At 47.1% G+C, this 143,409-nt stretch overlaps 1 protein-coding gene across 6 annotated transcripts; it reads left to right on the top strand.

Moving 5' to 3' along the window:
• Positions 1-31,851: 31,851 nt before the first annotated feature.
• On the top strand, positions 31,852-119,798 carry PLS3 (plastin 3). Of its 6 annotated transcripts, none has more exons than XM_073358567.1 (17): positions 31,853-31,950; positions 75,760-75,856; positions 87,395-87,480; positions 100,074-100,237; positions 104,581-104,710; positions 105,298-105,430; positions 106,753-106,834; positions 107,561-107,726; positions 109,764-109,906; positions 111,892-111,987; positions 112,580-112,775; positions 113,534-113,612; positions 114,109-114,223; positions 114,354-114,487; positions 116,914-117,037; positions 117,426-117,550; positions 118,512-119,798. In XM_073358567.1, the coding sequence occupies exons 3-17, from the start codon at positions 87,414-87,416 to the stop codon at positions 118,642-118,644; spliced, it is 1,887 nt and encodes a 628-aa protein (XP_073214668.1). In that variant the 5' UTR covers positions 31,853-31,950; positions 75,760-75,856; positions 87,395-87,413; the 3' UTR covers positions 118,645-119,798. The 6 variants fall into 6 exon arrangements, with proteins under 6 accessions (XP_073214673.1, XP_073214668.1, XP_073214670.1 ...); XM_073358569.2 differs by lacking the exon at positions 31,853-31,950 and adding an exon at positions 32,327-32,432; XM_073358571.2 differs by lacking the exon at positions 31,853-31,950 and adding an exon at positions 32,786-32,844.
• The last annotated feature ends 23,611 nt before the right edge of the window (positions 119,799-143,409 follow it).

Here is a 143,409-nt window from a genome sequence, read left to right as displayed (position 1 = left end):
ACAGACGGTGTACAAGAAAAATCCAGTCTCGTCTGAAAAATAAAAATCTCTTCTAACCCTGGGGGTGTAATTTGAGAGAGTGTGAGAGGTATGCGCAGTGCAGCAAGGGGACTGTTGCAAGGTTGTTGTGTGTCTTGATTCTTACCATTAGAGAACTATGACAGAAGAAAACTGCCAACATCATTAAAACCCATTGCTTGTATCTGAGTGCGTATACTGGCATCCACCAATTTATAAACGGAGACCCAGATTTTTAAAGGTATCTAAACATTGAAAGTCAATGAGATTTAGGCTCCTACAGCCCAGATCTTCAAAGATATTTAAGCACCTAACTCCTATTGAAATCAATGGGAGTCAGTTTTGAAAATGAGATTCCCATGTTTAAATCACTTAGCGGTTGTAATGCTTAAATATCTTAAAAAATCTAAGACCAAGTGCCTAAGGATTAAATGACTTGCCTAATGTCTACGGGAAATCCATGGCAGAGCCAAGAAATGATCTCAGAGCTCATGACTCCCCATGCTGTGCTTTAACCACAAGACCGTCACACCTCCCACCCTGTCCGTGGCTATGGAGAGGACTGAATTGCTCAGATACTAATGTTATCAAAGAAGGGGTCACAGCGGATGTGCAAATGGCATTTTCAGTTCTGAAGTGTTCTACACACTCAGCAGGGTATAACACACTTAGCTGTGGGTTTTCTTCTTTTTACTTGCCATGCTCTGTTTGTCTCATTTGCAACAAGAAATGAAATGATAATACTATAAACAGACTTTTAAAAAATGGTGTCAGCATTTTTAATACAGATTTGTCTGCCCAGGATTTAAATCTCGGGGTTGCAAATATTTAACAGTACCCTGGGGAAGATCCTATATGGTTAAAGGGCAAAGTCTCCTTTCCTCTCTTTCATTTTTTATTTCAGTAGAGCTCTGTGTGTGTATTATGGTGTGGTATCAAAGACTTAACTGCCATTTTTTGAATATTAAATGGACCATATTTTTCCTACAGATAGTTGGATGTTACATATGCAACTGGGTGTTTGAGATCCCTATTTTACACTACATTACATATTTATTTTTAACAACGGCCCTCTATAAACTGTTATCATAACCCATTTGCCTAACAGCATGTAGCCAAACTGTAGTCATGGAACAAGGCATTATTGTTTTCACATGTGTGGCTGGTTGTTCTTTTGCAGTCACATTGTCTTCATATGATCCTGTTGCATATTTTTTATGCCTTCAAAGTTTGCCCAGTCCAGATGGTATCTAAGGAAAAAATATCGTTGTGTAATAGAATTGACAGTTTCTCTTCAAATAGCTTTGAATATAAACTAAAGAGGAATTCAGTGCACATGGTACTAAGGAAACCAATGTGTTCCATTTGTACTCAATGCAAACCATATTTCAGTAATAAAAGCCTTTTAATCCAATTTTATTTCATTAACATGATGTTTCTAACAAGAATGGTAGAAGCGTCAGGATTCTGTGATTAAAGGGCATGCTGTTGCTTTCAGTTACATTTTGGATCTCACACTATTAGAAGGATATTTTGGATACTGTTAAATATAAGGGAGGCAGGGTTTCCTAGTGGTTGGAGCACTGGTCTAAGACTCAGAAGACATGGGTTCTATTCCAGGCTGCTGGGTTACCTTGGGCAAGCCACTTCCTTGGTACAGTGCTTTGAGATCTACATAAGAGCTAAGTATTATTAAAACATTTTTTTTAAAACTCCTTGGAAACGTAGGATGAAAAACATTGTTCTAAAAGCTCTTTTCTTCCTAGGACTCCCATACTGATGCTGTGGAAGTTACCTTGCCTGCTTTAATATTGCTATCTGCTACAGTCTCTCCTATTAGTTGGGGATTGGTCCTGCTGTAAGCAGGGGGTTGGACTAGATGACCTCCTGAGGTCCCTTCCAACCCTGATATTCTATGATTCTATGATTAGCATCTGCTACGGTCTCTCCTATTAGCATAATGTCATAGTTCCCTGAGTTTCTCAGCTAGACCTTTGGTTCAGGACAAGCAAGACCACCTTTACCCTCTACTGATCCTTGGGCTGTTCTTTGCATCCTGGGGCCCTGAACACCCCAAGGCACTCTAGAACAGATCCCCCTCTGCTTCATCTCGGTCTCTATTACTCTCGAGTGGCAAAGACAACAATAGGCCCTTCTGTGCCGATGCTCATTGCCTAATTCTACAGTCACACAAGTGATCTGATCCCTGCCCAGTGCTCAGGTTATCTAGCACATGAAATCTCAACTTACTGGTAATGTTCACTATGAAGTATCATGGTCCAGCTTATTAAATGCTGCACAAAATCTTTCAAAAGAAAACTCAGCCTTATGTCTCATCCCAGTCCCAAACTGGGCCTAGCCCCTCCCCGTTGAGGTCTGTCTTCATGCCCTCCCAACTCCTCTTGCCTGGAGTCTTCCCTACTGGTGCCTTCACCCTGCAGTGTCTGCAGCCATCTACCTGCCACCTACAGCTGTCTCCCCTTTATAAGGCCCCGGTGCCTTCCCTTAAACCCTATTGGGCAGCAGGTGATCTGTCCAGCTGCTTTTAAAGGGGCCCTCACCCTGGGACACTGTCCAGTGATGAAGTGGGTGTTCACCCACGAAAGCTCACGCTCCAGTACGGCCGTTCGTCTGTAAGGGGCCACAGGACTCTTTGTCGCTTTTACAGATCCAGACTAACACGGCCACCCCCCTGATACTTGTCCAAGGAATAACATGCTGCGTACATTGAAGGGTGTGTTAATGCTCTCCTTATTGTACAAGGATTTCAATGCGTGTCTACCTCTCCTTCTATTGAGATAAGAAGGCAAATGCCTACAGACCTGCTTACCAGGGACTGGATCACTGACCAGCATTTGTATTTATTGTTCAGATGCCAATTTCAATTACATAAATGATGCAGGGAATGGAAATAAAATGAGACTTTTTAGAGTGCATTGAAAGAGTCCTACGAGGAGACAGCTTTTCTCAAACGCAACTTAAAAGCTCTTCATATGAGGAGTGCGTTGATGGGATTGCTCAGCCATTTCAGACATGACCGCACGTGTGACACGGAAAAGGAAAAATCGGTTTCTTTCATGGCAGGAACCAACCATTTACAGTGTTCGGCATAGGAGCTGGAACCGGGGGGGCTCAGGATGCTGCCGCACCCCCTGGCTTGAAGTGCTTTCCATCACATACAGGGTTTGCAGTGGCTCTCAGCACTCCTCTATACAAAGTGTTCCAGCTCCCCGCGAGGCTCGGGAAACCTGTCTTGGAACCGACGCATTTCCGAGCCGTACGAGGAGAGCAGTCTGTGCGGCTAATCAGCCCGCAGTAACTGAAAGTAGCAAAACCTGATTCTGAAGCAGAACTACAAGCAGAGATAGATAAAGGGACTGTATGTGCACTGCCAAGGGGCTGTCAGTTAAAACTCCAACGTAGTCAGAAGACAGCTTTGGATCTGGGTGACGTCTCAGGCAGAAGGGCCTGATTTGTACCTGGGAAAGATCAACAGGCCAAATCACGGTCACAAAAGTCCCATTGGATCCAGGGTCGAGCTCTGCCCCTCTTGGACTTGTGCCAAGTGCAGCTTGCCCAGTCCAAAGAACCTGGTCCTTCAGCTCTCTCTGTCGCTAGGGGAAGATCTCCTCCATCGTCCCTGTGCAGCCTTGGTGCTGTTCCCAGACTGACCAGGGTCAACAAGACCTGACTCCACGAACTTGTACTGTCTCCTGCTTTCCAGCTCAAGGCTTATACTACCCGTACACTTGCCACGCTGCCTCCTGCATCGTCGGTCAGCAGTAAACCAAAGAAGTGACCTATTAGGGTGGAGCCAGAGAAAAGGGCACGAGGGGGGCCATTGCACTGCTGACGATTACGGGATAAGTCCTACCAAACCGTTGGTAGAATGCCCTGTTGGAGGAACAGCATATTCCCTCCAGGCCTCTAGGAATATTCTGGTTCCATTAGCCTTTGAGGCAGACCACAAAAACAGAGCCCTCTCCCCAAAAGCCTAGATGCTCCCCAACCTCGAAATACAGGAGATAATTGTTAGTCCAAGACAGTGATCTAGTTTCCAGCTGCCAAACTCCAGGTCAAGACTGTGACCAGTGGGGCAAGTTGAGCCAATAATCACCTGGCCATAAAATCCACAGCTGTCTCTCTGGATTTCTTATCCAGGTGGATAAGGTCACCCACCACTCTCAGTCTCTTTGGTGAGGAACTTCATCAGCTCCCACAGGGACTTTGCACTGCTATGGGGAATTGATACCCGAACGCCAGCCAGGACTTAACCCCACAACAAGCGAGCACACTGTTCTCTTCGGCTTTGGGATTGGAGGCTTCCTGCATTTCAGACTGGATGTAAACAGCACAGCCACACCACCTCTCTGCTTATCCCCAGTCAACTGTTGCTGCACAAGATACCCAGCTGGAACCGACGGTGCCGAACCCAGTCTGGCCAGCTTTCAGCAATGAATGCAAGGTCGGGGGCCTCATCCCTAACTGTTGTCTCCTTACATTTGTCACAGTGATTTCTGTGAACTTTCCCAACCTTAGTACAAAACCAAATCTGAGGAAAATGAAAACAATTCTGCAAAGCTGCCCTTCACCATGGTGCCCCTTGGAAACGGTTGACAATTGCTGTTGTAGGACACCCTGAGCAAAGAACCTCTGAGCTCCTCTGTGCACCTGAGGTATAAACATAAAGGAGGGGCACAGTTTGTCCAAACTGCACAGCACTCAAATGCTTATGAGATCTTCGGAGCTTTGTTGAGCTGTGAGAAGCTATGGCCTTTCAATAACCACAGAAAATTTAGAGTCAGACATTTCAAATAGACTTTGGCAGAAAAATAAAGAGAAACGCAGGATGAACAAATCCAAAAACTACAGCACAGATTTCCTTTGCTCCTCCTGGGCTACAGCACTCTTTTCCATAACATCAGTCTCTGTCTCTTCTTGTGCACACACACAGACAAACGCACACATCCCACTTCTGCAAAGGAAAAACTCCAGTCTGAGAACACTAACTGATTTACAACCTGTCTGCGTTACAACTCAAGCTGACAAAGTAGGAAAAAACAATCAAAGCTTCAGAAGGCTCTGGAACAATTCAGCCTACTGGGGCAACTATGGCTCAACATCACAAAGCATAGCTTTCCTGCCACTCACATGATACAAACAACTGCCCATTCCATGTGTAAGACCAGTTGGCTGTAGCCAGAACTTCTTTCAATGTATCTGCCCTGAAGGAAAAGAGGAAAAACAACAGTCTAACAATGATTTTGAATGGATAGACAGGAGCCCGGCGATCAATTTCCTCTTTCTTCACATCCTTGGAGAACAAATTGTTCAGAGCAGTGGGATATAATTCTGGAACATTAAAGGGGAATGGCTGCTCAAAAATTGGAGCAGAAAGAGCATCTGGGAAACCATTACTCTATTGCTAAGTTTAGTAAACCATAACCAAAACTTCAGCACAAATGATTCAAGGAATTATTTCATGAACAGCTTGGCCTGCACTTTCCCCAAACTGGGTACAGATTGGTCTTCTAAATATACACATTTGGTAACCCATGTAAGCTTGCTTAATGCCATCTCTTCATGAGGCATGAAAATGAGACTATAATTTGCTTTATGGGTTTAAAGGTTTCACAAAGCAAATCATAGAAAAGCTGAGGAATGAATTCTATCCACAAGTGCCACTTCCATATCCAGACTATGCACCACAACACAGCTCTACTGAGACAATAAATCAGAACACAAAATGGTATTGAAATGGCTGACTCAAGGGGGAATTCCATCAGCGCAGTGAGTGGGGGTTTAGCTGGGTGACTCCCATTCTGCTTGATACAAATTTCAAGGCTAAATCTCTGTTTGACTCTGAACATTTCTAGCTGCACGGTTGACTCACTTTCAATTTGTGATCCACTATAACCCCCAGATCCTTTTTCATCACCTACCTATTTATTTCCCATTTTGTAGTCATGCATTGAATATTTCCTTCCTAAATGAAATATTTTGCACCTTATTGAATTTCATCCTGTTGAATTGAAGCCAATTCTCCAATTTGTCAAGGTTGTTTTGAGTTTGAATCCTGTCCTCCAGAGTGCTTGAAACCCCTCCCAGCTTGGAATCATCTGCAATTTTTATAAGCGTATTCTCCACTCCCTTATCCAATTCATCAATGAACATTTTGGATAGTGCTGGACCCAGGGCTGATGGCTGTGGACCCCACTAGATACAGTCTCCCAGGTTAACAGCAAACCATTGACAACTGCTTTTTGAGCATGGTCTTGCATCAGCCTTATGGTAATTTCATGTAGGCTGCATTTCCCTAGTTTGCTTACGAGAACGATTGCACATAAGTAAGGAAAGCACAGAGCCCCACCCCCCGCCATTGCACAATGACCGTCATCTTCAGAGGCAGCAACAAGAGCAGGGTTGTCGCCCCACTCTGAGAGACATAACGACACCTGCCCCGTTTCAAACGTTTGTTTGTCTGCAGTGCTGGGGATACAATGTGAACTCTGTTCTGTTGTTCGTGTCTGTTGTTGGGCCTTCCAAGTCAGGCATGATTCCAGTTCCCAGATAGTCAGGACGATGGCTGCCGACCCCACCCCCAGCGTCACGGTGAAATTATTGCATTCTGCTTTTGTTTCCCGTTTGCTGAGTGCTGCAGCCCGCGTGCGCCCAGGAGACACGAACCAGGAATTTTCACGTGGCATAAACACACAACTGAACAAAAACTCTTTAAAGCACTTATATCCCTGGGGACATTCACATGCCGCTTCCATAGTCACATACCAGCTGAGGGGCTGATGTTTGTTATGAGATCCGTAGCAAGACAGAAGGATTACAGTCTCATTTACCAGCCTGCACGAAGCTGGTGTGCCCAGTATTATAGCAGCATTCAAAACAATAACGTATCGTACAAGCCCCTGTCTCAAGCGAACATGATAGAGTACGTCACATGCTGGTGCAATGTCTCCAGTTGGGTTAAGTAGGCCATATTCATGCTTCATGTCCACTGTAACTGTGCTCTAAGCCTGCTACTCCTATGACACGCTGTGGCTCTGGGCTGAGCATGCTGATGTTCACTTTGACTCTAACCAAAAACTATATTTTTATCACAGATCCCCTGCTATAGAGATTGTCACTGTTCAGGGCACTTGCACCTGTATTCCCTCTCCACGGACCCTCAAAGGCACCCAACTCCAGGCTCCTGGCCTATCTTGAGCAGAGACCCACATCTCTCTCCCTCCTGACCAGGAATATTTCCAGGTGGCACAGTTCCCTGCCTGCACTGTGATATCTCCAGCAAGCCAGACAGCCTAAAGAGGCTGGTGTCAGCACCTTGCTTTCTCTCCCAAGGCCACGACCAACTGTAATTTCCAGCAGTCACAAGTCACCACACAGCTTCTAAGCAAGTACATTTATTCTTAAGGTGAAAACATTACAGAGAAAACATGTTACAAACAACAAAAGAGCCTACATGGATAGATTCAGACTCACAGACTCTAAGGTCAGAAGGGACCATCATGATCATGTGGTCTGACCTCCTGTACATCACAGGCCACAGAACATTACCCATCCACTCCTGTAATAGACCCCTAACCTCTGGCAGAGTTACTGACGTCCTCAAATCATGGTTTAAAGTTACAGAGAGTCCACCACTGACACTAGTTTAAACCTGTAAGTGACCCATGCCCCATGCTGCAGAGGAAGGCAAACCCCCCACCAGGGTCTGTGCCAATCCTTTCCGCCCCCAAATATGGTGATGAGTTAGACCTTGAGCATGTGGGAAAGACCCACGAGGTGGACACCTGGAAAGAATTCTCTGTAGTAATTCAGCACCCTCCCCATCTAGTGTCCAGTCTCCGGCCATTGGGGATTTTTGCTACTGGCTGTCGCCGATGGGCCACACACCATTGTAGTCAATCCTGTCATACCATCCCCTTCATAAACATATCATGCTAATAAGCTTACCAGAGCTCACCCTCCAACTTCAATCTCAGGTAGGAGCCAGTCCTTCAAACACCATCAAGGAGTTTCTGTGGTTACAAGTTCACAACAGCCTAGCTCAGAACTCACACCCTACCCATAGGTCAGTCTTTCCTTTAGACAGCTTGAGCCTTTGATCTTGAGACTCTGGGAACAGGTAGTCAGCAGACAAGGGCCTTCTTCTCATGGCATAGCTTCAAAAGGCTGGTTTTCTGCATGACTGGGGGGAGGGGGGAAACTGGCATTCACCTGCCCCTAGAGATGACCCTGGCAAACCCCTTGACACGGTTTGTCCATTCTTGCCTGGCTCACTGTTCAATACAGTCCTCTGAAGTTCATAATGCTTTCAAGGGTTCAGAGCCCATCTCCTCCCTAAAGAGGTCACACATAATCCTGGCCCACAAGAATATGGAACCTGTGCATTTAATACAATGGACCCCAAAGATACTGACACTTAATTCAATAAGACTTTTAAAGGATATTGCAGGAAATTGCCATATCTGTCACAGAGATATGCTAAACGAGGGACTTCTTTTTTTTCTTCTTCTCTCTTTTGGTTTTAGAATATATATATCACATGATAGTCTCATACCATTTAGCTATATTACTCATAAAATGCCCATAACAAAAGTCTAGAAAATGGTTATTTAACTCTCACAAAACATAGCAGCTGGGAGAGAGCCATCCAACATAAAATAATACCCCTGATTTATACAATGCTCAGAAATTCCAGACAACTTTATAGTCTAACAAAGTTAAATGCAACACTGACTTAGTAGCTGTTCAATTCAATATGGAAGCTGGGAAATTTTGCTGCATTCTAAGGAATGTGTATAGACTGCCAAGGAAAAAACAGGCCAAGGAAATCATTTGTAACTGAATTTCTTTATAGTTGCAGGGATGAACTGCATGTAACAACATCAGTTCCCAGGATCAGTGAAAGTAAGGACCAAATAAAATATTGGACCAACTCTTAATGACTCTGTTAATGACAACCTTACACATTAGAAGTGCAGAAGAATTCAAGAATTCAAGATAGTGAAATGAACAGTGAAGTACCTAAGGTCATGACATGATTATGTGGAGTGAGTGTCGCAGTTTTAAAATGGCACCCCACTGAGCTTCCCAAAGGAAAGAAGGATGTGGAAAAATTGGAAAACGTCCAGTGGAGGGCAACAAAAATGATTAGGGGACTGGAACACATGACTTATGAGGAGCGGCTGAGGGAACTGGGATTGTTTAGTCTGCGGAAGAGAAGAATGAGGGGAGAGTTGATAGCTGCTTTCAACTGCCTGAAAGGGGGTTCCAAAGAGGATGGATCTAGACTGTTCTCAGTGGTAGCAGATGACAGAACGAGGAGTAATGGTCTCAAGTTGCAGTGAGGGAGGTTTAGGTTGGATATTAGGAAAAACATTTTCACTAGGAGGGTCCCTAGGTAACCCATTCCATAAACACTGGAATGGGTTACCTAGGGAGGTGGTGGAATCTCTTTCCTTTGAAGTTTTTAAGGTCAGGCTTGACAAAGCCCTGGCTGGGATGATTTAGTTGGGGTTGGTCCTGCTTTGACCAGGGGGTGGGACTAGATGCCCTCCTGAGGTCCCTTCCAACCCTGGTATTCTATGATTCTATTAAAAGGACCAGATAACAGAGATGGCTAAATAATTTAGTCTAACTTTCCTTCTCTTTTTGTCTGTGGTTTGTTCACTGGTAGCTTCCATTTTTCTCACATTTATTTGCTTGTTGAAATTTCTTTCTAAATCGTCTTCACTGAAAAAATCATGCTCACTAGATTATCTGCGGGCAGTTTGTTGCTTCGACTCTTTGACATTTGATATTCAAGGTGGGGTGCTTCGTTTTGATTGGATGCACAGGTCACGTGGTACTTTTGAGTCGCTCCATCTGGAAGGGTGCGGCGTCTTGAATCAGACAGCCAGCGGGAACGCTCACGTTCACAAGCTCTGGATGAGCTTTCTGGGAACCTGTGGGGCTGTTTGCATGACAGTCTTGCCAACGAACTTGTTCACTGGAATATTTGGGGAAAGTGAATCATAACAAAAGGATCTTGGACACAGCTGGAATGACTTCAGGGCCTGATCCTCACCTCACTCACTTGCTTTACCCTTGTAATGCTCCACTGACTTACTCCTGGTTTGCACCAATGTGAGAGGAGGATCAGGCCCTCAAAACTCTTGACTGAAGCAGGTTTGTGCACAGTATGTGCCCGGCTGCTCTGGGCAGCAAGGTGGTCGTTACTCAAAAGGGAGGCACTGGGTACAGCTTAAACAAAAATAAAGGCTGTGTTGTGACTGCAACACCTACAGGCCCTCTGAGCCAGGGCAGCAAATCACACGCTCTGTTGGCCGAACGTCCCGCACGTCGACACTATTCGTCTCACTGATGTTTGCCGTCTGTCGCTGTCGGGGGCGCCCCGCCCGCCTCAGCAGCAAGGAGCTGGGGGTGCTGCCCAGCTGCCCAGGATAGTCCGTGGCACTGAGTCCACAGCGCTAGCGGGTCTGCTCTCAATGTGGGGGCTGGCTGAGTAGGCAGGACGGTGCTTGGAGAGCCCACAGACAGAGGCAAACCCCAGCGACTGCCGGTGAAGGTCTGTCTGAGACACCTCAGACTGGGAAGGTGGAGGCGCGGGGAGAGGTATTCGGTGCTGGGAGGAGGGCAGTGTTAATATCTGGCTGCAGATCGCAGCCTCAGAAGGGCTCCAAATCTCTCCTGACTATTGGGGCCCGAATGCAGAAAGCATCTCAACGCCAGCCTGCTCCTAGGTGCTCAATGAACACGCCACACCTGCTGGCTCGCTCCCTCAGCAGCTTGTAGGAATAGCAACATGACCAAGGGCCTGCAGCAGGCCCCCCTGGAGGGGTGGTGTTACGGCACAGCCATTCTAGACTCAACCCATCCCCATCCGTCTTCATTGTCCTCACCCCTTTACACTGAACAGAAGTGCAGCCAACGACAATTTCAGGGGGATTCAGAATTAGCTTCTGCGACTTGCCGGTAATCGCCAGGAGTTAAGTGTGGTAGCTACTTAGCCAGAGGCCAAGTTCCAGATCCTATGGCAAAGAGATACATGAAGAAAGGAGGTTACAATGCTGGCCTAGGGCTTGGGAGACGAGGGCTCAAGTCCCTGCTCTGCTACAGGCTCCCTGGGTGACCGTGGGCAAGTCATTTAGCTTCTCTGGGCCTGGGTTCCTCCCCCATACTGTGGCGATAAGAGCCCTGCTCTGCCTCCCAGGGGCTGGGGAGATAAATACATTCAGAGTTGGGAGGTCCTCAGACACTCCAGGCCAGGTAAGTACCTCCGATGGAAATCGGGCCAACGCTAGGTCCTGCCCTTGCAGGGTAGGATGGCTGAGCCTGGCCAAGGGAATGTGATGTGAGGCACCGTTTGCTGCTGCTCTGAGGTGGTGCAGTGTGTGCCCGAGGCCAGCACAGACATGCATCCTGCAGGCTAGTCCCCAAGGGATTGGATTTGCCTTCGAGACACACAAGCACATTCCTGGTGGAACCCAGGTCTCTTCCTCGGGCTTCCCAGAGAGACTCTGTTTTACTGCTCCCTGGCAGAAAAGACATCCTCCTCCCAAGCACCTCTCTCCCCTCGCACACCCAGGTGGCACAGCCCCAGGGCTTGCCCCACACTTCTCCCCACAGAGGACCTTGCGGGAATTATGTCTGTCATTGGAAGTTGGGAGCTTAAGTGCCTTTGGGACTCTCCTCCTGTGCGTATTGGTACAGAGCAAATAGGTAGACAAATCACCTGTGATGGTTTCTCTTCCCGTCCCCCTTTTCTCTAGGACCCTAATTCAGATATTAGCTCTCCCCTTATGGTTGCCAAAGATTAGGGGTAAGTGCTTCATAAGGGCTGCTAGTATCTGAGGTACAGCAAGTGACTCGAAGAGCTATGATTTACCTTATCAAAGAGTCTCTGGTACTAACAGAGACTGCGGAGATTTTGTGTATTTATTTAGAAGGGTATTAGTCTGGCTTCCTTTGTTCTGCTATGGATTTGGTCCAAGGTACAGGTCAAACTAATATGAGTTCTGTCATATCTGCAACAAAGACAGCGCTGTTGTCTCTTGCTTACTTCCTCCAGTTTTTAATTGCATTTCCATCCGAGAGTGGAAGCAATTAGCAGGGGAAATCCCTTTGCCAAAGCTACCCAAAGAGCATTCCAGCATGCATCCTAAGCACTGATGGCTCTGGATTTTCAGGTATCCAGCCTTGCAGTGGGCATGTAGGATTTCTTGGGAAGTGGGCTGAGCCCCCTCATCTCTCACAAACTTTTTTTCCCCATACAATTTCCTTGGTTTGTTTTTAAGATAAAACAACATTGCAAATCACTGAGTCAGAAAGTGCCATTAACAGAGGATATCCTCCTTATTTGTTGAGAGAGAATCATAAAGCAAGATTCCACCAGGAAAAGTTTCTCATCAGCCTATTGGCCCTTACTGGAGCTGAGGTTCTCACAGATCCCATTTCGCTCAGAGTGAGAAGACGTTCCCTTTACGGAGTGCTTCCCCTCCCAGTCTGTCTGTGTGGTAATGGGCCTGTGGACCATCACAGACAGCGCCTTCTACTACAGTGCCCGGCTCCGCAGAGCAGGGGTGAGAAGCGCTGTGCTCCTGTTCAGAGTAGGCAGGACAACACTTTGCAAGACAGGAGTGCTCCAGGGCCGTCCCTCCTGCTCAGAGCCTCCTGCCAGGTGCTGGGCAGCAGAAAGGGAGCTCAGGGCACTCATGACCCCTCAGTGTCTTGCAGGCTGCTGTACAGAAGCTGAGTAAGTGGCCATGTGCTGGAGCGTCACAGTAGCCCCGTGCCCTCTGTGTGCCCAGTCTGAGGGGCAGGGCCAGCCAGTGGCTGTGTAGTGGTGGGTTCATCAGCCCCAACCTGCTCTGGCTCTGTGGCTCCTGGTAACCCCCTGGGGCTGTTCTCTGCCTCACAGAGAAGAGCATTGCCTCTTAGAAAGACAGCTCCTTACTGCTTTATGGAGACACTATTCTCTGCTACAGCTGCGGGATTGTCTCCCAGGTCCTGAGACACTGAGAATCCTGTCTGAGCTCAGCTGGGTGACCGTGTTTCTCTTTGTCTTCTGGAAAGGGAAACATATGAATAACTGTTCCCGTCAACGTTCGGAAGCTATTCAGTCAGAAAATGCAGGAGGACGGTCCTCTGTCTAAACAGCTAGCCTCGTCCCTTTCATTCCCATCCCTTGTCGTTACAACCTACTTACAAGCAAATGAAAATAAACCCTCTCCAAAGCTGTTTGCAATCAAAGGTTCCCCTAAAGTGCTCGTGTTTCCTCACTGGAAGGGTGACAGTTAATTTCAGAACTCAGGGCAAAGTACCATATACTGCGGTCAGCTCCGCCAGGGCAGCATGCAGACCACTTCCCAGTCTGCATGCCAGGGCGGGGGAAATGGGTAACACAGTAAAGCCCCATCTGCAGAATTCCCTACTGCAAGATTCAGCTGTTTCAGCAGAGGTTCCGGTTTCTACGGCCAGCTTTCCCGAGCACTGCTGCAGCTCTGTCAGGCTTGGTCTGCACGAGGAACTTCCATCAGGTTAACTGTCCTGAGCGAAGCAGTCGGAGCGTCCTAGCCTCCGGTGCACACAGCACTCTGTCGGGAGAGCTTCTCCGGGAGGTGGAATCGCTCCCATCGGTGCAGGCGACATCTTCATGGACGTGCTCCAGCCGCACAACTGCACCGGGGCAGCTGTGAGTGTAGACGAGCCCTCAGTCAGGGTCACAGGGCCGGGGCGGGGCACGAAGAGACATTGCACATCTGGCTGCACCCTGCCTGCACGACACTCACACCAGCAAGTTCGAGTGCTACCAGGAACCCCGGGGAGAGTCGTCTTTGCTCTCCCTTGATTGCAGTCCACTAGCTGGTGTGGAACGGGGGGGGAGGGGTGCTGAGGCCACAACCCCTCCCCCCACCTGCTCCTCTCTGCCCCGCTTTGGGGGCATTTAGCGTTGCTTTGACTAGCGCTGTGTGGGCAACCGATTCCTTGGTTTGCTGGCATTTCCGAAAAATTGAAAAAAGTCAGTTGGGTATGGAAGGGAGGGAGTGTGGCTTAGGAGACGAGGGCACTGGGCTGGGACCCAGGAGACCGAGTTCTGTTCCTGGCTTGGCCACTGCTCTGCCTGATGTCCTTGGGCAAGCCACTTCCCCTATAGGAGACTCAGTTTCTGTGAAATGGGGATAATGGTCCTGACCGGGTAAAGCACTTGGCGATCTGCTGAGCGAAGGGCTATAAAGAGCTGGGTATTATTAGGACATCTGACATTGTCCGAACAACAGGGTCAGTGTCGGCCATTACAGTGACAAAGCCAATGGGAACCTTCTGGTCTGTGTCTGGTGCTGAGTCCCAGGGCTGATTCCTGGTTCCTGATTCCTTCCTGACTCCAAATATGGCGATCAGTGGGACCCTGACCATGTGGGTGAGACCCACCAGCCAGACACGTGGGAAAGATTCTCTGTAGTAAGTCCCTTCCCATCTTGTGTCCCGTCACTGGCCATTGGAGAAATTTGCTGCTAGCAGTCGCACATCACAGTAACCTTAACTCCAGCTCTCTTTCCAACACAAACAATTAAAAGACGTCTACTTTCCCCCTCACATTACAAAGACCTTCAGCCTTGCCACCATCTCAAGATAGGAAACCTTGTCCTTGATGCCACAGAGCATTGGACTGACATCCAGCCGGGTGAAGTGATGTTCAGCTCTGCAAAGGAAAGGAACAGGCGGTGCTTAGTTGGGGATTGGTCCTGCTTTGAGCAGGGGGTTGGACTCAATGACCACCTGAGGTCCTTTCCAACCCTGATCTTCTATGATTCTAAGGCTGAGGTTTGCAGTCACAGGGGAACGTTGCTGGGTTCAGGAACCCGCAGACCTTCTGCACTGCTCACTACAGCCAAGCTACAGGCTTGAATGAGGTAAGGGGCCCGACATATCGACGTTGATCCATTCGGTTGGCACTAGGTTCTCTGGCCGCCAGCAGAGATGCACAGCAGTGGCTGACAAACAGGGTATTGACTCCCAAGGAGAGTTGGGAAAATCATTGATTTTTTCGGTTTGGTGGCAGTCCTGAAAAATTGAAAAAGAAATTTGTGTTGGGGTTGAACCAAATCTGACTTTTCCAGAGGCTCAAAGAAGCCTGTTGGGGGTCTGTGCTCAAACAGGGATTTGAACCTGCATCTCCCAAATCTGAGGTGAGTGCCCCAACCTCTCAGCTACAGATCAAGGGGTAAGGCTGGGAGGGCAGCAGGGGCTCCCCCTCCTCCTCTGGCTGTTTGGAGAATGGCTGATACAATTCATGTCAAATTCAGGTCGACTGAAAACACATATTTCAGCAAATCACCCTGCTCTGCTCTCGGGGGCACTTCCCCAAAGAGGCGGCTCCCAGCTGCCCCTGGCTGAGTGCTGCCATAATAAGGTGGCTCTAGTCACAACCATTTAACAGTGTCCTTTCCTCCCTCTCCTTAGCAAAGATCACACAGCAGAGTCCTTTGGAGAAAGTCGTTCACTGATGCAAAGATTGCCAAGCACATTTACTGGCAGTATCTCAGCCAATTATAAGGACCATGAGTTGGTTGAGTTGGTTGAGTTCAGGATCCTGACGCAGGGAAGAAAGGTAAGCAGCAGGATACGGACCCTGGACTTCAGGAAAGCAGACTTCGACTCCCTCAGGGAACGGATGGCCAGGATCCCCTGGGGGACTAACTTGAAGGGGAAAGGAGTCCAGGAGAGCTGGCTGTATTTCAAGGAATCCCTGTTGAGGTTACAGGGACAAACCATCCCGATGAGTCGAAAGAATAGTAAATATGGCAGGCGACCAGCTTGGCTTAATGGTGAAATCCTAGCGGATCTTAAACATAAAAAAGAAGCTTACAAGAAGTGGAAGGTTGGACATATGACCAGGGAAGAGTATAAAAATATTGCTCGGGCATGTAGGAATGTTATCAGGAGGGCCAAATCGCACCTGGAGCTGCAGCTAGCCAGAGATGTCAAGAGTAACAAGAAGGGTTTCTTCAGGTATGTTGGCAACAAGAAGAAAGCCAAGGAATGTGTGGGCCCCTTACTGAATGAGGGAGGCAACCTAGTGACAGAGGATGTGGAAAAAGCTAATGTACTCAATGCTTTTTTTGCCTCTGTCTTCACTAACAAGGTCAGCTCCCAGACTGCTGCGCTGGGCATCACAAAATGCGGAAGAGATGGCCAGCCCTCTGTGGAGATAGAGGCGGTTAGGGACTATTTAGAAAAGCTGGACGTGCACAAGTCCATGGGGCCGGACTAGTTGCATCCGAGAGTGCTGAAGGAATTGGCGGCTGTGATTGCAGAGCCATTGGCCATTATCTTTGAAAACTCGTGGCGAACCGGGGAAGTCCCGGATGACTGGAAAAAGGCTAATGTAGTGCCAATCTTTAAAAAAGGGAAGAAGGAAGATCCTGGGAACTACAGGCCAATCAGCCTCACCTCAGTCCCTGGAAAAATCATGGAGCAGGTCCTCAAAGAATCAATCCTGAAACACTTGCATGAGAGGAAAGTGATCAGGAACAGCCAGCATGGATTCACCAAGGGAAGGTCATGCCTGACTAATCTAATCGCCTTTTATGATGAGATTACTGGTTCTGTGGATGAAGCACTTAGGACGGAAGAACCCAATGCACAGCTACAGACTAGGGACCGAATGGCTAGGCAGCAGTTCTGCGGAAAAGGACCTAGGGGTGACAGTGGACGAGAAGCTGGATATGAGTCAGCAGTGTGCCCTTGTTGCCAAGAAGGCCAATGGCATTTTGGGATGTATAAGTAGGGGCATAGCGAGCAGATCGAGGGACGTGATCATTCCCCTCTATTCGACATTGGTGAGGCCTCATCTGGAGTACTGTGTCCAGTTTTGGGCCCCACACTTCAAGAAGGATGTGGATAAATTGGAGAGAGTCCAGCGAAGGGCAACAAAAATGATTAGGGGACTGGAACACATGAGTTATGAGGAGAGGCTGAGGGAGCTGGGATTGTTTAGCTTGCAGAAGAGAAGAATGAGGGGGGATTTGATAGCTGCTTTCAACTACCTGAAAGGTGGTTCCAAAGAGGATGGCTCTAGACTGTTCTCAATGGTAGCAGATGACAGAACGAGGAGTAATGGTCTCAAGTTGCAGTGGGGGAGGTTTAGGTTGGATATTAGGAAAAACTTTTTCACTAAGAGGGTGGTGAAACACTGGAATGCGTTACCTAGGGAGGTGGTAGAATCTCCTTCCTTAGAGGTTTTTAAGGTCAGGCTTGACAAAGCCCTGGCTGGGATGATTTAACTGGGAATTGGTCCTGCTTTGAGCAGGGGGTTGGACTAGATGACCTTCTGGGGTCCCTTCCAACCCTGATATTCTATGATTCTATGATTCTATGAAAGCCGGGGTGCCCGGATACACAACCACGGCACGTTTAGCGATGGAATATCCCTATTTACTCACTTACTAATTAGAAAAATCCAACAATCTGCAATTCAGTGCGAGTCTTTGGATGTTCAAGGAATGGACGACAGACACATGGAAGCAAGAATGGCCCAGCGCACATTCCTATGCCCATGGGGTGTTACTAAGATTTATGGCATCGGCTTTTCTAGGCCCATGTGAGATTAGTGCGTATGGATTAGTTACATGACCAGGCTAGATACCGTGGTGGCTGGAGGCATCACCTTTGCAGTGTTGGTCCGGACTGGGGAGTCCCTAAAAAGAAGCCAGATTGGCTCCCCCCAGTGCCTGCCTCTGAGCACCCGTGGGTGCAGAAGGATGGGATGACGGCCCCCACAGCCCCACTCCTTTCAATGGGAGATGCCCGAGGAGGCTGCCCAAGCCTGCCATCTCCCTGCACACGGGGTGCAAGCACCCATATCCTGTCTGGGTTTGGGCACATGCACAAGAGGATGACAGGGTTTTCTGGATCTTCTCCCTCCACTCACTTTGCACAAGCATAAAAGAGCCACAGTTTGCCCCTGAATGACTCTGTTGCCATGCTTGCTGTGGGCACGGTAGGCAACAAGCATTTCAAATGCTAGTCCTTGTTCCTGGTTTATTTCAATGGGAGAAGATGTACCTGACCCCCGAAAGAGAAACCAGACTTTCATATAAAGCCAACAGGGAAATGGCCATGCACCAGCGAAGGGCGCTGTACGATCATCGTGCATTAGCACGGCTCTCTCCTTTCATTTCACGATAAGCTGCGTGATGACAGAGAGAATAAAGGATCTGATGAATAATTATCAAAGAGCATCTCCCAGAGAAGGATGGGGAAGTGGATTCAGAGCGAAACATTCCCTCCCCTTCCCACACCTCGCTATTGAAACGGGAAGGTGCGCACCTGCGAGGGTACAGTTAGTTCCTGCTGTGGATGGTAGTCAGGAATGGCTGTCAAAACTCCTCTGAGTTAATGTGCGACATTGCACAGTACTACCTCTTTGTAAATTGCTCTGGAGGATGTTTGCTGTGACCAGCCTAACACTGCAGGACTCATACACTTATGAGAATCAATCTCTGTCCTTTACCAGACCTCACTGGGAAAGCAGAATAGTCCTTCTGAATTCTTTGTTCCACTATTATTTCCTGCAATTCATGTCATACCATTTCCCGGCACCGCTTTGTATGAGGGCAAACACTTATCATATGCCCGTAATCCTCTGTAAATATCTACCAGGGCTGTAAAATGTTTGGGCTGCCTCATTCATTCGGAGCAGCGCTCGGCAGTGTGGAAGGGCTACGAACGCTGGCATCTCTGACTTGTTTAATATTCTCATCTCAGAAAGAACGTCCCTGCTCCTCGAGCACTGCTCATTTACATTCCTCTCCCCGCCAATGTGTGCTTTGGGTCTGAGCAGGTCACACGAGATACTGCTCATCCACACAGCCATAAACCCACTCAGCTTCTGTGGGAGCCGGCACACCCTGTGCACTGGAGATAACCGCCCTCTCACAGGGGAGATAGCACAGGCCACACAATTAAACGGAGTGAATGTTTGCACAAGACTTTGAGGGTGTGAACTCTACAGAACAGCATGCTCTGGGAGGAAATGCAGGGGCAGCTCCGTGATCCAGAATGGCCCCTCCATGAACATACCCACAGGAGGTGGTTCAGTGGGGGAGGAAAGCTCAGTAAAGTTCTCCTGGCACCACCACCCCTGGCAGGAGGCGACAGGGGCCTGGCGGAGTTTGGAGATCTTGCCTCCTCCTGATCACACAGATCTTGGGATCAACCCCTACCCCCACTGCGAGGAGCTCGAAGTTTTCTTGCCAGGTTAACTGCTGCTCTGCTGGCCTCCAGCCTTTGGGAGCATGTGTCTTGCTCAAGTCAGGCTACCCCTGGCTGCTCTCCAGACATGACCCCAGAGCACTCCCCTCCCATCTCAGAGAGCCCCAGCTGTGTGGAGCTGCTGCTGGGGAGGAGGAGAGGTGCAGCGACATCAACAATAACAATTGACAAGAACAGACTTAAAAGTGGCCATTCTTCAACAAAAAAACTTCAAAAACAGACTCCAACGAGAAACGGCAGAACTGGAATTAATTTGCAAACTGGACACCATCAAATTAGGCCTGAATAAAGACTGGGAGTGGTTGGGTCACTATAAAAACTAGTTTCCCCCTGCTGATACTCATACCTTCTTGTCAACTGTTTGAAATGGGCCACTCCCATTACCACTACAAAAGTGATTTTTCCTCCTTTGGTATCCTACTGTTAATTGAATTGTCTCATTAGGCTGGCCCCCTACTTGGAAGGCAACTCCCATCTTTTCATGTACTATGTGTTTATACCTGCTACTGTATTTTCCACTCCAGGCATCTGATGAAGTGGGTTTTAGCCCACGAAAGCTTATGCCCAAATAAACCTGTTAGTCTCTAAGGTGCCACAAGGACTCCTCGTTGTTTTTGCTGATACAGACTAACACGGCTGCCCCTCTGAAACCATTCCCTATTTCTGTGCCCCGTGGCGTCAGGTCTCGCAGCTCTCCACCTGCGTGAGGGCAGGGGAGCACCAATCCTTAGACGGTGCATTGGATCTATTGGCCCTGCTCACTTTACTTCAACCAAACTCCTCCCTGCCCCTCTCTTTGTTAGATTCATCCACCTCTTGCCATTAACCTATGCCCCCAGTCTAGCACCAGCATGCAGCCCCCGACAGCCCCCCGGAGCTCCGCTCAAGTCACAGGGACTCTGTGCAGGCACAGTGGGTCACCTGCATGGAGCTCATGGGCCCTGGACTGTGAGCTCTTTGGGGATGGACTGTCTTTTTCCTTTGTCCTTGCCCATGGCCCCACATAATGGGGGTCCTGACTGGAGCCTCAAAGAGCTATTTTAATGCCATAGAAAAATGACTGTCAACAATGGTACCTCCGACTTGCACTGTATCTGCTGCTTTCAATACTGTGCTTGTTCTATCATGTGAAAAAAATGACGGTCTTTATTCCACCCCCACAGTGCCAGCATCTGCCGATGTGAAAGTGACAGGGCACTTCATCAGTCCTCCAGGAAATGTGGACTTCGTAAGAGAAGCAAGGAAAGAACACAACTTCTCCTGTGTTTTATAGCTTACTTTTAATAATGGCAATTAAGCTGCAAATCAAGTTGTGTATGCGTGTAAATGAATATTGACCCCGAGCCATTCCTGTTGCAACAGGTGCGCTTCATTTGGTCTTTATCCCTCTCCTGCTCTTGCTCTGTTGACACTCAAGTCAACAGCTGGGGCCCTCGTTTGGTAGCTGCGTAGGCTTGGATTACTTTCTCTGCCATATATTGTGTCAGCAGTTGTATCTGACTAATTCCTCCCTGAAACTTCTGTTAGCTCTTATGTGGCATTCTGCTGGCTCGAGAACAGTAATCTCCACACCTACCTCGGGATCAAGCAGCTGAGAGTTTGGCTGGCCTGTTTTTCAAGGTTTTTTTTTAAACTTCTGTCAAAGGTCAAGTCCTCTGAAGAAAGGCCTTTTCTTCACCCAGGTGACCAAGAGTGCTGAGTGTATCATCCCAGGCAGGGGAGAGGAGGCTTCTTTCTGGCATCAGGTCATCAGCCTGAGGTAAGAACTAGAGCTGCCTGGACATTTCCTTGTGAAACCTGAAATTGTGAAACCCTGAGGTCTGCCCTCAGAAAACAAACCAGCTTTGAGTTACCCTCACATTTCCCCCAGCCCGTCACCCTACAGTGCATCCTATTATTGTTACTATCATGCGCATCGCCGTGACACCCACAGCCCCAGTCACGGACCAGGACCCTTCTGTGCAGGCTGCTGTATGAACACGGGACAAAAAGACAGTCTCTGCCCCACAGCGCCCGACAATCTACGTGTCAGATGAGAAGCAGCAGGTGGATTCAAACAGGCAGGGGAGCATAAGGAAACAACGAGGCAATACCAGCTGGCATGACCCTGGGCAGTGGCATCCACACTCCAGCTTTCTCATGGTTGTCAAGTGTTTCGCAGGCATGCTGGGGAAGGAGAGATTTCAGAAGGGTTTTCTGGGAGGACGAGGAAGTGGTTCCTGGGCAGCAGAGAAGAAAGCACAAAGATGCTTGTTTGAAAATGGACCAAGTGGGGGATTGTAGCCAGACAGCCAGCCCCCCCCGCCCCCCCCTCAGACCAGCATTGCTGGAAACACAGGAGGAAGCCGGAACAGGGCACTTAACATATATTCCAGCCCAGCCTTTGAAGCTGTGAAAGCACAGGTGTGCTGCTACAATGTGCCTCTGGGAACAGATACCACGATTAAGCTCACAGCAGGCAGAGGCCCTGTGACAGACATGGCTCTTAGCCCCTACTAAATAGCGTGATGCACACACCCCAACATCCTAGGTGGGAAAATATTTACCCTGATAAAAGAAATGTCCAGTAGTCGAAACTTATTGTTTCTCTCCTTTGCAAGTGTAAACTACTCTTGCGAAAGCTGGCGTCACCCCGACAGACCAGCCTCAATTTGGCATAAGAAAGGAGAAAGAGAATAAAGGAGTACAGAGGTATAAGTAGGGGACCTACAGCACCATGATTTTTGAGTGCTTTTCACTATCTATCTGCTGGTCAGATAAGTGACAGCCTCCCAAGGCTTCTGCAGCTAAGAGGGTCCCTACGCCTTGTCCCTTATTCATCTTTCCGCGGAATTGAGTGACCGATCCTGGCTTGGCACCGCTGGAATCGAGAGATGCAAGGAGGGTAAGAAGCACCCACACCTGATCTCCTATCTTTAGTGTACACATATTTTGAAATAGAGCTCTATACTTTGTTTTCTTTCTTTGGGATTGTGGCTTCAGTTTTGTAACTTGTTTGTGTGTGTAACATCTCTACATTTAAATAAGTAGGCACTAGCAATTTTGTAACCACATGATTAGAATCTAGCTTAATAAATTTTGGTAACCATTTATGCATAAGCCTGACTTGTTTTCTCTGGTTTACTGTAAAGCAGCCAACACAATTAAAGAACCTCAGCCGTTTTGGCTCTAAAGCCTGGCCATTAGGTGAGAGTACTAAGAGCCTAGCGTTGAGTTGTGCCGCCTCCACGGGGCAAACTCTTGGGGCACCTGTCAGTCAATCCTGGCTGCCCGCTGCGAAGGAGCTCTGAGCTCTAGCAGTTAAAGTCACAGGTGTGGAGAGGCTCTTAGTGCTGCCATTGGGGCACCTGTCAGTCAGTATTGACTGCCCGCTGCGAAGGAGCTCTGAGCTCTAGCAGTTAAAGTCACGGGTGGTTAGGACCTTGGGGCATCTGTCAGCCTAGCCCGGGCTGCCCGCCGCAAAGGGACAGTGCGTCCTAGCGGTTAAAGTCACGGATGGTATAAACGGGCATAGCTGGCACCTCACCAAACATCCTTGGCCGTCGGCTAACAGGGATGAAGGCAGATATCCGGGCACACTCGGTGGTGGGAGCCAGTGGCAAATGAGGGACAGTCAGTCAGGAGTCAGGCTGGGAATTCAGCCTGGCCTGAAGGTGACAGGTCTATGAGGGAAATGGTCAATGAAAATAAATGAGACTGAGTGTCTCTGGCTCGTTCAGGTTACAATGGGAGGGGTTATGCGGTGTTAACGATGTGGTCGGGCTTCTGAGTCTCTGATTGGTTGAGCCGGCTCCCTGTCATCAGGAGGGCCAGCTAGGAGGCTGCGCCTGGTTGAACGCATACAGCGGGACTGACCAAGCCACAGCGGGCCACAGGAGCCCTGGACACTTGCTGCATTGCACCCAGCGAGACCGGACGTTTTGTTACTCCGGTAATTACAGGAAGGCGTCCAAAAGCAAAACGCCCTTTTCTCCACTCCCAAATGCTATAGGTAGGTATGTCTTCCCAGCGCCATGCAGGGCCCAGCCCTGCCACACCTGAGCCGTGAGCAGTGGCATCGGAATCCCCGGGAAAGAGGGAGGCCCTGCCTTTGAGGAGTCAGAGCCCGGCATCAGAGGAGGGGCAGTGATTACAGTGCTATCTCTAAGTGGAAATCAGAAGGGATTTACAGGCGTCCGAGGCCAATGGTGCGGAGACCCAGGGCCCACGTGCCAGCCTTGTGCCCCAAGTCTCCACCCACCTCCTCGGCAGAGAGGCTCCGGGTGCTACCGCCTTTGCTTCACCTGCTTCAGAATCCCCTGGGGGAAAAGAACCAGGCTGAAAACTTTGGGGAAAATTCTCAAAGCAATCCCTGAGTGTTTCCTTGGCATCATGCACTGCTGTGGCTGTGAGTCACACAGCCGAACGGCTGCACGGATTAGACAAGAGAGAAGCACAGAGACTGAGCTCTGTGAAAGCAGAATGGCACGAGAACTTACACTGAAGGAGACAATCCTGCACTGGGGAGGGCTGGGAATACCCTGGGACTTGGCCACTTTGCCCTTCCCACGTTGCTAAATGAGATGAGGGTCCTGACTCAATCCAGGCTAGGTGGGACGGGAATCACAGAGTTCCCCAGAATGAGAACATCCGAGAACCGCTAGCTAATTGGTCTTTTTTAATCTCTAATTTCTGTGGTTTTAAGACAGGACCCTCCTCAGCATCCCTGGTTCCAAGCAGAACTCTTAGGACATCCTCAGCTCACTTTCCAACTCTCTCTATGCCAAACCCACAAAAAGAAAAGCTACAGGATTTTCTTCTTCTGTTCTTTAAGCCACGTTGCAGCTATTAATATCTTTCTATTGGCCGCAGACCCTGATCAGACATGAATGGAAACGGTCGGATGGAATTCTGGGAGAAGTTCCTTTATTATGCAGCCCTGAGACATTTTTACAAGCCGTTTACTGCGCTTTGTCAGTCAGTGGTTTGTTTGTTTGTTTGTGTGGACTGCACTGGTAGGACTCTCAGGCTTCTTGTCAAACAGGAATGTGAAATGACAGCGTAGCATCGACACCAAAGGCTGCCCCATGCAGAAGTCACAAAACTATAGCTCAGGAAGTTTCTCCCGATTATTACAAATGTCTTGCAACACCAATCGTATCCACTTTCTATGAAACATACAAATGAGTCATGAACCCATAAAGAATCATCTGCAAAGCTACACTCTCCTCCTCACGCAATTTCTTCAGTTGCCAAACACCCAACCCACACCTGGGGCCACACACTCTCCTCAGTCAGCACCTGAAAAATTTCCACTTGAGTAACAGGCCAGCCCGCAGGTTACTCAAATTTTGCTCTGTGGCCTCCCGCATACCCTCCTGAAGCCGCGCCCTCTTTCTGGGCACGGTCAGGTTTTGCGCGGTTCCATTTTTGTGTTGTAAACTAGCAGCCGCACCCAGCAGGATGTTAGAACTTGTGCTTAGAATTTGGAGACAGGTTTTATGGTAAACGGTTACAGGTTTTGGTGGGATTGCTTGCACTGAACTCTTCCCTTATAGGAAACATGACGCCAAGCTTACCCATTGGGTACACATTGCCAGCTTAAGAGGCGTAAGATGGGACAGTTACAACGACTTTAGGCAGGATTGGAAATAATCATGGAAATGTTACCAAAAAGTAAACCAGGAGGCAAATGTACTGGCCCAGCTGCCCTCTTTGCATTCCTTTTTAAAAAGGGAGCTGGCAAAGGAAAACATCGAGAGAATCTTACTACTGGTTAGTCTTCATTACAAGGGAGGTATTCAGAGAGTTACAAATCCCCAGCCTCATGCAAATGAATAACACAGTCAAGAGCTGAGAATGGCAACAACCTAGGAACTGTACCTGGTCTACTGAGCGTCTTGCCTGAGGAACCTGTGGAGAATTTTATTTTCAATACATTTAAATCGATTGGAGATAAAACATCAAGGGCTAAGCAGAACCAGAGCAGTACGTTCCACAACGCATGGCCAGGGCACAGGCTGGAGAAAACTCCCATCCCTTGGGTCCAAACCCTCTATGCACTGTGCAACCTGAGCAGTGCTGTCATACAGGTTCATTCACACCACTGTGCAGAGGGGACGGGGCTTGGAAAGGGGAGGACGCAAGGCATATGGGGATAGGTGCATCTTCCAGGTCTTGCAGCAGCCTTAGCCACTACTACAGCCTTTGGGCTGCAGGACGGGCCAGCTGCTGCTGCTGCACAGCTATGGAGAGGGGACGTCGCAAAGCTCGCTGATTCAGCATTGCTCGGGGGGGCTCGGACAACGAGAATTTCCCTTTGAGATCTCAGGGGAAAGCAATCTTTTTCTCCCAGGATTCCCCTAGGACCAGAGTGATGCCTGATTAGTATGAGTTTGCTGCAAAAAAGGTTTCAGCAGCATGCATCCTACATCATATTTTTACTTCGTGCACCTTGCTGTGCTGTGCAACCTACGGTGTGATTTCACGCTCCAGAACAGCATGTGTGTCCCCTATGTCCCTCTCTCCCCATATCATCGTCTCCCTCTCCCCATCCTCCCCACCATGGCAGGAGCTCGGTGTGTACCCAATTTCCCTTTTTTACCCCCATTCCAGGGTCCTCATTCTCCTCCTGCCAGGGATACTGTGTCTCTCACATCCTCCCCTCCTCTCACACCAAGGTCCCTCATTCGCCCCCACCATGCCAGGAGCTGTGTGCGGCCACCTATTCCTCCCTTCCTTCCCCCAGCCCTCTTTCTCTGTCAGAAAATAAGTCATTCAGGATGCCCACTTGTTAAATAGTATTGGGAGGATGGGCAGAGTTGAAACAGGGGGTGTTGTTATGCTGGAAAGTGGCATCGACTGGTTCTTTGATCTATCCACAATTACAGAGGTAGTTGACGTTGCTGCGTCTGCTAGCCATTTGCCAGGGGTGCTGTGTCCCCCCATCTCTCCCTTCCAGGTGTCTGGTTTTCACCCAAATCAGTAGGGCTCTACCTACTGATGCTTAGAATGTTCACTTAATTTTGGAATTAATCGAATGTGGCATTCAAAAGTGATTGCAGTACATTCAAACAGACAAACAAACGTTCCAGGGTAGGGCCTCCCATCATTCAGCCAATTAGTGAGCTTCCAACACAGAGTAATTATTCCGGAATAGTGTGTCCACAAAGGGAGCTATTCCAGAATAGCTATTGCTGAATAGTTTGTTCCCTGTGTAGAGAAACCCTTATTTGGCATCACAAGTATTTTGGTAACTTAAATGCCAAAATTGTGGGTGCAGAATTTCATCCCAATTATTGCTGCCCATAGAAATGGACACACACACACACACACACGTCAGCGTGTGTAATATTGGATATAAGCATATATTTATAAAGATAAGGAAAGGTTATTTACAAAAAAGGGTTATCTGAAAATCACCTTATTGGCTTTGAATTACACATTTTATCTTGCTCTACGATTTTCCTGCCTTATGAAGTCACCAGTGGGTCCATGTTTATTAGCACCGGCACTCATCCAGGCTGTCTCCCCAGCTCTAGGCTTGCACGAATGCCCTCTTCCACCCTGGGGGGACCTCAGAGGCTGAGAGCTGGTTGGGAATTTGGAGTGCTACTCCACCCCTGAAGCGGAGCAACGACTGTGCCAGCATTAATAAAGTGAAAGAAGAAGTAAAGGGATGAGGAGAGGGATAGAGAAAGAAAGAAAGATGAAGGCCAAAAGACAGTAGAGACAAGGAGGAACTACAGAGAAAGGGAAAGAGAAACTCACAGATTACTCTATGGCAAATAATCACACTTTGTCATAGATTCCAGGACAATAACCAGAACAAATTCCAGAACAATTACCACCAAATCCACTTAAAGAAACAAAGTTTACTTTTAGGGCATAAAAATTCCAAAGCAATAAGAGAACTTGTCCTGATATCTCTCCTCCACACCCCCCTTCCTGCTTTCCATCACATACAGGATTAATCCTGTTCATTACCCCTAGCCAGCCCTGTTAGACCTCATTTCAGCGGGGCTGAGCTAGGGGAAGGCAGACAGGGGCTGAGAGAGGAAATGGAGGTTATCACATTCTGTGGCATTGGGCTGCTCTCACCATGTCTTTGTATGGGATAGGAAACACACTCGCCCATTAGGATATTACCAGGAGATAACTGTCTTGTGTTAGCGATTTTGTTATGACCCTAGCCCACACCCACACTCACTTTTGTAGCAGTGAAGACAAAACCTATGTTTTGATCATCTCCTGTCTTGACTGCTGTGACCTCCTCTCTGACCACCCTGATTCTCACATTGCCCCCCACCTCCAGGCCACCCAAAATAGGGCCACTAACTCTTCTTTGTCTACTCTGACCACAACCCACCTGTGAGATGTGCACCAGCCTTCTCAGGAGTAGGAGAGGGAAACCCGGTAGGAGTTAAGAGATGATGGGCAGTAAGCAGCAGCTAGTTGCAAAATAACCCCTTTAGGGCTGCAGCTGCATGCCTTTATCAAATTTAAAGGGCCAGCCCACAGAAAGGCATGCTGTGGGGGAAAGAAACCGTGTAAAAGGCAACCAGGGTTGTAGCGAGAATCAGTCAGGGAATTACAAAGGAAGGTGGTCCTAGGGCCATGGTTTTGGTGCATTTCACATTTCTTCTTTCCATTATTTTCCTGATGGAGCAGAGCAGTCTTGCGGACTCTTTAGGAAGTGGGACATGTGCATTGTTAAGAGATTCTCTGAGCAAGATATTGAATCTGGTTTCATCTGCCATGTTGCAGAGCTAGTCATGTGAAAGCATTTCATAAACACTCCTGGCTTCCTCAGGGATATAACTTCTGACTTCATGCTGCATTGAGTTTAAATTACATGTCCTCTCTTTTAAAGTCCTACACAGCTCTAATTCAGTCTAGCTTAGACTCTTTCTTGTGTCACATTTCCTTTGGTTCCCCAGCAATGCCAGCCTCAGACAACCCTTCCCTCCCCCCCCCCCCCCCCCAGCTTCCTCTTCTGGCTCTGTGCTCCACCATTTGTACGGAACACGGCCCAATCCCACTCGGCCAACCCCCTGGCTTTCCTCCTTCACATCCTTCCTTAAGACTCATTTCGGGGCTGTGTTGCCCAGCGCTGTGCATGTGATCAGCACTTTAACAATAAGAGGCTAGAGGCGTAATTTCAATTCACAACAATGACCAAGTTGCTGCATGTGAAATGTTAACTTGGAAGCAACCACTTCTGGTTCCATGTTTGTACAGCTCCTAGCTCGGTGGAGCACTAGTGCATGACAAGGACTCCGAGGTCTCTACACAAGCATAATGAGTAGTGACTATATTTTACCCCAGTTTGCAGCTTGGTTTATTGATCCAGAATGTGCTGGCCACTGGTTCCTGCCCCTTCACCACATGCTGCTCTCTAGAGATGAGATCTCAGAGGCTTGTGCTTTGGAGATAGCCATTTGTCAGCTCCCCACGCTGGAAGAAGTGAGTGTGGATGCAAGCCACGGAAAGCAGAGATGGCTGGGCTTAGAGGGGATCATATGGTCAGGCAAAGTGAAGACGGAGGGAAAACTCCCAAAGCTGCTTTGTCTCAGTGTAAATACCGATGTGGGACCCTGTGGCTAGGAAGGAGGAAAGTTCAGCCTGTAGATATGAGCTACAAGTAAAGGCTTCAGTCACCCACTCTCCTACATAGTGAATGCCCCAGAGGTCACTGACTCCTCCAGAAGCTCTTCCTTTTAAAGGTTTTTAAAGTGCCACAAGGACTCCTCTTCGTTTTAAAGTCTATCAGGGTTCTGCGGCGCACAAAACTCTGCCTTGCACCCTGTCCTTTTGGAACGACACTGTGACTTCTCTGCTTCATCCAGGCTCCAATGAGGGGAAACAAGAGCATATTTTTTGAGAAATAACAGTCTGACTGCAGACTATAGACTGCGTGAAACCTGGGCAGCCCTGATGCCAATAATGAGCTTATCTTACACAAGCAGAACAAACAGAAGGCACTGGTGATTTCACAATACCATTCATTTTTATTGACAAGTCCCATGACATGACCCACCACTTACTTAGCTTTCAGTAGAGCAAGTGAACGTGCAGCGACTGAGAGCCAGCCCGCTATAATAACCATCCAACAATCCAATGGACTGACCTTGCAAGCCTTACTTTCCTGAGTAATCCATCCTTCCACCAGTGGTCTTATTAACTTGAGTGGGTAACAGTTCTTCCTATGACTCAAACTTGCTAGATCAGGCTCTTTTAGATCTCTCTGTAAGAAGTTGTTTGGAAGTAGGCAAGTGTCCAGAACTATTCAGGGAAACGTTTCTAACAGGAGGTGAATCCTATTTGCTGCAGCACCAAAACATTACTCAGATTTTTCTGTGCTTTCTGCAGTTGGGGAAAAAAAAGAAAAAAAAAAAAAAAAAAGACCACCCCACCAGTGCAGGCTCATTAATCTACACAGCATGCTACTTTAATTGTTCTCTTTATCGGATAACCTTAATGCACGTTTTTTTATTACATTATTATTTAGTATTACAGCTCTTGGACAAACAATCTCGAGTGCTGGAAAAGTTGTGAATAATTACAGAAAATAAAGTGGTAGTAAAAAAAAAAAGATGTCGTAAAGCACAGTAACGGGACCAATATTGTACCCTTTGAAGCCAGCAGGGGTTTTGCCACTGACCTCAATGCGTGCAAGGATGTAAGAAGCCCACTTCCACTTGATCTTTGGACACATCCTCTTACCATTCTTCTAATGTGTTCAGCAGTCGTCTTCCCTTTCTGCAGACTGCACAGCCTTGGGTTACCTTTTCTCCGGAGCATCCCCTCCTCACATCTGGGATCCTCTTGACCTTAAAGAAGCTCTCTTATACATGATCATATCAGACAGACCTCACAAAGATATTACACAGATGCCACTCTCAGCTGGTTATCATGGTCCCTTATGACATGTGCATTGTCCGTTTCCTCATTTAATTTACTTTTAGTAAAATCCTACTTCTCTCGTACTTGTATTTTAGCCCTGCCTCCGTGCAGGGGGCTGGACTAGATGACCTACTGAGGTCTTTTCCAGGCCTACACTTCCAGGATTCTATGAGGTTACTAAAAAAGAAAAGGAGGACTTGTGGCACCTTAGAGACTAACAAATTTATTTGAGCTCAAATAAATTTGTTCGTCTCTAAGATGCCACAAGTCCTCCTTTTCTTTTTCCAAATACAGACTAACACGGCTGCTACTCTGAAACCTGTCATGATGTTACTGTTGATTTGGATTGTTTTGGTTCCTGTTTTCTTGCACAACTTAAAAGGTGACAATAATGGTCTCCAGGCCCACCTTTGCATTTGCTTGCCAAAGGGCCATTTGACCTTTGCCCTAATCTAATGTTCACGCTTTTACATGTTAATGGTCTCGGCTAGTGGTGTCTGCCTGAAAACAATCTGATCTGCCATTGAAGAGACAAGGCTCATGGATTCCTTATAATGCCGACTTAACTTTATTTCACCCTGTTACTGACATCTTAAAGGCAATATGTCACATGCACCAACCAAAATGACATGATAAAAGCACGGACAATTAAATAACTTGGACAAGAGTGAAGATGACATTATTTTTATAAGGAGGCAAAGCAGATACAGATTATGTATCACCAAACTGCCAGCTAAGAGATTTATGTTTAAGCAGGTTTCAGAGTAACAGCCGAGTTAGTCTGTATTCGCAAAAAGAACAGGAGGACTTGTGGCACCTTAGAGACTAACCAATTTATTTGAGCATGAGCTTTCGTGAGCTACAGCTCACTTCATGGGATGCATACTGCAAGCAGGTATCAGTAGAATCCATAACATTTACTTCTGTGAAATACACAGTTACTATGTTAGCACTGATCTGACCATGGGAAAGCATGTTAAAAGGCCAGCCCTGCTCCCACTGAAGTCAAAATGCCAAGGGAAGCTGGAGCCCTTTAACATGTCCAGTTATATACATTCTAAACAAAGTGGGTTTAAGCAAATATGTATTCCTAACATTTAAACTGTTTAACATACAAATACTGTGGATGACCCTGTTCTTGCTGAGTTTTATCCAGGATGTCCTCTCACACCTGTTAATTCCAGGTCGCTCTGCTGAAGAAGCAAATTACCTCTCCCTTTTCAGAAGTGGGTCAGTAATTGTAGGGTTTCTATGAATTTAAGGTCCTGGTGATGCTAAAAAATTAAACTACAAGAATGGGACAGGCAGGCTGATGATAGAAGTCAAACGCATCTTGCTTCCCTGGTGCCGAGAAGCTGGTGGAAATGAGGCGGTTCCGGAGCACACCCCAGAAGCCCCTGGGCTCTTCACGGAGGACGGAGCTCGGCGGCGGTGCGAACGCCGCGGGCGGACTCCCGGGGACGGAGTTCCTCTCCAGGCGGCTGTGCCCTGGGTGCGCGGACAAAGGGGCTGCCCGGCTCCCAGCCCGCTCCCGCTCCCGCTCCGCCCGCCGGGGCTCAGCGGGGCGCCGGGACCCCAGCCCCGGCCTGGGCAGGGAGGTTCCCGGCCGGTCCCGCCCCGCCCCGCCCCGCCCCGAGCGACTGGCTTGACGCGCCGGCGGCCGGCCCAATCCCAGCGGCGCTGCCCCCGCCGGCCGGAGCCAGCCCGCGGCGCGGGAGCCGGCTGGAGACGCGGGGCGGCCGGAGCGCACGGAGCGTGAGTGGCGGGCGGGGGCGCCCCGGGGCGGGGGGAAGTTGGCGGCGGCCCCGGAGCCTGGTGCGCCCCGGCGCCAGCCCGGCCGGAGCGGGGACCCCGGGGGGGCGCCCCTGGGCCGGGCACGTGGGGAGCCCGCCCGAGGACCGTGTCCCGTGTCCCGCCGGCTGGCTCCCCGCGGAGGTGGGCGGCTCGCCCCGGCCGGGCTGCGGGTCCCCCCCCTGCGCCCCGCAGAGCGAGACGCGCCCTGTCCGGGGCGGGGGGTCCCTGGGGGGCTCCGCGGCCGCCCCTCGGCACGGGCAGGGCTGGGAGCGCAGTCGGGAAACACGAACCCGCCTGGCTGCGAAGTCCCGCCCCCGGCCCGCCCCGGCCCGGGTTAAATAACTGCGGGCTCGGGCGCCCGGGCAGCGGCCTCGGCGGGGCTCGGGCAGGAGGGACGCTTCCCTTGGAGTCTGCAGCGAGGACCCCGCGCCCCAGCGCGCTCGGTCTGTCTCTCCCCCTCTCTGTGTGTTTCTGGTTTGGGGCTAACGCCGCTGGCCCTCTCCCCCCTTTCCAGGCGGATTGCGCTTCTCTCCGCCCGGGGTTTTATTGCCCTCGTTCCCAGAGGTTGTAAAGAGACGCATTCTTTAGTGGGAGGGAGGGGTCCTGCTGCACCCTTCGCCTGGAGTTCCGCGTGGGTTTTATTCCTCCAGGGCAGGCTTTTAAAACGTTCCTCTCGAGGGTGCCCGCTAGGCTCCTTCTCCGGGGATCTGCAGGAGTTGCCCTGAATAACAGCCGTACTGGGATGCCGATGCGAAGCCCCGCTCTGAGGTGCTGGAGCAGTTTTTTCTTGACTGGATTTATGGGGCCCGATCATTCTGCAAATGTTCTGTGCTGAAAATTCCCAATGACTTCCGGGCAAGTTAAACCTGTGGAAAAAATGCAAGATCAGCCCCTTCCTCTGGGGGAAGGAGGCTGCTGCTGTGAATTGCATGTGGTATTAGGAAACCATAAATTCGTTGCAATTTCCCTTCTAACTTATTTCTGCAGAGTAGTATCCCAGAGGTAGACCAGTCACTGGGCAAGGGAAATGGCAGGCACAGATTTAATCCAACAGACCTGTGTTGGACTAAAGGGAACTACTCAGGGGACTGGTTTGGTTTATTTTTATACATCTCTAATTTGGGATCAGAAAGGAATTGTGACTTCATTGTGTCCACTGGATAATGATTGTGCATGTTAAGTGTTTTGGTAGGGCAGAGCTGTGAGGAGTGGACTTTTTCCAGGGGTGCTGGATTACATTTCCTCCTCTTACGAATTTGCAAGCATTTAGCTCTAGCTGTAAAAAGAAAAGGAGGACTTGTGGCACCTTAGAGACTAACCCATTTATTTGAGCATGAGCTTTCGTGAGCTACAGCTCACTTCATCGGATGCATACTGTGTGGAAACTGCAGAAATGTCTTCTGCAGTTTCCACAGTACGCATCCGATGAAGTGAGCTGTAGCTCACGAAAGCTCATGCTCAGATAAATTGGTTAGTCTCTAAGGTGCCACAAGTACTCCTTTTCTTTTTGCGAATACAGACTAACAGGGCTGTTACTCTGTAACCTGACATAGTGTTGGATCTTGATGCTTTAACTGAAATTTAAATCTTGCTTGGGGCAGAGGTGTGTGTGTGTGTGTGTGTGTGTGGGGGGGATTATTGAAAGACCGGAGGGGGGGAGCTGTACTGAGAGTTTTCCATATGTATGCAAAAAACAAAACAAAATAAGCAAAACCCCCAACCTCCTGTAGGGAAGTATGCCTGCTTGCTTTATGGTACTTTCCTTACTTTATATGAGGACATCGCTGTTTTGATTTATCTAAAGAGCTATTGTTTTAGCTCTGAGAAAATGCCATTGAATTATAACCTCTGAGACTATTATTACATGTTACAAAATCCCAGTGGAATGTATGTGCACAACCAAAGCTATGCTTCCTGTTTTTGGTCTCTTTTGTAGATGGACTATAAAATATAATAGATATTTCAGACGAAACATTTTCTATGAGAATTGAGCTATATTGTTCAACCAGTAACACTTGTGAACTTTCAGATGAGTCTAGTTAAAGGTAATCCAAAAAGAAAACCTTCAGACTGACAGAATTGCATTCATTAATTTTAAAGACGACAGCTGGAATGTGGATGTGGCTAGGAAATAGCTGCAGAGATCAACGTGTGTATATACTGCGGATCTTAATGTATAGAAGTTGTCAATATTTAAGAAGAGAGGCCTTGTTCAGAGGGGACCTGTTGGTAGCCCTGCAGTCTAGGGCAATATTTCCTGGAAGCTAATGGACAGAAGCATGATCATTTATTTAAGTGTAATGTTCTGCAACTGTTTATTCATCCATGAGTGTTAATGTACAGTTATGTATATGTGGTGGAGCTCTGATTCCAGATCTACTGGAATGCTTCCAAACATGCTGTAAGGGGCAGAATGGCTTCTTTTTTTTAAACAAATATGCTAGAAAGTAACTTACTAGGAGTGTTACAGCACTGCTCTTATCACAGTTTGCTAATCTTACCGAGCATGATTTGTTTAAACAATTTGAGGATGTTGCCTAGTGGTAACTGAACTCTTTTGAAGGAGTTCTCCTTTTATGGACGATGAATCGCTAATTCTTTGTCTAGATTAAAAGATCACAGCAGTGATTATTGAATTCACTGCTCTATATTTAGCCTTGGATGACTGTACTCAGATCCTCTCTGTTCTTTTATCAAAATGTATATGACAATGTTTTCCTTTTTATAAAGATTGAAATAACACTGGATGACTAGAACAAAGTTTCTAGAAATGTACACATTCTTTGTTAGCTTTATGTTGCTTTTCTGTAGTTGGTTTCAGAATGGGGTGGGGCATTGGGGCTGATGACTACATCAAATAGCTAACTGATGGGATGCTTGGATATCACACAAAAATCCAGAGGAACTCCCTTCCCCTGATACTTTCCGTGCTAATTTCTGTGTTCCCAATTTCACTTCAGAAGTGTAAACTTGTTCTGGAATTCAGAATGTTTGTGGAGGCGACTGCCACCCTGTTAAATGTTTTTTCTTGCTGAGCTTACCTGTAGAGGACTTTCTAGTGGCTGTCTTGCTCTGTTGACCTGAGCTCTAGTAACAACTCCTTTGCTTTGCAGGAGTTGCGATACAACCGTTTCTAATTGTTAAAGACGGCTACATTTCTGGTTTCTTCCCTCAACGCTATCCTCCCTGTCTGTCAATCCCTAAAAGATTGATTGAATGGAGTTATTGTTTGTAGCAGCTGCCAGAGATCCAGCAAATGGTAACACTGTTGCATACAGCTGTATAGATTAAACCTAATTTTAGAATGATTTCTTGTGCCACAAAAGCTGCACAGGTGCTTAAGTGTTTGTTTGCAGGATCAGTACCTTCGTTACTTTTCTCCCTGATATTTGTGTGGATATTAACATAACGGGAGAGAAACCTTTAACAAAATAAAGAAACAGTCGTCCCCGTCCCCCCCCCCGAAAAGAGAGAAGGAAAAAAAGAAAACATGACTGTGAAAGTACAAAACTGTCTTCATCAAATGTCTGACCATCTTAGTTACTGGGATCTTTATATGACTGACTGACTGTAGTTGCAGTGTTCATTCAGTAAATCTGTTAAAATGCCAATTAACACCTCAAAGTCCAACCCCCTGCTCAAAGCAGGGCCAGTCCCCAATTTTTGCCCCAGATCCCTAAATGGCCCCCTCAAGGATTGAACTCACAACTTTGGGTTTTGCAGGCCAATGATCAAACCACTGAGCTATCCTTCCCTCCATGGTTTGAGCATTGGCCTGCTAAACGCAGGGTTGTGAGTTCAATCCTTGAGGGGGCCATTTAGGGATCTGGGGCAAAAATTGGGGATCGGTCCTGCTTTGAGCAGGGGGTTGGATTACATGATCTCCTGAGGTCCCTTCCAACCGTGATATTCTATGAAAGTCATGGACAATGATTTTACCTTTACTGTCAAATGAGATTTGTGCTTAATGGTTTTGTAAATGTAGGTGACTGAGCTAAGGCAATGTAAAGGGTATATTTTCAGTAAAGGCAAAAAGAATACACATCGTCCCCAGCTTTCATCAGTACAGTCGTGTCGGTTAAACAAAAAAGAAAATATTCATTATGGTCAAAACTCTTCCTGAGTTGGGGAAATCACTGATTTGTTGACGTAAACTAGCTTTTGTGGTCCTTAAACGCCAAGCACAATATTATCGATTTTTAAAATGCTCAAAAGAGAAACGTCTGTGTCTCTTGTCCCTTTCCCAAGACAGTTTTCATGTGAACTGCCAGTGGCAAAGGAAATGGTTGTATTACAATGCTTGGCCTGCTCGTGATGGATTGGGTTTCATAGAGCCCCGACAACACTCTGTAAAATAACAGGTGCAGTTTGTGCTGCACCCCAGAGCAGAATGCTAGTTCTGGGACTGAAATATGTGTCAACCAGCTACGCAAGCTGCTAAACTGATAGGTACTGGTGAACATGAAATACTGCCAAATCCAGAGATTGAAGTGTCTCGAGCGTTATGGCCAGAGAATGTCTTGAGCAAGCAGAGCAAATGAAGATGTTCTAATTTCACATGCTAATCCATGATTACCTCTGCATCCTCCAAAGTAGGACTACATTATAAAGTCTAGTTTACTTTGGCTGGAACTTAATTTTATCAAAGACTATTATAGTGAAGTAATGGAAAAGTGACAAAACAAAGTGTTTAAATTAGGGGCTTGTATCTTCCTTTAAACCCAGACTTATCTGTAATGTTCAGTAATAAAAATCAAAGACCTTAATTGGTGAGTTAGGCTCATAATCAATGCCAGTTGTGTAACTGACAACCAGGACTACATGATAGGTTAAACTTTTGCACTTAATTTTGTAACAAAGAAGCTCTCTTCCCTATAACAAATGTTGGAAACAGCTGCTGTGTGAGGTATGTGTTAGTACTTATATGACTGACTACACAGTAGTTAGTATATACCAAGCTGTGTTCTATGGAACTTGATGATGGCTGTATTCATAAAAGATTCATTTGAAAAATAGTTTAATTAGCCTATAAAAGCAAAACACAACTGTTCTTCAGAAACTTCCAGCTCTGCAAATGGCAGGTTTAGTCCACACCAGAGTTAAATGCTGTAGGTGAGAGAAGCTTTTAAATCTGCCAAATAGTCTGAACAGAAATGCAGAACAAAAGCTGTTACTGAATATCCTTTGTTTCAAGTAGGGTACTGGTGCAACCTGCTTGAAACAAGAGAGTGAGGGAAGCTATCTTATGTTAGGGCAACTCATGAGTTTCTAATTTCCCTTTACGCTGTTTGTCTTTATTTCATAAATGACAGGTCCTCTCTCCTACATTCCCATCCCAAATATTTAGACACGCATCTGTTGTCAGTATCCTGATGCATCTGCTCTCCTTGACATGTGAGGAGCTAGGCTATTGTATAAGCAATGATGACTGTATTTGCATTTGTTGTGACTGGCTCACAAATGAGCTTTGTGTACAAATGCTTCTGTCAATATATGGGGAATGGGTGGCTCCATGCACACCTGTCAGGCTTGGTTAGCTGAGGGCAAATAGCCTGGTATCAGGCCACTCTCAACTAACTGCCCCAAAACTTTAATGCAGAGGTGGGTTGCCTGGTGGTGAGGTTTTGTGCTTTTCCAGGACATAGAGTTCAGCCACACGCAGAATTCTGAAAAAGAAGAAATACAAAGGTAAGGTACATGCCACCCCTGCAGTATCACCTTACTTCTGCCCCCTGGAGCTGGTGGTAGCCTTCGGGAATGTTTCCATAAGGGGGGGTGCTGTAAATAGACAAGGACATTTGTGCTCCTCTGGTTTGAATGCCAGCATTTATCTGCATGCACTTTAGCTGCATTCACTGTTGCGTAGCTATATTGAATGGTGAAGGGATTTCGATATGAAATGAGAGGTGCACATGTATCTTGATGGCTCAAATATGCCTCACTTCAGTGCTGAGTTCCGTAGGTTGTCTGAGGTGCACAGGGTTGTCTTGTCATGGGGATTGTCAGCGGTCTGGTCACATATGTAACTCTGGTCTCCAGGGCTTAGTGAGGGGTAAGTGAAGGCAAGTAATGTCACAGAACGATCCCTCAAAGCAAGGGTGAAGGGATGTTAACATGTAGCATGTCGGAGGTTGGTGGTGGTTTGTGTAGTTTGTGCAGAGCTTGAGAGTAGCTGGGGGTAGGTAACACCTGTTTGCTATGCCTGACCTGAACCTGAGTGTTGCCTTTTCAGTGGTCGTGTGCTCCGTCCCCAGAGAGTTCGGTCACATCTGGAAGGACAGAGTGCCGGTATAGCTTTGGCACACTGAGGCATTGCTCAAAGAGGGCAGAGTTAAGGTTATGTTACAGGGGTCCTGTGTACCTTAGCACCTTGCTTTTGGGTTTTCAGACATTTGAGTGTAGCTGAACTTGTCTTGTGCCCTTCCAGAGTATCACCACTGAGCAACCGAAACTTTTTGTTAATTAAGTTTTTGGGCAGTTAACTTCAGTTTTGGTTAAATAATTTCTCAGCACTCACGTGGCCCACAGCCTGGCTCTCCTGCTCCTTGGCAATGATTGAGTGGCACGATAGACACTGGATGGCTGTTAGCTCCGTTACTGCCCTACATCATCTCCTTATTTCCCATCTCTCTGCCTCTCCAGCACACGCAGGTCCTCTCTCCGCCCCATGGGTTGAGGACCTGGGAACAGGGTGCAGGGACTGAGCCTCCCCCCCCCCCCCCCAACCCATTCTCCCCTGTAGGGCTCCAGCACCCTTCGTGTCCTCCCTGCCTTGCCGTCCTTTGCTCACGCGCAGCCCCGTTGTTCAGGGAAAAGGTCGAGGAGCCGGACTCCTGCTTACCTGCCCCTAATACAGGGATACTCGGGCTGAGGCTTGGGAGCTGCAAGCGGCTCTTTCATGTGTCTCCGGCTGCTCTTGCAGCACAAGCTATTAAAACACTGGGTGAGTTCATTATTAACCCAGCTAAGTTATTAGCCAGTCCAGATGCGTTTACTGTATTGTAGTTAATAATAATACTTGGTCAGTCCTTTTGCTGTGAGAAAAATATATATATGAAAGAGAGACCGACTCTAAATATTTCCCCGTCACACTGTTCCAATGTGATGAGAGAGTAGTAAATAAAACAGTGAATTCACACGACGGTGACTCTTGTGGGGACTGTTGATCTCTAATTTGGCTCCGGAAGCCCTGAGGTCTGAGTATCGCTGCCCTGTTACTAGAGTCTCTCATGTTCCCTGTACTTCATTAATGCTAATTTCCTTGGCAGTACTTCCAAAGTAAAATCTGCGTCTGCAGGTAGGGTTTAGAGCACATTAAAACGTTTTCTCTTAAGCCAGGACAAAGCTGCCAAAGGAAGCCCCAGCAGAAGGCAGGCAGAGACCCGCTAATGCGCCTGGCATGCATTCTCTGAAACCTGCCATGCGTAGGGCTTGAGCTCACAGTCCGCGGGTGCTGCTAAGGGTCAGTGGCCACAGCATGTCCTCTTAAGCCACCCAGTTAATGTGACAGCAGGCGGCCTGCAAACCTCCTGGCCTGAAGAAAGCACTAGCCCTGCTGCACGTGTGGCTTGTCAGTTAGGCTCCGGCTGACTGGGAAGTCTGACCTTTCCCCACAGCGGCTTTGGAAACGTTCCATAGGCTGTGGAGCCAGAGGGGCCATGGCCCGAGCTCCTGTAGACAGTGGCCCCCTATGAAACCATTACGCTGCTGCTGAAACGACCTGGAGCGTCCCGGGGGACGGCTGGGCCAAAGCTCAGCGCGTGGTGGTGTGACCTAGCATGCTGGGGGGCTGTTCTGTATGGTGCAGCACAGGGGAGTCCGCTGAGAACCTGGCAGCACCAGCTGTGTGGGTTAGAGGGGGGACTCCCAGGCGAGGGTGGCCTGGGATCCCTGCGGAAGGAGCCGGGGGACAAGCAGGACTGGAATGAAGTCCCTGCGGGGGCGTGTGATGTCACTGCTGGCAATGTCCCTTAGTAACTGTCAAGCGTTTGCTGAGAAGTGGCTGTCTTGAGCCATTCTTTCCGCCTCTTCCCTGTTTTTCCACACACACTCCTGTTGTGTGAACTCGTATATTCACACCGAGAACGACCCGGCCACCAGGCCAGCATACCGTATTCCTAAACGATTACAAAGCAGCCCAAACCCCATCACTCTGGGATTTAAGAGCAGATATAAAATACGCGGGCTCTGGGTGAGACAACCTGTGCGGGAAGGAATATGGTGTGGTACTGTGTTGCACAGGGATTTGGTGCCACATTGTTATCGTGCTACCTAATTCCACATTAGCACGTTGGATCTAAACCCTGGACTGTTTATTAGGGATTGTAGCAACAAGATGTCTGTCCCCAGGCTGGAACGTTGCTATGGGGCTTCTGGAGATTTCATGGCCATTGTTCGCTCAGGAGTAATTGGCTGGTGGATTTGTGTAGCCTTCCCCTGGCCCGAATGTCCCCTCTGTCCTACTGAGTAAGGCGCTATGGGGCTTGCGCCTTCATGCAGTACCTCGGTGATGTGCTAGCTGGGTGTTCCCGGGGGGGAATTCATTGCTTCATAACTCTGTTGCCCGACTCCCGTTCTCTCCCCCAGTAAGCTGCACTAGCTGGGTACTGTTCTGTACTGTACCCGTGTTTCGGGGATATTGGGGAAGCAGTGACGTGGGAGCAACACGAGGGCTTATCGATGTTGGGGCCCTTCATGTGATGCTACAGCTGGTTGGCGTATGGGGAGGGCAGCGTGTGAAGTGGATGTTCAGCGCTGTTGAATCTTGTGTTTAATCTTCATGGGCCAAATGTACCTTCTGGCCCGTCCTCTTGCCTATCCTTGGTGGGGCTCAGAATTCCTTTCGTGGCGTCCCAGCAGCCTGGAAAATGTCCATTAGTCATGCAAGTTATTGGGCTTAATCCTGGGGTAAGTGGGCAAAATGTATCGGCCAGACATATGCAGGAGATCAGACTTGGTGACCTAGTGGTTCCTTCTGGCTTTAAAGTCTATGAATACAAATAACCACACTCAGCTGAGGCTCTTGTGTGCAGTTGTAACTTAACTTAAATATGGTGCTTACCCGTAGAAAATACACTTGTTTGTGTTCCTTTGCCTTGAAGAGCACAAGTTTAAGGCAGCATCTTAAAGTACTGTATCCAAAACAGAAAATCAAGTACTTTCTTGTCCTGAGCTAAACACAGGGCCCATCTCTTTGAAACTTAACACACAGGATAGATCTGCCTTTCCCTTCCACTCACTTTTCATAGAGATTGGAGTTGGTTCTATTTAGGGAATATGAGCTTGCTTTAATACTAAATGACAGCCTATACAGAGAGGTCACCAGATCTCAGTCTTGCAGGATAGAATCGAATGGCATATTCTTGGCCTGGCTAGAGACTGAGCCACACCCCATCTCAACTAGGATAAAACCAATGTTCTTTCCAGTAAGCTAGCAGCTGTGCATGATGTGTTCGCATCTTGGTAGATGGCTCTAGACCATTCGGCGCTATGGGAAGCCCTTTACCTGTGAAAGGCCTCAGAGGAACTGTTCCTCACTGAATCTGAGAAACTGTTATGTTGCTCTAGGTCACTGAGGCTGTTAATGCTAAGATCTGGTTTACACTACAGAGTTCGCTTACATTGACTTAACTCTGTAAGCGTCTACAGCAAAATGTAGCTTCCACTGATGTAACGACTTACTAACGCCACCTCCGAGAGTCACAGCACTTAGGCTGATGTAGTTAGATCGACCGTGTCAGTGTAGACACTGTGTTGCTTAAATCTATGGTTGCTGTCTTTCAGAAACCGTCATGCGATGCCCCACACTAGCAGTTAAATTGGTGTAAGTGTTCCTGGAGGGGACCAGCACCACAAGAAACATAGTGTGGATGTGTAAAACTGATTCAATTACTGGGATGGTTATACATCAACGTAACTTAGGTCAACTTAAATTTTGTCGTGTAGACTTGTCCTAAGTGTGTGTTTGCAAACCAGCAAAAGCGAGGTAATTCAGTTATGACTGAATATCAGTTGATGGTCCGGTATTGATTCTTGCTGCTTTTCAGAAGAGGCTTGGAGAAACGGGAACTGTGGCACGTGCTGTAACAGGTCCTGTGAGCTCTTTAAAAATGCAGGTTGGCGACTGTAGATTTCTGTAGCCCAGGTATAAATTCATAATACTTGGGGTCCTATCTCTGCTCCCTAGCAGAGTAACTCAGTGACTGCAGAGGTGGGTGCTCTCGCTTGCTGACTCTTCCCTGCCTCTAGGATTCAGATTTTGTTTTTTATTTTTGGAAAAAAACTTACCCAGGCTTCAGCTATGCTTAGGAAAAACCAGACTGAATGAACTACTCTGTGAATCGTTAGCACTCTCCGCATTCTGTTTGCCTATTCCCACAGTGTCGTACAACTCCCACATAAAATCAATAGCAGTGTCCCTGCATGGTGTCTCTGGCCCATCTCCCTTTTAGGGTTGAATTCTGCTTGCAGTGGGTAGACTGGCTGCATCGCCCGCAGCATGTTTGGAGCTAGGCTATGAGCGTCCACACTAGGAAAGGGATGAGGGTCACTGGAACCGGTGTGGCGTCCCAACCCCATGCTGCAATCGGAGAGGAAACCCTGACTTGCCGCAAATCCTCCTTCTCTGGGCAGTGGTAGTGACGGGCTGGGTTTGAGGCCCGTCGGGGCACTTTCTGATCTGTGTGGATCTTGGCTCTTGGTTTTTCCTACTTGGAGCTGTTGTCTGCAGCAGAGAGAACCGGGTTACAGCGGTTCAGGGAGTGCAGGAACTTCAGCTGCTTGCTGCGCTTCCCCCTCCCTTCGATGCAGGGGAATGGTGAGAGGGACCACGAACATCCTCCACGTCTGGAATGCAGAAATGTGCAGTCGCAATCAGGACAGCTACACTTCGAGGGGGGGTGGGGTGGAGGAGGCTTATGGAAGCCACCAGAGCAGTGGCGAATTAGCCGTTGGGCCAACGGAGCCCATGCCCTGAGGGGGGCCCCGGAAAAAATCTGGCACTGGACAGCAGACACTCGAAGTCCCTGGCCATCGGGTGGGCAGGGCAGGAGAAGCCCTCACACCCTGACCCTGCTCGTTGGCAGAAAAGGGCAAAATGGGGGCAGGGCTGCAGGCAGAAGGGAGAGAAGGCTCCCCACTTGCTCTGGTCCAGGGCCCCAGGAAACCTTAATCTGCCTCTGAAAAGGCTGGAGGGTAGAAAGGCTTGGCCATAAGCACTGATGTATGCCCTGCAGATGAGTAACCGGGGAGTGGTTAAGAAGAGATGGCTGTGCATGAGAAAGCCAGAATGACTCTGGACTTGGTGTCTGAGCCCACAGACCGCTCTGGGCTTCATGCTTTCTTTGCTTGGAATGGCTTCCCTCTCCTCTGCCAAACACCTGATCTTGCTTCCTTTGAAATCACAGGGCCCCTCTTTCTCCTGGTCTGTTCTGTGTCTGATGGTTCTTAACTTTGACTGTAAGATCTTCAGGGTGGGAAATGTTGAGCATCACTTCTGGAAGGCACTATGTAAATATACTCTAGGTGGCTTATGACTCCCTTTTGTAGCAGTAAGGACTCAGTTGCCCAGAAGTCTTAAGGGCTGGAGCCTTTGCTGGAATCATTTTCCAATTGCTTGATACTACTTTAGGTGGGATTAAAGAGTTTGTGTGTTCGCTTAGAGGTGGAAAAAACTGACTCCTGCTGTAGCAAGATGATAGTCTTCAGTGTAAGAAGCTGATCCTCTTCAGGAGCGTTTGAACCAGGCTGTTCTAGACCATATGCAAAAACCTTAAAATACTCTAAATAGGGAAAACGCTAAAGCCACAGTGAGCCCTTACCCTTTGTAAGAGAAACATGTAAACACTGAGATCCTCGTTGTATGATTGATCACAAATTCATGCCCAACTAAAGGCAAAATTCCCTGCAATGAGATAAGGTGGAAAGGGCAAAGTTGGAAAACGGAGAAAAGGCAACAGAACGTCCAATGTCTCATGCTAAACGCTGCTGTGAATTTGGACAACTTGGCATTCCACTTAGAAAGTGTGAGTAAATATACACGTCTAGAGCCATGGCATTCACTCTTGACTCTCAAAGTATGGAATGCAGTGGGTAATCCCCCCCAGCAACCTGGTTCCTATTAGCTATGGAGTTTGTGCTTTAACTTTGTTGCTTGATCAAACTGGTTCTGTTGCACTTACTCCCAATGATAGCTACGCTATCTTTCTGTGAAGAAAGAATGGAAGTCCAAAATGTTGATGTGGAGCTGGTAACAATGTCCTTTCGAGCTCCTATCAGAAGTGTGGGTTTTTCTAAAAGACAAAAAACAACCAACCAACAAAAAAAAACAAAAACCAACCAACAACAACAACCCCTCCCTAAAAACCTCTTACTTTTCCATTAGGATTGCACCAAGTATAAACGAATGAAATATATTTAGATACTAATGTGTAGCAAAGCTAGCAGGAAAATAACAGGGTATGTAATCCTGTAACTAGGCTGTGGCGTTGCATGCACAGAAGGGGACGTGCAACCTTTGACTCTGGCATTTGCACGCTTTTGGGTGTCTAATGGCATACCTTGATATTCTCCCAGTTTTCTCTGTGGAATAACTGTAAGACTTGGAGAGCAAAGTCACTCTAGATCCCCACCCTTTCCCCTCAAATCAGGCACATAGCCTGACACCACAGTGACTTGGAGAGAGGACAAGGTTATGCTCTGCCTCAGTGTGGTGAAACTACCAAGTGATAAGGGGCATAACTTGCATAGTTCATTCAAATGTAACACTGACATGTTGCAACTATTCAGCTTTATCAACAATAGCACTGTGTGTAACTAACACAAATTGCAACATCTATAGCGATTGTAATGAAACAGATTTGTGTGTGTGGATTTTATTTCACAATGGCAGCGGCTGTTAGCCTCTCCCCCTGTGATGTACGATATGTAGGACAGGTCTTATTCTCCTCTTTGCAGGAGAATCAGCTGAGAAAGCCCCTTAGCATAGAACATAAGCAGTCTTTAAAAGAAGTTAATCTGTTCGCCCTGCCCATTGCTTGCTGTGACAGTAATAACATGGCTTCCATAATGTGCGGTTCTGCTGCCTAACTTTCGTGTGCCTCTGATTTGACTCTGCTGGAAAGAGGGAGGCAAAGCTCATTCCTACCCACTCGTCAGGGCTGTGTGTCTGACTCGCTGGGGAGTGCTGCTGTGAGAATTGAATGCTGTCTCAAGGCAGGTAAAGTTGCTGGATCAGCAACAAAGTTAACTATGTTCATAACTGCACTGATACAACTGAGTGGAAATTTGTATTGAGATTATTCATTCCTGTAACTGGAATTCACATCCTGGGAATCCACAGTTCAGACTAGGATTGTTTGGTGAAGAAAGTTTTGGAAAGAATGTAAATACTGGGTCCCCATTTACTTTGCTTTCATAATGATCTTCCATTCTCTTCCCTGCTAATCTGTTGGTAAGGGTCTGTGCAAAACAGACTTTATCAAGTGAGTATTTGTGTTTGGGTTTTAAACAGGGTTGTGGCTTTGAGATTCCAGGACGCTGACTCTTCTGGAGACAGGCTTATATATTCTTCTCTTTTGGAGCACTCCCTGGAATCTTGAACAGGAGTCCAGTGGGCAGGCAGAGACTCCAATCTGTCACTGTTTTTCTTGGGTGAAAGCAGTGTTTGTCTTTGCTATAAGTAATGCAGCTGTGTAGAGCGGGCCTGCAGAGTACCAACTACTGTAGAATATGTAGTAAAACGTTGCTTTGAGCCACAGTGTAAAGCAACGCGCTCCTCTCCAGCTGTTTGTGGTGGCAATAGGGGTTAAGCTAGTGGTAACCATGTTACCCTTCAGTCCCCATCTTCGTGGCTCGTGCACAAAGCATTTCACCATAAATACTAAATTAAAAGAACATTGCTTCATTTAGGCCCTGAAATATGTTATTAGTTGAGCCCACGGTTATCAGCTGGGGATCAGGGTCCTGCTGAGCTAGGTCCTGTGATGACGCACAGTAAAAAGATGGCCGGCTTCAAAGGGGTAGCCGGGTATCAGCAAAAACAACAAGGAGTCCTTGTGGCACCTTAGAAACTAACACATGTATCTGGGCATAAGCTTTTGAAAGCTTATGCCCAAGTAAATGTGTTTAGTCTCTAAGGTGCCACAAGGACTCCTCGTTGTTTTTACAGTAAAAAGACATTCCCTGCTCCTAAAATCTTAGTCTGGGCTGTGACAGGATTCAACAGGTAGGTGTAGTGAACAAAGGGGGTAGGAAAAGGAGAGAATGGTAAAGTGACCATGTTATTGATATAACTTCCACCATACCGCCTTGGGGAAGGCAAACTCCTGGGCCCTGATTTCCATAAATGCTATGGAGTGGAGGGGGCGATCTGGACCCTGGATGTGTTTCTCATGTCACCAAAGCTCTTGTGACTGAATCTCTAACATGCCACAAGTACTCCTTGTTCTGTTTGCTGATACAGACGAACACGGCTACCACTCTGTAATCCAGACTGCAGTTTATACTGCTTACAATCCCTCTGCGCTGTTTGGCTGGGGGATGTGCCAACCCCTTTCTTGGGGAGAATGATCAGGGGAGATCCCAGCACAATATTGCTCCCACCCTCTAATCGCCCCTCCTTGTTGATCAAATTTTGAGCTCAGAATTTCTCTGGGATACTTGCCACTGCTTAACTAAGTCAAGAACGGCAGTGCACTTGAATGTACCACTCCAGAGCTTGCAAAACTTGCGTTGCTGATATCCAGCTGGGAAGGTTTTGGAGGTGTGGGCCCCTGTAACCTTAACCCTCCTGGAGAGATGGCGTCAAGTTACATCTGCCACTGAAAGTGAGTTGTAGAATGATGTGAAGAAGGCTTATCTCAGCTCTTTCTCCAAAGATCAAAGCTAGCATGGTTGGTGATGTATGTCTGCTGGGGTTATGTAAGGCCCTGTTCTGGGGAGGATCTGAAGGAGAAAGGGAGCAGAGGGATTACAAGAGGGTTGTGGGAGGAGAGGCCTCACAGGTTAGATAAATATGAGCCGTGACCCTTGTTTGTCCATCACCAGTCACATAGGAACATCTGGAGATTTTGGTGCGATCCAAGTCTTTTCTGACTAGTCTGTATCCCTTTATCTTCCCACTTGTCAACGCTTCAGCTTCATGATAAAGGCTCTGTCTTGCTTTAGGAGAGCCGTCAGAAGTTCAGCAGAGGGTAGGAGGGGCAATACCATGCTGTGTGTAGTAGCGTGCTATCCTTTGGTACGTCGAGTCTTCTGTATAGAATGCACATGAGTTAGTGTTGGCCTTGATCCATGTTGGATGCTTTTGGTGCAGTCAGTACGCTGATAAAGGGTAAAAAATGCACAATAAATATTTGAGTTTTATCTGTCTGCAAAACAGAGTTGTGTTCTTCCGGTCAAAATAGGTTTTGTATGCTTTAGAATCTCTCTTTAATTTCTTAGTTAGAAAACAAGCTTAGCAAAGGTGAAACACAATCCATGAAGTAAGTATAAAACATTGAGTAGCGAACCTGTTAAGTGAAGGGTCTGGTTTGATTGCAGCCATCTTACACTAAGTCTTTGCCTTCATTTCAAAAAGTGGTGTTCTCTCTCTCTCCCTTTTTTTTTAAACATTGAGCTAACAACTTATTGTGTAGACCTAGTGGAACAAGTCACAGGTAGCTAGTACCTCAGTGTAGCCAGTTGAAGTCAACCCAAAACCTGCCACCTGGGATTTGCCACTAATAACTACACCTAGGTAACAAGTATCGGGGTAGCCATGTTAGTCTTTATCCACAAAAACAACAAGAAAAGGAGTACTTGTGGCACCTTAGAGACTAACCAATTTATTTAAGCATAAGCTTTCGTGAGCTACAGCTCACTTCATCGGATGCATTCAGTGGAAAACACAGTGGGGAGATTTACATACATAGAGAACATGAAACAATGGGTGTTACCATACACACTGTAACCAGAGTGATCACTTAAGGTTAGCTATTACCAACAGGAGAGCGGGTGGCGGCGGGGTGGGGGTGGGGACAGGACCTTTTGTCGTGATAATCAAGGTGTACTTTACTTTACTTTACATTACTTTGTGTATTGACCCATCCACTCCCAGTCTCTATTCAAGCCTAAGTTAATTGTATCCAGTTTGCAAATTAATTCCAATTCAGCAGTCTCTCCTTGGAGTCTGTTTTTGAAGGGTTTTTTTTGTTGAAGAATTGCCACTTTTAGGTCTGTAATCAAGTGACCAGAGAGATTGAACCAGTTCTCTGACTGGTTTTTGAATGTTACAATTCTTGACGTCTGATTTGTGTCCATTTATTCTTTTTCGTAGAGAGTGTCCAGTTTGACCAATGTACGTGGCAGAGGGACATTGCTGGCACATGATGGCATCTATCACATTGGTAGATGTGCAGGTGAACGAGCCTCTGATGGTGTGGCTGATGTGATTAGGCCCTATGATGGTATCCCCTGAATAGATTTATTTGAGCATAAGCTTTTGTGGGTAAAAACCCACAAGTCACAGGAGTGCATGGGGAGGGGAATCTGGTAAGTTAATGCTTGAATGTAAATATCCCTGAGATACATGGGCTCCTGCTGCTGAACAGTAAACTGTAGGAGGCAGAGAGAAACCCGACTTCTCTATTCTATGGGGACTAATTACGTGGCTGCTAATGCAAACTTAGGGGTAATGTATGAACTAACTCATCAGGGGCTGTCACGTGGGGCTAGAGCTGGTTACACTGAATGTGGAAGGCGGGAAGTCATTTCAGTTCTTCCTGGGCCTGAATGCTTTGGGCAGTTAACTAATTAACAACATCCAGAGAGCTATGGTGATAGGAGACTCACAGTCTGACAGATAATGACCTGCATTGTGTGTGTAAGCCAGGAGAGTTTGAGTCACATTAAGCATTTAAAAAGCTTTCAGAGCAAGCTACCAAACAGCCTGGGGCTCACTACTCCAGCGGGCCATTGTCACAATAGATTTTCCAGCAGGGGCTTAAGAATTAGATGGAACAATTTTTAGCAGAAACCAGTAAATCTAGTCCTGAGCTAAATAGCTGGAAATGGCTCCAAGATGTCTGAGGCATGAGTGCTCATGATTCTGGTTCCTGACTTGACCAGTTTGACTTAAATGAACTGATAGGCTAGCTACTAGAGGCGCTTAAGAGACTGATGAGGTTGACAGCTGGCCATATAAAATCTGGGGGTTCTTAAGTAGGGTGACCAGATAGCAAGTGTGAAAAATCGGGATGGGGTAATAGGCACCTATATAAGACGGGTTTCAGAGTAACAGCCGTGTTAGTCTGTATTCGCAAAAAGAAAAGGAGGACTTGTGGCACCTTAGAGACTAACCACTTTATTTGAGCATGAGCTTTCGTGAGCTACAGCTGTAAAGCTTATGCTCAAATAAAGTGGTTAGTCTCTAAGGTGCCACAAGTCCTCCTTTTCTATATAAGACAAAGCCCTGAATATTGGGATGGTCCCTATAAAATCGGGACATCTGGTCACCCTGTTCTTAACACCTGGAGATACTGATGAGTTCAAAGTCTGTCCTTGTCAGAGTGAAGGTGTGGACCCAGCTTGGAGCTATGGTGGTGGGGTTACTTTAGAATTTGTATATAATTTTACAAGTGTGCATTTTGTAAGAGTGCTTCCTACAATGGGTGAGTTACCACTTCTGCCTTTTCATTGGTAGGTGAAGTATTGTGTGTTGGCAGCATTTCCCATCAATAGCTACTCAGACAACTCACATCTGCTCTAGTGTAAAGATCTCTCCTGGCAAACTGGAGAGAGAGATTATGTAAGACCGGAGGTCAGGTGATGCCTAATTGCCATTCCTGCTGTAGTCATGAGTCATGGGCAGAGCCACAGCCTGTTCCCTGAATAGCAATCCTGCCTTGTCCATTACAGCAATTTGCTTTCTGTTGGTAACTTAATATAGTACTTCTGCAGTCGCTCACTGACCAAACCATTCAGTGTCCTGTTCTTTTTAAACAAAATAAACAAAACAAAGGTGTGTTTAATATTAGGCAAAATCCATAAGTCTGACTTAAAATGAGGTAAACATTTTAAAGTACCTGTTAGCATTTTGGTGTCTTTATTTCAAAAGTGAATTTGTGCAATGAAAGATACAAGCACGAATGGCTGGTGAGTGTGCGGACTTAAGTTGCTGCCGTTCACATGGCAGAATATCCCTTGTGACAGGGAAAGCTGAAAGGCAAGGACCGTTTCTGACACTCTCCTCATACCCACTCCGGGATACTGAAAAGCCAGGTTAACTACTGGTTATATCTTACTGGTTTTAAATGATCACAAATGTCCCACTTTTGCTGCATGTCAAAAGAAGACTTTGCTACTTACACACTTGTTTGACTTTTTAAGGAGCACTTTGAGCTTCACCTTTTGCAAGTTAACCATTCTGTGAAGACCCAGCGTTCTATCTGGGTTCAAAGTGTGAACTGTTTAAGGACTTGTCTACACTGGAAAACTGCCTGGGACAGCTCCCTGTGTGGACACTACTTTGGAATACAGTACGAATGACTCCTACTCAAGAACTGAGTGTCCAAGCAAGGAGCTGTTCTGGAGTAGCTGTTCCAGTCAGTTTCCCCATGTAAACAAGCCCTCTCCATTCATTCACCTTCTGTGGTTGAGCAGAACAGCACCCCGGTAGTCCAGCAGCTGGCTTGGAGGTGATGATGCAGAGTCCCAAGCAGCAAGATGAGTGGTACTGAGAGGAGACGTCAGCTGAGCCGAAATCTGCCGATGTCTCTTGTTGATTACCATGCACCTTGATTACCATGCACATTGTAGGGAGAGTGGTCACTTTGGATGAGCTATTACCAGCAGGAGAGTGAGTTTGTGTGTGTATGGGGGTGAGGGAACCTGGATTTGTGCAGGAAATGGCCCACCTTGATTATCATGCACATTGTGAAGAGAGTTGTTACTTTGGATAGGCTATTACCAGCAGGAGAGTGAGTTTGTGTGTAGGGGGGTGGAGGGTGAGAGAACCTGGATTTGTGCTGGAAATGGCCCAACTTGATGATCACTTTAGATAAGCTATTACCAGCAGGACAGTGGGGTGGGAGGAGGTATTGTTTCATGATCTCTGTGTGTATATAATATCTGCTGCAGTTTCCACGGCATGCATCCGATGAAGTGAGCTGTAGCTCACGAAAGCTCATGCTCAAATAAATTGGTTAGTCTCTAAGGTGCCACAAGTACTCCTTTTCTTTTTGTCTCTTGTTGGTCTTCCTGTTGCACTGAGAACTTTTTTGGAAGACAGGTACTCCCTCTTCCTGCTCCTGGCTCACTGCTTGTCTCTTTAAATCTGTTCCTTTTGCATTTGTCCTTGGAAAACTTCAGCTACCCCTTCCCCTTCAGCTCTCCCTGGCTCTAGCAGTGAAGTGCCTTTTCCGAGCAACCAATTTACTGTAATTGCTGTGCTTTCTGATTATAGCACAAAGTGCACCTTGCAGGGGAAGTTCTTGGCTAAAAATATTCTGTGCTTAACTTCTTACTAGCGTCACCTCCCTCTTTATAAGACAAAGGCCCGCTCTGCTTTTCCTCAATCTCCTGGTGGTAGAGCAGAGGTGGGAGAGTCCCCCAAATTGCTGGTGTAGGTCAGGCCCTGTGACACTGCTCAGATGCCAGTCTTAAACCATTCCCAGTAGGGCAGCAAACTCTGAGTTCTCTGCAGTTTGGCCTTGCGAAGGATAACGTCGCTGGCAACTGCCTCTTGCTGTGAAATCTGCAGAAGTGTTGTAAGCAAAAACTGGAGGAGAGATTTCTTCCCCTTGCATGTAGTCTGAGTCTCAGTGTGCTCCTGGGTTCACTGGACAGCATGTTCTCTTCCCTTTTCAATCCCCCCGTTCCATGCTTCTCACCTGACATTTCTGAGATGTAAGAAAGTGGGTGATTCAGTCCCAACTATAACATATGCTTCCTGCTTGTCAGCATCAGGAAATTAGTGGACACGGAGCTTATTCGAGACTCTGCTTACCAAATAGCAAGAAACAAGGTGCCCTCTACATTGTGTTCAGGTTACACCTTCAGCCTCCTGGAACATCTGTGATCGCCCGCCTGAATGAATAGGGGTTTAGCTACTACACCAAACTCTGATATTCAGGGCTAGCGAAGAAGTGGAACATAGTCCTTAATATCCTTTGTGAGCTGCAGAATCCTACTCCAGTGTGCAACCTTTGTTAAAGGCAAACACACAAACTTCTAGCCCCTGTGATTGTGAACAAATCCTTGAATGCACACAGCACAACTTCTGTGGTGGTGTCTTCTGGATGCAGGCAGCCTGAAACGATTGCTCTGAGAGGTGTTAAGTCTGAAACCGCAAGAGGGCAACTGCTAAAGTTAACCTTGGTGTTCCTCCCGCTCCCTAGTTGTCAGACTCTTCCTACACCTTTTATATTGATATAAAATTCTGCAGTATGTCCACAACTGACTCTCTGGGTGGGGGCGGGAAAAGGGGAGCGACGTGAAATGGAATGTGGTATGAAAAGAACACCGGGGAGAGGATGCTGTTCGAGTTTTGAATTGAATTCCATATGAAAACAATTTGCAAATGAGGCTGCCACCGAAGTCAGGTGCTCCCGAACCTGGGGCTGGCTTGCTGGGCACTACATAGGACTCTGGTGACCGTTTGTCCTGAATTGCTTGTGGCTCTGCATGGATCGCAGTCGAAGTCAATAATAGGTGGCTGGAGAGAGGACGGGCATTAGTTGCCAAAACTCTGCCAAACTGACTCTTGGCACGTTCTTCCTGACAAAGAAGTGGGCAGTCCAGGCGGTCCTGTTCCGGAGTTCTAGCCTCTGACCTTCTCTTCCCCTGCCACTGGTTCTCTGGCTAGTAGGGCCTTTTGTTTTCTCTTGAGAACCTAATTATACCAACCATCCTGTAAATGGTCCAGGATACTGAATGTGAGAAGCCTTTAATGGAGCAGGGCAGATGGCCTTGTTTTTGCTAGTTAAATGATGCTTTGAGCACTGACTTTAGGGCAAGGCCTCAAGGACAAGTTGATGGTGACTGGAGTGGCCCAACAGCCACCTGCTCCACCCCCACCCCCAAGTTTTGGGTTTTTATGACCCTGAAATCTCAGTCGGAGCCACAGCTCCTTCAAGCTCCGTTTGCGCTGCTTCAGTGGCACAAAGGGGCTTCATGCAGCAGCTAACTAGCCTCATCTAGGGCCTAGCCTAACCTACTGGCTGCAGGGGGCATCCTGGTATGTGTGTCAGGTGTAGGCTGGGAGCTAGGCCACTGATCCTAGTTAGCAGAGTGATATTTTCAAGACTCTTGTCAGTCAGTGTAAGTTAGAGCAGTCCCAAGGCTGCTCTAAATTGTTCAGGTGGCCAGTTTGGCCCCAGCAGCCTCCCAAGGTTGGAAGGAGGAATGTGGAAGCCACCAGTGCCTCCTTCCCAGGAGGCCTCTGGCCCTGCTCTTTTGCTTCTGGGGATTTGTGAATTTTGACATCAGGGTGGATTTGATTTAAATCACATTGATTTTAAATCACTAGTCAGGAAGACTTGATTTAATCATGCGTTTCTACATAAAAGTGCATTCTTGTTGGTTGTTATAACCATAATACATATTCTTCACCACTCAGAGGTAGATGTAGGTTTCATTTTTAGAAGGTACATGCTATATACATTTTTAAACAGTGATTTATTCTGAAAACTTTTCAGATGAGTTTTACAGATATATCCGAAAATGAAGGATTGTTTGGTTATTTCATTTACCAAAGGTAATTGAAGCAGATAGTTCACCTTCCAATTATTTCATAAATATCTCCAATTCAATAGGTTAATCATTAACATTTGGAGGATTTTCTTGCCATGCTGTATTAGGAGGAGAACATCACCAGATAGACATTTAAATTTGTTTTATTTAACTAAAACAACAACATTAAGTATTCTGGATTTTTTTCTTCAACAGCAAACATATAATATTTTAACAAAACAAGCATATGTCCCTCGCTTCTCACATTTATCTCCAGACTTCTTCTCCTTGTCCAGATCTATTCCACCCCCAACAATCTTCTATTCGTTGAACTGTTTGAAACTTTGCACTTTTAGAAAGAGGTAAGGGATTGATTCTGTGTACACAAATTTGCAGAGGGACAATAGAGTTGATGTCTGTTATTTCTCACCTCTATGTAGTATCTATTTGTTTAAAAACATTTTTGCTGTTAACAAGCATGTTACCTCTGGAGACGCAAATCCACAGTTTGAGAACTGCAAAACTAAGCGTCTCTGATGGTATCTTTTAGACTGAACACTGAGTCCCATTGGGTAGATAGAAAGATTAACCTAAATAAGTGTTTGTTTGTAATTTAAACCTCTCAGGGATTTCTGTATGCCTTTGGGATGATCTGGTTGGCTCTTACAGGAGCAGGTATGGTTAGTCTGTCTGTCCAATTACTGCTAGACAATATCGGTGTACCTAGTGCGGAGGTGGGCAATTACAGCCTGCGGGCCACGTCCAGCTCGCGGGACTGTCCTGCCCGGCCCTGGAGCTCCCAGCCGGGAAGGCTAGCCTCCGGCCCCTCCCCTGCTGTCACTCCTACCCCGCAGCCAGCGCACTGGGCGGCATGCTCATGCAGGGCAGCACAGCAACGTGTCTGGCTCCGGCACGGTAAGGGGGCGGGGGCTCCCAGGGCAGCAGTCAGGGGACAGGGAGCAGGGGGCAGCTGGATTGGTCAGTGGTTCTGGGGGGACAGTCAGGGGACGGAGCAGGGGGCGGTTGGATGGGGTGGAGGTTTTGTGGGGGGTGGTCAGGGGACGGGGAACAGGGGGGGTTGGATAGGGCATGGGGAGTCCCATGGGGCCTGTCGGGTTAGGGGTGTGGATAGGGGTTGGGGCAGTCAGGGGACAGGGAGTGGGGGGCTTGGATAGGGGGTGGGGTCCCAGGTTACGGGAGGGGGTCTCAGGAGGGGGTGGTCAGGGGACAAGGAGCGGGGCGTTGGATGGGTCAGGGATTCTGAGGGGGGCAGTGAGGGGGCAGATAGAGGGTGGGGGCCAGGCTGATTGGGGAGGCACAGCCTTCCCTACCCGGCCCTCCATATAGTTTTGCACCCCGGTGTGGCCTTCGGGCCAAAAAGTTTGCCCACCCCTGACCTAGTGGATTGAGTGCATTGCAGGGAGCCAGGAATTTCTTAGGGCTGATCTACGTTGGCCCTCGCTCAGGGGTGTGGAAAGCAGCCCGCTGGGCGCTGCAAGGCTCTGCGCTGTGACCTGCCAGCCCCCGGAGGCGCGCCCCTCGCGGACGTGGGTGGTTTTAGAGGTCTGCGCCATGCCCGCACAAGGCACGTTAAAGAGCTGCCATGGTAGTGTTTTCATGTTGCCAGGGAAGACACGCCCTTACTTCTAATCCCGGGTGCTTGACTCGGTTGCTCTTTGGCCTTGAGCAAATCTCTTAACTGCTCTGCCTGAGCTTCCCTGTGTCTAAGATTTACTTCATTTCGGGAGGGTGTGGGACTGTTAATGTTAGGGGTAGTTGCACTGTGAGGAATGAGTCATTTGTCAGAAGTGAATGGGACAGTTCAGGGTTTAATGGGAGTTCCTGCTGTGTGTGTGTAACTGGCATGTCTTAGGGCAGGGCTACACTGGAAAGCTCAAAGCGCTGCTTGCTGCGGGAGCGTTCCCACACTCGCACTTCAAAGCGCTGCCGTGGTCGCGCGTGAGCGCTGGGGGAGAGCTCTCCCAGCGCTCCCGGTACTCCACTCCCACCAGGGGATTAGCTTCCAGCGCTCGGAGCCTGTCTACACTAGCGTTTTAAGGCGCTCAGCCTTGCTGTGCTCAGGGGGGTGACTTTTCACACCTCTGAGCCAGCAAGTTAGAGCCCTATAAAATGCAAGTGTAGAGGAGCCCTTAGTATCACTAGAATCTCTGCTAACTAGCTCAGATAAGCATGATTGTGCTCTCAGATTGACAAATGGATTTGCTTCCCAGTAATACTCCATATGGAGAGCGAGACTTTGACTTGTGTAAAATACACTCTCTGCATGTGCAAACACCTCCGCTTTGGGTAGCGAACTACAGAATTTGGAGAATGGTATTAATTATGAAATTGACAACATCCCGATTTTGGAGTCACTTCAGATTCTGTAAATCTCCCTGAAAGACTTTTTTTCCCTCTTGAGATCATATGTTGAGTGGCTGTAAGATTTCTCTTGTGCAAGAACTGGAGAAACCAAATCTGACCAGGCATGCCCTAGGAAGCGACGTGGGAGTGTTCCTGAAACTGTCCACTCCACAGGCTCCCAGAGATGCTCTCGCTCCAGGGTGTGGCTGAGAGCATGACTTTGGAGTGACTAGCACTGGCCTTAGTGCTGGTTGAGGTTTTTGAGCAGAATTGCATATGCATCGACAGTACTGGATTCGGAGAGATTTAGAGAGCTGACTGCTTCTCAAGGTACAGATCGACTAGTTAGCACTTAACCTCCCCCTTCATACTCGCGTCTTTACAGATGTGTGAAAAAGTAAGGGATGTATTACGTCATGCACCGATGGTACATTCAAAGCTTGCTCTCGATGGTTCTGAAGCCCCCTTAGTGCTCACAACCGCGTCCATGTTGACTAAAAGGGCTGGGAGCTGACCTCCTTTAGCTCTCCCACGATGGGAGTGGCTTAGGCCGCAGCACTGCACGCGGCCTTGTCTTGCTGATGCTCAGCTTTCAAAGGGGCCATCGCGTTGTTCTGAACCAGATTCAGCTGGTCTAGGTACAGGAGGGAGAATGACGTTATCGAGGATCCAGCCGAACTCAGAAGCTGTAGGGTTTTTGGTTTCGGCTGTGCCTGCTTCATCCCTGCTTCTGTCTCATGTCCTTTCCCACACGAGAGCTGCTGCTGGTGTGCATTTCTTCTCCAGTATCCCAGCCCCGTCGGACCCCGGTGGCCAGAGGTGGAGAGGGGTAATTGGAAGAAGCTGGTACTCAAGTGCTCCGTAACCCCTTTGACCTTTCTCTGGAGAGTCGAGATGCTGGTGCTTAAAGTTCAGAGCTTGTCTTGGGAGCATGCAAAGAAGTCATGAAATCCAGAGTTTAGTTGTACAGAGAGAACATATAAAAGACACCACACGATACCAAGAGATTTTGTAATGTCTGAAAGCCCATGTGGTAAATCTGCAGTATCTAAGTCTTGCTGTCATGTGCGAATCGCTTGCAAAGAACCAAGAGAAAACAGTTCAGACTAGTGACCTGTAAATGTCTGTCTTGTTGCATATTTGTAAACTGAAACTTTAATTATGGTCTGGGATAGAACCACCAGATAAGGACTAGATGTCCTAGTTAATACGCTGTATTACTGATAATGTCTCACGAAGGCATAGGACAGCATTCATAGTGTGTGTGGTGACATGAATGGAGATAATTCATAAAGGACACCTACACTTTAGCTGTGAGACTTGTTGCTGGGTTGGGCAGAAGGCTGGGGGAATCAGGATTATCTTTTTAAAAAAAATAAAATAAAATATGAATCTTATTTAGTTTCTTCAGTAGTTTTGCCTGACTAGCTCTTTTGTTCTATGTAGCACACTTCTTAACTGCTCATAGTGCTCCCCAAAAGTTCAGTGTCAACATAGCTATCTCCTGAACCTCCTCGTTCAAGGGAAAGGGTAGCAGTACTGTGTACTTCCTCAGGCAACCAGGTACACCAGCCTATGTTATCAACTCCTGTACCTGATGTAGAATGCCTGGCTGTGATGTTCTTATACGCCCTGTTTGTTCCAGTTAGTATAAGTTAGAGCTGCCTTTAGACTGCCCTGGTGCACAGCCAGCCCAAGATCAAGGGAGTACAAAAGGTAGTTTTAAAGCCACCTTTGTATTTCTCTCACTGTCTTCCTGACTTCTGCTGTGTGCTCCTCGGCTGCAGTTGAGACCAGATGACTCATTTTCCTGGCTGAAGTATTTTTGTTAATAAAATGCAATGAAAATCTGTTGGCAGAGTATTTAAATCTTCAGAATGACCACGGATTCTTTACCACTCTCAATTCTTCAATCACCTGAGAGTTTTATTCAGGGTGGAGTAAACTCCCCTGCTAGCATGGGGGGGGGGATGGATTGATCGCCCTCTAAAAGAGGGGCTTAATAAAAGCAATTTCTTAACATGAATAGTGTATAAAACCTGCCTCACTTATCCTTGATGGGGTTTGTATTTCTGTGCATCAAGTCAGAGATCAAGTCAATGTAATAAAAAATGCTTGCTTGGTAACTTGTCTTTTGCTTGTGATGTCTGATGTGAAGCCTGTCTGTCGTGTTATAGGACAAACAGCGTGGGTTTGTGCTTTAAAAGTAGCTGGACTTTTTATTAATATATTTATTACAAAGTACACAGGCCAGTGTTGAACTGCGTACACTCGTAAGGTTCTGGAGAGGCAGTGATAGAAGTGGCTGTTGTGGGTGTGGGAGAAATATGCCACTTTTTTGTAAATGTTTTGCAGTGTAATGCTAGCTTCTCAGGAAGAGTATTTTAAGTTGTAGTATTCGGTCAGCATGTTCTCATTTGCTGGCAGGAAGTGTTGTAACTTGCTGTTTAGAATTGCAATTGTAAGAGGAATGCTGGATTTCCAGATTAACTTTCTGGGCGTGGGTCTGGGTGAGGTGCCATTAGTCCCAGGACTATGCAAGGGAGCAGGGTTGCTCTCCTCTCAGAACAGGAGGAGGAAAGGTAAGGATATCTTATTCTGTGAGCCAGCATTTTAACCTCAGCTTGAATTTACTACATTTCCTGGTAGCCCTGGATGCTGGTAGTTTGTACATGAATTTGTGCATGCTTGAGAGAGATGCCTTTCCTTTATTTTTTTGTAGTAGCTTCTGATGCTGTAGCCCGATATGCAAAGCAAGTAGCTTTAGCCGAAGACAACCAAATCCTAGCGAACATGGTTTTCATCTGTGCTCCTGATCAAATATCACTGTATGTTAGCTGTGTCTCGTTTGTTTGGAGTGCTGTGATGTAAATATAATTCAGTGTTCATTAGTTGTCTTTGTTAGAGAGTGAAGTGACAAGACATAACTCTTTTTTAAAAACTAGCTGGACTGTGGTCCTCCCTTCCACCCTCCCCCGCAAGCACTTACCGTAGTTTAATAATTTTAAATGGCTTTCTGCAATGTTGAAATGCTAGTACCATTTAAGCTTGCATTCCACTGTAACTTGCTGAAAGGTGCTAAACGTTTAGTGCTGGTAGCTCTATGCATCTGCTTCTGTATATGAAGGATCTAAGCAAGAAGAACAAGTTTTTACGGGAGTATCTGGGAATACTACTGGCTCTGGAGTCCAAATGCTCTTTTTTCAGAGGATTACAGCAAACCGGAGTCAGTACCCCTCTGATCATTTATTTAAATACACATTGCTGGCATGATATGAAACAGTGCTTTAGTGAGTGGAAGGCATCTGGTATTGTAGGTTAGGAAGTGTTGATGTCTGAGGCTGAAATACACTAATCTTCCATAGAAGTTTCATAGTGGAAAAATAGCCCTATGGCTTATTTGAAAGCCATAATACACTAGTTATAAATACTTAAACAGTAGCTGTCACTTTGACTAATGGTGCCTGTCAAGGTTCCTTCCCCGCTCTGAACTCTAAGGTACAGATGTGGGGACCTGCATGAAAACCCCATAAGCTTATTTTTACCAGCTTAGGTTAAAACTTCCCCAAGGTACAAACTATTTTACCTTTTGCCCTTGGACTTTATTGCTGCCATCACCAAGCGTCTAACAAATATATAACAGGGAAAGAGCCCGCTTGGAAATGTCTTTCCTCCCCAAACCCTACACCCCCTTTCCTGGGGAACGCTTGATAAAAATCCTCACCCATTTGCATAGGTGAACACAGACCCAAACCCTTGGATCTTAAGAACAATGAAAAAGCAGTCAGGTTTTTAGAAGAAGAATTTTAATTGAAGAAAAAAAGTAAAAGAATCACCTCTGTAAAATCAGGATGGTAAAGACCTTACAGGGTAATCAGATTCCAAACATAGAGAATCCCTCTAGGCAAAACCTTAAGTTACAAAAAGACACAAACAGGAATAAACATTCCATTCAGCACAGCTTATTTTATCAGCCATTAAACAAAACAGAATCTAAAGCATCTCTAGCTAGATTACTTACTAAATTCTGAGACTCCATTCCTTTCTGTTCCCGGCAAAAGCATCACACAGACAGAGAGAGCCTTTGTTTCTCCCCCTCCTCCAGCTTTTGAAAGTATCTTGTCTCCTCATTGGTCATTTTGGTCAGGTGCAAGCGAGGTTATCCTAGCTTCTTAACCCTTTACAGATGAAAGGGTTTTTCCTCTGGCCAGGAGGGATTTTAAAGGTGTTTACCCTTCCCTTTATATTTATGACAGTGCCATTTTCAGGTGCAGCTAGCAAGAGATGTTAAGAGTAACAAGAAGGGTTTCTTCAGGTATGTTAGCAACAGGAAGAAAGTCAAGGAAAGTGTGCGCCCCTTACTGAATGAGGGAGGCAACCTAGTGACAGAGGATGTGGAAAAAGCTAATGAACTCAATGCTTTGTTTGCCTCTGTCTTCACGAACAAGGTCAGCTCCCAGACTACTGCATTGGGCAGCACAGGATGGGGAGGAGGTGACCGGCCCTCTGTGGAGAAAGAAGTGGTTCGGGACTATTTCGAAAAGCTGGATGAGCACAAGTCCATGGGGCCAGACGCGCTGCATCCGAGAGTGCTAAAGGTGTTGGCAGATGTGATTGCAGAGCCATTGACCATTATCTTTGAAAAGTCATGGTGATCGGCGGAGGTCCCGGACAACTGGAAAAAGGCTAATGTAGTGCCCATCTTTAAAAAAGGGAAGGAGGAGGATCCTGGGAACTACAGGCCAGTCAGCCTCACCTCAGTCCCCGGAAAAATCATGGAGCAGGTCCTCAAGGAATTAATTCTGAAGCACTTAGAGAAGAGGGAAATGATCAGCAACAGTCAGCATGGATTCACCAAGGGCAAGTCATGTCTGACTAACCTAATTGCCTTCTATAACAAGATAACTGGCTCTGTGAATGAAGGGAAAGCAGTGGACATGTTATTCCTTGACTTGAGCAAAGTTTTTGATACGGTATCCCACAGTATTCTTTCTAGCAAGTTAAAGTAATATGGGCTGGATGAATGGACTATAAGGTGGATAGAAAGCTGGCTAGATTGTCGGGCTCAATGGCTCCATGTCTAGTTGGCAGCTGGTATTAAGTGGAGTGCCCCAAGGGTCAGTCCTGGCGCCTGTTTTGTTCAGTATCTTCATAAATGATCTGGAGGATGGTGTGGATTGCACCCTCAGCAAGCTTTCAGATGACGCTAAACTGGGAGGAGAGGTAGATACGCTGGAGGGTAGGGATAGGATACAGAGGGCCCTAGACAAATTAGAGGATTGGGCCAAAAGAAATCTGGTGAGGTTCAACAAGGACAAGTGCAGAGTCCTGCACTTAGCAAGGAAGAATCCCATGCACCGCTACAGACTAGGGACTGAATGGCTCGGCAGCAGTTCTGCAGGAAAGGACCTAGGGGTTACAGTGAATGAGAAGCTGGATCTGAGTCAACAGTGGGCCATTGTTGCCAAGAAGGCTAATGGCATTTTGGGCTGTATAAGTAGGGGCATTGCCAGCGGATCGAGGGACGTGATCGTTCCCCTCTATTCGACATTGGTGAGGCCTCATCTGGAGTACTATGTCCAGTTTTGGGCCCCACATTACAAGAAGGATGTGAAAAAATTGGAAAGCGTCCAGCGGAGGGCAACAAAAATGATTAGGAGGCTGGAACACATGAGTTATGAGGAGAGGCTGAGGGAACTGGGATTGTTTAGTTTGCGGAAGAGAAGAATGAGGCGGGGATTTGATAGCTGCTTTCAACTACCTGAAAGGGGGTTCCAAAGAGGATGGCTCTAGGCTGTTCTCAATGGTAGCAGATGACAGAACGAGGAGTAATGGTCTCAAGTTTCAGTGGGGGAGGTTTAGGTTGGATATTAGGAAAAACTTTTTCACTGGGAGGGTGGTGAAACACTGGAATGCGTTACCTAGGGAGGTGGTGGAATCTCCTTCCTTAGAAGTTTTTAAGGTCAGGCTTGACAAAGCCCTGGCTGGGATGATTTTGTTGGGAATTGGTTCTGCTTTGAGCAGGGGGTTGGACTCGATGACCTCCTGAGGTCCCTTCCAATCCTGATATTCTATGATTCTATGATTACCTGTAGATGTGGTGGATGCTCTGTCAATTGAGGCTTTTAAAGTTAGAGCAGCTCTCCTCGAGGCATACAGCTGGAGGTTATGGGTTTGATGCAACAATCACTGGGTGAAATTCTCTGGCTTGTGTTATATAGGTGGTTAGGCTAGGTCATAATGGTTCCTTCTGGCCTTAATATCCATTAACTTCTGGTGCATATCACAAAGGTTCACAGCTGCCTCTCTTCTCTGTAGCAGCAGAGCTTGGCTGATCTTGCCTTGGGCATGACTGTGTTGGCAAGTATATTCCCTTGGCTCCCTGTGCCTTTCCTCCTTTGTAATTAATTTACTCTGGGGAGGAGAGTGGAACGCCTTGCTGTCTTTAAGGAAAACTTAATTTCACTACAGCAGATACAAATTTAATTTCACAAAGGTTTGCAATCTTTTTGGGAGGGAAAGGCTGGCAGAGTTTTTCTGCTATTCGGTACTTCAGTCTAACCTTTTTTTATCTGCTTCGATTAAAGATTCTGTCTCCTCCTTAACAGCCTCTCTGCAGTAAAGGAGCATCGTTGCTCTTTCAGTATTGCCCTCCCCTCCACTAATCTTGAGAGGATTACAAAGAAGTGCTCAGTTGTGTGTGGTTATTTTTTAGAAGAACCATCATAGGCAAGAAGTTATTTTCCTTTTTGCTTTCTTTAGTTCTTTCTGGTACCAAGGGGAGAGAATTCTTTCTATTGGCTGAATGGTCTCTCTTCCCTCAAAATCAAGTTCTTGTTTTCCTCCCATATCTAATCTATGCCCTTTTGATCAGCGTCTCTCTCTAGTAAGGAAGCTGTCAGCTGAAATTCTTCTTAAACCCCTGAAAATACAGTAAGTTCTTGGTCATGATAATGGTCTCTTGGGTTTCACAGTGGCTTGTTTCTAGTTCAGGAATGTATTCACTGTGTGGCGTTTTTCTGTTAAAATGTATTGTTCGTAATCTGCATAATGGGTACAAATCTCTGATATGGTGGCATTTTGTTCCTGGCTTTACAGCTTGAAGGCTGCTTCTGTTTGACACTCAAATTGATCAGATCTTGTTTGGAAAAATGCTTGGAGAGTGTTTCTGTATTTTTGAAAAGGGTTACACAAATGGAGACATGAAAGCAGTTGCTGAAACTTGCTGTAGTCTAACTCCTTTACGGGCCGGGAATGGAACAACACTCAGTTATGAATTAAATAAGCTTGTTTGCAGGGATGGGGTAAGCAGTGTCTAAGGGCTTGTGTACATTGTGCCACAGTGTGCTCAACAAGGCTGAGCGTTCGAGAGAGAGCACAACGCATTAGGGCCATGGCCCTGTCTAGACCCTGCTGGCACAAACTGGAAGATGTCTCATGCACATTAACATAGTCCTGTGGGATCTCTGCGTAGGAGAGAACGTGCTCCGAAGTATGGATAAATAAAATCAAGACCTCTTGGGTTCAACCCATTGTGTTGGCATGTGAGCGTAACCCACAGGCTGGTCAGTTCCCCCTTGTGCCCCGTTCAGAAGATAGGCGTTACAGCCCCCAGCTAGAGAGCCTGGCTCAGTCTCTGGACACTCCTGTTTCTTGCTCTGGAGGTCCCTGGTTCCGTCACTGGTGTTGTGCTCTCTAGAATTACACCGGAGGAGCAGTGCTTAGAGTCTAGCTTCTTGTGAGCCTTTAGAGAGGCAAATTTCCTGTCTAGAGACCAGGCTGTGTTAGGGTATGGTTTTGTGACAGCTCTGGGGGTGGGATGGGGAGGACAGGATTGGGGGAGGCAGTGTCCTCTCATTCCATAGCCAGAAAGAATGAGTTCCCTGTACACTGAATGCTGGCCAGGTCAAGCTGGGGAATCTCCGGGGAAGAGCAGCTGCTTGGAACCCAAAGGGTCAGGAAATGCTTAGGGTCTGATGCGTGGGGGCCAGAGGCTTCTGGGAGGAGGCAGTGTAGTCTGACAGGTTTCAGAGTAACAGCCGTGTTAGTCTGTATTCGCAAAAAGAAAAGGAGTACTTGTGGCACCTTAGAGACTAACCAATTTATTAGAGCATAAGCTTTTGTGAGCTACAGCTCACTTCATCAGATGCATATCATGGAAACTGCAGCAGACTTTATATATACACAGAGAATATGAACCAATACCTCCTCCCACCCCACTGTCCTGCTGGTAATAGCTTATCTAAAGTGATCATCAGGTGGGCCATTTCCAGCACAAATCCAGGTTTTCTCACCCTCCACCCCCCCCACACAAATTCACTCTCCTGCTGGTGATAGCCCATCCAAAGTGACAACTCTTTACACAATGTGCATGACAATCAAGTTGGGCTATTTCCTGCACAAATCCAGGTTTTCTCACATCCCCCCCACCCCCATATACACACAAACTCACTCTCCTGCTGGTAATAGCTCATCCAAACTGACCACTCTTCAAGTTTAAATCCAAGTTAAACCAGAACATCTGGGGGGGGGGGTAGGAAAAAACAAGAGGAAACAGGCTACCTTGCATAATGACTTAGCCACTCCAAGTCTCTATTTAAGCCTAAATTAATAGTATCCAATTTGCAAATGAATTCCAATTCAGCAGTTTCTCGCTGGAGTCTGGATTTGAAGTTTTTTTTGTTTTAAGATAGCGACCTTCATGTCTGTGATTGCGTGACCAGAGAGACTGAAGTGTTCTCCGACTGGTTTATGAATGTTATAATTCTTGACATCTGATTTGTGTCCATTTATTCTTTTACGTAGAGACTGTCCAGTTTGACCAATGTACATGGCAGAGGGGCATTGCTGGCACATGATGGCATATATCACATTGGTGGATGTGCAGGTGAACGAGCCTCTGATAGTGTGGCTGATGTTATTAGGCCCTGTGATGGTGTCCCCTGAATAGATATGTGGGCACAATTGGCAACGGGCTTTGTTGCAAGGATAAGTTCCTGGGTTAGTGGTTCTGTTGTGTGGTATGTGGTTGTTGGTGAGTATTTGCTTCAGGTTGCGGGGCTGTCTGTAGGCAAGGACTGGCCTGTCTCCCAAGATTTGTGAGAGTGTTGGGTCATCCTTTAGGATAGGTTGTAGATCCTTAATAATGCGTTGGAGGGGTTTTAGTTGGGGGCTGAAGGTGACGGCTAGTGGCGTTCTGTTATTTTCTTTGTTAGGCCTGTCCTGTAGTAGGTAACTTCTGGGAACTCTTCTGGCTCTATCAATCTGTTTCTTTACTTCTGCAGGTGGGTATTGTAGTTGTAAGAAAGCTTGACAGAGATCTTGTAGGTGTTTGTCTCTGTCTGAGGGGTTGGAGCAAATGCGGTTGTATCGCAGAGCTTGGCTGTAGACGATGGATCGTGTGGTGTGGTCAGGGTGAAAGCTGGAGGCATGCAGGTAGGAATAGCGGTCAGTAGGTTTCCGGTATAGGGTGGTGTTTATGTGACCATTGTTTGTTAGCACTGTAGTGTCCAGGAAGTGGATCTCTTGTGTGGACTGGACCAGGCTGAGGTTGGTGGTGGGATGGAAATTGTTGAAATCATGGTGGAATTCCTCAAGGGCTTCTTTTCCATGGGTCCAGATGATGAAGAGGTCATCAATATAGCACAAGTAGAGTAGGGGCTTTAGGGGACGAGAGCTGAGGAAGCGTTGTTCTAAATCAGCCATAAAAATGTTGGCATACTGTGGGGCCATGCGGGTACCCATAGCAGTGCCGCTGATCTGAAGGTATACATTGTCCCCAAATGTGAAGTAGTTATGGGTAAGGACAAAGTCACAAAGTTCAGCCACCAGGTTAGCCGTGACATTATCGGGGATAGTGTTCCTGACGGCTTGTAGTCCATCTTTGTGTGGAATGTTGGTGTAGAGGGCTTCTACATCCATAGTGGCCAGGATGGTGTTATCAGGAAGATCACTGATGGCTTGTAGTTTCCTCAGGAAGTCAGTGGTGTCTCGAAGGTAGCTGGGAGTGCTGGTAGCGTAGGGCCTGAGGAGGGAGTCTACATAGCCAGACAATGTAGTCTGATTCACCTTTGTCAAGGAGGGAAGTGCCTGTATCACACAGCACCTGGAGGCCCTGCTGTGCTCGGTGTTCTCCGTACACTTAGTCAGAGAGGCTTCCTGCTCGAACAGTTTCCATTCCAGACAGTTGCTGGGAGGAAGGAAACACTGCCCACAGAGGGAGAATGAGACTTGCCTAAGGTGCCATAGCACCTACTGAATACCAGCGCCTTATCGACAAGATTCAGAGTAACAGCCGTGTTAGTCTGTATTTGCAAAAAGAAAAGGAGGACTAGTGGCACCTTAGAGACTACACTGAATGCTTCCGATGAAGTGAGCTGTAGCTCACGAAAGCTTATGCTCAAATAAATTGGTTAGTCTCTAAGGTGCCACAAGTACTCCTTTTTCTTTTAATGACAAGAACATCCTTTCCCCCTCTCCTCCCTTCCCACAGACAAGAACATCCTTTCCCCCTCTCCTCCCTTCCCACACTCCGCCTGAGAAAGGAGCTGAAACCTGGTGAGATCAGGTGTTATAAATTCCAGACAGAATCAACAGTTTGTCTCCCCACCCCACACGCCGCCATGGGAGATGTCTTGAAATGAGCACCTGCTCCTTGCAGTACATGAAGCCATGAGTTCAGTTAACAGGAAAGACTGCCACTGTATTTTCACAGTTGATGTGAATAAGTCTTCTTGTAATCCAGTGTCAAGGAAAACAATTTAGCAGGTTTTGTTTTTCAGATGGCCCATGCATTAATGCGGGAGTGGCTGCTTTGCTAAAATATAGACGTTAGCTAAACTATAATGTTTCGGAAATAGTTGGCAAGCAGGTCTCTTAAGATTGAGTTAGAGCAATAGTTTAACTGGTTTCTGCTGCATGCTATACAGATTCTGAATACTTTGTTTATAACGAAGTTTTTGGAGTATGATCATCCTACCACTTAAGGTACTAGATTTATTTACAGTTGGCAAATGATAATCTAACCTATTCACTCCATCTTCTCCCCGTTATTCGTGGAAACAGCTCCCTTCCTTTCAAGGTAGCACTGTCTGTAGGTACTCCGTACTTCTATTACTCCCCAGTGCATGTGTTCTTTTGAAGGGCTTGTCTACATGACAGGTTGTCAGTCTAATTTGTCGCTCAGGGGTGTGAATAAGCCACCCCCGGCATGATGTAAGTTACACGGAGCTAAGCGCTGCTTGCAGGCGGGGAGTCATGATGCCGACAGGAAAGAGCGCTCCTCACCTGCTGGGGTTCAGTGGCTCAGCTGTGTTGCTGCAGCATGGGGCCCCTGCTTCAGCTCCGGCTTGGGTGGGCGGTGGTGGGAAGCTGTAGATGCTGTCGCCGTGTGTCTGTCTCTCCACTTCCCTGCTTCGCCCCCTCTTGTGCAGATTGATTTCTGGGTTTAACTTTTCAAGGGGTTAGCATGAGTCTTAATAAACAGGGCTGTAACCGGTTCCTGCATAGTCAACCCCCGCCGTCTCTCTAGCACGCTCCTGTCTCTCTGCCACCAGGGTGGGAAATTATCTGCACGCTGTCACCAGAGGGGCCTGCTGATAGGAAACGAAGGGAGCTTTTACTGGGAGGCCGAATCTCCGGGGCGTGGCTGGCAATCTGGATTTGGCTGTCCCGAGGACTGAGTCTAAAAGATGCAGCCAGAGTCTCTTTGCCTTTGAGGATTCCCACCGGACAGTGCTTCATCCTCCCCTCTCTCTGGCCCTTCCTGGAGAGATGTGGTGGTGCCATCTGTCAGGCAGGAGGCGAAGTGGTAATACTGGGACACGTATCTGTAGCCCCAGTCTTCGTTTTTGAACAACTGCTGCTTACCCCTAGGTGCAGCTTCCTTGCTCTCAGTGTGCCAGGTGAATTCCCCCAGGAGAGCTTCTGCTGCTCCACGTTTGGAGTGAGCAGGGTCCTGTCCCGCATTGCGTGTCGGAGGTAGAGCACACAGCATTGAGCAACCTTCTCTCCTTAACCTCCCTCTGCTCTCCATCTCTGCCAACCAGACAAAGAGCTGCTGTGAAGCTACAGATTGCATGCAGCAGGTGTGACTGATCTCTCCTCCGACTTCCCTGCCTCTGACAACAGCACAGTGAGGGTGCTAGGTGGGGCCTGTGGCTGCATTCCCAGGAGTAACTGTGCTTTTAACATGAGCTTTAACTACTTAATTGCTCCGGTTGGGATTTCCTGCCAGCTGAGCTAATGCTAAATGTCTCTGTGCCTAATGGCTTGAGTTTCACAGTCTCCAGCACTGGACCCAACCTTGCTGATTGTATAGCCAATGGATATAGCTGTACATTGGCAAGGCTTGCTTGTGTCGTAGAAATCTTCGAGTAATAGGAACTGTCTGAGCCCTTCCTAGAATAAGTGGTGGCAAGTCTGCCCCCAGCCTGGGTTTTCTCCAAGACTGCATGGAGAAGCCAACACTCCTTCTCGACCAGCTCCCCAAAGTGAGGATTCTGGACTTACCAAATCAGCTTTTTGTTTTTTCTCTCCGGGAGATAAGTTTGAGTGTGGGGAGTTCCCAGGGACATCCAGAAAAGCCTCTTTGCAGCTCACACGCAAGAGGGCTTGGGGGATTCCACCCTTTGGTCTCCGTCCCTCCATCTCACACTGCCCCAAACAAATCCTTGTTCTTGAAGGAGCCCCAGTGCATCCACTCCAACACTGCAAAAATCTCTCCCGGAACCTATCGCGGAAAAGTGAGCTCTGGTAGAAACATCCCAGCAGGAGAGCTATTTCGATAATCCCCGGCTGCTGGGGAAAAGTGCGTCTGCATGGTGGAACTCCTGCAGCGCTCTGTCCCACAGTGACATGGCTCCAAATCCTGTCGTGATCCCCTGCCAGTGCCCTGGCAGGGCTTGCCGCGACCAACTCCAAACTGTATTTCAACTCCCCTGATGAATTCGGCAGATCCCCCGGATATTGGAAGCTAGCGCTATAGTGTCGGGAGCGAAATATCTTCTAGTCTACACGCAAATCAGCAGAGCAGCAGCAGAGCAGGTCTCTGCCTCTCTTGGTGTGCTTGTCTTCAGTGGTTTGCCAGCTGCACCCTGGCAGGGTTCATGGAAAGGTGACGTTTGTCAACATACTCTAGGTGACCTTATTGGATTTGATTCTTCTCTGGATGCTCCCTGCCCGTGTGTCCCACGCCACTTTCACCTGTTTGCCTCTTGGGGCACGTCTACACTGCAGTGAAAGACCTGCAGCGTAGCCACAGCAGGCCTTTGTTGGCTGACTTGGACTGTGGCTGTGGGGCTAGACACTTGGGCAGGAGCACAGGATATGAAACCCCATGACCTGGGCTCCAGCCCACGCCTGAATGTCTAGGCTGCTATCTTTAGCACTGCAGCCCAAGCCCTATGAGCACCAGTCAACTGAGCTGGGCCCTGAGCCTGGTGCCGGGTGTTTTATTGCAGGGTAGGCATACCTATGGAGAGCTCTGGGAGTCCCTGCATCTCTGGTGGGAGACAAAAGCTCAGTGTAAACAAATCCAAGCACTTTTATTCCCATTGTGAGAGTACTTCCTAGTTCCAGGAAGCAGAAAAATTGGGAGTGGGTGAAGGGGGAGGGAGACAGTTGGGACATACAATGGGATTTTTTAAAGTTTATAAATTGTCCCATAAACCAAGTTCTAACTGACATTAAATCAGAGTTAACCATCTGAGCCGCTGCAGAAACAGGGAGCAGTGGATTTAAAAACTACAGATAAGCGTGGAATTCAATTTAGAGCTGGCTCAGCATCTTTAGAAGAAACTTCAAATGGTCCTGCGCTGCTCAGCGGCAGAACGTCTCCGAGGTCCCTTCTGGCCTTGAAACCTGTAAGGAGTACTCGGTTATTCCCTTCCTTAATGGGGAAAAGAGGACTGCCTGCATTGGCCGCAAGATGCTCACAATAGCTAGGTGTCGGAAGGATGATATTTTTCGCGGTAAACACGGATTTCACTGAACACACAGGCATGCGCACACATACACGAAAAACCATTTCCACTGATAGCAATTTTACAGATGGGCAAAGGAAGAACCGTGCTGCTTGGGAACGTTGAGTTGGATTTAAGAATATATACTTGCCACATTTTGACGTGTGATGTTGACAGATTGTTTTAATGGTTTTAGAGCTTTAACTCTTTTTGAATCTTAAAATCTGTCATTAAATAACTAATAGACCCCCCCCCAATTTCCTGCAACTGTGAAAATTTAAATTGATAATGATGAAATAAACATTGATGTACATCAATTATTTTAAAAAAAAATAGAAATTTGAACACTTCCAGCTGTAACTAGTGCTGGTAGAAAACATCAGAAATGAAGGTAACTATAATATCTCTCATGCTTCAGAGCTTCGGCCGATTGCCTGCAGGAGTCAGGAAGGAATGTCTCTCCCAAAGTACATGCATTTGATTTTCTCACCTTCCTCTGAAGCATCAGAGATTGGCCACAGGTAGACATGGGATACAAGGTGGGGTGGGTCAGCGCTCGGAGGCAGTACAGAAATCCTTTTTAGATGCCCAACTGGTGTCTTGCTCATATGCTCAGGGACATACCAAGTGGGGGCCTACAGCGATCAGTTCTGGGTCCGGTTCTGTTAAATATCTTTCAGTTATTTAGATAATGGCATACAGAGTACACTTATAAAGTTTGTGGACAATACCAAGCTGGGAGGAGTTGCAAGTGCTTTGGAGGATAGGATTAAAATTCAGAATGATCTGGAGAAATGGTCTGAAGTAATTAGGATGAAATTCAATAAGGACAGATGCAAAGCACTCCATTTAGGAAGGAACAATCAGTTGCTCACGTACAAAATCGGAAATGACTTCCTAGGAAGGAGGACTGTGGAAAGGGATCTGGGGGTCCTCGTGGATCACAAGCTAAATGTGAGTCAACAGTGTAACGCTATTGCAAAAAGTGTATTAGCAGGAGTGTTGTAAGCAAGACATGAGAAGTAATTCTTCCACTCTAGTCCACGCTGATTAAGCCTCAACTGGAGTATTGTGTCCAGTTCTGGGCGCCACATTTCAGGAAAGATGTGGACAAATTGGAGAAAGTCCAGAAAAGAGCAACAAACATGATTAAAGGCCTAGAAAATATGACCTATGAGGGAAGATTGAAAAAACTGGATTTGGTTTAGTTTGTAGAAGAGAAGACTGAGTGGGGACATAACAGTTTTCAAGTACATAAGAGGTTGTTACAAGGAAGAGGGAGGTGAATTGTTCTTGTTAACCTGAGGGTAGGACAAGAAGCAATGGGCTTAAATTGCAGCCAGGGCAGTCTAGGTTGGACATTAGGAAAAACTTCCTAACCGTCAGGGTGGTTAAGCACTGGAATAAATTGCTTGGGGAGGTTGTGGAATTTCCATCATTGGAGGTTTTTAAGAGCAGGTTGGACAAACACCTGTCAGGGATGGTCTAGATAATACTTAGTCCTTCCATGAGTGCAGGGGACTGGACTGGATGACTTTTCGAGGGTCCCTTCCAGTTCTATGATTCTGTGATTCTATACTGACCAACAGATTTGGGGTTGGGAACGAATTTCCCCCCATGTTGGATTGGCAGAGGCCCGGGAGATTTTTGCCTTCCTCTGCAAGATGGGGTGCGGGTTGCCTGATGGGATCATCTGGGCATTTCTTACCTACTGAGTTCTCTGCCATGGCAGGGGACTCAGGTGTTGGTGGTAGCTTTGTCTTTCTTGTTCTCTGCCTGTGACACAGCAGGTCATTCTTCTGACACCTGATCTGCTTTAGTCTAACTAAACTCATTGGACTAAACTTAGGGGTAGCTGGGTGAAATTTAATGGCTTGTGATATACAGGAGCTCAGATCAAATGGTTCCTTCTGATCTTAAACTCTACAAAACTTCATTTGGGAACAGAGCTGAAATTCATAGACCTGAAACTTGATGTGCACTGGCTTCTGTATGCAGAATTTTGTTTCTCTGACAATACTCTAGGGATGTTTAAAGCACTTCCAAACAACGAACGAAGGGCCGGAAGTACAGTGACTGCAAGCAAAGCTGTACCTGCCCAGGAACGAGTGCTTGCTTAACGCTTCGACACCAGACCCAAGCACAGAGGAAATGCTGGCCAGGTCGCCAGAAACTTTTCCCATTTACACATGGACAGATGCGAGATTTCGGCCATTGTCCCTGGAGAGTCCATGTCACTGAACATAAGAACGGCCAGACTGGGTCAGACCAAAGGATCCATCTAGCCCAGTATCCTGTCTTCCGACAGTGGCCAGTGCCAGGTGCCCCAGAGGGACTGAACAGAACAGACCAGACCACTGGTTTTCCTTTCCCCAAAGCTAATAGCTCAGTTTCTCTTTTTGTGCCAGCAGCCTAGGACCTTTGAGTAATCCTGCAGTAACAAACGAACGTGCTCCTCCTGAGGCTGGGAAAGGATTTGGTAAACAAGGAAACACACTGTAGACTTCAGACTTCCAAATGGTGATACCAAGAATGAGAGGACAGGTCACATCATAGGTTTTCATGTGCTGGCAATGGCTCGCTGACCGCTTCTGGTGTCTGGGGAAACGAGTGTCTGATCAGTCGCATGTGCAGGGCAGAGCTCCACGCTCTCATGTCAGGACCGATCTTGTTGGCAATAAAACCCCAGAGAATTATCTCCGGCTGGACCTGAATCAAAGGAATCTGAGGAGCCTTTGCAAGTATGTACTGTAATTGCTGGTAGTCTCCCCGCCCTCTCAGATGTCTGCAAACCTGGCATTTAACCTCTGGCCCAAAGCAACAGCCACCTCCCCAGAGATGTCATCCTCTACTAGGCCTCATGCCCAGCACACCTGGCTCCCTTTTAGCTGAGAGGAATAGAAAAACCAAGCTTTCAGCTTGCATCAAATACTCCGCTCTTTTCCGGGTGTGTGTGTATATGGCAGCATCAGTGCTGGCCTTTCTGACCTAGTATGGCCATACGAGGGGTAAGCTGAACCCCACGGCAGGAGGCATGAAAGCCTCACAGATGTAACATTTCATTGTTGGGGAAGGGAGAGAAGCCTTCTCAAACTGCTCTGTAGAAAGGTCTTTTGCCCCGGGTGGTTGAAAAGACCATGTGGCCATCCAGGCATGAGCAGCCCTCTCTAGAGTTTCCGAGGAGATGGGGAAGAAGGCAGAGCAATGTCCCATCATCCTCGCCACATGGAGAGAAGCTTCTGGAGAGGGCCTGTGCTCCTCCGAGAAGATGGAGGTACGGGAGGAGGTGTAAGTCACAGCAGGAAACGCAGTGGCTGAGGCTGGGAGCGGAGGGGAAGGCTTTCTGCAAATTAATGGCAGCTTTTACTGACGCCAGGCATGAGTGAAAGGGCAGAGGGGGAGATGCTGCCATTGCAGAGTGCACCGTATAGCAGGGAAGGGAGTCACTGGGTTACAAAACTGCAAAGGGCCGTAGTCCATTACCATGCAGCTGACTAATGAAGAAAGAGGGGTGTGAAACCAGCTGGCATGCTGTCCATGCAGTCCCTCGTTCAGGGTTGGAGTGCCCTGAGCTTGCTAATATGATCGTTTTAATTGCCTTCTAACTTTTTTTTTTTTTTTTTTTGAGGAAGCCACCAGACAACTCAAAATCGCAAGTCTCATTAGCAACATGCCGCTCTCTTCTCAGGGAGCCACTGCTCCTAGATGAGTCTCATTGTATGGGGTGGGGGAAGGTGCATGTTCCTTCCTTACTGCTTGTTTACGCTTTAAAATCTCTCTCTCCATGTTTGCTTAGTGGAGTAAATGGGTAAATGCTGGCTTCCTGCTAGTTTTTACCCTGAGGTACTAAGATGATGGGACACATTTAGGAATACTGGAGTTGCCTGGCTTTTAAAGTAGCCTATAGGTGCTAAGAAGGCAACTTCCATAAGAAGCAGTTAGAACTTGCTTTTCACCTAGAGCCAGAAGTGTTTAACGTGGGCTGTCAGGATGTACGTTGTTGCCTTGTACTAGACTCTCTAACATTACAATGTTGTGCAGAAATTTTAATGTTGCAGAACTTTTAAACTTCTGCTATTAGCTCCTTGCCTTAGCCCAGACCGGTTAGCAGGCTTTTCTAAATCCTGCTGTGCCGCAGATCCAGACACGCCCAAAGCTGAGCCGTTGGATTTTAAACGGGGCGTGCACGTCTTCATGTGGCTAGTGGCATAATGCTGCCTGGCACTTCCAGCCGTCGTAGGAGTGGCTTGTACTATTGGGGAACTGTTTGCCCATAGGTTCCTCCAGCTTGATGGCGGATTCCTACTTCCTAGGTTAAGTCGCAATCTTAAAACGTGCGTGTGTGTGGTTTTGTATCCCATGTGCTCAGTGAAAGCCGGTGACTAATCACTCGTGAATCATGCTAATGGTCTCTAGTAGTTCAGCTGTGAAAATCTGAACTGATCTCTCCACTGTGGCTTTTGGTGAATAGTCGTCCTCCAGGAGGACAGGGGCCCCATTGCCAAGCCCCAGCTCAACCTGACCCAGCCCGCCCTGGCTCTCCCACACTTGCTGTGCCCGGTGCTGTCTTTTGTGTTGGAACTGTGATGGCTGTTGCCCCTCCCTCCACCTGCAAACCACCCCTGCACACAGATATCACTCTCTCCACTCCCTTCAGAGAGAGCTAGGGTCCCATTCTCCCCCTCGCGCTGTCCCTGCCTCCATAAACCTGATTTTGACCCTTCAGGGAAAGTCGGGGCTGTGGCGGGTAGATCTGCTGTGCCCATGTGCCTTGCTGCTGCTCCTCCTGCCCTCCCAGGAATGTCTGTTTGCAGTAGCCACAGTCCTTTAAAAGACTCCTCCTAACCCAGAGCCTGAGGCAAAGGGCCCCTGGATCCTGGCTGTGGGGGTGCTGCATGGAGGGGTGGACCCACAGCCTGTTGTGTCGTCCCCCCCGTCCCCCCCCCCCACCACCACCACTCCAGGGAAGATTCTGACTGGGACGTGGCTGGAAGGAAGAGCAGGCTTAGCTGTCTGATCCCCTGCACGTGCTAGCGAGGAGAGGGCTGGTCCGGACCACTCTCCCTCGAACAGCTGGGAGGTGTAGCAGGCAAGCCAGCAAGCTCAGGCGGCATGTGAGGGGAAAGGGGTGAGCTTGGGGGTATGAGGAGGGGGCTTCTGAGCGAGCGTAGCCTGTCTAATCAAACCAGTCAGACCGACCTGGCTTCAGAGGGTCAACCTGAGTCGAGCCGAGGGCCGATTTCCCAGGGTTCCAGCTGGCTACAGTGAAGAGCAGAGCTCTGAGGGGGTGTTTGCTGGAGCAGCAAGGGGTGTTAAATAGTTCACGGCCAGGCCAGGTGTTTAACAGCTGTGAATACAAATCCCGGGGTACCTTTGAGCTTGCGTGGCTAATGCCAGAACTCCTTAGCTCAGTGTCTGGTGCGTTTAGAAGTGGTACACTGTTTGACACAGAGTTTTGACCCAGTGCACATCTGGGGAGTGACTTGGTATGACACCAAGTGGCAAAGTCGTAATGGGGCAGCGGTAGGAGATACTGGTCTGCCAACTCCTTGCTTGTATTCCCTTGCCTCTGCCCAGACGTGCAGTAGAAAGCCGTGTACTCTCCGGGCTTTCCGTCCCCAGCTGGGGAGTGTTGCTTAGGCTGGAGTAGTTCCGTTTGCTTGCTCCAGTTCGGGACGATTGTGCTAATGACGTAGATGAGGCTTCACTAGCTGAATCCTGTATTTTCCATCTGCAGATCCTGAAACCGCTCTATAGCGCAATTCTCCATCGGGCCGCAGTCTGCTCCTACGCAGCCCTAGCTGGGACGTTGACCCCAACAGAAATATAACTCGGTAGGTAAGACTAGCATGGCAACTGGGGAAAGAGAAGGCTAAAGTGGGGGGAGGGAGGGAACGAAGTGGGGGAGAATGCCCCAGCAGACAGGGCATTGTACTGGAACTCTGGAGGAGCTTGGTTTTAGCCCTAGCTCTGCTGCGTTCTATCTCTGTCTGTGACTGGCTTTGTGCCAGCAGGCAGGTCACCACCGTGCCTCAGTTTCCCTGCCGTTAAAGTTGGGAGGGGGCCTCACTGGTAACTTGCCTTGCACAGTACGGATGGAAAGGGCCGCACAAAAGCGAGACGTTCACTCTGATTTGCGGGGCTGTCTCACATAAAGGACTTCTCTTGCTGCCCCGTGCTCATGCTGTGTCTGCTGTGCTCAAGTTCTCCGCCAGGTCGGGTTAGATGGCCAGCTCACATGCTCTGACTCCGGTTAGCAGAGCCTCCCATCCATGTCTTCGCTGCCTTGGATGGGGGTGGGGTTGAGGTAAAAAGCAGGGCAACTAATGTGCATTAGCTATTAATTAATTCGCTGTCCTGCTGCACAGCTTTAATGGGGCTCTTCCACCTCTTACTGGGAGAGGTCAGCACTGTACCTTTGCCCGCAGATGACCTCTCCCACCTATCTCATGGTAAAAATGCCAATTTTCTCTCTCTCTCAAATTCTTGTGCAAATGTGGCACCATCAGGCATTGGTTTACCCCACTGTCCAACCTGCCCTTTGGGCAGTGTAGACACAGCTTAAACACTGAATGTTTGATCGTCCAAGCAGATGCATGGCCAAGCCCAAACCGTATCCTCATCCAGAGTGCTTTCCACGCTCCCTCACTTGGAGGTCGCAGGCGCTGGCATTTCAGGTGCAGTGTCAGTCCCAAGCACGCTGTAAAAGTTTGCTTTTACTGTGTCTGGCCTTTATCTGGCAGGTCTGAAGTGTCCAGAAAAATAGCCTACCCCTTCTTTGTGCTGGGTTTGTCTGGTGCCTGCAGGACACCTCTTCTCTGGTATCCCATGAGGCAAAATGCACCATAACTGCGGATGAGGGTGTGAGGTCCAGGGGACTCTGTCCAGCTGGTGACAGCTTGGAAGGGAGCCCACTGTATTATATAATTCCATCGCGCCAGTGGGATGAACTCTAGTGTCATGGGCAACTCGTATTCTATTTAGGTAGTGTAGCTGAGAATGCAAGGCAAGTGCTGATGACCGAGCCCCAAGAGCAGCAGACGTTCTGCTGACGTAATGCAAGGAGGGTACAGCAGTCTTCCCCATCCCTCTGCCTTCAAAGCAAATATACTGGTGACTTCTAGCTCACTAAATGTGGGCTGAATTATACCCAGATGAGAGCCTTGCAAAGCCACACCCATCCAAAGGGCCAGTTCCTGCAGAGTTTTTCGTGCTATGGTTTGGTAGAGCAGTTAAAAATAGCTTCAAATACGCTTCCAGTCAAATGATATCTGCTGGGAGAGCAATACAGCGGTGCATAGACAATCCAGGAAGTTTTTGGAAAGCGGAGGGGACAATTTCCTGGTGCAAGTGCTGGAGGAGCCAACTGGGGGGGAGCTTTTCTTGACCTGCTGCTCACAAACCGGGAAGAATTAGTGGGGGAAGCAAAAGTGGATGGGAATCTGGGAGGCAGTGACCATGAGTTGGTTGAGTTCAGGATCCTGACACAGGGAAGAAAGTTAAGCAGCAGGATACAGACCCTGGACTTCAGGAAAGCAGACTTCGACTCCCTCAGGGAACGGATGGGTAGGGTCCCCTGGGGGAATAACATGAAGGGGAAAGGAGTCCAGTAGAGCTGGCTGTATTTCAAGGAATCCCTGTTGAGGTTACAGGGACAAACCATCCCGATGTGTCGAAAGAATAGTAAATATGGCAGGCGACCAGCTTGGCTTAACGGTGAAATCCTAGCGGATCTTAAACATAAAACAGAAGCTTACAAGAAGTGGAAGGTTGGACATATGACCAGAGAAGAGTATAAAAATATTGCTCAGGCATGTAGGAATGAAATCAGGAGGGCCAAATCGCACCTGGAGCTGCAGCTAGCAAGAGATGTCAAGAGTAACAAGAAGGGTTTCTTCAGGTATGTTGCCAACAAGAAGAAAGCCAAGGAAAGTGTGGGCCCCTTACTGAATGAGGGAGGCAACCTAGTGACAGAGGATGTGGAAAAAGCTAATGTACTCAATGCTTTTTTTGCCTCTGTCTTCACGAACAAAGTCAGCTCCCAGACTGCTGTGCTGGGCATCACAACATGGGGAATAGATGGCCAGCCCTCTGTGGAGAAAGAGGTGGTTAGGGACTATTTAGAAAAGCTGGACGCGCACAAGACCATGGGGCCGGACTAGTTGCATCCGAGAGTGCTGAAGGAATTGGCGGCTGTGATTGCAGAGCCATTGGCCATTATCTTTGAAAACTCGTGTTGAACGGGGGAAGTCCCGGATGACTGGAAAAAGGCTAATGTAGTGCCCATCTTTAAAAAAGGGAAGAAGGAGGATCCTGGGAACTACAGGCCAGTCAGCCTCACCTGAGTCCCTGGAAAAATCATGGAGCAGGTCCTCAAGGAATCAATCCTGAAGCACTTACATGAGAGGAAAGTAATCAGGAACAGTCAGCATGGATTCACCAAGGGAAGGTCATGCCTGACTAATCTAATCGCCTTCTATGAGGCGATTACTGGTTCTGTGGATGAAGGGAAAGCAGTGGATGTATTGTTTCTTGACTTTAGCAAAGCTTTTGACACGGTCTCCCACGGTATTCTTGTCAGCAAGTTAAAGAAGTATGGACTGGATGAACGCACTATAAGGTGGGTAGAAAGTTGGCTAGATTGTCGGGCTCAACGGGTAGTGATCAATGGCTCCATGTCTAGTTGGCAGCCGGTGTCAAGTGGAGTGCCCCAGGGGTCGGTCCTGGGGCCGGTTTTGTTCAATATCTTCATAAATGATCTGGAGGATGGTGTGGATTGCACTCTTAGCAAATTTGCGGATGATACTAAACTGGGAGGAGTGGTAGATACGCTGGAGGGCAGGGATAGGATAGAGAGGGACCTAGACAAATTGGAGGATTGGGCCAAAAGAAATCTGATGAGGTTCAATAAGGATAAGTGCAGGGTCCTGCACTTAGGACGGAAGAACCCAATGCACAGCTACAGACTAGGGACCGCATGGCTAGGCAGCAGTTCTGCAGAAAAGGACCTAGGGGTGACAGTGGACGAGAAACTGGATATGAGTCAGCAGTGTGCCCTTGTTGCCAAGAAGGCCGATGGCATTTTGGGATGTATTAGTAGGGGCATAGCGAGCAGATCGAGGGACGTGATCGTCCCCCTCTATTAGACATTGGTGAGGCCTCATCTGGAGTACTATGTCCAGTTTTGGGCCCCACACTACAAGAAGGATGTGGATAAATTGGAGAGAGTCCAGCGAAGGGCAACAAAAATGATTAGGGGTCTGGAACACATGAGTTATGAGGAGAGGCTGAGGGAACTGGGATTGTTTAGTCTGCAGAAGAGAAGAATGAGGGGGGATTTGATAGCTGCTTCCAACTACCTGAGAGGTGGTTCCAGAGAGGATGGTTCTAGACTATTCTCAGTGGTAGAAGAGGACAGGACAAGGAGTAATGGTCTCAAGTTGCAGTGGGGGAGATTTAGGTTGGATATTAGGAAAAACTTTTTCACGAGGAGGGTGGTGAAACACTGGAATGCGTTACCTAGGGAGGTGGTAGAATCTCCTTCCTTAGAAGTTTTTAAGGTCAGGCTTGACAAAGCCCTGGCTGGGATGATTTAATTGGGGAATGGTCCTGCTTTGAGCAGGGGGTTGGACTAGATGACCTCCTGAGGTCCCTTCCAACCCTGATATTCTATGATTCTATGACTTCTATAAACTTCTAAAACAAGCTTGGTGCATGCAACCTGAATGGAATTTGCAGGGACATTGTCAGCTTGCAACCAAGATAGAGATTTTAACTTGATAAGGAAGCTTGGAGATGGGTGTGGCACTTAAAGCTTAGCTTTCAAAAGCTGTCTTCTGTTGATGGACCACTAATTGCTTCAGATGTAGTTAGTTTTTTTTATAGGTACCGTCCAGAGCATCAAAGCTGTACAATCAATCAAGACTTTAGCAGAGGTTTTATTCAACACTATTTGTAAGAAGACCAAGTATCAGGGGGTAGCCATGTTAGTCTGTAGCCACAAAAACAACAAGGAGTCCGGTGGCACCTTAAAGACTAACAGATTTATTTGGGCATAAGCTTTCATGGGTAAAAACCCCACTTCTTCAGATGCATCAAGACCAAGTATTTCCAGCTTAATTCTTTGGTTCAAATCCCTCTCTCAAGTACTTAAACACTCCCTTGTCAGCACATGTATAAAGAACAACCTGTTTTTCATGTAGTTTTCTTCTCCTGTCGTCATAAGACCCACAGAAATGACTGTTTCTCCTAAAGCATCAGTGACACTGCACATATCCAGTATTGAGTAGCTGTCACTTACATGCAACACCTAAGATCACGGAAACAATAGTAGCTAAAAGATTTTCATTCAGATGTAAGTTGTCAACATTCTTTTTGAAAACTAACGTGGTTACATTACAAACCTCTCAAAGGGCTTTTTAAGGAAAATCTTAGTAGAACCTTACAGTGGTAGAGCTGTACAAATAAAAGGAAAAGGGAAGGATGGTAATTCAAGGTAGGAAGTCTCCTAAATCTGCTGTAATTTACAAGAAAACTTCTGTGTATGCAGAATAAAACCTGAAGCTTTTTCAAGCAAGAAATCTGCACCCTATTAGAGTTTCTGGCATTCTCACTTCTGAGAGTACTCTGTGTTTGCTGCCTCAAGTTCAAGATTCACTTTCTGCTGAAGCTCCTGTTCCTTTAATGAGTACAGTGTGGCAGGTCAAACACTGCTTTCCTGGCTGTGCTTGCCGGCTTAATGACCTCGTTGTGATGTTTATAGAATTTCAGCTGTGTGTGGAATCAGTACATCCAGGAATATATTAAATTTATGCTTCAAAACAACTGGAGGCAAACATCTATTAGCCACAGCACAGGTAAACACCAGCAGCCCTTGAGTTTACTCTAAGAAACAACTCCCAATCTCTGGGAAAGCTCAAGTAGAAGTTCAATAACCAAATGAAATCTCAGTCTGACGTGTACAGACTAGACAGCCAGAGAGCCGTGGATGAATGGATTTCACACAGTTTACATGCATTGAACAGGATATTGACAAACCCTCCGTCTTTGCTGCCTGTTTGGCATTGATATTAAAGCTTGCTGAAATTTGGATGACATCTTGCCATAGCATTTGCCCCTGTCACTGTGCTGTACTTTCCCCCTATTTCCTACAGTCCAATTACTGACCTCATTGAGTGCTGCCGTTGATGTAAGCGGCATCATAGAATCATAGAATATCAGGGTTGGAAGGGACCTCAGGAGGTCATCGAGTCCAACCCCCTGCTCAAAGCAGGACCAATCCCCAACTAAATCATCCCAGCCAGGGGTTTGTTACGCCTGACCTTAAAAACCTTCAAGGAAGGAGATTCCACCACCTCCCTAGGTAACGCATTCCAGTGTTTCACCACCCTCTTAGTGGAAAAGTTTTTCCTAATATCCACCCTAAACCTCCCCCATTGCAACTTGAGACCATTACTCCTCATTCTGTCATCTGCTACCACTGAGAACAGTCTAGATCCAGTCTCTTTGGAATGCCCTTTCAGGTAGTTGAAAGCAGCTATCAAATCCCCCCTCATTCTTCTCTTCCACAGACTAAAGAATCCCAGTTCCCTCAGCCTCTCCTCATAAGTCATGTGTTCCAGTCCCCTAATAATTTTTGTTGCCCTCCGCTGGATGCTTTCCAATTTTTCCACAGCCTTCTTGTAGTGTGGGACCCAAAACTGGACTCAGTAATCCAGATGAGGCCTCACCAATGTCGCATAGAGGGGAACGATCACGTCCGTCGATCTGCTGGCAATGCAGTCAGTTGCCCTGCTTTTTAACTCAACCTCACCCCCATCTGAGGCAGTGATGACATGGATGACAATGCCCCTACTTATACATCCCAAAATGCCATTGGCCTTCTTGGCAACAAGGGCACACTGCTGACTCATATCCAGCTTCTCGTCCACTGTCACCCCCAGGTCCTTTTCCGCAGAACTGCTGCCTAGCCGTTCGGTCCCTAGTCTGTAGCGGTGCATGGGATTCTTCCTTGCTAAGTGCAGGACTCTGCACTTGTCCTTGTTGAACCTCATCAGATTTCTTTTGGCCAAATCCTCTAATTTGTCTAGGGCCCTCTGTATCCTATCCCTGCCCTCCAGCGTATCTACCACTCCTCCTAGTTTAGTATCATCTGCAAACTTGCTGAGGGTGCAATCCACACCATCCTCCAGATCATTAATGAAGATATTGAACAAAACCGGCCCGAAGACCAACCCTTGGGGCACTCCACTTGATACCGGCTGCCAACTAGACATGAAGCCATTGATCACTACCCGTTGAGCCCGAAGATCTAGCCAGCTTTCTATCCACCTTTATAGTCCATTTATCCAGCCCATACTACTTTAACCTGCTGGCAAAAATACAGTGGGAGACCATATCAAAAGCTTTGCTAAAGACGAGGAATAACATGTCCACTGCTTTCCACTCATCCATAGAGCCAGTTATGTCATCATAGAAGGCAATTAGATTAGTCAGGCATGACTTGCCCTTGGTGAATCCATGCTGACTGTTCCTGATTACTTCCCTTTTCTCTTAGTGCTTCAGAATTGATTCCGTGAGGACCTGCTCCATGATTTTTCCAGGGACTGAGGTGAGGCTGACTGGCCTATAGTTCCCAGGATCCTCCTCCTTTTTTTTTTTTTTAAAGATGGGCACTACATTAGCCTTTTTCCAATCATCCGGGACCTCCCCCGATCGCCATGAGTTTTCAAAGATAATGGCCAATGGCTCTGCAATCACATTCGCCAACTCCTTTAGCACTCTCGGATGCAGCGCGTCTGGCCCCATAGACTTGTGCACGTCCAGCTTTTCGAAATAGTCGCGAACCACTTCTTTCTCCAGAGAGGGCTGGTCACCTCTTCCCCATGCTGTGCTGCCCAGCGCAGCAGTCTGGGAGCTGACCTTGTTCGTGAAGAGGCAAAAAAGCATTGAGTACATTAGCTTTTTCCACATTCTCTGTCACTAGGTTGCCTCCCTCATTTAGTAAGGGGTGCACACTTTCCTTGACTTTCTTCTTTTTGCTAACACACGTGAAGAAATCCTTCTTGTTACTCTTAACGTCTCTTGCTAGCTGCACCTCCAGGTGTGGTTTGGCCTTCCTGATTTCACTCCTGCGTGCCCGAGCAATATTTTTATACTCCTCCCTGGTCATTTGTCCAATCTTCCTCTTCTTGTAAGCTTCTTTTTTGTGTTTAAGATCAGCAAGGATTTCACTGTTAAGCCAAGCTGGTCGCCTGTCATATTTACTATTCTTTCTACACATCGGGATGGTTTGTTCCTGTAACCTCAATAAGGATTCCTTAAAATTCAGCCAGCTCTCCTGGACTCCTTTCCCCCTCATTTTGTTCTCTCAAGGGATCCTGCCCATCAGTTCCCAAAGGGAGTCAAAGTCTGATTTTCTGAGGTCCGGGGTCCGTATTCTGCTGCTCTCCTTTCTTCCTTGTGTCAGGATCCTGAACTCGACCATCTCATGGTCACTGCCTCCCAGGTTCCCATCCACTTTTGCTTCCTCTACTAATTCTTCCCGGTTTGTGAGCAGCAGGTCAAGAAGAGCTCTGCCCCTAGTTGGTTCCTCCAGCACTTGCACCAGGAAATTGTCCCCTACACTTTCCAAAAACTTCTTGGATTGTCTGTGCACCGCTGTATTGCTCTCCCAGCAGATATCAGGGTGATTGAAGTTTCCCATAAGAACCAGGGCCTGCGATCTAGTAACTTCTGTGAGTTGCCGGGAGAAAGCCTCGTCCACCTCATCCCCTTGGTCTGGTGGTCTATAGCAGACTCCCACCACGACATCACCCTTGTTGCTCACGCTTCTAAACTTAATCCAGAAACTCTCAGGTTTTTCTGCAGTTTCATACCGGAGCTCTGAGCAGTCATACTGCTCTCTTACATACAATGCAACTCCCCCACCTTTTCTGCCCTGCCTGTCCTTCCTGAACAATTTATATCCATCCATGACAGTACTCCAGTCATGCGAGTTATCCCACCAAGTCTCTGTTATTCCAATCACATCATAATTCCTTGACTGTGCCAGCACTTCCAGTTCTCCCTGCTTGTTTCCCAGTCTTCTTGCATTTGTGTACAGGCACTTAAGATAACTCGCTGATCATCTTGCTTTCTCAGTATGAGGCAGGAGCCCTCCCCTCTTGCGCTCTCCTGCTCATGCTTCCTCCCGGTATCCCACATCCCCATTTACCTCAGGGCTTTGGTCTCTTCCCCCCGGTGAACCTAGTTTAAAGCCCTCCTCACTAGGTTAGCCAACCTGCTTGCGAAGATGCTCTTCCCTCTCTTCGTTAGGAGGACCCCGTCTCTGCCTAGCACTCCTCCTTGGAACACCATCCCATGGTCGAAGAATCCAAAGCCTTCTCTCCGACACCACCTGCGTAGCCATTCGTTGACTTCCACGATTCGACGGTCCCTACCCTGGCCTTTTCCTTCCATGGGGAGGATGGACGAGAACACCACTTGCGCCTCAAACTCCTTTATCCTTCTTCCCAGAGCCACGTAGTCCGCAGCGATCCGCTCAAGGTCATTCTTGGCAGTATCATGGGTGCCCACGTGGAGAAGCAGGAAGGGGTAGCGATCCGAGGGCTTGATGAGTCTCGGCAGTCTCTCCATCACATCGTGAATCCTAGCTCCTGGCAAGCAGCAGACTTCTCGGTTTTCCCGGTCAGGGCGGCAGATAGATAACTCAGTCCCCCTGAGGAGAGAGTCCCTGACCACCACCACCCGCCGCCTCCTTTTGGGAGCGGTGGTCGTGGAACCCCCAACCCTAGGACAGTGCATCCCATGCCTTCCAGTCTCCTTCTGCTCCCTTCCCTCAGATGTATCATCTGGTCCACTCTCCGCAATGGTCCCTGTGGAGAGAACATGAACACGGTTGCTTACCTGTATCTGCATTGCTGGTACGTGAACGCTCCCCTTTCTTCTTCTGGAGGTCACATGCTGCCAAATTCCTTCACCGTCGTCCTGTCCCCGTGGCGCAGCCTGCTCTGAATCTTCAGAACGTTGTGCCCGTAGAAGCATATTCTGACGTCTGTCCAGGAAATCTTCAGTTTCTCTTATGCAACGCAGGGTCGATACCTGTTGCTCCAGACCTTGAACCTTCTCTTCCAATATGGAGACCAGCTTGCACTTCGTACAGACAAAGTCGCTTCTGTCCTGTGGAAGAAAGACAAACATGGCACATCCAGTGCAGGTCACAACAGCTGAACCCCCCCCCCCCATCCATATTACCGTCCTTCTACAACCTTCCTCAGGAGTTGTAGTAACTACTCAGAGAAGTTGGCAAGATGAAAGGCTCAGTGGGCTCTCCCCGGGCGAACTCCCTCTGTTAGCCTCTCCGCTGTTCCCCGCTCAGCTGGTTCGCAGCTGACTGTCTTTTTATAACAGTCAGGCCCACTCTCAGGTTAAGGCTTCTCGTGCTGCCATAGTTAAAGGACTGTCAGCCGGTCCGTGACTGCAATATTGTTAGGGATTTTTATAAATGAGTGTAAATAAAATTCCATCTTCAAATTCCATCTGCTGAGAGCCAGGAAATTAACAAGTTGCTCCCTTGCAAAGTATGTTGCAATAAGGCAATGGTGACTAGCTCCCATCTGCTTTGCTTTCCCATCGGTCTGCCTCTGCCCACCCTTTCTTGCCTTGTTAAACTATTTATTGTCCCCAAACCAAACGGCGTAACAAGGTAAAACTTCGTATCTACAGCCCCAGGCAAATACACATTCTGAACGTTGGAATCCCAACGAGCCACGCTTTGGAACTGAGCTGTTATATAACTCTGGGTGACAAAGGAGGCTTGCAGATCAGTGCATGTGCAGGCTTATTGGGTCAAAAGGCGCTAAAGTGGAGCACGACCTTCCTCTTGCCAGCCGGCAAAATGTAGATTGATGAGCTCCCTTCCCCTCCCCCAACCCCCGGCTCATGGGGACGGCCCCTCTAAGTGGGGGAGAAACTGTTCTGCTTGGCTCTCTCCAGCCGATGGCACTCAAAGCAGCCTTGTCGTGTCCCCAAGTCCTGGTGAACGTGGGGCCTGCCTAGTCTAGCGTGTCCGGCTGGGGCGGGATTCGGGCAGGCAGAGGTACTGACAAGTAGTACCTATGTCGCCAGCCCCTGACGCAGTGAGAGCCTTGGCTCTGGTAAAATAAAATCTGCCCCAGCTCTAAACCTTGTAAATATTTAACCAGGGAAAAGGAGCTGCGCAGCCTGCCGGCTGCTCTGACACATGGCCCTACCCCAGGATCTCCAAGGTGTTGGCGCCGCCCAGCAGAGTGTTGTGTTGTGTTGGGTGCCCTCCCTGCTCTCACTCCCCCGTGACTCTGCTGTGGGTGGCCGCTGACCCGGGCCGGCCGCAGGTATTGCCTTGCAGCGTAGGCATAGCCTATGCATGCTGTGCCTCGGACTTCCATTGCCTTGCCCCCTTCTTGCGTGCTCCTCCAAAAATGCCTCTGGGGGGCGGGGGTCAGCTGCAGCCCACGGAGAGGCACCGCTCCACTCTGTGCTTCTGAAGTACACCCAGGGCAGAGGAACTGTCACTAGTCTGAACAAACTAAGACTTAGTTTCCATATGCTCTTATGTTAAGCATGGTATAGAGCCCCTTGTCCCTCTGTGTGCTCGCCCCTGTCCCATGCCTTGCAGAACCATGCTGCCAGGAGGCCTGTGTCAGTGAAAATTAGCCCCGTTCCTCCTCAGGATGCTGGCTGCTAAAGACAATTGATGCTTTTCAAACCGGTTTTACAAAGTAAAAATGGCCTCTTTATGGAAGCAGTTTTTGTTTGTGCCATTTTGGGTTTTTTGCCTTGTCTGGGGACTTTTTTCCAAATATTTTTGAATCTCTTATTTTGCCAAACACCAGGTTTTGGGTAAATGAAAAATTTTGAGAGCAATTTAATAATCTGCTTAATTGTTTACGTAAACGTGGAAGAAAATAATATTTTGAAATTGTACTGGGGGCGGGGAGGAACGTAGGTGGTTCTAGTTTCAGGTGATTTGAGATTTTTCATGCAACTAGCTTTCCATTTTTCAAGCAGCTCTGACTATGGCACACACCTGTGACAGATGCTTTAATGGAACATGAAGAGCAGTTGCAGTGTGGGCTGCCACTATTAAAACGAACACACAGATGGATAAATATTAACAAGGCTGGCAGGGCTGGGCATCCCTTTCCATCTGTGCTCAACAGCTGTTTATTTTGCCGCCTAGAGAAATTCAACTACAAGACCTACTGAGATAAGTTTTTGGAAGAATAGCCCTTGCCTTTAGCTGCATGCAGAGTCTTTTGTAGCATAACTGCGGAATCAAATGCACGTGAACAAAACAACTTTGTTTCATGAACTCTCTTCTTTCCCTGCAGGTACTTACTAAGTTCTGAGATGGCCAGCACCACGCAGATCTCCAAAGATGAGCTGGAAGAACTGAGAGAGGCCTTTGCCAAAGTTGGTAAGTAGCTCTTCCTGCTTTCAGTGTAACAAGCAGCTTATAGAGATGAGATCCTACCACCTCGCTCGCATCTGCACACTCAGGGCCACCAACACAGACTGACGGGTTCGTTCTCTCTCTGCCAACAGCAACACCAGGAAAGTGGCAGGTGGGCTTTTGGTGCCATTTTAGTGCCTTGCAATTTTAGTGCCCCTTCACGTGAACCATTTAACAGCACCCACCATGGTGTTGTGGGCAAGCTGGTGGAATACATGCAATGCCTGTTCCTTGGGCAGTCCTGTCTTAGTCAGCAGATGCCGGACTGCCCCAGATCCCTTATTGGCCAGGTTCTTCGTTATCTCTTGACAAGGGTGGAAGTGGAATTCTCCAAACAAACAACATTATTTTAGGCGCTTGGCGTGGGTGATGTCTTAGCATTTGAAGGCCTGCCGCGTGCTGTAACCAGCTTCAGAGAAAAACCCTCAAGCACAGCTCTGAACCTTCTGGACTGGGTAAAACATGGGGGCATAACAAAACTGGCAAGAGGTCTCCCTTGTAGGCACCGGGGGTAGTTTCATCTGGGATCCTTCAACACCTGCCAGGAGGCTTTGCTATCCGAGCAGGGTCCAGCACGACCTGCCTGTTCCAGGATAAGTGACCCTGCAAAACTGCATCTCCTGATGGGAAGTGTGAGCATGCTTCCATTCCGGCATCTTTGCTCCTTCTCCCTTGCTCATGCTCACTTCAACCTTACTAGAAGTTGGGCACAACCCGGTGAACGTCCATGCTAACTTTCTGTCCTAAGGGGACAAGTGAGCCGTTGAGTGAGACGTGACATTTTAGAAAGCAGGTTCCCATGGCCTTTGGGATTAGAGTTGGCAGGAAAGCCACAGCACTGAGGATCTAGTCACAGCTCTTAGAGCATGAATCGGCTGAGTGGGGACACCAAACTTGTGGCTATGGGAAGACCAATTCTTTGGTTAGAAAGGTACTGTCATATTCGCAAAAAGAAAAGGAGGACTTGTGGCACCTTAGAGACTAACCAATTTATTTGAGCATGAGCTTTCGTGAGCTACAGCTCACTTCATCAGATGTTTACCGTGGAAACTGCAGCAGACTTTATATACACACAGAAATCATGAAACAATACCTCCTCCCACCCCACTGTCCTGCTGGTAATAGCTTATCTAAAGTGATCAACAGGTGGGCCATTTCCAGCACAAATCCAGGTTTTCTCACCCTCCACCCCCCCACACAAATTCACTCTCCTGCTGTCATATTGTGACTCTGGTGTGAGTATGCTGCTGCCCTCTGTTGGATGGATTTAGGCCTGCTAATGCACCTTTTTTAGGGGCCAGGGTAGTCCACAAAGATCTAGTGCTAAGTGACAATGAATTGCGAAGGTGAGGAGGTCTGAGTCCATCTACTTTTTAATTGAGTTTCCCCTGGGAGGTAAGCAGCGTTCAGTCAACGAGGAAGTCCCTGTTTTACACATGCTTCAGGCTTATTTCAAAGTAGGCAGGGATCAAATTCTTCTCCTTCTATGAAGACCGGCCTAGTGTTTCACTTCCAGTGGTGTTCCTATAAGCTTTCTCTGTTAGCTCATGTTTAAGATCAGTCAGTATGAAATCTCTCTGCTGTATGAACATGGTGAGACTTTGGTCTAAGGCATTTTATTTACTGATAGAGGATTCATTTAAAGCAAAATGACTTAAATAACTGATTTTAAACTTTTTTTTTTTTGCATTTGTACTTCTTAGCTCTTTTACTAAAAGAGAGGGTTTAATGGGTTACCACCTGAGAATCAACACATTGGTTTGCAACTACACAGAACTTTTACACTGAATTTGGAACTCTTTTCCTAACCAGAAGGATACACATCTATAAACATTTAGCTAGCTAATTATGTAAGTTAGCCACCTGAATAATATGTTAACTTATATTTTTGTGTTAGAAAATGGTGAATGATGCATTTATTTTACAAGATAAATTTTTTTGTGCATGATCTGTTTCAGACTGCACTTGGATGGAAATTGGAATTCAATTAAAAATGCAGAAAACCAAAATTTATTAAAACAAAACTACCTTAAATGTGCAGGATCTGTAAGAAACAAGTACAGTTTTCAAAAGATGCATTTGAATTTAAAACTGATTTACTTAAACAATGAATTTAATTAATTGAACTGATGGATTCTGGTTGTGTCATTTTTGTGGTTTTTTTGGGGATTTGTTGGTCTCATCCGCTCATACCTCCATTTTCCCTCTTCCAGTCTCTGAATAAAACAAGATTTCCTGCTTTTTCAACACCCAATTGATTCCTCTGCTTTAAATGAAGTAGTCACTGAATTGAGCTAGTTCAATAAACGGAAAATGCGCTTCTCTGAACCTTCAGAAGAGACTGCAGCTGTCAAAAGCTGGCTGAGCTCTTCAGCCATCTTTGGTTCGAGGTGCTTAGTCAGTGACTTCCACTAGTTCAGGGCTTTGACTTTGGCAGCCACATGTACTGCTTAATATTTTTATTTCATGGAAATGATTTTAATAATTTTAGTTTAGTTTCGGCATTAACCTAGGTTGTCATAATTTCAAATTTCATTTTAAATGTTTTAAAAAGTAAAATGTATTTAATTGTAAATAAAAAATATTTTTTGGGCTTTAAAAAAATACCAATTGGTTTTTGTTTTGTTTTGTTTTTAACCCCACTCTATTCACTGATCATTTCTATAAGAACGAGCTGTGGGGGAAGGGAAATTTAAGAGAACAAACCCAAAGTCTTTCAGGTATGTGATGCAGAGATCTCTTCTGTTTTATTTCATCACATACTGTGTGCCATGAGTGAGTTTTACTTTGACCGACCAGGAGGCAGAGGCTCGAACAAATTCAAAATGTAGACATACCCTAAAGACCGAGCCAGGCAACAAGGAGCGTTACGTACATAATGGCTTTTGTCGTGAGCTCGCTGCTCTTTGGCACATTCCGAAAAGTTTGAGTTCTGGTCTGCAGAAATTAAAATGGCTATTTTGGACAGTGAATTTGTGCATTTTCCCATCTGGTTCTTTTAGCCCTACCCCCAGATATGCTCCAGGTAGTGGGGCAAAAGGACTAATTGTTGCTGAGTGAATTTCCAAGGATACATGTCCTTACCACTTTGGGCGTAAATCTCTGCCAAGTGATTGCACCAGGAGGTCCATGCATTGTGTGCCAAAGGCTCATGAGTTATGTGATCTCAGATCAGCCCCTAACAAGAGTCCCCACTAGAATGGGAGGATCACTACACTGACTCCCTACACAGTAAAGCAGTCTCTTTTGTGACCAGTGTGTAAGAGCTTGTCTACACTACTGCGCAGGGTTGATCTAAGATACGCAACGATCGCTGTCAAAAACAGTTTTATTCTGGGAGAATCCAGGTCACTGGTAATTCTGGAGATAGCCTCTCTTTAATTAAAAATGACTTATAAACCTTTGAAACATCATTGCTATCTTCAGGCAGTTACAACAAGGGTGACTTAGGAGTCCTTGTCCCTCAGTAGATTCCTTTGATTCCTTCTTGTCTCTCTTGTAACCATCTTGTCTGCATAAAACACAGGGCAGTCTGGTTCAACAATGGAAATGCCTGAAGCTATCTGAAATGTTTTGAATGTCACGGGGTTTTTTTGCCTCAGGATTTATGACTTGTTTTCTGGGAATCTTTCTTCAGTTTCTTTTACAAATGTGAAAATATGTAACTCTCTTTCCAAAGAGATCCTCCTCTCACCATGGAGAGTCCAGTTACGATCCTTGGACATGAGTGCAAATGTAGCAAAATTGAGCTCTTGGGGTTTTTAGAAAGTGTGTGTGTGGATGGGGAGAGGAGGAATTCCATGGAATGACTGATAAGTAAGTCACTCTGGAGTTTTGATACTTGACTTTATGAGCATCCTGCCAATGAAGCGAAACTACACTCTGTGTCAGAACCACTTTGATTATAGCATCTAGCAAATCGCTGTTCCATTTCAGTGGACTTCCATTTATAGTGCTGGTGACACTAGCCGCAGATGGGCTCACCTGGGCTGAGGTATGGTTGTGATAGCCTTATGTTCTTAAGAGCTCCTGGGTGCAGTATTGAACAAATGTAACATCTGGCACTTGTCACTTTTCCAACCTCCCTCTCTTGCTACGTTGGTAACTCGTAGCAGCTTCTTGTGTGCTAGGCTGTGAACACCGGGCATGTTTTCATGAGTAGCTAGCTTAACTTTCCAAACCAGCAGCTTTCAGTGCTCCTTTCCGAGGCAGAAGGAGCATTGATGGTCACCCCTGTTCTCAGTCACTGTTTGTTTGTCTTAAGCCTGGTCTACCCTCAAAAATTAGGTCAGCCTAATTACGTCGCTCCAGGGTTTGAAAAATCCACACCCCTAGCAGCCTAGTTAAGCTGACCTAAGTCTCTGTGTAGACAGCACTAGGTCGAGGGAAAAATTCTTCTGTCGACCCAGCTACCGCTTTTCATGGAGGTGGATCACCTATGCCAACGGGAAAATCCCTCCTGTCAGCATAGGTAGTGTCTACACTGAGGCGCGACAGCGGAGCAGCTGTTCCGCTGTAGCGTTTTAGGTGTAGACAATCCCTTAGCTTCAGTTCTGCTGGTTAGTGTCCGAGATCTCTCCTTGCCATTAAGAAATTCAGGAAGGAGATCACCTGTGAAAGGTTCTCTAAGAACTGGGCAGGGGGTAGTAATCTGGTTGCTCTGGTTCACTGTCTTCATCCAGATTTAAAAGGACTCACACCCTGGCCAGCTTCACTGTGCAGAACTGGTCCTGCCATCTCCTTTCTCTTCAGACCTGCCAGCGTCTGAGGGATGCGTGCGTGCCATCGGCAAAGCCAGCGTGGCGGGTGTGCTCCACCTCTGACTCTGCCACGCGATGGAGGGGAAAGGCAGCAGGCAGAGGAGAGCTGGGGTTTGTTTGGAATGTGAGAACAAAATGGAGGTTTCGGCTGCGTGGACAAACAGCCCTACAAAACCAGGGACTGTCGTTGCGGGAGGAGTGGGAGGACAGAAGCAAATGGCAGCTTTGAAGGGACCAGTGGCTGAAAGTGCAACCTTTAAAATGGCCCCTTTATTGATGTGCTTGTAATGCAATAGCTTATGGCAGTAACTTGATTTGGGCTGCTGAAATGTTGTGCCCTGACTGGCTGTGTCCAGATTTTGAGTGATGCATAGTGCTTGGGGCTTGCTCCAAATCTCAAATAAGGGCAGTCTCGTAATGTTGGGTTCTTTATTGGTCTGTACTTGGATGTGAGCAGCATTTCCCCCCTAGGAGACAGGTACAGAACAAAATCTGTTCAACTTCTTCTCTCCCGATTTTGTGTACTTCTGTAGGTGATGGCCCTCCTGCTTGGAAACACCAAGGATTTAATATTTGTAATTTACTTCAACATTTTTTGCTTGCTTCGGCAAGGCAATAAAAAAATGCTCCAGAAAGTATATTAAAGCAAATATAAAGAGGATTTGTGATGCTGAAGGAGTTTGTCACGCCAAGAGCACATATCCTTAAAAGGAAATGTGTGGTTTACTTTCCCCTCTTGCATCCTGTTATTTAAGCTATTTTAAGTTTTTTGTCTGGAGGAAGCTGAGCCAGAGCTGAAGTGGCTTTGATTTTTTCTTTGCTTGTGGTTTTGTTGCCACCTGCATATGGGCAGAGCCTGGTGCCCATATATCATCGCAGTGACCTTTGAGTGGGTCCAGCATGTGGGCGTGGAGACTCCTTCAGCAGAAATAGGAAACTTTGGATGAGCTGTAGTTTCCTTTCCATCAAAGTGTAATGCTCACAGTCTGTAGTTTGCCTGTTAGAACGATTCCATATTTGCTTCCTTGTAGTCCTGGCTCTTCTGATGCCCAAGCGTTGGTTCTGGCACAGGCTTTCTAACTTGGGACCTTCAGCCAGTGAATAACCTTTACTCCGCTAATAATGAGCTGATGTCAAGACAACCTCCCGTCTTAAGTCTGGCCAAATAGTAGAGGGCATCCAGAAATGCAGGAGATTAGCATGCAGTGAATTTGTGGAGATGGTGTACAGTAGCCTACTAGAACTTGCCAGCACACAACAAGGACCCTTGTAAACAAGTCTTGAATCCTATGTGCTGTTGTCATTTTGAAAATCTCTATTGTGCAGTGCCGGAACGAGTGCGGAGTAAGCCTCTGGAAGAGTAAATGTCCTGTGGTTGAGGGACTAGAGCTCTGTCTTTTTATGGGAGTTACTTTCATTGGGTCACCACAAGGACCTGCTGAAATTTGAAAGGAGAAGGTTATGTCTCCAGACCATACAAATTAAGGTTGTGTATGTGTTCGTTCGTTTTCTCTCTCTGTCTCTCTCTCGTTAAGATTGCCAGACTGTATAGCCCGTAGTAATATGCATCTCCATTCTGCTTATCAGTTTCCCTTCCCAAACTCGACAGCCTCTCTTCTGCCCATATCTCCACTCTCTCACTTTTCTCCAGAACAGGCGTTGTGTATTCAGTTGGAGTGCTTGAATCACATTGTAACTAAATGTGAAACTTCACCTGCTACGCAGGAGCTTACAACTTGGTCTGAGCAATGGTGACCATGCCAGTGAGGTACTAGGCCCCTTCCATGAAAAGGTAAATGGTAGACTTACTGCTTTCTGTCACAAAGATGGTCTGTGGCTTTCCCCTGCCTAGTAACGACATAGTAGCTTTCCATAACCGATCTTTAAGGTGTTTCAGAGCCAGGCTGCAGGGTCACTCTCAACTGTTTTTGTAAGTGCTTGGGTGCTTCTCAGTTATTCAGCTAGATGCTATCCGGGCATTCCTGGCTTCCACTCTGACTGCATTAAAACTATTACAATTCTGGGGCAGCGTATCCATCCAACTTTAAAAACCGAAATCCACTGCTCTGTTGCCAAGGAGTTAAGACTGAAAATGCAAAAGCCTCTGTGTATTGTAAACCCTCTGCTGTGCGGCCTGATGTCTTGCAGCCGAGGCAGGAGAAGAACTATTTAAGTTGTAAATCCCAATCGCAAAGCAGCTGGGACACTGATATCCCTATAAAACAAGGTCCAATGGCAACACCGAAATGCAGAGTCTTAAAATATGTTGTTTGTTTCAGGTTTTTGATCAGAGTAGTAAGCAGGAGATCCTGGCATATCTCTGTAAATCACTGTAACTGCAATCCAACCCAACAGAGCTGGGATCAGATTTACATAACACTAACTTAAGCTAAAAAGGGACCGTGGGGGCTTGTTTACACAGTGCGTTAGTCCTCATGAGTGGGGTGCAAATTCTAGTCCCCCCAATGCGGTGTGCACTAACTGGCCCGCGTGGACCCTGCTGGTGTGCGCTAGAAGCTTCCCAGAGTGCGTTAGTGGGTGCTCTTGTTAACCGGCACAAGGGAGCTGTTCGTGCACACCAGCAGGGTCCACGCGGGCCACTTACTGCACAACATGCTGATGCCAGCGAGAGCCTTCCCCCCACGGCCTCCCATCTGCCCGAGCCTTTCTCCGGCAGGTGTAACTGCACATGGCTGTGTGGGCGCAGCATGCTACACGGCTACCCCCGGTGGTGTGTGGTAACGTAGATGTAGCCCGGGTGAGTCTCGACGGCAATGAAACACCCACCACGTCTGTATCGGGTGACTCACGGTCGTGGAGCTCAGGCTGTTGGGGCTGTTTAATTGTGGTGTAGACATTTGGGCCCGGGCTCCGGGGCCCTTCCGCCTCGTGGGGTCTCGGAGCTCGGATTCCAGCCCGAGCCCAGAAAGCTACACTGCAATTTTACTGCCCCACAGACTGAGCTCCCTGAGCCGGAGTCAGCGGAGACAGGCCAGCCGTGGGTATCTAACTGTAGTGTCCAAGCATCTAGCCGTGGTCTGTCTGCTTGCAGGCTAAGGAGGAATTCTTGGTCAATTCATCATCCGTTTTTTACACAAGTGTTCTGAGAACCTGGTTAAGAGAATGTGCCATTAGGTTCCTTTGAAATGACCAGCCGTTCAGGATATGGTTGATGATATAAATAAATTTTTATTTTTTTTCCCCCAATAAGCAAATATTTGATTATTTTGGAATAATTTTTGATCTGCAAGAAATCCCAGAGTAAATGAGGATTTCTTTTTAGTGATAAGCTTAAATGGTGGTATAGTCAGCTGAAATGTCTCTGTTACGGGACTAGCTTAAAGTAGCATTGTGTGTCTGTGATCCTTGCCTTTTGGCTAGAGTTGGTGAGCGTTAGAATAAATCGTTTGCCAAGAGATGGTGAGCCAGACCCTACAACTGAAGTTCTATATTATCTGTCCGCATCAAGTTGCCCTTTTGTTTTTCTTATAAGGCTGTCCCATCATTCCAAAATAAAAGAAGTTTCCAGGTGTCTGTCTGTCTGTCTCTCTCTCTCTCTTTCTCTCTCTCCTCCCCTCCCCTCCCGCGCCCCCCCATGCCTTTCACAAGAGAATGAGCGGCCATTTAGTGAAAATGTCTTCTGTAATAAGGCACTTATGAGGGCAGAGCTTTCCTTTCTGGTAAAACTATTCCTGCCTGTTTTTAAAGGTAAATCTAATCTATTTGAAAGCACCTGATGATAGGATGTGGAAAGCAGTTTGTATAGACCGGATGGGATTTCAAATGAGCAAACCAGGGCTTTAGAAACAAACTAGTTCAAATAATTAGTCTCTCTTGTGGCCTGTCCTTGCTTACGGTATCTCCTCTAATTGTGGAAATGGTGGTTTCTGTTCTGTTCTGCAAGAAATACGGGGGGGGGGAACATTGTGAACCCACAGCTGGTGACATCCCTGGAGTGGTATGTACCTTTAGGGGAGTGGAGGATTTGCTGGACCTCTGACTTAGGCCTGAGCTCCAAATAGTGCCAGCTGGCATTAAAGGCTTTCTCCTCTGTGATGCAGGGTGGGGATCCAAAGCAGCTGGCCAGCACTGAAGGTTGGCTGGCCTCTTTCCTGAGCTCTAGGGTTGAGGACTTTGGAAGTAAAACTTCCTCACTACGTTCCAACTAGCTTCCCATCATGTGAACTCCCATTCGTCACCTGTCCCGGGACACCTCTGGATAAACACAGATGTGCTGTAGGCAAACCTGGGTTGCAAATACTTTTTTAGATACAAGTTTGAGGTGTCAGAAATGGAAAATAAATGAGGAATAGAAATAAAAATCCCAGCTGGCCTTCTGCCTTGGCTAAGGTCTGTATTTAAAGCTTCAAGGAGGCAGCGTTTTGCGTACTTGGCCATTTCCTTTGTAGAAAATGGTTGGCAGTCGTGCCTTGGACAAATGTTAGCTTAAGATTCAGCAAAACTCTGCACAGGTGTCTCTGGGCTTATCTGACTTATTTGGCACGAGTGCAGAAGGTTCTGGTGGGTCATTGTGAACCAAGACTCCAAGACTTAGCACTGATTTGCAGAGGGATTTGGGGTGAAATTGAAGTACCACTTAAGGCCAGAGCTGGCCCTCTACACGGGGGTGAATTGCCTCCTTTATGCATTGGGCATTTTCATTGGTTTCTAGGTAGTGAAAGGATCTGCCTTAAGGAGCTAGTTTGTGCAATGAGACATTTTAATGAAAGAAGCTGTGATTTATCTCCAGGGGAAATAGCTTGCTGATGACATCTGACTGCTGGGCTTAATAAAGCTTGCTTTGTAAGCTTGTATTTTTGGAATAAAGTTCTAAAATTGAAGGCCAGACAGCAGTGTTTTTCACTAAAATTACTCTTTGGTTAAAGCACGTTTTATTTTGTCAGCATTATTTTAAGTGCTGCAGTTGTGAATAGGATTTTAATCTTTTAGTAATTCACTTTGGAATACTTTTGATTGTATTACATTTTAAGGAAGAATTTAGGAGTGACTACAGGGTTGTACTATGGTACCTTGGACACCTGCCATTAAACCATTTGCATTTCATTTTCTGGTGAACTTACTGAAATTCCTTAAAATACCACATGGAACTGGGAAACGGAGCCGGTTGGGGAGGGGTTTCTTTACTAGAACACTTGCTAGGCAAGATTTAATCAGGCTTACAGCGCTGTTGTTAAATAACTATAAAGTCTGCTGCAGTTTCCACGGTAAACATCTGATGAAGTGAGCTGTAGCTCACGAAAGCTCATGCTCAAATAAATTGGTTAGTCTCTAAGGTGCCACAAGTACTCCTTTTCTTTTTGCGAATACAGACTAACACGGCTGTTCCTCTGAAACCTGTCATTTAGATAGTGGATCAGGCTTTTCAGTTATTTTAATGTGCTGTTGGCTTTTCTTTGTTTAAAGGTGGTTGTCTGTGTTAGATCAGTAAAGACTGACCTTGATGATTATTTTTTTGGCTTGGTCTTGGCTGGGGAGGGATAGTTCAGTGGTTTGAGCATTGGCCTGCTAAATCCAGGGTTGTGAGTTCAATCCTTGAGGGGGCCATTTAGGGATCTAGGGCAAAAATTGGGGATTGGTCCCGCTTTGAGCAGCGGGTTGGACTAGATGACCTCCTGAGGTCCCTTCCAACCCTGATCTGAGCAATTCTGTTTGTTGCCACAATCCAGTAGAGTCTACAACAACCTGGCATCTGAATGTGCACCAGTGACAGACGTTGCTTCTGGGGCAGGCTGTTTAAGTTCTGGGCGCTCGTAGGAAGGCAGCTGTGTTGTGAGTAGAACACACGTTTCGTCGAAGCACCGCTCTCTTCCTGGAGAGAGTATGTGGAGTGAAGACTAAGGGTGTGCTTGTTGATCTTAAGGCAGAAGAACTTACGTGTGTGACTCTCACAGATGCATTTGGCTGAGTCCAGCTGAAAATACCTGTGGCTGCCGGAGCTGCTAGGCGTGTAGTCTGTTTTCTGCAGCAGACCAGCTCTCTGGGGGAGACAGTCTTGGCAATACACAGCGGATGTGACTGGTGGCTCTAACTGCAGAGCTGTCAAGGGAAAAGAATTAAAGACGACTGCCCTAATGCCTGTACTGGGGGAGGAGAGGAGGGGAAGAGAGATGTGGGGCAGTTGCTTTGCTCTCAAACAAGAGCAGCTGCTGTATCTAGGAGACTTGCCGGTCTGTGCCGTTTTCTCTGGGACCAAGGCCCTTTGTTGTTTCAGAGAGTGCTTGTGGATGTTAAATGACTTTTTTTGCTCCTGAGGAGGCCGGTGGACAGCACCGGAGAGGGAAGTCCTTCCTTCCAACTCCTAATTCCACATGGGCAGCAGCTCAGCTTCTATACCCTGCCTTGCCCCTGGGCCTGGTCTAAGTGCTATCCAGGGGGTCACTGGTGAAGTGGCCCCCACCCCTAGGAACTGGATTAACCCCTCTCCCCCCGCACCTTGCATTGATGTAGGGCACAGTCTGTTAATGACGCAGGGCCGCTGTTGGCCTTTGCGGTTGAGCCTGCGAAGGCTCTGTACACACCGAACTGTGAGGTCGTCAGCCTTCAGGGGGTTGGTTTTATTAATACCTGGTAAGAGTCCTCCCAAGAGAAGCCGTGCCCAACGAGGAAGAATGGCGCGTGAGTCGGGAGGTAGCGCTCGTTGGTCTGCCAGTGAACCAGCACTCCTCAGGCTGGTGGTGGAGGAGCAGTCTTCCAGATGAGACCCGTAGGGGGCGCTAGACCCAGCACCTTCGGTAATTGGTAATGCAACGCCTCGTATGCCTGTACATCGGTGGCAGGGAAAACATTTGCTACATGGCATTGTGTGATGATAAAATACGCGGGATCCATTTGTATGAAAGGCAGTAGATAAACTGAAAGTCTTGTCCCTTGTCCCAGTCTCTTCCTTACCCAAGGAGGTGTTTACTTTAGCCTATTTCTGAGTATCCAGTGGCGCTGTAACTTGATAGCTGATTATCAAACCAAATGTCATTGCATAGCGCTCTTTGGCAGCTCACAGTAGATGGCAATGTTACTGAAGTGATTTAATCAGTTCTGTATTTGATTTTTTTTAAACCTGTTTAGATTCTGAAAGCATGGAACCTACACCAGTAATTTAAATTAGAGGGAGGTGTTTAGGATGTACGTTCTTATTCAGAAAATATATTAAAATGGGTTTTATACAAGCCGGGGGCACTGGTACTACAAAGACTTTTATGCAATGCAAAACCTTGTGCATGGTGAGCAATCCCATTCAGATCAAGTCTGAAGGCAGCTGGCTTACGTGCACCATGTAAAGTCAAGCCCGCTAGTCCGTGCAGGATCGGCGCCTCGCTGCTGGTGCTTGCCTGCTAAATTTAAAGTCCATGCATTGAATGCAGGACCTCCAAGTCCCAGGTCTGACCCTTGTCATGCACGGAATGAGACGTCTCACAAAAAACCATGATGATGTACCAGCTGGCTCCTGTCAGCGTGGGCAACCTTTCTTTTGTTCCTGCTGTTTAATTCACATTCTTGGTGAATCCAGTTTACAGTTATGAACAGCAAGTTTGTGTGACACAGGTAGATTTGGATCTAAATGAGTAGACTACTTAGGATATTTATCTCCTGTTCAGTATTCTCATCATCTCTGTGCCTTACAGAAATTACAAAACAAATGGTTAGACCCCTTTTACATTTCAGTAAGGCATGCTGGGGGATTTGGGGTTAATTTATTTTGGTGACAACAGGGATGTACTTCCAGGAGGATTAACTTGTTTCTACAATTCTCTCCTTTTTCCTCCCCACTATGATGTAAAGATCTCAACAGCAATGGATTCATTTGTGATTATGAGCTGCATGAACTCTTCAAGGAAGCTAATCTGCCTCTCCCAGGATACAAAGTGAGAGAGATCATTCAGAATCTTATGATTGACAGTGACAAGAACAAGGATGGGAAGATTAGCTTTGAAGAATTTGTGTTTGTAAGTATATTTCTGCATTTTCCTGCAATTGAGCTAACCGTGTTTTTGCTATAGGGTTTTGGGACAAATACACAGTCTGAACTGCCTTAGATGAAGTCTAATAATAATGGGTGTAACTTCTCCTCACTCCATTCACCCTGATCAGACTGTCTACTTTGTATTAGGCCTTGATTTTTTTTTTTTTTTAAAAAGACTGTTTGCAGTAATTCTTGTGCTTCTAGAAACACTAGCTGAATAGGCCTAGCCTTTCCTACTAAAGTACTGGCCTTCCCAGGGGAAAGAGCAGGGTTACTTTTGAAGGAATGGATCAGAGAACGTCTCAGAACTTTTCCAGTATGAAAACTGTCTGTCTTAGAGACGCTGAAGGGTCGTCGCTTTCTAGGGTGACTTGGTGGTGTTTTCTGAGTAGAAGGAAAGGTTCTTTCACTTATCAAACCTCAGAAGATACTGACTTGAAATCAACTTGATCTTTCCATACACTTTTTAGGTCCCCGACCCAAACCAGAACTGATATGATAGGATCTATGCGCTCATGCCACTTCACAGCTCGCTAAGGCCTGGTCTCCACTAGAAAACTAGGTCAGATTAACTACGTTGGTCAGGGGTGCAGAAAATCCACACCTCTGCATGTCGGAGTTAGCCCGACCTAAGTCCCCGTGTAGACCGTGTAGTAAGTCGTCAGACTAATTCTTTCATCGACCTATCCTCTGTCTCTTGGGGAGGTGGATTACCTACACCAGTGGGAGAATTTTAAGTATAGATAAGCCTTAAATTCTGTCCTAGTTCCTGGATTGTGGCTAGTTAATACTTGGTTCCCCAGACTAGTGGAGCAGAAGGAAAGGAAAGTTTTTTACCTCTCAAGTTCATGTGTCTACAAATCTCTTGAGAATCTTCTCTGTTTGTTACAAATGAGGGTGGGAGGCGGGTTTATAAGGTACACTTCGAGGTTAGTTCTAGTTGCTGGTCTGATTGATTTAACTTTCACCATTGGCCTGCTTTTCCCTTCGGAGGAGGAGTGCAGAGCATGATGATCTGGTAGAAAAATCTAGAATCTGGCCTTTGACTCTAAAAAGGGATCAGAAAAAGTGTGGTATTTCTGGCAAAGGCTTTCTCTGAAAGACGGGTTAAATGCCGCCCTCTACCCTCTTTACATTCTGACAGTGATGTTGTGACAGCAATGCCACTAAATGTGTGGTGTGAGACGGACAGCTGTTTTTATGTGCAACTTCTCTTGATTTCTTTTAACTTAGCTTTACCTTTTTGTCCCTCGGTTATTTTCAGACCCTCTGAACTCTCGAGTTCGGAGCTGAATAGTAAGTTGGAGTTCGTTTGCAGTTTGTGAGCACTTGCATGTTGGGTGCATGTTTCAAATGCCAGTTTGCACTGGTTCATAATTCTAACTTGCACTGGAACACGGTTTAAAAGATTCTCATCCCCATAAGTGAAGTGTTTAATAATTTTGTATGTTCATAATATGAAGATCTCCTACCAGCAACTAACCTCTGCGGGGAGACCATCAGATTTAGCAACAATTCCGCTTATAAAGTTTGTTTGTTAAAGTGTAGAAAGAGGGAACGTTACAGCTTCAGCATAATTACTTGGAGAAATAATATGAAGGAGGAGGAAGACTTATCTGAGGTTGACCAAGATTTCATTGCCAAAAAGTGGTCTTAAAATGAAGGGTTGGCTAGCCGTGTTCATTTGAATGACTTAAACAGTAGGGTACTGGAGCAGCTCCTTGACTGGTCGTGGAAAATAAAACGAAAAAACACCTAGGTAACTTATTAAAATGAAAGTAATTCATCTAGTGAACAGCTTGTTACTTTTCAAAACGGTTTGCAGACCGGTCGTAGTAAACATGCCATCTGAAGTGCAGTGCTTTTAAAAGAGGATTTAAAAGGGTCCGTTTGAATAGTCTAACAAATACTTCACTGTGTGAGGCTGCACGTTTCCAAATTCGTAATAAAAAGAACTGTGGCACAAACTCACTCCTAACCCCGTGGAGCCTGGATCCTCTGGTCCAGCCAAGCTGTCCCTGGCACAGGAGCGATGCAGGGAGGGGCGATGTTGCTAAATGCTACCTTTGTGCTACCCCATCCTGGTGGCAGCAGGGGCTGATTCAGCATGGTGTCTAATGCTGTGCTGACTGGCCATGTCTCCGGGGCTGAGGGCTTTAAGGAGTAGGGAATGGGGACACAGAGCTAGCTACAATCGCTCTGCTACTGGGGCTTCCCTCTGCTGCCTGGTTAAGACAGGCTAACGGCCCTGTTCTGCAACCAGAACTGCAATTCAAGAAAAAATTGAAAAATAGATAGGGCCACTAGAGAAGTGCTTAGTCCTGCCCTGACAAGGGAGTCCACCAGGCCATGCCAAAGGATCACACTACGGGTTGTACCAGAAGAAGGGGGATTGCTGAGACCGGCAAGGGACAGAGAAGTTCTAGAGGGAGAATAGTGAGCACTGGGGGCAGGAAGGAGCTTGAGCACCAGACACTGAAATCTGAGACCGTAATTGAGAGCCCTACCTGAGCCTTGCCACTGAGTCTCCAGGCAGAACCCTGAGCACCATGCGAGTTTGTCTGACACCTATGCGATATTGAGAGCATTTCAGAGATGGCTGTAGGTGCCCCTTGCTGAAGACAGAAGTCAATCCCTTCAGGGGGATTGAAGTCGATCGAGAATGGTTGGGTAGGGATATGTTCTGACATGCATTTTCTTTTCTTTCCTCCTCTCCCCAACCTCACGAGGAGTCCCAGCCCTGAGGGCTTTTAGAAAGGTGCTCCATAACCAGCGTTCTTCTGAGATTCTGACATTACCCCAGGTCTCCTGGACTTGCATTCAGTATGCCCGCAAATGCTGCCTTTGGAATTCTGAAATGCTTAGCAAGGCTGCCGGCTGCCGAGAGCTGCACACAGGAGTAAACATTAGGTTTAAGCTAAAATACTGGATGGGTCTGAAATCCCGACGGGAGACTAGCCTGCTGCCGCCTTGGTTAATCTGTGGTGCCCATCACAAGGCACCCTTGAAGTAGTAGCTTTGAGTTAGCCAGGATATGGCAGGCTAGCTACTGTGTGTGACTAATGCTACTGCTCCAGCTTGGTATGTGGAATTGTGCCACACTGGGACCAGATCGTTACAGGAAATGGGGGCTTATCTTCAGCTCCTCAATGCCAAAACTGTGCCTTTTACACAAGAGAAGCAGAGGGGGAAATGTGTGTACCTGGTAACTGTAGAGAGGAAAAGGGAAATACGAGAAGACACCATGTATCTTTAATGCACCAGGGAAAGAGGCAAAGCTGTCCTGCATGGAGAGCGTTCCTCTGCGGAGCAGAAGCTGGAGCTGAAAGCTCTTGGGTGCTTTTCCAGTAGGATGTGCCAGCTGGGAAGCTTTCAGTAAGAGCGCAGAAAAACTGGATGATTGTCAAAACCCCAAGAGGATGACTGAGTCTCACTTAGGCAAATATTTCATGGAAGATGCAAGGTGTGATACAGAGATTGCTGTAAGCCCACACAGATGAGCAAATAGGACTGGGACTCAGCAGGGACTAGCAAGAGGAGAGCAAAATGGTGAGCTCTTGAAGGTTTGGACAGCTGATTAGGTTATGATAGTTCTAGGCAGAGGTCACCTCTGAGGAGATGATTTCTTGATGTTTAATTAGTTTTTCTTTCCTAATCAGTAGTTCAATAGACATTAATAGTACATTAATATCTACAAAGAAATCCCAGCATAAACTTTTCCATGCTGAAGATTCTCTGTTGACCTCAAACATAAAGAGCATGTATTGATTTGATCTGTTGAAAAGTTTGTTACCTAGCAATAGCCTAATATGGTAGGAAAGTCACTGCTGCGGTCCTTCTTAGAGATGTTGTTTTACACTTGCTCAGATGTGCTTTAAAAATCTCAGGTTTTTGTCTTCTGTGGGGTGTGGACAAAGTCACATCTGTGTGAACTAAAGGCACATCCCATGAGCTGTCCTGCTTACACAAACTGGGTTACAATTGTGCAACAGCTTTCTGAATTGTTTTGCTCACATGGAGACTGCATGTACGCTTGCTTTCAGACTGCAGAGTTTTGCGCTCTTCTGGTGGCCTCTTGAAACCGAACTAAAATGGTGATAAATGTATGTAATGGCTTCTTAAGGCCATTTCAGTAGGTGTTTGTTCTCCTTAACGTGATTAAATCTAATGGAACCACATTGTTTTCCCCCATCGTAAATTTAGATCCAGCATTATTTTGCTAAACCATTCTTATGTTTACTGGTTATACCACGATGTTTGCTTAAACATGTGTTTTCCAGTTTATAAAAATGAATGTTTGTCTAAACAAAACTTTCTGAACTGCAGGTTTTCCAAGAGCTGAAAAGCAGCGAGATTGCTAAAACTTTCAGAAAAGCCATCAACAGAAAAGAGGGGATTTGTGCTATTGGCGGGACATCCGAGCTCTCCAGCGAAGGAACCCAACATTCGTATTCAGGTATTACCCCGACATTCGGGTGCCTTCCTGAGTAAACAGGCCAAACCCTAGAACTAGCAAGTTTAATGACCTGGCAGAAAACAAGCTCCCCCCCCCCCCCCCCCGCCCTGAATAGTTCAATTGAAACAAGAGCAAGGCTAAATATCAAGGGATGTCACATTAAGTGGAGTGACTGAGTATGTCCACATTCCTGAGATTTGTCTTGTAGCATTTTCAGCTTGCTGATATATTCCTCTTGCATTTGGCTATAGCCAGCTCAGTGAGTGACTTGTACTATGAAAATTCCTCTACTACTACAGAGTATAAAAAGCTCTGAATTTGACTTTTATGACCAATCAGTTCTTAATTTGTAATGATAGAGGTGCCGGGGCTCAAGTTGTTTTTTTTACATTCATAACTGATGCAGCAAGCCAAAGGTGACGGGGCTCTGAACAGCCAAGCCTAGAGGTGCCGGGGCTCAGCCCTGGCACAAATGAAGCGCTGTGACAAAGAAAGTGAAAATGTAGTACAATAATTACTGTGCACAGTTCAAACGTATGCTATGCCGTAAAAAGCCTACATTTGCTTTACAATTGCACTCGTTTTAGAGGAAGAAAAATATGCCTTTGTAAACTGGATAAACAAAGCCTTGGAAAATGATCCCGACTGCAGGCATGTTATTCCAATGAATCCAAATACAGATGACCTCTTCAAAGCTGTTGGAGATGGGATTGTACTATGGTAAGTCTGTTTCCTACAGAAGCCCTGTCATTGGGACTTGACTCTTCAATCTAGGCTGCTTTTCTGACCCTGTATGTTTGGATAGAATTCGTAGCTCATATAAAAAGGGGTACGTAGCCACTTCAGACTTTCAGTGCAAGAGCATGCTTTTGCTTTGCTGCCAGCTTTGATGACGTGGGGGAAACTGGTGTTATATATTGTCTGTGGATTCTCGCTTCACTCTTTGGGTCTTGTTACACACACTGACTTCAGAAAAGTCTGTCCTACAAAAACCCAGCTACATTCATGGATGCACAGAAATGTGTGACAGTGACCTGTGGGGGCATGTTCTGACATCAGTCCAGTTTCCTTACATACCTGCATCTCGAAGCACTGTCATGTCCCGTGTTGGAAGCCTCAACAGAGGCTAAGGATGAAATGCATCTAGCAACAGGATCTCTGAATACCCGATCTACTTCCCATTGGCTCTAATGATAGCTGGATTAGGCTCTAGGACGAAGGTGGGGCCCATTAGTAGGGAAACTTGCTCTGCTGTTCACTGCAAAATGTGGAGTCTACTCTCCAGGGCCATCAAATAGCCTACATTTTCACTCTGTAGAAACGGCTTTTAGATTGAAAAGCAAGGTGACATGGTATTCCAGCGGCACTGTAGCAAAAGGCGGAAGATCTACTCTAGGTTAGGCATTGCCTATTTTCACTTTGATGATGTCTTTACCTGCCTTGTTTTGACACCTGCCGATCTGTGATCTACAAGTAGGTCCAAGTGGGGAATAATTTATAATGTACAGCAAAACCTCTGCTTCGACTCCTCTTGCCTGTAGATGCAGGAAGCATTGCTCTACACGCTGAGTAGTAGAAAAACCCATTCTGAGCCTTTTGTGAATTCGCATCACACGCCATCTCTTCCAAATGTTTGCACTGTCTGGGTTTTTATTTTGGAATTCCTATTTAATATTAGCACGGTCTCTCCCTTCTAGGTATGCTGAAACACACAACGGGGTTAAATTGGAAGAAAACAAGTCTTCCCTCTAGAATTTACAGCAGAATAATGGGTCTTCACTAGTTTGCTGATGGTATTCTGATAATTCATCTGTTTTTACTCAAGCAACTGATCTAGTTCAGTGGTGGCTGTTACTGTGTTTAAAGTTTCATCAGGCTTAACTATAAATTACAAATACATTCTTGATGTCCCAAATCTAAACCTTTTATTTCAAACAACTGAGTACAAAGTGTCTGATCAAATCTCATTGTTCTGTTTATTTGCAACAACTTGTGTTAGGATTAAGCGCTTAATGGTGTTTGAATATTTTTGTCTTTGTCAGTAAAATGATCAATCTTTCTGTTCCGGATACAATTGACGAAAGAGCAATCAACAAGAAAAAACTCACACCATTTATAATTCAGGTATGGTATAATATACTTTCATGATCTCTTACAAAGATTGAAATCACACAGGGTTTGTGAGGGGAGATTAATACAGCAACTCACGGAATTAATTCAGGACTCTGGTCCAGAGCAGAGATCAGTTTTAATTGTATTTAATAATTTAAAGGAATCTCTGTACTGTGCATTAAATGGAAATCTTAGTGCAAAGGGTAATGTTCTGTAAATATTCGTAAGGGCACGAGGAATGACGTAATGCCAAAAGCTGCTAAAGGTCCCCTTCACAGACTTTATCAAAACTGAAATGCTGTAGCAATCTACGTACCTCAAGGTTTATGCTGCTATTCTCAGAAGGGAGGCCGATAGCTGTGCATGTATGTTTGTATTAGAATACACAACGTAGTAAATTGATACGTGTTGTAATACACAAACCTGTGTGTGCACATGTAACATTTTAATGCACACTTTGATGTTCCAATCTTAATCTTGTTGATGCCACTTGATGTGACTCAGAGGCTGAAACTAAAAACCAGAGACTGAAATTAAACCCTTGGGTCTAATTCAGTTCTTATTAATTCAGTCCACTTCCATGAGACTTCTTTTAAAATACTCCCTTGGAGTCTAATGCAGCTGTAGTTACTGTAAAACTGCAAGTTTTCTTCTACTAAAAGCAGGGAAGTCCCCAGGCTGTCTGCACGGAACAAAAGGCAGAGAGAGAGACCTCTCATTTAGCTCTCTTGTTTACAGGAGAACTTGAACTTGGCATTGAATTCCGCCTCCGCCATTGGGTGTCATGTTGTCAATATTGGAGCAGAGGACTTGAGGGAAGGGAAACCACATCTGGTGCTGGGGCTTCTCTGGCAGATTATTAAGATTGGCTTGTTTGCCGACATCGAACTCAGCAGAAATGAAGGTAGTAACACACTGCAAATCATTGTTTATCCTTAGTCAAGCCTAACCTTAGGGTGACCAGATAGCAAGTGTGAATTGGGATGGAGGTGGGGAGTAATCAGTTGCTTATATAAGACCAAGCCCCTGGTCACCTGATCTGCCTGATCTTGACCTACTGTCCCGTGGGGAGGGGGAATATCTGAACGAGACTTGAAATTACTCATTTCAGCGGCACAGCTCAGCCTGACAGACGTTGTCTTTCAGCAGCAGGTCCTTCATGCCACATTCTTCTCATCCAGCCAATCTACTCTTCATTTTTCTTCCCCTTCTCTGCAAAGGGACTTCTTTTACTGCTCACTTTGATTGTGAAGAGCCTGCTTTGGGCTCTCGGACTGAGAGGCCATTAACCCTCCCAGGACTCTATGGAGTTGGCTGGAATAGGCTGGATGGCACGTGCGGGTAGCATGGGCACCTTTCAGCTGTAGCAGTAGCCACAAGGTTTTCTTGTCACGGGTCCACCTTGAGCTAAACCAGTGCAAGCCTCAAAAGGTGTGAATGAGCTCGTGTTCTTTGAGCAATGATAAATTCTGACTGGGAATGGGGGAACCGCTAAATGTCCATAGACCATTAATTAGATGTGTTTCTATCTGCAAGTAGATGTTCTCAAATCACAGGGCACCATTGTGTGATGCTTAGAGCTGGTCAAAAAGCATGTCTTCTTTTCTCAGATTTGTTGTAATTAAAACTTTCTGGCTTTTTGACAAAAACCTCCCAAAACTGACTTTGTTGCTCTTTTTTTTTTTTAACCAAATGGAAATTTTCACAAAACCATTTTTTTTTGTCATGATTAAATGAAAAATATTCAACCTGGTCTGTGAGTGTCCACTGTGTCTGTCCTGAGTGTATCGATGCTAGCGTGCCCCTTGCTTTAAAACACCAGGCATCAAAGAGCAAGTGCATTCACACTCTATTTCGTTATGTCCTGGTGCACCTCTCCAGTTGTTGGAGAAGTTTGTTACAAGACAGATCTTGCTTACTGAATATGTAGCCAGCTGACTCAAATAAAAGGTGTAGTCTTTCAATCACAATCTTGAAACTGGATTGGATGTCAAATCAAGCAAAATTTCTGGCTACCTGGTGGTTATGGCATGTGGACTTGTGACATCAGCTCTTCTAAGCGAGGCAGAATTGGACCACGCCAGAACTTGGATGGGAACCCCTTCCATGCCAGCAGTGGTGTTAGTCATTCGGCGAGTGGCATTTTCTTGGTAGAGCTCGAAACACTGACTCTTAAGGGGAGACTTCGGAAGATGTTTGGATCACAAATAACTGCACATTGGCAGTTTCCCTTCTTCGACCACCTAAATTCCCCTGGCACCTTTTGGTAGGGTAGCTTAGCTTTCCTTTCCCTTGTCAAAGACCGTACAGTGATGCTGCAGGATGCCTGCCACATGTAGCTGCTAAGTGATCCCACCAGTCAACAAGCTCTGGGATCCTTGTGGGCTTACTGTGTCACACAAAGGCTTCTGTGTGACTTTGGTTTTCTTTGTATTACATTTTCCCCTCCCCTGTCCCTGCCAATGTAAGCAGCCCTTGGGTATAGAATTTCCAAATCCCCTGCCTAATGCGCGTCGGCAATGGATTCACGGCAGTGGTGGTGATTTTTCAGAAAAACATGTGAAATCGCATACACACTGATTTTTTATAATGGAAGGGCCATGTACCAGATAAGCCAGTTAAATTGCCTCGATCTGGAGGGTTGTAACTGGAGCTGATCAACAAATGTAAGTATTTTCTGGAGGGGAAAAATAAAATCCCTTCTAGAAAGATGTTGCATGGAAAAGTACGATTTTTTAAAAATTATTTTTATTGGCAGTACCAAGGTATGTTGGCAGAATCTGAAATTATTAGAGGAAAAACTTGGATATGGTCAGTCATTTTTTGTCCAAAAATACTTGGGTGACATTTTTTTCAGCCAGCTCTAGCTGTAACTTAGAAGAAGTCCCTGTTTTTAAAAAGCAGTACTGTCCTGTATTTAGGCACATCTGTTTTCTTCCAGCTTTGGCTGCCTTACTTCGCGATGGTGAGACTTTGGAGGATCTTATGAAACTGTCCCCAGAAGAGCTGCTTCTAAGATGGGCCAACTTCCATTTGGAAAATGCAGGGTGGCAGAAAATCAATAATTTCAGCTCCGACATCAAGGTAATTGGAGCTCCGCTTCTGTGAGGCGCAGCCAGGTGCATCTGAGCCAGGTTGCTGGGGTGAAGTATGTGTGTGTGATTGATTGGGCAGTACTTGCTTCTTTCCTGAATTCTTACATAAATTGTTAACCAGTTGGGCCTTGATCCTGCAAACACACACATGCTTTTAACTTCACTGCCCTGAGTTTGATTTCAATGAGACTCTCAGGTTGGTAAAGCGAAGTATCTCTTAGTGTTTGCAGGATCCAGGGCTGCTTTACTTCAACATAAGAGCTGACCCTGTCCTCGTACAGTAGAGAAACGACAACTAGCGTACTTAGGGGTTCTGCCCTTGAATCCTCTCTGCTTGGTACTGATTCTCCAGCCATAAAAACGAGTGTGGTGTATCTTTGTTGTTTATGGATGCCTTCATTTTCAAAAGCTGCAGATACCAGTTCAAAAGCCCTTAAGGGTTTTTACTGTACGAGCGGGGAAGCAGTACATAGCTAGGATGCTTTCATGTGGCTAAAAGGCACATTCTCAAGACGGTTCTCTTTCAGAAGCTGTTTTCAAGGGTCTGTAGAAAGCACTGGATTAAAACTCATCCAAAAACATGGGGAAAATGTTCACAAAATGTTTTGACCGTTTCTGCAGGGGAGAGCTCGTTCATTGTATGGAAATGCTAACCCTTGTTAGCAAATACTGATACTTTACCTGAGAAGTACTGGCTGAGGCACTGCAGGGACCTCTAGTCCTGTAGCCTTCACATGGGACCTGGTGAAATGGGGGGTAGGTGGGGGAAGACATGTCTCCTAGAGGGCCTCAACCCTGATGCTAGTGGCTGATCTTGTGGCTTCCTTCCAGCTAGCAGCCCTCCTGGGTGTGATGACTTGTGAACTTTATACAGCAAGGGCTCCAAACATGCCTGGAATCCAGTGACATGCCTACGGATTGGGGGGTTAGAAGCAAGTGATTTTATGTGACTTTTTAAAAATATTTAAAACTTTCTTCTGCCTAAAGGGAGCTTCCTTTGGTGCAGGGAGTAAATCGATGCCTAACGCTGGCTGGGGGTGCAGAGAATGCTGCATAAACTTTCAATTTTTTCCCCCCATTTTCAAAATTAGAAAAACTCCAAGTGCTCTGCCCAGACAGCTCTGCTCAGTGCAGGCTCCCAGCTGGTAGGCTCTCGTGGGACACTTCATGGTCCCAGTAAGGGAAAGTGTTTTAGTTCTTCATTTTTCCTCTCTCTCTCAAAAAAACAAGCTCAGGCCTGTATCTCCCCCCCCCACTCCCCCGCTTCCCACTAGACGAAAGGTTTGTACCCCCAAATCATCTCTGGAATGGCTAAAACGTTCATGTGAATACACAAAACTCATATCTTGTCTTGGGATCTGCTTTAAGAGAAAAACCCAAACCCTGCATTTTGTAAATGTGATGCAACAAGAAAAACCTGCAGGCTCCATGTAGTCAAAATATCAACAACGCTGTCTTCTCTTTACTGGTTTCCTTTAGGAATGTGGTAGCCCTGCAGAAGGATCCCTTTCTGATTTGAGGTGGGGAGGATGTGCCAATGTGCCTGAGAAATTATATAGTAATTGGCATCAGGAGCATGAAGCTACTCTAGAGGTCAATCTATATGGGCTGGATCTCTGCAGGCAGTTGTTTAAGACCAGGACCTCCAACTTGCATTTTTTTTTTTTTTTTTTTTTGCAGATTGTGGTGGTGTAAAATATTCAATACTGACCAGTTATTTTTGACCGTTTAAGTGCTGGTTTATGGTTCTAACACTGGCTTAATGTTTCTAACTTTGTTCTTCTTCCCGCTCATGCCTCCGGGATTTCTGCTGTGGTGCTCTTTCCCTCTTTCTTATCTGTCAAGCTCACTGACTTCAGTAATTCAGTCAAGGTATTGTATTCAGTGACCTGAATCAGACAAGTCTGCGATGTAATGTTCGTGTGTGTTCAGCACCATGTGGGAGAGTTGAATATGCCACTTAATCCATTTCAGGATTCGAGAGCCTATTTCCATCTCCTCAACCAAATTGCACCAAAGGGACAGAAAGAAGACGAGCTGCAGATTGACATTAACATGTCTGGTTTCAATGTAAGTACTCAGTACATCTGTCTGGGTTTTTTTCCTTGTCCTTATGCTGTAAAACTGAAAGCTGGGTATGGACTTTGCAGGCTGCTTATGGCCTCTTGATCGCCTGGTGATTGTCAGACTTAGAATAAATAAAATATCAGTGTGGGGAAAGCAAGACAGACACACATCTGGTATCCAGTTAAATGAGGACATGTTTAGACCTGGGCATTAACGGCCAGTGTAACAATTGGAGTAAACCAAATGTCTGAGAATTCAGTCGTCTTTATACCTGGTGATATATTTGTGAGCATGCTGAATCATGAGTTCTAATTATTATTCTAGCTGGCTACTGTAAAGCTTGAGAGGGGAGCTTTCTAACCAAGCGGGTAGATGGTGACCAGTGCATCCATACGCTATGGCTTATTACTACAATATTTATTCATTGCTTTGCTTTTATTTGGCCTAGTTAGTCAATGCCCCATATCTCCTGAAAGCAGGTGGACTTGTGTATTCAGTCCAGCAAAGGCAGTGTTCAGGAAGAAGTTCCTGCTCTTTATAGCTGAGTGACGTCCTCCAAATCTGCTGGCTATTCATGCTTCTGTCACCCCAACAGGAGAAGGATGACTTGAAGAGAGCAGAATACATGCTTCAGCAGGCAGACAGACTGGGCTGCAGACAGTTTGTTACCCCTGCTGATGTTGTCAGTGGGAATCCCAAACTGAACTTAGCCTTCGTTGCAAACTTGTTCAACAAGTATCCGGCACTTACCAAGCCAGAAAATCAGGACATCGATTGGACACTACTGGAAGGTGATAAAACTTCTCTCCTATCATGATGTGTGAAGGAACAATACCTAATGGAAATGGTTTGTACCACAAAAGGCTTTTAGCATTCTGATGAGCCATCAGGCTTTTAAGAGTGCAAGTAACGAAAGGTTCAGCCTGATGGTGTTTCGTTTTCAGCGATGCTGTTTACCAGTGTCTGCGTGTGACCAACTCTTCTTGCGTATTGGCACGGGGGTCAGATACCAGGCTGTGCACTGAAGTGTGACTGTAGAGTTACCTATAGTGTGCTTTAAAGAGACTAATCAACCCCCACAACAGTGCTGAGAGGCTGGGAAGGTAGGAGTCCATGTGTAGATGGGTTACCGGAGACACTGAGCTGTTGCTTTTAGGGGCATCGCTGAAAGCACTGGGCTGCCTGGTTCTCGGCCATTTATTATTAATGCTAATAATTTAATGGTGCGTAGTCTCACCCGGGGTATTGCACCGCTTACCGGTCGTGCATACATCATAGTCCGTTTTATTGACCCTAAACTTCTTAACTTCCCAAATCCTAGTTAGATCTTTCAGCATTGAGAAAAGATGTCCAGGTAGCTGCCCTACAAGTTGGTCCTTTTATGAATCATTATGGAGGCAACTGGTTTTCAACCTTCAATGTAAGCTGCCTGGTATGGCGCTTCCTGCCAGGGCAGGTGGGATGCTCCGTGTCCGAAAGGCATGATTTCTCTCCAGAGTGGTGAGAGGCACCCGAACAGGCGGCATAATGTCTGTCTCCTTTAACGTAGGAGAGACACGTGAAGAAAGGACCTTCCGTAACTGGATGAACTCTCTCGGTGTGAATCCACACGTAAACCATCTGTATGGGTAGGTTTTCTGCATCTTTCTTCCACTAGAGCTGTTGGCTTTTGATCGAATGCAACTTTAGTTCATTTAAATGTAGGGTTTCTTTTTTGGTCGACTAAGAATTGAAGTAGGTATTTGAACCTGTTCAGATCTCTTTGGTTGTGTTTAAGGATACATTAGGGCACCTAGAGCCTTGGATAGGTGTCTTTCTTTTTCTTTTTAAATTAAAACTACCTAAAACAGGTGGTTCTCAGTAAAACTGCAAGACTAGTCAGTATATCAGCTGCCAGTCACTCTGGAGATGCACTGGAATCTAGATTTGCCATATGATAGCCAGGGTTTATGTCCCCATGTCAGAAGGTGGGAGAAGTTTGATATTTTACTCTGGGGTGGTTGTTTGCTTCTTTTTTGCACTGTTGTAACATAATTAGTCATAACATTAAATGTAAACCTAAGGAAAGTCAAGATATGCCTCACTCTCAGAACACCAGGGCTAACCAATGCTAATCCATTCTAGTGACCTGCAAGATGCACTAGTAATATTGCAACTATATGAAAAGATCAAAGTTCCTGTCGACTGGAATAAGGTTAACAAGCCACCGTACCCCAAGCTTGGTGCAAACATGAAGAAGGTGAGAACTTTAGGTTACTGTAAGAACAATAACAAGCCTAGGTTAGAAATGTAAGATTTGGAAGCCTCGTTGTATATACATTTCAAATTCTGTTTGTTCTTGTACATATTTTTTTTCCCTGTGCGTGTAGCTCGAAAACTGTAACTACGCAGTGGATTTGGGAAAGCGTCCGGCCAAATTCTCTCTGGTGGGCATTGGTGGACAGGACCTGAATGATGGAAACCAAACACTGACGCTAGCTTTAGTCTGGCAGTTGATGAGGAGGTACAAAGCTCGTTTAAAATATCTAAACTGTGTGAATACAGCATTTGAGTGTAACATAGTGTATCCCATGCTCCCTGCTCTCCCTCCCTCTATGGGGGAGACCACAGATAGAGATCTGACAAAATACTTCTAGAGCTCAGAACTTCTCTCACTCCCCCCCCCCCCCAATTGAAAAGGGAAAAACAGCAACAAATTTCAGTTTTTTTGAAACTTTTTTAAAATTTTTTTGTTCTGAAATTGTGGGGTAAAAAGCCTCCCCCACCAACCCCCGGCCTTTCCTTTTTTTAAACCCCCTGTGGCAGAGGTGGGCAAACTATGGCCCGCGGGACCGTCCTGCCCGGCCCTTGAGCTCCTGGCCAGGGAGGCTAGCCCCTGGCCCCTCCCCCACTGTGTCCCCCCGCCCTCAGCCTCAGTTTGCCGTGCCACCAGCGCTCTGGGCAGCGGGGCTGTGAGCTCCTGCCTCTCTGAAAGGCATCGTAAGGGAGCAGGGGGGTTGAGTAAGGGGCAGGGAGTCCCAGGGGGCAGTCAGGGGACAGGGAACAGAGGGTTTGGATGGGACGGAGGTTCGGGGGGGGTCAGGGGATGGGGAACAGGGGGGGTTGGATAGATATGAGAATCCCGGGGGGGCTGTTAAGGGGTGGGGCAGTCGGGGATGGGGAGGTTGGATGGGGGTGGGGTTCCAGGGGGCAGTTAGAGGCAAGGGTCCTGGAAGGGGGTGGTCAGGGGACAAGGAGCAGGGGGGGTTGGATGGGTTGGGAGTTGTGAGGGGGGCAGTCAGGGGGTGGGAAGTGGGACAGGGTGGATAGGGGGTGGGGGCCAGGCTATTTGGGGAGGCACAGCCTTCCCTACCCGGCCCGCCATACAGTTTTGCAACCCCGATGTGGCCCTTGGGCCAGAAGGTTTGCCCACCCCTGCCCTATGGGGGAAAAGGAAATAAACAAAGTGATATTTTTTCCCACTAAAATGAAAAACTTAATGACAAATTCTTTATTAAATGGAAAAAGCTATTTTCCAGGAATTTATTACAATTAACTAGCATTTTAAAGCCAGCTCTAAATGATTCTAGTAAGATACAAAACTGAAAATATGTATTGTACAGATCAAATGAGGCCACTTAATAACATTCAATATGCTAGCCAATATTTTCATTAATGATTTGGATATTGGAGTGGAGAGGGTGCTTATAACATTTGCAGAGGACACCAAGCTGGAACGGGTTGCAAGCACCTTCAGGGATAGGATTAGAATTCAAAAGGACCTTGACAAATTAGAGAATTGGTCTGAATTCAACGAGATGAAATACAATGAAGACAAATGCAAAACTACAAATTGGGGAATTACTGGCTAGAGAGTAATTCTGGAAAGGGTTTCAGAGTTCTAGTGGATCACAAATTGAATGAGTCAGCAATGTGATGCAGTTGTGAAAAGGCAAATGTCATTCTGGAGTGTGTTAGGAGTGTTGTGTATAAGACACAGGGGGGAATTATCCTGCTCTACTCGGCACTGGTGAGGCCTCCGGTGGAGTTCTGTGTCCCGTTCTGGGCGCACGCTGTAGGAAAGATTTGGAAGAATTGGAGAGTATCCAAAGGAGAGCAACCGAAATGATTAAAGGTTTAGGTAAACTGACCTATGAGGAAAGGTGTGTTTTTTTTTTTGTTTTTTTTTTAAAAAAAGGGGGCATCTCTAGCCTTGAGACAATAAGATTGAGAAGGGACCTTCTAAGTCTTCACCTGTGTTAAGGGCAAAGAGCTGGGATCCATTGTCCGACTGTCAGTGCACATGGATAACAAGAAGTAACATAATCTGCAGCAAAGGAGATTTAGGTTAGATATTTGGGGAAGGTTTCTAATGCTAAGGGTAGTGAAGCACTAGCAATCGGGTTCCCAGGGAGGTTGTGGAATCTCCTTCATTGGAGGTTTTTAAGAATGGGTTAAATCAGTGGTTCTCCCCCTATTTATCATTGCGGGCTGCATATGCGTTACCTGGGTTGAGAACCACCGCATGCCCTACCTTTCTGTGATTTGGCTCTAAAGAATTTTATCTGCCTTTTTAGTAATGTAAAGCTTTGGGCGTGTTACCCCTCTGAAATAACTCCTGTCAACCCCAGTGCAGTCACTAGCTTCGTCTGAACTGATGGAGCTTAAAAAGTGACTAAATACACCGCATCAATTCAGTGTTATTCAGGGTGCCCTAACTGGTGGGGCACATTGAGAGGATGTTGGACAGCAGAATCTTTCTCTTCCCTTGTCCACCAAAGGTAATGTAGAGCAGAGGCTGAAGTCGGGGCTCCCAAGATGGGCCCGCAATTGCAGATTGCTCTTTTTTTGGCTCAGTAGCCTGAATCCTAGACTGCATTGAGAACATGGCTTTGTTCCTGAACCATATCTACCCTGCGCTGTAAGGAACTGTCTCCCACTCATTCTCAGATACACCCTGAATGTTCTCGAGGACCTTGGTGATGGTCAGAAAGCAAATGATGACATCATAGTAAACTGGGTGAACAGGACACTGAGAGAAGCTGGCAAGTCAACCTCCATTCAGAGCTTTAAGGTACCGGGCTCCTTTTTCCAATGGGAGGGGGACTGGCATCTCCTTTGCAATGCATTGTGTTACAGTGTCAGCCGCAGACTTGGGCACCTCCGTTGCAAGCCATTGAGGGACATGGGTGGAGATTTGCTGCCTGCAAACCAGTTATTGTTTGTTTAGCATAGTTTAAGCACTTAGCCGCAGCTAAACAGAATAATAATGGTAATGCGGCATTGTAACTGGCTTGGAAAGGATCCCCGGGGGGGGGGACTAATTATTAGTAGATGGTAGCAATTTTTTGACTGTTTAAAAAACCCTTAGTTTGGTTACCCATTCCACAATCAATTCCGCTGTTGTGGAATCAGAAACCAGACTTGTTGAATCCTCACTGTATGTCATTGTGTTCTTCTAGGACAAGACTATCAGCACTAGCTTGGCAGTGGTGGATTTAATAGATGCCATACAGCCTGGTTGTATCAACTATGATCTTGTAAAGACAGGTGACTTATCAGAAGATGACAAACAGAATAATGCTATGTAAGTGTCTGTAGTCTGTGAATGGTGCATTTTATTGCAAGAGTACTGCTGTCCTATTCATGACCTTCAGGCTGCAGATGGGTGTGCTCCAAAACCCACATTCTCAATCTTTTGCCATACTGGGATAGTCCAGCGACACCGTCCCATTTAGCAGGTCAGAAGGGCAGGCTTCTTGTGATGCCGGCTTTTGGAAGGAACAGAGAACTGCTTGAACAGTTTCTAGCAGTGTGATCCCCTATCCATTAGCAGATAGCCCTGTGAACAGATCAGATTCTCTCTAGTTTGGTTCAGATTGATTTAATAAATACTTGACCTGTATCTCAATATTTGAAATTTGAACTGTTGGACACATGGGTCACTATGGCAAGTCTGTTTCCTGGTGAGAACAGCACGAGTCTTCTTCAAAATAAGTTTCTAGTGGGAGTACTGAACTGGAAAGTTGAAACTTGCTTTCCATGAAGATTCTGTAATAACTGTAACAGCAAACTTTCAGGTAACTTTCAGTACTCTGCTTGCTTTAATATGGATAGAAAGCAAATGCAAGGAGCATGAACAGAAGGAGAGAGAGTTCAGAAACTTAACTATTCACCAATAAGGGTTAGTATTTATTTATCTTGAAGGGATATTGAATAACTCAAGGTATATGTATTACACTTTCTCATCAACTGTTTGTAGAATGGACTTAGGTTCAAAATATCAACATGTATATTAAAAACTACTAATTCTCTGTAATAAGGTTATTTTAAAATCAGTTGCTCTATATTAAAAACGCATGTATAAAACCAATCTACTTGCAAGATCTAAACAATCACACCTTGAAATCGGGGTTAATACCTTATTAAACTATGCGTTAGTGATCATTGAAATCGCGCTGCAATGGCTGGCTCTTTAGCTAACAAGTTCAGGTAAAAAGGGGATTTGAAATGTTTACATGTACTCATTTCTCTTGACTGGTGAATAGGTATGCTGTGTCCATGGCGAGAAGAATTGGAGCCAGAGTATACGCTCTTCCAGAAGACCTTGTGGAGGTGAAACCAAAGATGGTTATGACAGTGTTTGCCTGTTTGATGGGCAGAGGAATGAAGAAAGTGTAAGATGCTGACACACGTGCAAAAATCCCAACCTGCCACCCCAGTGCATGACTAGCTGATCAGCTGTGTCCGGGATGAAATGCTGTTGGCCTAAGAACTGTTGAAGTTTCAAGGATTCTCAGTTTTGCTTTGCAAGACTAGAACATTATCAACGTTTTCAGGGAAAGGAGTTTTTAACCAACAGATTTGCTCTTTTCCCAGAATGGAAGTTTGATTTAAAGTGCTCACGGGAATGCATTCATATCAGACCAGCATCTCAGAAAATGCTGCACTGGACCTATTTCTCAGATATTCTGTGTTTTTTTGCTTCTGAGGGTTGCTAAGGTGGTTGGCATGAATCTTAATAGAAACAAATTTCACTTGCTATCTAAAAGACAGTTTATCTTGTGTCTTGTGGTCAAATCTCGTGTGTTCTGGGTTTGAGCTTTTATTCCTTGCCTCTGTAACCATAAAGTTACAGAAGTAACTGGGATCTGTAGCGCAATTTATAAGGTTAAATGAGAAAATTATATTTCTGAAGATCAGTCTTCCTGCAGTATTCTCTCTACATGGTGCTTTTTTTATACACATAACAAATATTTTGATTACTTTACAAATAAAGCATAGTGTTTTTTTTCTTGCTACCTTTTATTTAAAGGTCTTTCAAGATAGAGTATATTTGAGAATACCACCTAAAACTCAGCCTCTCTGGCAGTAGTGGACATCTGATGGCATCCAATAACAACATGCTGATGGCATCATTACATCTGAGAATCCAAATGAATGCATTTTTGTACGCATCTTGGTTCAATTGTGTGCACCTAGAAAATAATTTTTACAAATCCTGCATGTAAACTTCTGTTACTTTTTTATTTAAAATGCTGTTGGGAATAAAACAATAAAACGCTGTAGGGTGGCTGTGAAGGGAATAGGCAAATATTATGAACAGCAGGGTTAAGTAATCTGAACTGCAAAGTGCCGAGACCTAAAACTATTTTTTACAAATATGCAGGAAGTGGTGTCACCAAAGAAGGAAGGAGCTGTATCCATAGGAGTTAATGTACTCTTGCTTTGGCAAGCTGTTGGCTGTATTTTGAGATCACATTGCTATTCTGAGCTATTCAAATGCTGTAATATGGTGGCAAAGCATTAGTTGAAATAAAAACATTTAAATACAAGCATCTTTTTTTGCATATTTAATATGATTCACACTTGTCAGTCTCTCCTTACTGACCATCCAATTTTACAACTTACTTCCATGGTTTGGACTTGTGGGATTTTTGTGCTGGTCTTTTGGTTTGCTTTCTGGGAGCTGCAGAAGAACTATTCTCCCCCCCCCCCCCACCCCCTTTCCCTTTTGCTCAGTGATGTTGGGGGCAAGGAAGGTTGACAGTAAATCTCAAGCTAGTTACTTTGTGAAAATGTTGTTAGTTATAACTGTGTTTTGTTTCTTGTTTAAAGATGACCTGCGAAGGGAATGCTATCCTGTACAACATCGGTGTCCTTATTCACCTTGACCCTTCCATAAAGGATGCTCAGAACACTAACCATTAGAAATCTTATATGGCTGTCTCCCTCTCCAGTGTGCTTACCCAGCATGTGCCCTTCTGGAGATGTCACAGCTACCACTGAACCCTCTTGAATTAGGGAGCTAGTTCATAAGTCAGAGGCTGGGTAAATGCTGTTTAGGCTGAGGTACTACTAGTCCCCAAAGGGCGTAATAAGGTCAAATTATGAGAGGGAATGGGGCCTTGGATCTGGCCTCTCCTGTTTGGTAAAACTGTAGCTGCTTGGCCAGCCCTGTGATCTAACTTCCCACAGGGGTTGGTGGAGCTGTAACATTGCCAGCGCGGTGCATGCCACGTGTTCTGCAACAGCATGGAGAAGTTAGTCGTGCAGCCAGATGTTGTGGGACCTTAAGAGGCAGGAAATTGGCCTTTGAGCAGAGGCTGGATACTGTCGTAGATCAAGCATTGGCGTGTCAATCCACATGGCCAGCATGGATGCAAATTTGTTAATTCAGTTTGCAATCCCTTTTGCTGATACTCTGCACTTCATGCCAGCTTTCATAAGCATCATTAGTGAGATGGTTGAAGTCTGTGCCCTAAGAGTGAATTCAGTGTTCACCAAAGGTGACAGATTAACCATCGCCCAACTTCCACAATGCAGTATAAAACTGTTCAGAGGACATGTTGGACTAACTTTTGTTTTAATTGTCCATAGTTGTCTCAGCTGTTTGCGAGAAGATCTTTGCTCCAGGCCTGGCCAGCATGCCATATGGTTTAAATGCACACAGATACCTAGACCTCTGTCTTTTAGCTTTTGTAAGTTTTCATCTATAATTAAGGCTGCAAGTTAGTGTTTGCAGAATTCTGGCAACATGTGAGAACCTTGCTTTGCTATGGAGCATACTGTGATCAAGTAAACATTTCCGTATGGGAAGTCCAGGTGATGATGATTTGAAGATTATGATAGGGAGCAGTATTAATGTGATTGATTACATATTTAACTTCCATTATCAGAGCATCTGATTCTAGTTCGTCTATGAAGTTGCCATCCTGATGGTCTCAGGGGAGGGAGATATGTCCTGTCAGGGCTGTTCTCTGTGTGTAGTGGGGGGTTGTGGTTTGTTTGGTTTTGCAATACTTGCTTTCTGTTATGAGTATTATTGTGTAAACTGCCAGATAAGGCTGTCCAAATATTTTCAATTCTTGGTGAAAGGTGACATTTTTACTGTCTAGATCATTTCGTTTCTCTAAAGACTTGCTGCGGCAAGTAACGATAGTCTTTAGAGCCAGCATGGAGAGGTGTAAAAGTGGAGATTCATCTAGGAGGAGTTTTTTGCAGAGTCAGATTTATTGTGCTTGGACCCTAGTAATGAGTGAGCCTTACAGCTCCTCTCTGCACTTATTCGTAATAATGCTGCTAATGTCTCCTAGCGAATGTATTGTGAAGAGGTGGCTTTTATACTTCAGCAAAAACATTTCCTAGGTATTCGTGGGTATAAATGCTGTCTGGCTATTTGAATAAAGCATTCTGACCTCTCCAATTTTTCCACTTTGAAACCCATATCTGTCTGGTCTTTTTAAAATTTCTTAATTACTGGTTTTCTCTTTAAATTTCTGCTTTTCTTAGCAGTATCCACACACACACACAAGATGATTTGAGGGCTCAGCTTCACTAAGAGTTCAAAAGTGAATTAAGTACTTGAGCTGCAGATGACTGACTTTCAGTGAATCTCTGTAATGCAGTTAACATCGGCCTGCATTCCTTGTCAGATTTATAATCTGTATAATGGAGACAGCAGAGCCGTATTTAAAGGGAAACCAGAAACCTTTTCAAACTAAGCAGCATGTCTGCTTTCAAAGGGCCATGCGAAGCAGCAAATGTCCAGTCAGATGTGTGTAGCTTGTGAAGCAAAGTGCGTACGGTTACAGTGTGGTGCACCTATTGATAAATGTCACCATTTTGTGAGGTACATGGGCACGAAGAGTGTGATCATTTCCTCTCAGATGTCTGTCTATCCTGGCTCCTGGTTTATTTCCCCTTACGCCTCAATCACCGCATCTACGCTGTGACTGTAGACTGACAGCAGGGGCAGTGTCATGGCATTTTTTTATAAGTTGAGAAGGTGAAGTCGATAACAGGACCTGCAGCAAAGGCCGACAAGTCCCATGTCTGTTACTCAGTGAGGAATCCAGCATGATAACTGAGGAGGAGGCTAGACCAAAGCCCAGAGAACAGGGAGTTGGGGGTAGAGAGACCATAGTACTCGGCTTTGCCAAGTGCACGTGGCCTGTGAGTCCTGTCTGTCAAGGTCTAGGCCACAGAGTAGCCTGTTTCTGAGCTGTGAGAACTGTCCCTACGCCAGGCCAAGAGGAGGGCCTCAGACAGTCTAGAACGTATGTGTTAATAGGGGAGAGAGCATGTAAAAGGGCCGTAGTAAGTGAGGGCTTGTCTCTCCTTATGGCCTTGAGCTGGGAGAGAGTCTGGGCACGATGGAGTGCTGCAGTGTTGTGCCAGGCACTTCCAACAGAGGAGAGCGTGTCCGGGATTTGTCATTCTCTGCAGCAAAATGGAAAATAATTCCTGGAAGCTACAAAGGTGGAGCCCAGGTTTCATCCACAGCGCTGATAAATCTTACCTTGAACCTCTAAAATCCATTTCACCACGGAAGGCCTTGGACCATTCCAGCTTAAACGGAAGTTAGGCAGCATCTCTTTTCATTCTGTTTGAATTATTGAAAACACGTTCCTCTTTCAGATGGCCGGGAAGGGAATACAATCCATTAGCAGCTCCAGTTACACGGCTTTCTACAAATGCTATGATTTGTGCCTCCAGAGAGAAGCCATTCTAAAATGCATTTCGATTCGATCAATCATAATTTTTACAGCAAATCTTCTTGAAGACCAGTGGCAAGCTGAGACGAGTGAGCCAAACTCCTGTCTCCTGAAGTGCCTTAGAATGTGATGTTGTGGGGGTTGGTTTCGTTGCTGTCTGAAGCATGTGAGTTATCCTCCATAAGTGAACTCCTGGTTAGAAAAGCACATTACTGGATTAATTCGTGATCTGTTTGTTTTATGGCATTGTTTAGAGACCCAGCCGGGGCCCCGTTGGGGTAGGCACTGTCCAGACGGATGAAACAGAGACCATCCCAGACACGACTGGTGTGTTGAATGTACGTTCAATAGTTCCAGTGGTGAAGGAATACACCTGAAGACAAGGGGACTAGAGTCTCGTGGCTGGCCAGCGTGCTCCAGAACAGGGGTGGCGAGTTAACCCACTGGCTTAATCTTTAGATTCATGGGTGTTAACGCCAGCAGGGACCGTTGTGATCATCTGGTCGGAACGCCCTGTGACCTCACTCCAGTTCCTGTTCAATCTTTAGCTGTCCCCCGCAATCGTTTGGCATCCCGGCCCCGTGGATCCTCCCCTTGGGCTGGGGGGAGGTCTCTTAGCAGGGCTCCACCCGCCCACTTCCTGGATCCCAACGGGACACCTCTTTGCCACATTTCTTTACAGTCATTCCCCAGTAAGATTGACAATATCTGGGGGGGGGTTCACTGCTGAGGGGCAGCCTGAGGCCTGTGCACTGTTCAGACTTGAGAATAGAACTGAAAAGGTGGCTAGCTCTTGTGATGTCTCTACTCCCTGCCGATCTCCACAGGGGCTGGGTTCACCCATGGAGAATAACACAGCCTTAGCCGGGGGGCAGATGGTCCGGGGGTCCTCTGAAGTCTTAACGCCCATCTGAGAGTCTGAATCAGCGGGTCTTGGACGTGATGGCCCAAGTCTCTGAGTCACTGCGGCATTGTTGCTTGTCTCCCCCGCCAACCCTCATCTTTGCCCTTGCGCTGCACGTTCGCCCGGAAGCTCCACTTCCCACCGGCTGCTCTTAACACCAGCATTAGGCACTCGGGCTCCCCCGTGCCAGGTGGGGCAGTGGAAGCAGCAAAGCTGAGCCCTAAAGACTCGTTTCATTCCACTGGGCCACAGCTCTCGTTGTCTTTGCAGCATCCCTTTTACTTTGCTGCTACGGCACAAAGCTGCAGTGGATGCTGCTAGGTGCTCTTGGGCCTCCAGCCGGCTATTCCGAGCGTTCAGTCCGTTCTACCAACATGCTCCAACCCATCCCTTGTGGAAAAGCCCCTTTAACCTTGAACTGCATGTTGGAAGCTGCAGGTGTATTTTTGTTGTCAGCTGTTATGTAAAATCTGCAGAACATTCGGGCAGAATCATACATCCCCTCTCATCTCTCCTTCCCTGGGATTTGAGTTAACCAGTTTGTTACAGTTATAACATGGTCGCTGCAAGGGGCGGGGGGGATATACTGGCATCTGCTTGCCCACTGGGCAAGTAATAGGAGCAAATGGCTTGTCACATCACGCTTGACGCTTGCCCAGCGGGAAGGGTCGTTACTGGTGGCATAGTGCTGCACGCTTTGCAAAGTAGGAGCTCTTACGGCAGAGGTGGGCAAACTACGGCCCGTGGGCCACATCCGGCCCATGGGACTGACCTGCCCAGCCCCTGAGCTCCTGGCCGGGGAGGCTAGCCCCCAGCCCCTCCCCCGCTGTTCCCCCTGCCCCATAGTTATGCCACCATGCGGGCAGCACGGCCTGCGCCCGCCCACCTCCGGGCTTTCCAATAAGCCTGCCCTGCCGCTCCGAGCGGCATGGTAAGGGGGCGGGAGGAGGGGGGACTTGGATAAGGGGCAGGAGGTCCCAGGGGACGGTTGGATGGGGTGGAGGCAGTCAGGAGACATGGAGCGGGGGGGTTGGATGGGGGTGGGGTCCTGGGGGGGCAGTCAGGGGACAAGAAGTGCGGGGAGATTGGATGGGTCAGGGGTCCAGGAGGGCCTGTCAGGGGGCGGGGTGTGGATAGGGGTCGGGGCAGTCAGGGGACAGGGAGCGGGGGAGGTTGGATGGGGGTTGGGGGTCCCCGGAGGGGGTGGTTAGGGGACAAGGAACGGGGGGGTTGGATGGGGCAGTGGTTCTGAGGGTGGCAGTCAGGGGGTGGGGGCCAGGCTGTTGGGGGGGAGACAGCCTTCCCTACCCAGCCCTCCATACCGTTTCGCATACCGATGTGGCCCTCGGGCCAAAAAGTTTGCACACCCCCTCCTAGGGGGTGTGAGATGCTGTGCTAGACAACAGATGTAAGAGGAGCCCCTGAAGTGGCTGGAGATAAATGCGCTGAGGTCGTCCCTAGGGTGATGGTAAGTGGGGGGGGTTGGGAATAAAATATTTACTAATTCATCTTCTGCTTTTCTTAATTCAGCTACACATTCGAGCTCTGTCATAGAGCTGGGGAAAGGCCGTGCAGTTCCTCAAACCGTCCCGCTCAGTGGCTCAGGAAGAGATGAGTAATTTAAAAAATCAAAATCCTCCTTTTACTTTAACCCTTCGTCTCCTACCTCCAACACACTGCGCTACGGCTTGCTGCTGTCAGGTGGCCCCTGTCTTTTCCCTCTTGTCAGGTGTGGGGTTTTTTCATACTTGTAAGGCTCTAGTCTACTCAGGGAAGAGACTATTGGCACCCCTCCGTGCCCCAGGTCTGCCCTCTGTGTACACTAGAATCACACCTGTACGGTCCTTCTAGACATCCCTTGTGCTCCTGTTAGCAGGGCAATTCTCCCAATGCAGGATTTTATTCCAGCTTGTCCATTACGTCCTGGCCCCCGCCTCTAGTGGAATGCTGCATTTGTCTCCGTGGGCTGGCTCCTTCTGCTCCCCCCAGCTCTGTGGCAGTGGGGGCTGTGTCATGCAAGGAATAAAACCGCTCTGGAGCCCTTTGATGCGTTCAGCTCAGGAAAGGAGTGTGATGCAATTACTTTACCTCTGGGATACCTCAGCACAGGTGCTCTGGCCTTTGGAGTTAGAAGTCAGGTGCTTTCTCATTCTTAACTGGGAATTTGTTTGAATAGCCTATCAAGTCTCTTTGTTTTTGGTGCCACCCAGGGGCAGCCATGTGCACTCCAATAAATATAAGCCCCAAACAAATGACTCCAGAAAAGAAACCTCTGACTTTAAATGAATGCAATATAAAAACCCTTTACTCACCCCTTTTGTGTCTACCATTTAGTTGGCTGTCATCCGGTACTGCATAAAATGAGCTGAAGGAATCGCTGTTTGTATCTGGAAGTTAAAAGAACTAGGAGCAATAAGCAACATAAGGTTGTAGAGAACCATTAATGCCAGACCCCCGGAGCACACTTTTGCTTATAGAATTTCAAAACGTGCGGTAAGGAATGGAGGAGAGGTGAGGTCCAGAATTTAGGAAAGTCTTTGTCATTAGCTCCTGAAAAAATCATTCAAATTGGACTTTCTTGTGGATTGAAAAGCAAGGGAAATGAAGGCAAATGCTGACCAGCAATGTACAATATGGAGAGTGAGTCGAGGGGTCAATTGCAGGAATCTGAAATGGGCTGAAGCCAACTGCATCTTCCTCCTCTTCCCACAATTCTTCTGCCGAGAAAAACCTCACCCTGCTTTTCATTACCTGTGAACGGTGCCCTGGCCTGCTATGATGCAGCAGACCCATATGTAACCAATGTACATTCATCTTTAAAGTCAAATTTTTATTACAACCCAATAATAGCAAAAATGTCGTAGGAGGATGAAAAGGACCAGAGCAATGACTACATGGAGAGTTGACCTTTTAAATAACCTTGAACGCTTTGATACTCACAGCAGAGCAGGAAAACAAAAATGTAAAAAAAACCCCCTCATTTCCCATTTGCTTTTAAAAAGTGCTGTAGAGGTTTTATTGAGCGGTGAGCATTGAAAGTGAAATTAAACTGCTAGCCTCCAAATGCCATTGTGCTGCGCCCAGCTCCTGTCTTTCCAGTCCTGCTGCACTGTCCACACACCATCTCTTCGAGATAAAGTACACTTCGAATATAACTTAACAATGAAAAAGTATATTTCAAATGTGTTTCCAAGTGGTTTATGTGAGAGCATCCAGTTGCTTCACCTCTCCAAAGAGGAAGAGTCAAAACAAGAGCTGGTTGAAAAATATAGGGACTCATTTCTGCAATTTTTTTAACATAATGAAAAATTCTTGTCTGAATTCATTGCAGATTTAACCTGAATTTTCCCCAGATTGATTTGAACCCATTTTTTAAAAAAAAATTATTTTTATTTATTTATTTATTTATTTATTTATTTTGCCCCTGTGAGGGGGAAGGAAAAGTACCAGGAATAAAATGCAAAAAACGGACATTAGAAAAATATTTTTCATTTTCATTCCATCTGAATTGCAATGAAAATGCTTCTTTTTTCATAAGGAGCCACGCTGGTGCCAGGATATCAGAGAGACAAGGTGGGGGAGGGAATATCTCTTATTGACCAACTTCTGTTGGTGCGACAGACAAGCATTCGAGCCCCACAGAGCTTTTTTTTGGTCTGGAAATGGACTCAGAGTGCCGCAGCTAAATACAAGGTGGGACAGACTGTTTAGCATAAGTAGCTAACACATTTCAAGGCACCATTCAAGGTGAAGTGGCCCATTAATACCTCTCCGGTCACAGAGGGGGAAAGAAAGCTGCGGAGTGGGAGGGGGTTAAGGGGTTACAGATTGCTGTAGTAAGCCATAAATCCAGTGTGCCTGTTCAGAGTAATGAATTTAAGCTCCCAGGCTCATCTTTTGAAGGTGCTGTGCAGGTTTCCTTTGAGGATGAGGACTGAGGGGTTGGATGCAGAGTGATCACTTTGGGAAAATCTTCACCCACGGGTGACAGGGTGTTTGTATCTTTCATCATTTTTTTTGTGAGAGTTCATTTCAGAGCGTAGTGATTGTCTGTCTGGTTTCACCCACATAGTTGTTACTGGGGCATCTGTTGCAATGGATGAGGTACATTGCGATAGGCACGAGCAGGACCCATGGATCTTGAAAGGTGTGTTGTGGGGGGTGTTGATCATTGTAGCAGCAGAGATGGGTCTGCAGGTTTTGCATCTGTTCTGGCAGGATCTGGTGCCATTTGGAATTGGCATGTCCTTTAATCGGAACCTGAATCACAGGAGTCCCAGTCCTGTGCCCCGCGGCCCATGCTCTGGACTGAGCTGCCTCTCTGGAACACGTACAATCCCCATCTGTAGCTCCCAACGTATTCCAAATAGTGAATCTTTACTATCCAATCCTCACATTGACAGGTTGGGTTGTGCTTACAAACAAAGGGCAACATCTGGCCTTCCCAGGCATGTCTTTGGATCTTACTGAGGGGGAGATGAATGTTAAAAACTTAAAACTACTCCCTTGAAGTCAAAATACGATTTTAAACCGAATGTGTAAATCCTGCCGCTTTGGTTGCAGTTTGGAAGACAGCCCGTTCAGTCACTGCACCCCTCTGTGATTTCAAACCTCCTTCCACTCAGGCCAGCCTCCGTCTCCTGCCCTCCCCGATGGATCAACAGTTTAAAGAAGAGATGCCACGTGACTCAAGAGATGTTAATGGCCATTCTCTCTCAGTGGCATGAAGTAGAGTGTGTGAGCGTGCGAGAGAAGAGGGTAGGATGGGGTGGGGATGTGAGGGCTCCCATTGTTATGCCAATAAAATAAAAACCAGCAGGATCTTATTAAAGGGGGAAAGGCAAAATACCACATACAGAAAGAATCATAGTAAGCAGTTAGTTACAGCTATAACATTCCATTCAATTCCATATTTATTCACACATTCATTCATACACACACGTTCTGCAAGGTTATCATAGTTACCAGCCTTAGAGTTGCTTGTGCCAAGCCACTGGCCAGGTGGCCTGGACATGAGGAGGGAGCAGGGCCTTGTCAGATGCTCATCTGACGCTCCTGGAAGTTGTTTTGCAGAATCAGACTCCAAAGTTCTCACTTTCTAGAGTCCATTTTTATAGGCATTTCTTCCTATGCCAGTCTATGGGAATTGCTTCATCATGCTGTTGCTGAATCAATCAGCAGATGTCACATTCCTGATGGCTCCGTGCTTCCAGATGTTATCTTGTTCTTTGGTTCTCCCATCCTTGAGGCTCTTAGGTGGATTCCAGTCTGCCCTCCGGGGGTCCTCTGGTTATTTCCACTTGACGCCTTCTTCAGCCAATGGACACTGGATTCTTAGGCTGGCACCTCCCTGATCATTCAGTTATTATCCATACCAAGCATCCATCCACATACATCCTCTATCTCTATTTTAATCACAATGGTTAATACAACAAAAGGGCGGGGAGTCTCTGGGTGCTGTTTCTGTTGTTACAGAGTATTGCTTTGAGTCTCTCTCTCTGTGAATTGCTTTGAGAACAGACTCTGTCTTAGAATGTACTAACACAATTAGCAGCTTGCAAGTTTCACACATAGAGGGAGAGAAACAGCACCAAAAACCAAGAGACCTCTTAGTTTAAATTCTAGGGTATTACTAATTATGGGGAATCAAACTCATTTGTGATTTTAATACAGAACTTCTTTAATATGATCCAACACCATCATGCTCTGCTGCTTGTTCATCAGCTGTTGTTTCTCCTAAATAGGCAGGACCATGTGCAGGAGAATGATTGGTGCCACACGATAACTATTGGTGGCTGCAGACCTCAAACTCTGGATCTCTCGGACAACGGGTGATCTTCTGATGTTCATAAAACATTCGCTTGTAGCTGATTACATTGTGTATCATATTGAGTCTTCACGCCCCAAATGAGATGGCAATTGGAAAAAGTAATTCTCTGTGTGTGCTTTTCTGTACAGACTTGTGCTGGTGAAGGAGTTCCAGCTTTGCGATGAGTCTAACCAGATCCTTGACCTATAGAAGTTGGATGCAAGGTCCAAAAAGAAAAGCAACCGAGAGCGGCCCTATATTATAGCTGGGTTTAACAAACCTCAGGTTATTGAAAGCAAAGCTGAAGCAGCTAACACATAGAATCATAGAATATCAGGGTTGGAAGGGACCTCAGGAGGTCATCTAGTCCAACCCCCTGCTCAAAGCATGGCCAATCCCCAATTTTTGCTCCAGATCCCTAAATGGCCCCCTCAAGGATTGAACTCGCAACACTGGGTTTAGCAGGCCAATGCTCAAACCACTGAGCTATCCCTCCAGTACATGGAGCAATAGTACTGAAATCAGCTGAGTTTGCTACAGTCAGGGAAACAATTTAAAATAGAACATTTCAGTGTAATTATTCATTCTCTTGCTTTCCCCACGTGCTGCTCAAGGCAGCAGCCTTGTGACTTCTGTTCTCCAGCCCAGTATAAACTGGGTGCAGTGTAACAGAGGGGTACAGCTGATTGCTACTTGAAGGGCCAGTGGTATCTGAGAGCTGCTGGTGTGATGGGGTGGGCCATGTTAGTCTCATGCGAATGGTCTTGTTATTGCAGAGGAGGAACTCGGAAGGTGATGGCATACCAGGGGGTGGCAGTAGGCAGCAAAGGGCAAAGTGTTCTGAAACCATGTTTAATCTTGATCTTCCTACAGAGATTGGTGTTTATCTGCAGTAGCATCTAGGAGCCCTAATCATGGCCTAAGACTCTGTTCCTGTAGGTGATGTATGAACACAGAACTAACAGATTGTCCCTGGCCTCAGGTACAGTGTATGCTTGAGGGCCGACATGTCGCTGGATGAGGCTGTGCAATGGGTATGTTACATGCTAACACCTTGAGCAAGGTATATAGTGTAGGCTGCCCCTTGCTGGATGGGAAATACACCATGTTCTTGCTTTCTCTTGGTGTGCATTCTCTTTGCACCAGGGAAGGGCTTCTGCAGAGCCCTGATATGTTGCTTGGTACCTCAGTGAATAGCAGAGATGGACTGGAGCGGGTAAGTGCAGGGGCTGGAGCGACAAAATTTGGATCTAGATTCTGATCTCTGCGGGGTGGGGGATTTTAGGTCTGGGCTCTGGTTGCCAGTTGTTGCTAGTGAACGTTACTGTTACATGTCTGTAACACCTTGGGACCCCAATCACAGACCGGGACCCCAATCACAGACCAGGACCCCAGTGTGCAAGGTGCTGTACAAACACAACAAAAAAGTCTCTGTTCCAGGGAGTTTACAATCGATAGGCACGTCTACGCTGCACGTGTCTTTCTGCGGCCCATAGAGTATGTCTGCCAGGTGTATAAACAGTCGTGTAGACGGCAAAGCAGGCTTAGGCAAGTATAGCAAAGACGCCTGCGTGGGGTGGGTACGTACCTGAGAACGCACTCTCCAGGGCTCTATTCGCGCAAGCTGCGCCTCTGTTTACGTGGCTATTTTAGCTGTGTACTGTCCCACTGCCTCGCCCGGCCTGCGCCTTTCCTTGCAGGAGGAAAGGAGCCTGTCACTGACTCGTCTAGCCACCTGCCGCGGTGTGGACGCAGCTTGTTTTTCTCTGTGGCGGGTGGCTACACACCGTCCCCAGAGGCCTCCAGCGGGAGTATCCCCGATGCGCCGTTTGTTTTCGGGAAGCAGAGCTGTCGTCACGCTGCAGAGCCCAGCAGGGATCTCGTGTCCCCTAGCCTGTCTCCGTTCCTGCAGCACAGGTGTGGCGCTCCATCGGGAGCGGAGAGGATGCCATGGCCTGATAAGCACATGAAGTTCTCCCTCCCTTGCTCTCCCAGCCTGTCTGACCCCCTGAACCATCAGGCTGAGCTACGCTGCCCTTTCAGGAGACCCGAGGAGCCTGTCTACACTAAACTTGATAGAAGTCAGTGCCCCAAAGGGCCCGGGTCCTTTATCTGCAGAAATCTTCCCTGCTAAGATGAGCCAATAACAAGGATAACAATAATCATAACTGGCATGACCCACATGTTACAGCTCCATTAGGACACCAGGGGGAGCTGGGCCTTAATTTTTCTGGGGCAGGCTCAGTGTGTCCCTGCAGCTGTGGTCTGATCTTGCGACTGGCTTTGTGCAGCGGTGACCTGAGGCTGCGGTTAAACAGTAGCATCTTGTTTATCCAAGCCGCGGGGACAACCCTACGGACCAGCCTGCATGGTAAAGCCCGTCGGCAGCTTGCTGGGTGAGGCCTCGCACGCTGGGGAGGACGGTTTCTACCAGCTCTGCTCTAGGAGCAGAAGTTGTGGGCTCGATGCAGAAATTCTTGGGTGAAGTCCTGTGGCCTGGCTTATGCAGGAGGGCAGATGAGATCATCATAACAGTCCCTTCTGGCCTTAAACCCCGTGGGAAGCTGCAGCAGGCATCTAAGGCCCTGCACCAACCCTGCTCTCTCCAGCGGCAGTCGACTCCAGTGCAGTCACTGGGCTTGCAGTGGCAGAGAGCAGTAAGTGAGAAATGATCAGCCATGCAGGCCATGGAACAGCCATGGTTTTAGAAGGACAAAGGAAATTCTGTTAAATCTGGGGAGTGTTGGAGTGGAACAATATTTCACCAAAAATGACCCTTTTTTTAAAAAACGAGACAGTGTTTCACAAAAAAGCTCAGGAAATAAAAGGGATTGAAATAAAAATCAAAATGCTTTCCACAGAAACTGTAAGTGCAAAGTTTAGACAGCGTGTTTTTCTTTTTAAAATTTTTGAGGTTTTTTTGTTTTGTATTGCCCACCAAAGCAGGGCTTTTGGGTTTGTTTCCAGGTGTGGTTTTGCATTGCCCATTTCCATATCAGGACGCGGAAAATGTTTTGGTTTAAAAAATATTCTCTGGAAAAGATTCAGAAATGAAAGTTGGTTCGTTCTGAAACCAGAACAAAAGGCTTTCAACATTTCCGTGCCATTGGGCCGGTTTGTCGGACCCAGTGTTAGCGTCTCACTCCCATAATGCACTGCAAAAGAGGGTACCTGGCTGCAACATGAAGTAAGCCAAAACTCAAGAGTTAATAAGCTCCTTTAGACTGTATAAGGGCAAATGCCAGGTCTGAAGTCTCTGCACTTGTATCCCCTTCGCACTCACAGCAAACTTTTCTCTCCTGCTCCACTTTACAAGCTAAGTTAGCAGCTTCTCTCTCATCACTGCATCAGGAGAAAATGGGGGGGGGGGTACGAGGTGGGGAAGGCAGCTGTGCTGAGCTGGGCAAGGCCAGCTGGCAGGAATCTGTCGGCCTGTTCCCAGAGTTGCTTTCCGGAGCCTCTGGGTCTTGTCTCTCTGCTCTAATTGTTGCTTAAATAAGAGTTGTTCCCTGCATGGCCTTCTCTCAGGCAGGGGGGAACACGAAAGCCTTGTTAACGTGTGTTTAGCAAGTGTGTCTGGAACATGCAGCGTCTGGGGCCTGGCTGCTGGGTGTCCAGGGAGCCGTGGTACCAACACTTACATAAACAGCAGAGAGATGGGGAGGGAGGCTCTGCGTTTTGTTGTTTTCAGCCCCCCGTTTCCTGTCTGGTGATGCCATATTGTCTGACTTATATTCAAGGAAGTCCTCCCAGTCTGCTGGGGCTGAGTGGGCTTCCCAGGCCTGCTGTGGTGGGGAACAGTGGGTGGGAAGAGCTCTGGTTTATGAGCAGAATAATTAGATCTGAAACGGTCAGTGTAAAAGAACCTGAAAATAATGAGGGAAGTCCCTGAGTCTGCAGCACAACAGGGGCAAACGAAGCAGTGCCGCCAGGGGACAGCTGCTAAGTGCTTTGGCCCAGACCCCCAAATGCTTTTCAGCTCCTAACTTCCAGAGATGTAACTGGAAATCACCTTTGGTGCCTGGGCCATAGAGTGTCATGTGAAGGGACAGACTATCCTGGGGTGAGACTGGACCTTAACCAGAGCACAGAGCAAGCCAAAATCTTCAGCTAGAAACTCCAGGGCTAAGGAAACTCCAGCGCAACGCCGCAGGGAAAGGAGAGAACTTGGTTTCTGTTGGTTGCAGCTGGGGTAGTCCATTCTTTTTCGTCAAGGTCCAAATTTCTTGGTCAAGGTCCAGGCTCCAGAGAAAATAATTTAAAAAAATTAACAATAATGATAAGTAAATAAAAAGGTTTTGGGGTCCATTCAAAAGCGTCTGGCGGTCCGGCTTTGGCCCACGGTCCCCTTATTGACTGCCCCTGGTTGCAGCTTTGGGGATTGGCCCTTGTGTTCACTTCAGGTTCCACTCATGGTCAGCGCTGTGGTAGTCACACGCAGGGCCCTTCGCAGAGAAGCCCCCTCTGCTGACAGGGGGACTGACCGATTTCTTCCGACTGGGAGGGTAACCCCCTAGCTAGGAATCTTGGGTGTGTCATGCTGCCAGACAGACTGGATTCAGCGACAGGCCAGCATCAAGGAGCTTTTCATAGAATCATAGAATATCAGGGTTGGAAGGGACCTCAGGAGGTCATCTAGTCCAACCCCCTGCTCAAAGCAGGACCAATCCCCAATTAAATCATCCCAGCCAGGGCTTTGTCAAGCTTGACCTTAAAAACTTCTAAGGAAGGAGATTCTACCACCTCCCTAGGTAACGCATTCCAGTGTTTCACCACCCTCTTAGTGAAAAAGTTTTTCCTAATATCCAACCTAAACCTCCCCCACTGCAACTTGAGACCATTACTCCTTGTCCTGTCCTCTTCTACCACCGAGAATAGTCTAGAACCATCCTCTCTGGAACCACCCCTCAGGTAGTTGAAAGCAGCTATCAAATCCCCTCTCATTCTTCTCTTCTGCAGACTAAACAATCCCAGTTCCCTCAGCCTCTCCTCATAACTCATGTGTTCCAGACCCCTAATCATTTTTGTTGCCCTTCGCTGGACTCTCTCCAATTTATCCACATCCTTCTTGTAGTGTGGGGCCCAAAACCGGACACAGTACTCCAGATGAGGCCTCACCAATGTCGAATAGAGGGGAACGATCACGTCCCTCGATCTGCTCGCTATGCCCCTACTTATACATCCCAAAATGCCATTGGCCTTCTTGGCAACAAGGGCACACTGCTGACTCATATCCAGCTTCTCGTCCACTGTCACCCCTAGGTCCTTTTCCGCAGAACTGCTGCCTAGCCGTTCGGTCCCTAGTCTGTAGCTTTTGTCGAGCTCTAAGCAGAGGTGAGCCAGTACTAGATCCATTGTCCCCCGAAATGTGGGGCTGTTTGGTTTGCCCCATTAGGGAACATGGGCTAGTTCTCAAAGTTTAGAGCCGAACTCCTGGGGTTCTCTAGTGGCGTCAGTTGAAGACTTTAATTGTCACTTAACTAGGCTTGAAAGGCGAGAGCTGGTGGCAGTGAAGGGAGGTGACTCTGGGAGTATGTCTGCACTGAGAAATTGTCTGCAAAACTTTTGTCTTTCACGGGTACTTAAAAAAGCCCCTCCACAAAAGACAAAAGTTTTGCCAACACAAGTGGCAGTGTGAACACGGCTTTGTTGGCAGGAGCGCTCTCCTGCCGACAAAGCTAATGCCGCTCACGGGGCTGGAAGTATTTTTTCAGCGAACATGCCAACAAAGAGCGTTTATGCAGGCTGACTTTTAGCGACAAGGCTGTGTCGACACAGCCTTGTCGCTAAAAGCTGTGTGGTGTAGACAAGCCCTCAAAGAAAGAGGAGAGATGTTGAGGGGAGGAGAAGCCTGGGGGACTGGGAGGAACCAGAGACTTGGGAAAAGGTGCGAGATAGAGGGAGGAGAGTCATAAGATATGAGAGATAGGATTGCTCTCTATAAATATATCCGAGGGATAAATATCACAGGGGGAAAACAATTATTTAAGCTCAGTACCAATGTGGACACAAGAACAAATGGATTCACAAGAACAATGGATTCACAAATGGACACAAGAACAAATGGATGAACAAATGGCCATCAGGAAGTTTAGACTTGAAATTAGATGACAGTTTCTAACCATCAGAGGAGTGAAGTTCTGGAACAGCCTTCCAAGGGAAGCAGTGGGGGCAAAAGACATATCTGGCTTCAAGACAAAGCTTGATAAGTTTATGGAGGGGATGGTATGATGGGATAGCCTAATTTTGGCAATTGATTGATCTTCAACTATTAGCAGTAGATATGCCCAATGACCTGTGATGGGATGTTAGATGGGGTGGGATCTGAGTTACTACAGAGAATTCTTTCCTGGGTGTCTGGCTGGTGAGTCTTGCCCACAAGCTCAGGGTTCAGCTGATCGCCTTATTTGGGGTCGGGAAGGAACTTTCCCCCAGGGCAGATTGTCAGAGGCTCTGTGGGTTTTTCGCCTTCCTCTGCAGCGTGGGGCACGGGTCACTTGCTGGAGGATTCTCTGCACCTTGAAGTCTTTAAACCATGATTTGAGGACTTCAATAGCTCAGACATAGGTTAGGGGGTTAGTTACAGGAGTGGGTGGGTGAGATTCCGTGGCCTGCATTGTGCAGGAGGGCAGACTAAGGTCAGAAGGGACCATTGTGACGGTCTAAAGTCTGTGATTCTATGATTGGTCCCCTCTGGCCTTTCGGAACTTTTCTGATCATCCTGTCCAGGGCCAGCTCCAGGCACCAGCGAAGGAAGCAGGTGCCTGGGCCAGCCAATAGAAAGGGGCGGCACTCCGTCCGTCGTTAGGGCGGCACGTCTGGGTCTTCGGCAGCAATTCGGCGGCGGGCCCTTCAGTCCCTCTCTTCCTCTTCGGCGGCAGCTCAACCAGGCTTGACTTTTTTTTTTTTTTTCCCCTTCGCCGCTTGGGGAGGCAAAAAAGCTGGAGCCAGCCCTGATCCTGTCTGCCGGCCTGCATGGAAAATTCAAATTCCCAGCCCCCACTGCCGACGTGGAGGAGACCAGCCGGAGACTGATGGATGGTAGAGGGGGCTAAAGCCAGTGCTGTTGGTCTGGGGCAGAAGGGGACTCCTGAGAGCTGCACAGCTATCCCAGTGCTGTGGGGGAGCATTTTGTCTTCTGGCCTGTGCCTCCAGCCATGAGCCAAACCTGGGTGGGGAAAGGGCCCCCCCTCCCTTACTGTTAGTGGGCACTGGTTTCCCCCCATTCAAACCTCTCCTGCCCTGGTGATACCAGACTCTGCACTTGGGGGGAGGCCCAGGGAACAGATTGACGTGTCAGGAGGAGAGCTGAGGCAGCTCAGAGGCAGGGGTGCTGTTATGGGTGAGAAGGCCCCAGAATTCCTGCTGGGCGATGGGACGGCGTGGGCTGCCTCCAGTCTGACCACACGTGGACAGAACCCTTTAGCTGTCCGAGGTTGCCCCAAGGAGCTTGCTGTCTAGACGGAGGATGTGACCCACTCAGGGTCGCACAGCAGGTCCATGTCAGAGCTGGGAGTTCCACCCAGGTCTCCTGGCTCCCAGTCCAGTGCTCCAGCCACTTGGCTGCACTGCCTCCCAATTAACTCACTGAGCAGGTTTAAGGCTGGGCTGGCAGGGAACACAATCCAGCTGTGAAATCGTGGGACTTAATGTATGAATTAGCAGCAAATTAAGGATTTTAGAGTCATCTTTTTCCAGCTCTGCCCTGCTACCCATGAGCAATAATCAGGGTATCGAACAGCAGAGTTGGCAAGTAGCCACGGAAGTGCAAAGTTGTTGTGTCCCACTTTGACTTCCCGGTTGAGATGTTTCCCTCTTTGCAATCCAGCTGAGCTGGAAACCTTCTGTTCTTCCAGTGCTCTGTCTCTTGTGTTGCTGCGTCTGCGTCCTGCCGTGTGCAGTGAGGGGCAAGGGGTGTTGACGACAACTCACAAGAACCTCAATCGAGAAACTGCCAACAGCCAAGATTCCTGACTGAGGAAACGGTTGTTTAGCTTGAGTTCAAATCAAACACATTTGATCTTCCTCTTTTTTTTTTCTTGCTTAGGAATGGTCAGGTGGGATCACTGGGTAGAGACGGTTAGGGTCCAACTTTGTTATTAGACAGACAATTCGGTGAAACTAGAGCGTGGCCTCCGAGCATCCCGTCTTGGGTGTGATGGGCTTGGCTGGGGCTCTCCCTGAGACAACCTAGGTGCGCTGGGAGCAATGCAGTAGGCACTTCCCCTGTCACTGGTCCTGAATTAAGGTCCCAGTGTGATGGGAGGGATTCTGTTACGCCTACAGTGCTGCTCTGCCTGATTTGGAACAGAAGCTTGAACCTGGGTCTCCCACATCCCAGGGGATTGTCGGTACCGCCAGGCTCTTGTCTATTCGGGGGTCTTTGCCTGAACAATTTGGAAAGGTCTCAGTTTCGTCCCAATGTGGAACAGGAAATTTTTTTGAAATCTTGAATGTTTTCGTTGGATGTGAGCCATTTCCTCCCCAGCTCCAGCATAACCCCTCGATCCTGTGCACAGTGGCTGTGAGAACCTCCTCTGACACCCTCTGTACGGTAAGGGAGGTCCCGGCTGCATTCAAACTGTGTAATTGTGATTCTAGTCTGCTGAACGAAAGCATTTCCTGGTGTTTCGGCTAAACGTACTATTTTCACTGTGTTTTGGTCTGCTGGGCTCTTGAAAGGCTGTTGCCGTCTATCCTAGAGATGGATGCATTTCACTGGCAGAAACTTTGTTTTCATGTGTGTACACCTGTATGGGTTAAACTGATGTATAATTCTGCAAAACCCTGGCCTTCCAAATTCACACCTCCAAACAAAGTCCCTGGGAGTCCTACATGTGCTGTGGAGGGCAGATTTTGACCTCCGGTTTGTAATCCGTGTGTAGAGTTTGAGTGCTTGGAGATGTTCACACCACAAGTGCGGTACAACTGTCATTCACTTCTGATATTAATGAGCAGAACCTCCTGGAGGCAGAAGTCACTGCACGACTTCCAGCCAAGTCCCACACACTGCACATCCTTAGTCTACAGGAACCCTGGGGAAGCTGAAGCAGCGTGAAGGAGGAGCAGGTTGAGCTGCTATTGGGAGTTTTCCTGATTTCTGGTCACTTCTCGGATAAGAAGTAGCCCCATATGGTGGGATTGTGGCAGGCTTGGGATATTGCCCACCCAGTGGCTTTTCTTCTGAGAAAATGCAAGAAAACCCAGAAAGCTGTTTGAACTGAAACACAAAACACACATCGTGCACTTCACTTTGTAAGCATGTTTAATCCTTACACACGACAATGGGAAAGCCTCACACACATGTCCAATAGGAAATGCTGACAAGAACTAAGTTCCCAGTTTATTAACTCATTACTCCTTCCACTCCAGCTACCTGCCCTTAGCTGTGAACACACTTTTACCAGCATGTTTGCTTTTTAGCATGAACCCTAGTCTGTAATTTCCAATACTAAAGGCATTTGACTGATGCTCAGAGGCCTGCAAAGGAGCACAGGGCTTTTAAAAATTGACAACGTGCTGAATTTGACTGTTCTGTCTTGGTAGAAAACTGGAAGTAAAATCTCACATTTTTGTGCCACTCATTCTTCTTTGAAAATATAGATCTGAAGTAGAAATCTGGATCTTTGGTGTTGAAATGCTAGACGAAGAGGATTATGTTCCATCACCCACAGCCTCTGTATCCTGTTCTGGTTTCTGTCTCGGGTCAGTCATTTTGGCTAAGTAGTTGGAATTATTCCATAGTTTTTCTAAATCTTACTTTGCTTCTATCCTCGGGCGGTTCCAGTTCTTCGTAATTTAGATCAAACCAGCCTGCTACTGAGACGGTGACAGTAGCATCATCAGTCTGTAATCTATGAAGGCCCTCTGAAATCTCCTTCAATTCGTTTTATATGCCGAGTGACTCTCTAGAGACGTGTGTTGTATACAAAGCGTGCTATGTTGTGATCAAAGTCCTGCTCAAGGCTCATCGCAAATTTCAACAACCTTGTGGCTAAAACTGTGGAACAAACTTCCTGAGAGTGCTGCACACGAATGGGAGAGTGCCGTAATTGCTTATTTAAATGGCCTTCCATTCAATTGCCCCTCTCTCCAGTCAGGTTGCACCCAGGTCTTGTGCTGCGGCTCCTGGCACTGGCAGATTCTCACGGGAGTGTTGGTGCAAAGGGAGGCGTGCTCCAGAGGGAGGGCTGGGGCTGGGGCTGGTGCTGCAGCTGGGGTAGTAATGTGGCCAGGTGGAGCGTGCCTGGGGGTACATCTGCACTGCACACCAAGCCTCGGTTCTGATTCAGGTTTGAGGCCAAGCCCCCTTTCCATCCACACACAAATCGGTCTGACTCGGATCAGCCAGTGCTCAGGACCTAGGGCCCTTTTGGGCGGGGTGGGACAGGGCCCGAATCCCGCTGTGACTTTTGCAGTGCGGACGTAGCTCGCGGCGCAGACCCGAGTCAGAAAGGCTGCGTAGTGCAGTGTGGACGTGTTAGCATGCCGGTGGGACCCAGGCCCAGCGATTGTAAGTGCAGGTTTACGATGCAGTGCGGGTCCTCAAGCCTGGGCTTGGAAACATCGAATCTACAAGCCTGAGTCCCACAGACCCAGGTTGACAGTGGTGTGTGGACGTACCCTTAGTGACCCCTTGCTTCTGCATGAGTGCCTTTGGGCCACTGGCGGCCCTGCCTCTGGGGCCGCTGGCTGCTCCGCTGTACACTAGGGACCCAGCCTGGCACACAGCCAGCCCAGCACTGGTGTGTCTTGTGTGCCCCTAAGCCCAGTCTGCAGAGGATGTGAATGTGTTACGTGTGAGTCTGTCTCTTTGGGCACGTCTGCACTTCAATACAAAACCCGCGGCACTGAGTCTCGGAGCCCGAGGCCACTGACTCAGGCTCCCAGGGCTGGGGCTGTGGGGCTAAACTAACAGTGTAGACTGTCAGGCTCGGGTTGGTTCCCAGACTCTGAGACCCTTCCCCCTCATGGGGTCTCAGAACCCACGCTCCAGCCCAAGCCCAAACATCTGCACTGCAGTCAGATAGCCCTGCATCCCGAGTCCCGTGAGCCTGATTCAGCTGACTTGGGCCAGCTGCAGATCCTTTATTCTAGTGTAAACCTACGCCTGGCGTCTCCACAGCCTGGCCCATGATTTTAGCTCTGAAGGACATTGATTCAGTCCTAACTATTGGACAAAGATGGTGGTCATCACAGAAAGGCCACTTCTGCCTTCCCTTATGGAGCTGCACCGTGCCGTGTGTCGGTGAGAAGCTGGGGCTACAGGGATCCCCTAGGGCAGTTAGCCTTCTGTCTGTGGAGAGCCCTGGCGAGGTATGTCTGGTTAGTACCGTGTAGAAAGTGGATGAGTTCACAAAAGGGCACACTGGATGCTTTCTGATACGGTCTCCCAGCTGCAGCCAGGCTCTGCAGTCCAGCCAGAATCTATTTCTGACTGATCCTGTTTATAGAATTCCTGTGCCGGGCCCATTGCTTCACTTGAGTCTTCACAGAGAGCAGCCTCCTGTCCGATGGTGGCCGGTTGCCAGTTTTCAAGAGATATTAATGGAATGTTTGAAGCAGGTTTGCAGGGGGCGTTTGGGAGTAGAAAGGCAGTAAATCAAACCAGGCCAGCCGGCACAGAGCTGAGAGAGGAACAGACACAGATAAAGATTGAAAACAAACCCACCAATATCTAATAACTAAATAGGCAATTACTTCTAGGTTGGTTTGGTTTTTACAGTTTAAAAGGTTTATTTCAAGTCCGTGCAATTCTGCTAGTATTAAATATGGGACTTTGAGGACATCAGAGCTCTCCAATAGTGGGTCCACTGGCCAGCAATGGGCTTCAGGCTTTGTTGTTTTAAACACCCACGCACACTGAAAATTCTTCTCGGGAAGATAAATGAGGCTAATTTCTTGGACGGGGAGGAAAGAATGCACCGCTCACATAGTGGGGGAGGGGTCTTGCGGCACCATCAGGGGCTTGTGGAAACTCCCTGAAGCTGGAGATGCTGTTTGGGAATATGGGAGACAAAATTACACTGTCTTGGGTATTTACTGATAAAAAGTAACCAGGCCAACCTGGTTTAGACTGCTTGCGCCCTGGTCACGTCTTCAAGCACCCGAACAGAGGCTTGGTGCTTCATGAGGCTTAAGATACTGTACAGAGTGACTGAGCGTGAAAATACCATTTTAGGCCCCAGGCCTGTGACAGGCATGCAGGCGCTGTTGCTCCGTTACACTGACTCTTTTAAATCCTTATTGTAGAAGTGTTTCATACAGTATCGCATTCCCGGGTACTAGCTGAGGGAAAACACTGCACATTTAAGTAGACCCTAAATGACTGAAGTGGTTTTATAGACATTTGAGATGTGCTGGGACATTTATTTGCATCTTTTTAGTGTGCCCAATATGGGAAGCGCTGTCCAGATGCACAGGATGACGTTCTGTATCCCTAGGAAAGCCTGTGTTAACCTGATTAATTCTAAACTACAGAGCTTGAGATATATATAGGAATGCTCCTACTCGGGGCATCTCAAAGCATTGTGCAAAGTGACATCACAGGCTGATGGTGAAGACACTACATTTAACAGCAACTCACACAGACAAGGACATGAGAACCTTTTTGTAAGTAGGAAATACCGACCCAAAAGTGGGATCTTCAGCTTTCACCTGGATGCCAACGAGAAACCAGCAAAAGGGACATTGGTTTTGTCTCGTGTGTAGGATAGTGCTGTTTGGAGCAGTCTTTCTCTCCACTCATGCACTGCCACGTTAATACAGATTAACAGCCTGAGCCCTGGCACAGAGCTTGATAACCTGATCTTTTCACCCCTCAGGAATGCTACCGTCCTGTTAGAATCCTGTTACCTTAGCCATTGTGGTAATTAGTTTTGCAATGCCAATAGCAAGATGTAAACAGTGTTTGTCAATAGTTTATTCATTTACAAAATCTTGGCACATTCCTGCAACTAAATCCATTGTTCGCTTTTTATAAACAGATTACAGAAAAAATGCTGAAACATCTGATCCACGTCCAGAAAATGATTTGTCCAGTATCTCTGCCAAATGCCAAGCACACCAAGTGAGTGTGATCCAAAGTAATTTGTCAGAAATAGCATGTGGCATGCCAGCAGTGTTGACATCAGTCTCTTCGCACCTGTCTGCACTTGCCAGCCCAGGTGGTACTGAGCAGCTGATTAATTCGCTGTGAGTGAAGACGTCAAGCAGGGTTTGGTTGTGAAGCACTGTAAAGGCACACTGCATCCCCTCAACCGCCCCTTCGTATGTTGCTATCCAGGTAGGGAACCAAAGCATTTTGCAGTCACAGTTCCAGGGGTTGTGGGATAGAAAGACATATTTCAGCTTCGGCAGCTCTGCCAACAAGCGCTTGGGAAGGGATCTTAAATTGTTTTTGTTCAAGTGAAGGAATTGCAACTTCTTTAAATGGGAGAAGGCTGCGTGGGAAATGGATGAGATATGGTTGTTGTTCAGATACAGCTTTCTCAGGTTAAGCAGGCGGTTGAAAGAGCAGTTGACTCTGGTGATTCTGTTGGCCTCCAGATGCATGGTCTTGAGCTGGATCAGACCATTGAAAAGCTGATTAGGCAAATCAGATATACGGTTGTGTCCTAAATCCAACACCCCCAGCCTGTTTAGCGTTGCGAAGGCATCGTTCTGAATCCTCCAGATCCGATTCTTCCGGAGGTTCAGCTCGTACAGGGCTTTCAGATCCCTCAGAGAATCTCGGC

This window comes from Lepidochelys kempii, chromosome 9 (assembly GCF_965140285.1).
Source record: "Lepidochelys kempii isolate rLepKem1 chromosome 9, rLepKem1.hap1, whole genome shotgun sequence".
NCBI lineage: Eukaryota > Metazoa > Chordata > Testudines > Cheloniidae > Lepidochelys > Lepidochelys kempii.
This window is presented reverse-complemented; position numbering and strand designations above follow the sequence as displayed.

Excerpts from the sequence above, each read along its gene's own strand:
- PLS3 (XM_073358566.1), top strand. The coding sequence starts at position 58,597 with ATGCAAGGGAGCAGGGTTGCTCTCCTCTCAGAACAGGAGGAGGAAAG. Across the intron at positions 114,224-114,353 it reads TTGGTGCAAACATGAAGAAG|CTCGAAAACTGTAACTACGC; the intron begins GTGAGAACTTTA and ends CTGTGCGTGTAG. Across the intron at positions 117,038-117,425 it reads CCTCCATTCAGAGCTTTAAG|GACAAGACTATCAGCACTAG; the intron begins GTACCGGGCTCC and ends GTGTTCTTCTAG.